This window comes from Cenococcum geophilum (genome assembly GCF_001692895.1).
Source record: "Cenococcum geophilum 1.58 unplaced genomic scaffold K441scaffold_12, whole genome shotgun sequence".
NCBI lineage: Eukaryota > Fungi > Ascomycota > Dothideomycetes > Gloniales > Gloniaceae > Cenococcum > Cenococcum geophilum.
In genome coordinates, this window is record NW_027137570.1 from 1,189,461 (window position 1) to 1,333,639 (window position 144,179).

Below are 144,179 nucleotides of genomic sequence, written 5' to 3' on the forward strand. Positions count from 1 at the left end.
CTATATAGAAGTTAACTAGGCCAATTAGGGTCTTAACTATAACTAATCCAATTAATGCAGTTAAGCCAATGCCGAATTAGATATTTACGGCCCCAGTTTACGTAATATTAATGTCCGTATTATTATTTGCGGTGGTCCTATATATAAGGTATTATCCATAGCCTATAGTAGACTTCTTAGAGGCGCCTGTGTTGATTATAACACCGTAGAATTCCTTAGGGGTATAGCGTTCTGTAGTAATATATGCAAATAGGTCCTACTTATAATCTATAATATCCGTAACGGGGGTGCTTACGGAATGGTTTTCGGGCGCAACTAAGTATATAAAGGAACGGTCGGCTAATACGGTTATAATATTAAAGGCTTAGCTATCCGTAAAAGGTCCGAAAGTAGTTAGGAACGTCTCTAGGGTCTTCTATTCCTAGTTATTTAGGTTAAAGTTAATTATAAGGGCTTCTATTAACTTATTAGGGGGCTTCTCTTCTTCCTCTCCTTTATATTCTAAGATAAATTGGCTAATCCGTTTATTAAATCTCTTTTTAGACCTGTTACATTCTTCCTGGGTATGCCTTATAGACTAATATCCTTCCTTACCGCATATAAAGCACTTCTAACTAGTTTATCTATGGGGGTATGCTTTCGTACGGGAGTTGCTGCGGAGGTTATAGGTAGAACCTAGTCAATGCGGATACTGCTAGCGGTATTGGCGGTCCGTAAAGTAGGCATCTAAATTAGGTTGTGGATTTTGCAGGTCCGTAATAAAAGCTTAAGTACTACCTAGTGGGTTTAAGGCTTTGTATATTATAATGGAGGACCGTAAATTATTAATAAGGCTAGCTATGGTATCTATGGGCTTGTAATAGGCGTATTTATAGGGTTCTATTTCCTGGCAGGCCGTAATTAGTTTATTATGTAAGAAGTCGTCCGTTTAAAGCTTAATATTAAGACTGTGCTATAGGTGGCGGAGGTCTTTAATAAGGATTTATAGGCACTCTATAGTTAATTTTTTAGTATTCTTATCTATTACGGTCCGTAACTTGGTCGCATTCTATTAGGTAAGGATATTACGCCTATATTCTAGTCCTTTAAAGTAGTTACATGTGGCTTCGCATAGCTTATTAAAGGGAATACTAAGGGGGTTGCTCTTAAGGTTGGTGTAGTAGTAGTTAAGTACTAGGCCGCGCAGCATAGTAGAGTAGGCTTAGCTAAACTTCTGTTTAGGAATATCGGCCTTCTAACAGAGGTCCATAAAGATGGTTAGTTTAAAGTTAAAGTTATTGTTTTCACCGCTGTACTTAGATTTATTGGTATAGAGCTTAGCTAGGTTAGCTAGCTCCTTGCCGTAGGTCTTTACTTAGGTAATTTGCGGGTCTATAGCTTGCGGATTTATAGGTTGCGGATCTATAGTTTAAACAACGGGAGGGGTTTGGTCCGTATTTTGGTTTATAGGGGTATTACGGTCCGTAATATAAGTACTAGGTATACTTTAGCTAGTAAGATTAATTCCGAAACTACTTAGGTTTATAGGATAAATTTGGTTAAGAGGGTTAGGTATAAGGCTAGCAATTATATTAAGTTTGGAAGAAGCAAAGAGTTCCTTAGTAGTGTTGTACTCGTCTAGGATTTCTTCTTTAGTCTATTCCATTCGGTCCTTCTTATATATTATATTATACAAGGACCATACAACAGTAACCCGTTTATTCCTTTTAACCTATACGCCTTAGTTACGTAAAAGGGTCCGTAGGTTACGGATAGTAGTGGGGTTGTATTCCTTAAAGATGGCTTCCGTAAAGTCCGTAAAGTCTTTCTGGTATTACTCCCATAGGTCGACGTTTATAAGCTTAAAGTATTCGTACTTAAGGATTTTAAATTTAATATAGTTGTTAACATTATTTATAGACGTAACGTCAACTCCTTGTCTCTACTTCTTTTAACCTTTATTAACCTGCTTGCTAATGTCTGCTATACTATATAGTGTAGTGTAGTGCGTAGCGGGTGGAAGAGGTCTTGTGAGGGTCCGTAAAATTGGTTGACGGGCCCATAACGGTTCGTAGAAGGGTAAGGGGGTCTCCGTAGGGTCTTAACAGGTCCATAGTAGTTCGCAGGAGGGTAAGAGGTCTCCGTAACGGTCCGTAAAAGTGATTAACGGGTCCGTAACGGTTTATAAAAGGTAAGGGGTCTCCATAAGGGGTTAGAGAGGAGGCCGGGGTATTTTAGTAGGGTGTGGTGGTCGCGTTCTTAGTGTAATTGTATTCTTAACATAGTCGCGTTAACTACTAGTACAGTAGTTAATATCTCTAATTAAGGTGGAGCGTAAACGTCTTCTAAAACCAGGGTAGATTTAAGGTAATTCTAGGTAAGGTGGAGCGTTAGACGTCTTCCAAATCTAGAGTACTTTAATTCTCTTTAACTGAAATAGGGGCTTATAAGGTGGAGCATTGGACGTCTTCTAAGCAAGTGCGTATTTCCTAATCTATGCGCGCTTACTAATTAGTGTTGGTACCAATTTAATGGTATAAGTAAGTTGTGTCTAGGGGCACGAAATACGTATAGTATCGTATGCTTATTTAGACGGTGGTGACTGTCTCTTGTATTGAAGCAGACTACGTAGTCTATATACTGATGCGTCCTTCCCCCCTGATTAGTTAGTGCTTTAGGGGTGCACTAGACGCGTAAGCGGGTGGTTGGTGCACCGAACGCGTAAACACGCACTTGGTGTACCGAACGTGTAAATACGCGTGGTACAACAGGTGCTGTAATCAGACACTAGGCTTTATACTAAGTTTGGCTAAAGGGGTTTAATAAGGTTAGCTACCTTTTTTTTTAGTTAACTTAGGACGTAGCAGAGTTAGTTAGCTTTAGCCAGGTAATAGTTAGTATTACTAGTTAGCTTATTTTTAAGCTAGCATAGAAATAATTAGAGCTTTTATTATTTACTAGTAAATACTAGGAGATCTAGTAGTTATTTAGATTATTATAGTATAGTAGTTAGCTTAAGGTAAGTAACTACTATAGGTTTAAAACTTACGTTCCGCGTATTTATCTCTAGAGATAACGTTTAGTCTTAAGGTCCTAGCGTAGGTATTTTAAGGGTACGGACTTCTTCTTAAAGGTCCTTAATTAATTACCAGTGTTATACTTCTTATTTAGCTTATTATTAATTTAAAATAGCTTAGTTCTATATAAGGGCGTTTATAAAAGACTTCTATATCCCTACTAATTATTCTTAAAGTGCGGATATAATGCTAGTGGCCATTATAGGAGCTTTGGGTTTGTTCTGTATATTAATAGTAGTATAGGTAGTTAATATAATAGAGTATTACAGAGTAAGTAAATATAAGGGCGCGAAGAGACTTTAGGGAAGATTTAAAGGAACGATATAAATTCTATCTAAATCTAAGGGTATATAGCTCTCGCTAAGAACAAGACGTTATGTAAAGAAGAGAAAGAAATAACAAGAGAATTATATAATTAAATAGTTAGGGGCTTGGTGGTTAATGCGTGCGTATATATATATGCGGTCTTTAACAGACTTTAGTAAAATTTAATAGATTTAGTAAAACTTAGCAGAAGTCAATTAAGCTAGTAGAATTCGGTAGAATTTAGACAAGTGTTGGAATTTATCCATTAAGTGTTTTACTAAGACGTTCCTACTATAACTAAGCTAGTCCTATTACAGTACCCCCCCTTTTAGCCAAAGGTTTAAAATAATTTAGTTTAGTTAAGACTTATTACTTATCGCGTTTGTATAATTACATTAGGTGGCAGTATAGAGTTTTGCTAATTCTATTGTTAAATAGGCTAATTAGGATTTTTTATCCCTAGGATAAAAAATCGCTATTAGCTTAGTTAAGGCGGTAAGCAGAACTAATATCTTTATAGTAGGTCTTAGTAAGGCAAATCTAACTAATTAGATAACTTTAACCGGCGGTTAAAGTTCCTTAATATTTTGCGTATTACGTAATTATATTATAAACATTATAACGTATTTTAAGTTCTTTTTAATTTTAAGCTTCCTATTATTATATTTTATATATTCGTGTTAAGTAGTAGTTATTTACCTTTATATTATATCCATTTAGCTAAAGTAGGCCGTAAAGGATAGTCTTTATAGAATTCTTTTACTAGGAAAGGCGCGTTAGTCTTAATCTAGTTATAGGTTTCCTAAGTTTATATTTTATATCCTTCCTACTTAATAAGGAGTTTAAATTATTTAGATTATATTTTCTATTATATATTGTTAATTAAGTTAATAAAGTAAGAACTATTACCGTTGTTAATAATTATAGAAGGTAGCGGCGGCACTTTATAAGTTATAGGTTTACCTTTTAAAGATTCCAGCAAGCTTATATAAAACGTTAGATATATTTTTATTTTAGTTAATAGTTTAAGCTTATAAGTATATAGGCTTAGTTTCTTTTTAATTTAATATAGGCCTATAAACTTTTAATTAAGTTTCTTTAAGGGTTATTAAGTCTTTAGGTTTTATATTGTTGGACTTATAAGGGGATATTACGTAGCTACGGTTCGTAGATAGTATGATGATTGTTATTGTTATATATTGTAAAAGGGGAAGGGCGAGGAACTTAAGGTTCCTCGCTACGGTAGTGTTGCGGCGACACGTGATGACACGTGACGACCGCTTGCCCCATTCCCGACACTGGCAACTCTTCTTTTATGGTTGCCATCTATATACAATTATAGATTGCCACTGTATAAGGATATAAAGCTAAGGAGAAGAAAAAAGGGGAGGGAGGATATTAGGGTTAACGCAAATATAAAGGGGCCACTAAGGCGCTAGTGGTAAGCGAGCTAATGGCGATTTTTTATGCCGGGCATGGAAAATCCTAATTAGCTAGATTAACAAATGGCGTCGGCAGAACTCTACACCGCCACCCGAATTAATTAGGCGTGGCGCTCTTAGCAAAAATCTAACTAATTAGATAACTTTAACCGGTGGTTAAAGTTTTATAAGATTTTAACTTCTCTAAATTTCCCTCTTAACCTAACCTTTAACTTATACACGTAGAGTATTTATATTAATAAATATCTCTAGTGCCTTATTTAGGTTTGCCTTTATTATTATATCTACCGGGTTATCTTAGCTATTAATCCATTAAATCTTAAAGAGTTTTTAACGCTTATAGGATTGCCGAAGTGCCATAATATTAATTATAAGGCGCTTCTCCTTTATGGTGCTAAGCTTAACTAAACACTTATAGAGGGAGTATAAGTTAGTGCACACGATTATAGAAATAGCGGGAATTTTAAGTTAATCCATAATTATCTTAAGGGTAGTTCTAATTGTAATTGCTATATTAACTCTGCTAACTATTCCGTATATCTCTAATGCTAGAACGCTTTAAGTAACGCGTTTACTCTTAGTTAAGCTCTAATAGATAAGGTTGCCGTAGATTATAAAGTTATTCTCTTTAGTAGATTTATTTGTAATAATAATCTTATATCCTAACTAGGAACTAAAATCTTTATTATTAGCAAATAATCTATTAATAAATATAAAGATCTTAGTGGTGGGGAGATTAATAGGTATATAGAGTAGCCCTTAGTTGAGATAATTTATCTGCTAGGAAAGGCGCTTATTTAGAGCAAGAACATTATCTTTAGTTGGTTCCTAGTATTAGGCGGCAATAGAGAAATTAAAGGAAGCCTTAGGTTAATAGATAGAAGCAATATAAGCCCCGCAAGCGCGTTATTCCACGTATCCTTATTTTAGAGAATTAACGTTAATAACGTTGATCTTCTTGCCTTAACCCTTCTAGCGTAAAGTAATGGAATTCTTATTTATAGAAAGGATACATCTATTAAAGAGCAATAGTGTTATTAAATTAAGTCTTTCCTTTGGCTTTACTATAAGATTTGCCTTTACTAGCTTATCTTCTTTAAGAGCTAAAAATTGGTTATCTCCTAAGATAATTATATTGTTAGTTTGCATGCCGATAATTCTAAATGGAGTTCCTGTAGTTATAATAAGGAAGCAGGGATTAAATATAGAAGTAGTTATTAAAAGCTTCTCTTTATAGTGCTTGCTGTAAGTAGCCCACCAATGGGTTCCTGCCTCTGCAATTCCGTATAATGGCTTAAGAATAACCATAATTGTATCTTCGGGATATTGGTGGCGAATTTGCTCTGAAAGATATGCAAGTATTAAGCGCTAAAGGCACGTCTCTAATTGGGTATAGGCCTAAGTAATATCTCGCAAATAAACTGCCATTCCGTTCTTTATTAAGGAGGGAGCTAGTATAACAATAACTCGCTAACTAGCTCGTTAAATTGTAGGAGATTACGTAAGGATTATCTCCTTACCATTATTGTTATAACCTTAGATAATAAGCCTTAATTTCTTAAATGGGGCGTTAATAGCCTTACCCTTAATCTTATTAACTATTCTTAACTTAAAGATACGAATTCCATCGAACTCGGTAGGGTCATACTTCTTAAATTTAAAAACTCCTCTCGTAATAAGACCGTTGATCTCCCGCTTGTCGGATGCTTAAAAGGGGGCTCCTAGAGTTATAATACGACCTTCCTTTTAGAGCTATTTTATGAGCTTAAAGTCAGCCTTCTCTTTAGCTGTTATAAAGGCCATTAATAGCTTAGCTCTACTCTTAATAGCAGCAATAAATTACTCTTCGAAATTGATAAGATATTAGCGATTTTATAATCCCTTTAGGCGGCCTTTACCGCGTCATAGTTGCGGTACATCTACTATAATTGTATTAGGATTATAGTCGCCTTTTAGGGCACGCTGATTATGGTTCTCCTCTAGGGCATCTTCTGGGGTATCTTCTGGGGTATCTTCTAGGACATCCTACAGAGGCTTAAAACTGTTATCTTTATAGTAGGGCTTAATAACAGTTAAACGGAATTGGGTGGGTCTGTGAGGCATCTAAATAGTATAAGTTTAACTATTAATTGCAATAAGTTTATATGGGCCTAACCATCCTCCCTTTTCGTGCTATACGCGTACCTTAGATTAGAGCGGCAGATTAAGCGTAGTTAAGGTGTTTGGGCCATTTCTTATTCCTAGTATATCGTTAACCTAGCGCGTAGCGTAGAGACGTCGTACCTCTTTCGTTGCTTTGTAAATAGCCTCGGCTCATTATATAATAGAGGGAGATAGTAGAGAATTATTAGTTATTTAAGGGTAGGTGCTAAAGACTAGCAACGTAGGTATGAGCCTATCTGGACTAGCGGAGTTGTTAACAGCCTTAACAGCCATCTATAAGATAAGCTCTTTGCTAGCATCCTCTAGTTTTAAAGAAATAATCTTATACGCTTGGCGTAGTGGCGTATAATATCGTTCTACTTTTTTAATGCTATTATATGCCTTAATAGGGACTTCCTTAACCTTAATTGCCATTACTTTTGCTTGTTACCGAAACTCTATAGATAAGAAGTTCCTTTCTATATTATAAATGACTTAATCTGGGGGTCCTAGGTAAATATTAATTTAGCATAATTAGAGAGTATCCTATATATTCCTAGCTGACATATCCTTTAGAAAGCGAGCGGCTTAAAAGAAGGTTAAGAAGTTAATAACTTAAAGTACTGGCTTACCGCTAAGGTATATAATATTAATAATAATATAGAAGTTGAAGTTGTAGTTATCTTTAAGGGTAAACTTAAATTGGCTAGGGGACTTCTAGTTTATTTAGTAGTAATAGTAGTACTTTATAAGATGCTTAATTGTCTTAACCTTAACTTTATAACCTACTCGCTAAAGAACCCTAAGCAGTTAGTAAACGGATAGGTGGCTAAAACGATAGTGTAGTTAACGTAGCTCTGGCTTAGTTAAGTGACTTTAAGCAACGCTCCTTTCTAGCTATTAAAGGAGTAACTAAGGGTAACCCTACTTGCGTATAATGGGCACCTAATTATCTCCCTAAATGAGCATATTTTTAAGGTTGTTAAGCTTAACGCCTAATCTATTTATATCTTGGATATAGAATAGAAACGGGGTATTCGCGGGGATAATGTGGAAAGTAATATATCCTAACGGGGTTTGGACCTTAATTATGCCAAGAGAGATTATAGTACCCTTACCAAAGCGAATTGTATGTTAGCCTGCCGTTAATTAGTCGATTTAAATAGAGCTATTAAGCTGCTAAAGAGCTTAAACTTAAGGTTCTCCTGCTATAGATACTCCCGCGGCTTTAGTATCTGGTATAATACTATAAAAGATGTTCGCCGAGTATCTATTATTAAAGGAGAACGCGGAACTTTCCTTTAGCTTATTAAAGATATCTAACTTTGTAATAGAATAGAACGTAGATTAGTCATTAAGGATAGCAACGGTTTATGTGCCATTTACCTCACTATACTCAGTAAAGTATTAGTTGGGAGAGTAGTCCTTAATATCTATATCCATAAGGAGCTGTTTAGCCTTATTAACCTTATCCTTAAGGTCTTTTATGCCTTTATATTAGACTAGAAAGCTTTAGAAGTAGGCCATAGTAACCTTATAATTTCCAACATTTCTTATACTCTGTCGGAACTTATTATATACCTCTTTTCGCTCGTTAAGAGAGTGTCTATTTAACCAGTAATTTGGCTTCTTATAAACATAGTACTTCTTCTAACGGTTGTTCTAAAATAAACCTCTACAAGGACCTCTACGATTGCTTTATAGTTAACGTTAATTATACCCTCTACCGTATCCCCTACTCCGGCCGCCATATATTTAATTAGTTTAGTTATAATCGTATTAGTCTAGAATCCCAGTTTAAATAGGGTTTTTGGTATAGAATTGTTGGGGTTCTTATATTTATATTACAGTGCCTATAGTGGAGCGTAGTTTGGTATATACTCCTTTAAATATATCTACAGGTTTATATAGCGCTAAGTTATACTTAGGAACGCCACGGCATGCTAAGATAACCTAGTCCCTTAAACTATTCTTATTTTAGTAGGTTTTAGTAAAACCACGTTAGATTTTTTAGAGTTTATTAAAGAGTAGTTAAAGGCACTCTAGGCGAGTTATTGTTAGGTTAAAAGCAATAACTCTCTAAAATATAGTCTCCCGCTATTTAGACATATAGAGTTAATGGTTTTTATTGGTTTTAAAGTAGGCTCTAGTAAGCTAAAGTATTATATTAAAGCTATAGTTTTTACCTGTAATATAGTTGTAATAGAACGTTACTACCCGTCCCTTTAATATAATAGAGAAAGTATAATAGAACTAGTGGCGTTAAATTCTAACTTTATTACAGTAGTTATAAAAGACCTATAGTTTTGCTCTAAGTATGTTATATAATTCTCCTCTAAACTTTTTCTCTTTGTCTAAATATACCTTTATTAGGTTCGTGACTTCTTAAGATAAAGGCTTATTGGTTAGCTAGGATAGAGGAGTTAAAGGTAATAAAGGTAGAGGAAGAGCACCTCTAGGTGGTAGAGCACCTTTAGGTAGGAAAGTAGTGTTCTAGGGGTTTCGTTCTAAATTAAAGTTGCCTTTTAAAGAATATAGGTTAGTTTTAGGTTTCCGTAGTTAACGTATAATCTTAGCTTCCGTCTATACTAGTTCTTCTATACTAGTAAGAACGGCGTAAATATTACTAGTAATTGGGTTACCGTTCTTAGTAATATACACCCTATTCCTTTAGAGGGAGTCTTAAAAATCCTAAATAATATTAATATTACTAAGTGCCTAGGTATTGGCGGTCTATCCTATAAAATCCTCCCTAAAGTATTCCCATAACTATAAATCGGCGTAATAGCTATCTCGGTAGAATAGAATATAGTATAAAAGAAAGCCGTTAACTTGTTTTACGGTATAGGTTATTATATTAAAGGTAAATACATCCTAATCTTTATTAATAAGTTTCGCGTATATAGCTACCCCTAGTAGTAAGGAGTCTCTCTAGTTATTTAGAGTAGCTATAGTTATATCTTTGGAGGAAGGGAATATTAGTAGTATAGGGATTATTATTTAGTACGCGTTTATAATATATATTTGCGATTATAGGGCTTAGGACCAGTTTTAGCCTTAAATCGCGAAAACTCGTAAAGCGTATTATTCTACGTAATAAACGCAAGAATCTATAATCTAGGGACGGCTTAGGACTAGTTCTGGCCTTTAGATCCTTAGATTTATAGAAGAGTTCTATTTAAGGTTTAGGACCAGTTCTAACCTTAAAAGACAGCTTCCCTTAGCACGAGTAGCACTGGTATAGTGGCTCGTCTCTTCTTAGTGAAAACCTAGCTATTCTGTGGCATAACTGTGAAGTTAACCACTGATTAGTGTTGGACTCATAAGGGGATATCACGTAGCTACGGTTCGTAGATAGTATAATAATTATTATTGTTATATATTGTAAAAGGGGAAGGGCGAGGAACTTAAGGTTCCTCGCTACAGTAGTGTCGCGGCGACACGTGATGACACGTGACGACTACTTGCCCCATTCCCGACATATATATTTAAGTAAACTATATTACCTTCCATAAAGTCCTATATAGGAGCTTGTCCTTTATTTATATGCTATTTCTATACCATTTAAATATATATTAATTTACTTTATAATAGTTCCGTTAACTACTTTATTTAATTAGCAAAGTTATACGCATTAATTAGTTAAATCCTCTTAATTGTAGGTCCTATTATATTAATTTTAGGTTATAGTTTAAATCTAAGTTAAGGGTTTTATTTATAGGTTGCGTAAAACGGCGTAACGCCTATTAATTTATTTCTTATATTATTTGCAGTAAACTTAGCTAAAGGTAGCTACTTTTCCTAGTTGTCTTATAGGTAGGAGTAGTATATTTATAGGTATTGTTCTATAATTACGTTCGCAATTTTAGTTTAATTATTTATCTCTAGATAAAATATAGTTAAGAGTTATATTTATATAGGGCTTACTAAAAGTCTAAAATAAACTGGCTTTTATTATTAGATATTATAAATTAAAAAGTTCGTATAGCTTAAAGACGTACTTAATAAAATATTCGGCTACTAATATTATATTAATTAAGTCTATAGGAATTATATATCGTATTTTTATAAAATATTTAATAACTACTATAATATTTATAAACCTATTACTATTAGGTAGGTTAACTATAAAGTTAATTAAGATATCTTGCTATCTTTATATTAGAAGTAGCAATGGTTAAAATACTCCTTACTTCTTTATATAAGAGGTCTTCCTATATATATATATTCTATATACTTAAACGTATTTTTATATATAGTTATATATTATAGGCCAGTAATATACTTATTAGATAATCTTATAGGTCTTTATATAGCTAGAATACCCTATTATAGGGGAATTATATATAAATTTAAGTATCTTAAATCGTAAGGGTTCAGAATTTAAAACTACTATCTTCTATTAATAATACAACCAATTATTACAGATTTCGCATTTGGCGAGTATAATATCCTTATATTACTATTTCTTTATTTAAAGTGCTTTTATTATATTTACTATCTAGGGGTTATTCTTATATTTGTGCTCTATTAATTTATTAATTTCTAATTTATTCCTATTAAGCTCCATATCTAAAAATATAGGGCGTAGTTTCTTAAAGTGTTTAGGGGGTAGTAGAATTTATAATTAATTTATAATCCGTTTGTTAGAGGCGTTAATAGGTAAATTCTATAATTATTATATTAATAAGTTAAGCTTTTAATTAAGTTTACTAGGTTAGTATATAATTTTAAAGTTAAATTATAAGAGGTATTCGGCCTAACAAATTTAGTGTTATATTAATTACTTTATAGTTATAAAGTACTGTAGGTTTTTATAGTCCGTTAATACGCGTATTAGAAATAATAATTCTTTAAGTTCCAGACGCCATTATTTAAAATATCTAATAATTATTAGTAGTTTCTTATTATAAATCTTATAGTTAAATTTAGTAAGGGTAAGTTTCTAGGAGAGAAAGGCTACTAGGCGTAGCTCGCCGTTCTTATTATATTGCGATAATACTCCTCCTAGTATATAATTAGACGAGTTTATTTTAATAATATATTTAAGGTCTAGATTAAAGTAGGTAAGAATTAAAGTAATTATAAAAATAATATTTTAGGTTATTAAAAGCTTATTTATATTTAGTAGTCTATTTAAATCTTATATTCTTCCTTATTAAGTTTACTAATAGCTGGATAATTTTTAAGAAGTAATTAATAAATTAATAATAGAAATTTGCAAATCTTAGAAATTTTTAGATGTTTTATACACTACTAGGACTTTCTTAGTTTATAATTATAGCGATTTTCTTAGGGTCTATTTTAATTCCGTTATAGGATATAATTAGGCCTAAGTATATAACTTTAAATATATAGAACTTATATTTCTTAATATCGCATTATAAGCCCGCGTCTTATAGGCGTTTAAGGACTATTTAGGTATATTTCTAATACTTAAAAAGCGAAGATAAATAGATTAAGATATTATTAATATACGCAGTAATAAATAGATTAAGGAATTTACAAAGCGTATTATTAATATATTACTAAAATACACTAGGACCATTTTTATACTAAATAGCATTACTAGGTATTTAAAAAGTCCCTATTATATACGGAAAGCTATATACTTCTGTTAGAATATATGGACAGATGGTTACGTAGTCACGTATCTCTAATTAGTCACCCTTATGGTGACTTATCAGCCCTCTACTTAGGCACTGCGATCCTTACAATCCTCTGCTTTTGATACCTATTAAACAAGAATCAATTTAATAGTTAATAGGCCATACAAGTGCACTTAGGTGATACCGACATTAATTAATGGTCAACCTTACCGGTTGGCTATAGAGCAATAAGGTTCACTGCCGCCCCAGCAGCTTTAATTGAAAGCAGCATTCCAGTACCTAGCAGCAAAAACCACACCAGCAGCTCCGGTAGCATCTAACCCTAGCCAGCTTAGAATATTTACATAAATACGTAACATATAAGACATTCTATAGCACGCAAATCAATACCTAGTATGACCTCTTTACTGAGTGCCAGTACCCCTAGCTTATTAACAGCACCCAACACCCAACCGCCCTTGGGCAGTACCCTATTAGCAGCTACCTTAGCAGCTACCTCAGCAGCTACCCTAGCAGTACTACGGCAGCGCTCTAGCCGTACACAGCACACCAGCTTTTACAGCACCCAACATCCAACTACCTAACTGCTTTACGCAGTACCCCAGCGTAGCTACGCAACTTAGCAGTAAACTAATATCTAGTACGCGTCTTAGCATACAAATTAATACCCAACAGCCTTGTGCAGTACTCCAGCGTTATAGCAACCTAGCAGCGTTAGCAGCACCAAATACCCAATAATCCAGTAGCGTCACAGCAGCATCCCATAACCTAGCAGCGTCAGCAGTACCCAATACCCAACAACCTAGCAGCGTTAGCAGCATCCCACAACCCAGCAGCATCAGCAGCACCCCCTATAACCCCGATACCGTCTGCCGCCTTCCTTACAGATCTGCTACGTCGAAAATCACGTTAACAGCACGCCCCTAAACGCCAGCGTGCCCCCTTCCCTCCTACGGCCTTTGCAAGCCACGAATACCACGTTAACAGAGTCTATATATTGGTGGTTTTACGCATAAAGAAAGAACTGCTAGTGTTGGAATGTATAGACAAAGGTTACGTAGTCACACAAGAATTCGTGCCGATACGCCTACGAATATGACCCCGTTGCTGGCATTATACTACCACCCGAACGACCCTGTCGCTAGTACCGTACTACTACCTACACAGACAATAATCGTGCCAATATGCATACGATACATTGACCAAATGATTATGCCGATACGCCTGCGATCTACCAACCGACCAATAGACGAGCCCTACGTTCAACCACTATTACCACCCGACGCTCGCACCGTACTGCTATTACAATAGACTCTTGCTGCCCTGCCTGCAGCCAACTGACTTCTACTGCTTCTACCTGCAGCTAAACTAACACCGTACTGCCTTCTTGTAGCGCTATAAGCATAAAGAAAGAACTGCTAGTGTTGGAATATATGGACAGATGGTTACGTAGTCACGTGTCTCTGATTAGTTACCCTTATGGTGACTCATTAGCCCCCTACTTAGGCACTGCGATCCTTATGATCCTCTGCTTTCGATACCTATTAGACAAGAATCAATTTAACAGTTAATAGGCCATACAAGTGCACTTAGGTGATACCGACAACTTCTTATCTTCTTTATAAATATAGATTTAATTAAAGGCAGCGACTACGTTAAGCTTTATAAAGTATTATACTTTTACTAAGTAGTTAAGCGTTTCTTAAAGTAGAGAAATTAGATATTAGTTTTAAATTATAATTATATTTAGGGCTTAATAATTAATANANAACCTTAAGCNTNCTNTANGTTTCTTAATAAANANTATANNTAAGGNAAATAGTAATTAACTAGNGNNAATAAATCCTTTCTCTAGGTGCTCTTTAAGGTATTATTATATTATAAGTAGCTCTTCTTATAATATACCATATAATAGGCCGAACTTTAGCATTATACTTGGTTTAAGTTCTATTTTAAAATTATACTCGTCTTAATATAGGGGTAGTTAGTTTATAAATTATTTCTTAAACGTATTAATTAGATTATAATATTCTTTAGATATAAGAGGTTAGGGGTTAATATATTGCTTTAGTTCTAATGCCTTCTTAATATCTTTTAGTATTATAGTAAAGATCTTATAGTTTCGTTTTCTTACTAATAAATAAAAGGGTGCGGCTTATATTATATAAATTTTAAGGGGTTTTAATATATTATCTTCGCATTCTTTACCATAATTAGTAGTTATAACTTTATTATATTGGTTTGGGGTTTATAGTAAGGGCAATTTCTATTATATTAAATTTAAATAGTTATATATTTATAGGGCAAGTAGTATTTTAAGTAATAACTTTAGCAGTAGGTTATATGGAATTTTAGTATTTCTTTAACCCAGCTAATTAAAGAGTTATATTGTTTTAGCTATCTATATTTAAGTATTACCTTATAATACTTTAAGGGTATTATAAATAGGGAAACGTATTTAAGGTATTTGCCTATTTACATCTTTATAAGAGTATAGTACGTTAATTTGCTATATATTAAGGGCTTACTATTAAAGCCTTATAGGCCTTAGGGCTTATTAAGTTTCTTTAAATTTAAGCGTTAAGTTTTTACGTAGTTTATATTAATAAAGCCTATACTAGTAACTTCGCTATCTATAAGGATTTATACTTCCTTTTATTTTTTAAGTATTTAAATTTTGCTAAGTATATTAAGGAAGTTATATTATATATTAGCGCTAAAAGAGCCTAGATACTTATACTCTTCCACTTCTTATCTTAAGGCGCAACTTAGCCCTAGAATAATTCATTTTCTAAATTAACTAAAGGTAAGATACTTTATAGCAACTAAGTATAATTTAAGGACTAAGAGGAACTACATTAAACCTTTTTAAAAGGGTAAGTTTAGTAATTTCTTTAAATACATCTCCTTTTACTATATCTAAAGTATTCTCTATTTACGGCTTATATTTTTTATTTATTGGTTCCTAAGGGTATATAGGATTAAGTAGTATTAAGGTCTATAGGGCTATATATAGGGCTTTTTATTTTTAAAAATAGGTCGCGCTTTAGGGTATATACTAGTTTTATAAAGTTTTAAATATAGGGTATAGTTAGCTTTAAGGAATAAGTCCATTTATTATATCTAAGGTCCTTATTAATTTATTAATATATTATAGCAAATTTAGGTAAATCCTTTAGCAGTTCTTTACTTACTAACTCTACTCTAATTTTATCTAAAATAGCTTAACGGAGAATAGTAACTCTAGCGGCTTTATTCTAATCTAGTTTACTAATAAGGCCTAAAAATTCTAAAAAGAAGTTAGTAAAGTCTTAGTTCTATTATTATAGGTTTTTAAGTTTAGTAATGGCTATATATTTGCGGCTAGTATTATTATACGTTTATTTTAGTAAAGGGATAAAGATTTTAAAATTAATAAAGGTGCTGTTATAGAAGAATGGGTCTATAGTTTATATAGCGTCTTTACTTAAATAAGACATTCTATAGCTAATCTTACTAGCTTTAGTAAGGTATTAGTTATAGTTTATTAAAAGTTTAAGATAGAGCTTAGTTATAAAGGGATGTAGGTTATTTTAATTTCTATTAAATATTGGAGGGTTACGGAGCTTTTTAGATTTTGTGGTAAGTATTAGGTTTATTATAGGTATAGGTTAAGCTACCGTTACTAGTTTAGGGTTTATATTTAATGGGCCGGGTTTATATATAATTATTTTAATTTTATTTATAGGTGTTACTATTAGGGTCTTTAATATAAGTGCTTTAAGGTTATAGAGTTCTTTATAAATTATTTCTATTAATTACTAGTACTAAGCTTTTAATATCGCTTATTATTAGGCCAAAGCATCTATAAAGGACTATTATATTATAGTTAACTATTCCCTAACTAGGGCTATAATACTTATAGTTAACACAGTAGGTTTAAGTTCGTTTACTATTTTAATAGTAGTTACTTTAACGGAATATAATATAAGGGCGTAAAGAGACTTTAGGGAAGATTTAAAGGAATAATATATATTCTATCTAAATTTAAGGGTATATAGCTCTTGCTAAGAACAAGACGTTACGTAAAAAAGAGAAGGAAATAACGAGAGAATTATATAATTAAATAGTTAGGGGCTTAGTGGTCGATGCGTGCGTATATACGCACGCGGTCTTTAACGGACTTTAGTAGAATTTAATAGATCTGGTAGAACTTAGCAGAAGTTAATTAAGCTGGCAGAATTCGGCAGAATTTGGACAAGTGTTGGAATTTATCTGTCGAGTGTTTTGCCGAGACGTTCCTACTGTAACTGGGCTAGTCCTATTATAGTAAGCGACAATAATATATAGTAAGATAGACATTATTTAGCTATATATATAAACTATATAAAGGTGTTAAGACGTTATATAAGGAAAGAGGGTAGGAAAGCGGGAAGAAAGATTATATATTATTAACTTAGTTACTTAGTTAATATATATATAAAGTAGGATAAGATTTAGGTCCTAGTAGAACTTAGCAGAATTTAGGTTTTAGTAGAACTTAGTAGGATTTAGTAAAACTTAGCAGAATATAGCAGAATATAGCAGATTGCTATTAAATTGCTATAAATTACGGCAAATTATGGTCTCGTAGTTAGTCTTTATTTACTATGTTGGTGGAAATAGGTAGACGTATATAAGGTATTACGGAGGTGTTTTTAACATAGACCTTAGTCCTAATATTCTTTTATAATAATTAAGGTAATCCTTTAGTATCTGTATAGAGTCCTTAGTAGGCTAAGCTAGCTATTTAACTTTATATTAAAGCTTATTCTTAATAGAATTACAGCACAATATAGCTTTAACCTTATACCACTCGCCCACTACTTTAAAGTATTTAATTACGCCTAAATAGAAGCTCTTTTCTAGTAGTAGTCTATACTATAGCTTTAATAGGTTTATATAAAATACTAGATACATATAGGCTATAGATAGGGGTAGTTAGAGATAGTAAGCCAGCTTACTAATTTATTTCTTAATTTAAAAGGGACCTAGATATCTTATATTAAGCTTCTTTAATAGTTAATAAGTCTTAATATTTATTAAATATAATAGACCTTTTTTTTTCTTTTTTTTATATCTATTATATTATACTACGTATAATACTGCGTATACAGCCTCTAGGCTATAGCGCTATAGTTCTATATACATAAATCCTTTCTAAGCAGCTTTAAGTAGATGACTGGATTATATAAAAGGTAAAAAAGAAGTTACGCCTACTATATTATAATAAAATTCGAATAATAGTTTAAAACACAATAGATAGAAGGTCCTTACATTACTGACTGCCTGGCTTCATATACGCTTGTGGGTGCAGGATGAAGCTTGCTGCCACCTCCCTCATCTCATTAGCTTCGGGCGAATACTTATCTGCCATTTCTCTGTGCTCCAAACTCTTTAATGCCCAATTCGCACCTTCCTCCCACAGCTCAATTCTTCCGTGAGACAATGATGCCATGCGATAAGCTTGTGCAGAGTAGTCCACCAGACGCTCGGCTTCAACCAAGCCCACAAGCCCTAAACTCCTATTCACCAATCTTTGGGTTTTCTTCTTGCAACCACACCCAATCCGACCTTAGCACTCAACTCGCTTTCCAAACTCTCGATGAGTTGTCGAATCTCCGTACGCCTCGAATCGCTAACGATGGCATCTCCCATGCCAGCTGCACATGCTTCGCACTCGCACTTGAATCCATATTGATGCAATCTCATTGCCCTTTCCGCCTTCGTCCTCAGCAGGGGAATATGTGACACCAGTATTTCCTCGCCCTTGTTGATCTGACTTGCCGCATAGACAATGCGTTTCCCCAGTTGTTGACTCCAGAAGTATACGGCATTAGGTCGGCATGAGTGGTTTATTCGTGCCACTTTCGGGGAAAGACCAAAGGAGTCCCCCGTATTGAAGGCATTACTCCGGGATATGGGCATTAGATAGTCTTCTTCCGTGTTTAGCGCTTCGGTCAGGAAGACATGGGCGTGAAGTGAGAGGTAGAGGGATTGATCTTCCCCGGACAGTGAGAAAAAGGCAGTGCGTGAGCTGGACATCATAGCTTCCAGACACCTTCGACCATCTGGGGAGGAAGTACGGTACCAGTGGGGCTTCATGCACGATAGGTGTGCCAGGCTGAAGGGTGCGAGCTGCGAAAACGCCAAGGCCTTTGTTGGGGCTAGGCTTGATAATATAGACTTCCGGAGGGGCAGAGCAGGTGAAATTCTGTGTCTGCCATGATGGGATGTGAAAAAGATGTTGCGGTGGTAGTATTGGAATGTCACATGCTATCGTTAAAGTCAAACTAGTTGCTAGAAAGAAGATCAGAGAGGGAAACAGAATCTTGGAAAACATAGCGATGGGTTGGAGTTACATTTGGGCTTGCAAATGAGGTAGGGAAATGTTGAGAATGAGAATCGGGAGGCTTATACTTAAAGGACAGCCATCGAGGGTGTCAAATGAACGAAGAAGGGTTTCAAGGTGAACTCCGTGATTATCATTCTGAAGTGTGCTATTGGAACGAGAATCGGCCGAATTGAATATAATTGCGACATTCGGAAGTAAACGTTAAGAGAAATAAGATTCGAATCTCGTTGCATTGCGTAATGGGGTCTCAATCGCAAGAGTGCGCAAGATGGAAATCCGTGCGTTAATTATTTGTGCCGAGAGCAGTATGGCCAAAAATTACAATAAGCGAATTGAAATAAATCGATATCGGATACCGGATTATCCAATATTATTTTATTTTAATTCGCTTATCATAATATATATTAGATCGCACACTTTAACTTAAAATCTCTACTATATACTAGATTCTTCTAGTAATCACAGCTTTAGAGATTAATCTTAAGTCTTCTCTTTCTAAGGTTATATCTAAAACTATATTATTTATTTAATTAACTTTAAAATCTTAAAAGAATTGGTCTAATATTTATAATTTCTATTATACGGTACTAAAAGGAGAAGAGCGTAACTCTTATAGAAGATTACTTTATTTCTATAATTAATACGATTTTAAAGTAAGCTTAATAATAAACTTCTAGGGTTACTACTTATCCTAATATAGAATTTAAATTAAACTATATAAAAAGAATTATTATATAGTAGAAGTAGCTAAAGTATTATAATTAGTCTTTAATAAGCTATGGCTTAAAAACCACGATCTTAATAACGTGTTCTACTACTTAACTAGCAACACTACCAAACCAGCCACCCTAAAAACCCACCAAAAAATGGAAAAACTGCACCTTAATATCTTAGTAATGGTGTATAATTACAGCACCTGGTGTACTAACCGCGTATTTACGCGTTTGGTGCATTAACCACGTGCTTATAAAGCACTAACTAATTAGGGGGGACGCGTTAGTATATAGACTACGTAACCTACTTTAATAAAACGATAGTTACTACTATCTAAAAGAGCATATAATACTATACGTATTTCGTGCCCCTAGATATAACTTATTTATATTATTAAATTAATATAAACACTAATTAGTAAGTGCGCACAGATTAGCAATTACTTAATATCTCTCCCTAAGCGATACACGATAGCGACTACCCGTTTATATCCTAGTACGACCTACTAGAAGGTCGGAAGTTGGGGATTATAGACTATATTACAATCTCTATATACTTATTTAAGTCTTAGTACGGTTTATTAGAAGTTTATAAACGCGAATATAGACCTTTATAGAACCCTTTACTCTCCTATAAACTATTACGGACCTATTAATTGCCTTTATAGACTATTATAAGACCTCTTAAACTATTACTGACCCGTTAATTAATTTTACAGACCGTTATAAGACCTCCTTTACCTACTATAAGCTACTACCACCTGCTATAAGCTCCTTTTAACCCGTTACAGCTTATATAAATATACTACGCTATATAATATAGCAGATATAAGCAAGTAAATCAACGAAGGTTAAAAGAAGTGGAGTTAAGGAGTTAACCTTACGTCTATAAATGGCGTTAACGACTATATTAATTTTAAAATCCTTAAATACGGACACTTTAAGCTTCTAAATAACGATCTATAGGAATAATATAAGGAAGACTTTACGGACTTTATAGAAGCTATTTTTAAGGCTTATAACCTTATAACTACCTATAACCTATAAACCCTCTTACGTAACTAAGGTGTATAGGTTAAAAGGGATAAGCGAGTTACTATTACACGGTCTCTATATAATACCCTATATAAGGAGGACCAAACAGAATAAACTAAAGAGTAGATTTTAGATTATATTAAAACCAGTAAACTCTTTACCTCCTTTAAACTTAATAGGATCTTTAGTCTTATAGACGACCTATTTAACTAAAGTGGTTTTAAAATTAATTTTACGGACTAAAGTATACCTAACCCTTAAGTTATGGACTGTAATACCCCTATAAACTAAAATATAGACTAAAACCCTTTTGTTACTTAAGTTATAGATCCGCAAACTACCTAAATAAAGACTTATAGTAAGGAGCTAGCTAACCTAGCCAAGCTCTATACTAACGAATCTAAGTATATTAGTAAAAATAATAACTTTAACTTTAAACTAACTATCTTTACGGACCTCTATTAGAAGGCTAATATTCCTAAATAGGAGTTTAGCTAAGCCTACTTTATTATACTACGCGGCCTAGCCCTTAACTACTATTATACCAACCTTAAAAGTAACCCCCTTAGTATTCCCTTTAATAAGCTATATAAATCTATACGTAATTACTTTAAAGGGCTAGAATATAAGCATAATATCCTTATATAATAGAATGCGATTAAGTTATAAACCGTAATTAATAAGAATACCGAAAAATAGACTATAAATTCTTATTAAAGACCTTCGGTACCTATTGCACGGCCTTAATACTAAGCTTTAAATAGATAACTTCTTATATAATAAACTTATTATAGCTTACTAGGAAATAGAACCCTATAAGTACGCCTATTATAAGCCTATAGACACCTTAGCTAGCCTTATTAATAATTTACGGTCCTCTATTATAACATATAAAGTTTTAAACCCACTAGGTAGTACTTAAGCCTTTATTATAAACCTATAAAACCCATAAACTAACTTAGATGCCTACTTTACGGACCGCCGCTACTGCTAGTAGTGCCTATACTAACTAAGTCCTAACCGTAACTCCTATAGTAACTTCCGTATAAAAATATACCCCCATAGGCAAACCGGCTAGAAGTGCTTTATATACAGTAAGGAGGAATATTAGTTTATAAGGCATACCTAGAAAGAGCGTAATAAGTCTAAGAAGAGATTTAATAGTTAGATTAACTAGTTTATCCTAGACTATAAAGGAGAGGAAATAGAGGAGTCTCTTAACAAGTTAATGAAAGCCCTTATAATTAACTTTAATTTAAATACTTAGGAATAGGAGACCTTAGAGATATTTCTAACTACTTTTAGACCTTTTACAGACGGCTAAGCCTTTAATATTACAACCGTATTAGCTAACCGCTCCTTTATACACTTAATTACACCCAAAAACTAACCCGTAAGTATACTTATTAGACCTATTATAGATATTACGGGCCGTAAACAGGACCCATTTATATATATTACTATAGAACGCTATACCCCTAAAGAATTTTATGGCGTTATAATCAATATAAATACCTTTAAGAAGTCTACTATAGGTTACGGACAATACCTTATATATAAAACCACTATAAATAATAATACGGATATTAATATTATGTAAACTAGGGCTATAAACGTCTAATTTAGCATCGGCCTAACCGCATTAATTAGATTAGTTATAGTTAAGACTTTAATTAATCTAGTTAACTTCCACGTAGTAAAAGCGGACACCCCTTTCCTACTCTACCTTATGGATATAGATAGGTTATAGGTTTACTATAATAATATTATAGACACCCTAATTAGCCCCGCAATTGCCCTAGAAAGTAAGCATATTACTCTACTAATTATATAATAATTCAGACACCCGTTCCTTATATAGGGAGAGACTTTACAGACCTATATTTAGGAATCTTTTAACTATAACCCATGCTACCTTACTAGTACGGAAATCCACCGCCTATACTGCTGTTTCGGCTACCTATTAGCCGAAAAGCTGTATAAAGTCCTTAAACGCTTTAAACATAACAATATTAACAGAAAGGTAATTAACTACCCAACTAAATACCGCTCCTTCTGCTAGAAATACAGACGTTCCCTAGGCTAATTTAAGTTTACTCTTTATAAAGACCTTAATTTTAACTACTTAGTATACGTAGACATTATGTATATTAACGGCAGCCTAGTATTACATATAATTAATAAGGCAACCCGCTATTAAGCCACCCGTTAGTTATAAAATATATCCTTAAAATATACTTAGGATATTTTACGGACCTGCTAAATTAACACATACGTTAAACCCCTTAAGTATTTCATCTATAACGCTAGTAGGAACTTTATTAGTAAGGAATTCTAATAGTGTGGGAGGGTACGACCACTCTCAGATAGGAAAGTCACAGTGCTGTCTGTCTGTCTGTCGGTCGGTCGGTCGGTCGGTCGGTCGGTCGGTCGTCAGTCGTAATCAATCAGTAGGAAAGCAGTCAGTAAGAAGAAAGGAAAGAATGTATTCCCGGTCGGTTGTGATGTCCAAGAAGGAGGGAAGCCGAAGGCTCTATAAATACAGGAATATGCCAAGGCACTAAGCAGTGGCCTATTTTACCCCACCATAATAGTACGCTATGGCCATAGCTATTTTAATAAAAGCCATTCCAGTTAAGACGTATTAGTCTATTAGGCTTATTAAGTAAGCTTACCTAACTTTATAAAGAGCCTACTAGATTATTACAGACAAGTATAAGGATATTTAAAAGGAACTAGCTTTATAGATAGCTATAAAAGCCGTTAATAATACCGCTGGCCCTAACGGATTAGTACCTACCCTTTTAGTTTACGGAGCCTACCTAAGAATAGGTAACCTAAACCCTCCTACCCCGTCCGTCATGGAGTATACAGCTATAATACGGAAGGTAATAGCCGAAATAGTTAAGTTATAGACTAAACAGGCTGTTAGTAGCGCTTTATACTACTGTAACGGACCTAATATAACCTTAGTTTACGACCTTCCGCTTAATTCTAAAGTCCTTATATAGTAGAAAAGCGGCAGTTAAACTGGACCTTACTATTTACTAACTATAGAAAATAAAACATACTATATACAACTTCCTAATAAACTAACTAGGTTTAGAAGCATATCTATAAACCCCTATTTTTGGCCTAAAAATACCTATAACGTTAAACCAGATAAACTAAAAGCCCCTATTAAACTAGATAAATTAAAAACACCCATTAAACTAGATAAACTAGAAGCACCCCTGCCTACTTTAGAAGACCCCTAGAAACTTACTAAACCTACTAAACCTGCTATAAAGCGTAGTTAAGGACGCCCCTAAATGCACCCTATAACTAAAAACCCCATAATAAAGAATTACTTAACCTCTATAGGCACATTTGTAAGGCAACCTCTACCCGCGGATATATTAGTTCTAGTATAGGAATCCCCTTTTACGGACTTATAACGCAAAGAGATTAATAAACTACTTAAAAAGGGCGTCTTTATAGTTGTAATAGAGAGAGACGTTCCATAAGGCGTCCGTATATTTAACTTACGCTTTATTAATAAAATTAAGCACCTTAGTACTAATAAAGCCTTTAAAAAGTTAAGGCTCATTATATAAGCTTATAATAACTAAGGAAAGGACTTAGTCCTTATATAATCGCCTACAACCTAATAAGTTAGTTAATGGATTATACTTATACTTATACCTAGACTATAACAAATTAAACCTATAGCCCTTTATTTACGGGATATCTTATAAGCCTATATACAGTCCAATACCTACCTAAGTAGAGATATCTTTATATAATCACCCTATAAGCTTAACTTATAACTAGGAATAATTTTATAGGTTATAAAACCCCTTTACGGAGTACCGGAAGCCAGAAACCATTGGTTTAAGATATATTACTAGCATTATATTAGTAAACTTAAAATGGAATAGTTAACCTACAACTCCTACCTCCTATACACCCAATTAAACGGCCTTAGTATTATTAGACTCTAAATAGACGATACCCTCTTTTTAGCGGACTAGACTTTTATGGACGCTAAAGAGACTAAATTGTAAAAGGCTAAGTTCCTAGTAAAGCTATAAAAGTAGTTAACTAAGCAGACTCTAATTAAGTTTAATAGAGGTTTAATTATATAAAAGGGTAACCTAATTAAGCTAACTTAGGAACGCTAAGCTTAAAACCTAAAGCCTATTATAGTAAAGCTTATGGACCTTACTAGTTCCCGCAAAGAGACCTATAAGACCGTAAATATAAAGGACTAATACGTTGCATAGCGTGTAAGAGGCGTCTATATTACTATAGTCTGTTAACCTAAATCTGCCTATAATTTATCCTTTACGGCCCAGGCAATAGATTTATAAAAGGAAAATATTAAGCAGCTCAATAAGCGCATTTAGTGGCAAATTAACAATGCAGTAAGGGGACTTACTTTTATACTACTAGACCTAAATTCCCTTAACTTACTAGTATTTACGGACGCCTCCTTTGCTAATAATAGGGACCTATTATTATAAATTAGCTTTATAATTGTACTTACGGACTATAATTAGGACGTAAATATATTATACTAATCTTTAATTAAATGTAAATAAGTAACCCGCAGTATACTAGCTTCTAAACTATATATACTAGCTTATGGCTTTAATATAATAATAATTCATTGCTTAACGTCCGATTCGGATCCCTATTGGGCCCACGCGGACTACTCCTTATTTATATGTAGGGAGAAAACTCTATTTAAGAAAAATGAGAAAACCCCGTAATCCATCTCCCCGCCTTTTGGGACTCGCCTGCTTAGCGCCTGCGAGTCACCTATGGTGCTCTTCTACCTTACTTTTTAACCTCCTTGGGAACCACTGCTGCCGTGACAAGCCTACGGACGCGCTAGTATCGCAAACTTAACTCTACTACTGTAGAGTCATCAGGGGGCGCCTGCTTCTCGCCCCTTTGCCTTTTATTACCATTTCCTTTTATTACCATTTCCTTTGCAACCCGGAACTGGTCTAGTATATTTTGGCTAATAAGCCACTGGGTGACCGCCTTAAGACCTTTTTGTGTTAAGAGCAGTGTATTATAGTTCTCTATGCTAGCTACTAAGAGCATTACTTCTTAGTTGGTGCGTAGGGGGCATAACAGTATTATATGTTTTGGTGTCTGTCTTAGCCAACCATATTCGCATCTTGGGCTACCTACTAGGACACCTACTTAGTAGAGCCAATCTTTTAGACCTATTATTCCTGTTCTTAGAAGTATTACTATTATATTTTCTGCCTTTGTTAGGCCTTCTCAGAGCCCTTAGGTGTTTACCCCCTATAGCGTTAACTATGCTACGGCTTAGGTTCCTCTTATCTAATACAGCCTCTATACCTTTAACTTTTATGCGCCTCTCTAATATTGGTCCAACCAGTATTATATTATGGTGGATGGTTTCCTAGTACTCTTTTATGCTCTACTTTGGCTCCTTTTTCTCTCTTACTGTTGTCTTTACTGGTCTCTTACGCGTCTTCTTTCCTCCTCTATATGGGCCTGGGCCCTAATACGGCACTATTCTTCTTCTGCTTTCTCTACCTGTTTCTCTAATATCTCTTCCCTACTTTAGGGTTGTTGGTTTGCTCTCCTGCGGGGTACCCTAAGGTCGCTCTATAGTTTGTTTAGGCGTATCTTAATATACTTTATGACATTAGAGTTACGCTCCCTTTGCACCCTTTACATTGCAGCGGCTTCAATATATAATTGTAGGGGGGGGATATTAGCTTCCTTCTCAAGCAGTGCTGTAGCTGTTCGCTTATACCCGCCTATTATGCTCCAGAGGCAAGCTATTTGGACCTTTTGGAGTGGTTTAAGGAGTGATTTAGGGGGGCCTTTCTCGGTTTCTCCTATGGCCCAAATACTGGATCTATACGTCATGGTTGGCCGGACAACTGCTGTGTATAGTAGGCGTAACCTCTAGAAGCATGGACCCTATGTGGAATTAACGATCCTAGACATTGCGATGTACTGTGCTTGGCCCTTGCGGGCTGCTTGTGCCGCATGTGCGCTCTACTAGAGCTTGCTGTCTACCTATACTCCTAATACCCTTAGGCCTTGAACTGGTTAACCCCTAAAGCCTTAAATATAAATTGCATGCTAGAGATCTGTAGATTGGTTGCGTTTTCTTATAAAATGGATTAGCTGGTATTTCTCTAGTGAGAATTGGACTCTATGTCGTCTTGCCCATTCTATGCAGGTGTCGTAGGCTTTCTCTAGTGTTCTGCAATTCTCTGCGGCTGTTGGGCCGTATATAATTAGGTTTGTGTCGTCAACGAAGCGTATCCCCTAGGTCGCCCCTTCCTTAAAGGAGTCGGGTAGGTTGCTTACAAAGAAAAGGAAGAGTATGGGCGAGAGGGGTGATCCTTGTGGTATTCCTGTTGCAACCGCGATGGGGGGGCTCTGGTATCCGCTGAAGACTAGAGATGTTTCTTTCCGGCCTATAAACCCTTGAATAAATTGTATGATCCATTCTGGGAAGCCCTTTGCCCTAAGGATGTATAGGAGGCGCTCGTGGGGTACGTTGTCATAGGCACCACCGACGTCTAAGCTAAGCATTGATACTACGAAGTCCCTTCGCATCGCCCATGCAGATTTGATGGTGGTATGGCTTTAATATAGCAGCTGCAATTAAATTAACAATCTAGAAGATTCTATAATTGGAGCAGTTACCCCTAGTTTTATATACTAATTTAAAGTCCCTTTATAACTACCTAGTTAAACTAGGTACAATATAAGAGAAGAGGCTTATATTAGGCCTATAAACAGTATAAGATTATAGAGGTTAAATAAATTAGCGGCGGAAATAACCTAGTAGACGCTATAACTAAGGCAAAGCCGTGTTAAGCTCTTAAAACCCTAATTAACATAAATAAGCTTAATTTAAAGGTTATAGAATAGGTAGAACAAGACTAATAGAGCACTTATAGTTTATTTACGGTCTGTTAAAAGGCTATACAGTTTATTTTACGGGCCGTAAGTAGGACTTACGGCTAGCTTAAAGCACCGTTTAGAAGGTAGCTCAGAAGGCACCTTAGGAGGGATTTTCCTATATATTTCCTTTATATTTTACAGTTCTATTAAAGCAATTACGGAGGCTATATACAAGCGGCTCTATTTTTAAGTGCCGCTAGTATATAATTACAGCACCTAGTGTACCAACCGCGTGTTTACGCGTTTGGTGTACTAACTATATACTTATAAAGCACTAACTAATTAGGGGGGACGCGTTAGTATATAGACTACATAACCTACTTTAATAGAACGATTGTCACCACCATCTAAAAGAGCATACGATACTATACGTATTTCGTGCCCCTAGATACAACTTACTTATATTATTAAATTGATATAAACAAACGGCTTAATAATAAATTCCAAAATTTTATAATTAGCCTTTTATACCTATTTAAACCCTTTTATTAGGTTTAAAAAATAATCTATTAAGTAGCTCTAGAGATATCGTAATTTAGCTTAAAATTAAGGGCTAAAGCCCAATATCTTAATAATAGCCAGGCTTATTACGCTAGAATTTTATTAAGAGTCTTAACGTAGGCATAAAAGGCTAATTTTGGAATTTTGGAATTTATTATTAAGCCATTATTAAGATATTAAGGTGCAGTGTTTTTAATTTTTGGTAGGTTTTTAGGGTAGCTAGTTTAGTGGTATTACTAGTTAAGTAGTGGAATATGTTAATAAAATCCTTAGAGAAGTAATTAATAAAAAGGTTATTAAAACAACTCTCCTTAATCTTATTATTATATAAAATTTCTCCTTTTAAATTATTTAAAGTTAAGAGTTTTAGATATTTTATTACGCTTTTAATTAATAAGCTATTAGAATACTTCCTGCTTTTTATATAACTCTTGTTTAGAAAATAAAAGATAAGTTTATCCTTAATAAGGATATTATATAATGGGTTATTTAATCCATAATTATATAAATCTATTTTAGTATAGATATCTAAACGTCTTTAAGTAATAACCCCTATCTTATAGTCTGTGGCTACTTTATTAATATAAAAGAATATATTTGTAATATCCTACTTACTTTACCTTAGGTAGTAGGCTATAGCAGAGAGCATTAATAGCTTACTCTTCTTCTAGTTTTATAAAATTTTGGTATTATATAATAGATTAAAGCGATTATTAGAGATAATTCTTATATAAATAATACACTCTATTAAATAATTAGTACCTACCTCTTAGAGTATAAGAAGATTTCTTAAAGTGCAACTTATTAGCGTATCCGCTGCTAGGGATACGTTATTAATCTTATTATTTAGGCATTTATTTTTATAGATAGTAAAGAGATTAGCTTTATCCTATTATATAATAAAGAAAAAGAGGAAAGCTTTAAAGAGCTAACTAAAAAGAAGATAAAGGATAGAGATGCGAAGTTTTAAGCTTTTAAGGTCCTTAGAAAGCTCTATAATATTATTATTTATATTTAAAGTAGTTTAGGTTATATAAAGCAGTTTTAAAATTAAGCTAAAAGAAGAATTTCTCTTAATTATTATATAAGATAGAATAGCTAGTAGACTATACTAGATATTACTCTTACTCTTTAAGAGTAGGTTAACTAGTATATCTCTAATAATCTTAATATAATTAATAAAGGGGACTAGGTATAGCTTTATATAATATATAAGTTTTTAGCTACTTTTAAATTAGTAACTCTAAAGCTTAAAGGAGAAGATATAATACTTAAAAAGGTTCTTATTATTATTATCGGGAATGAGGCAAGCGGTCGTCACGTAACGCCACGGCACTAGCGTAGCGAGGAGTCTTAAGCTCCTCGCCCTTCCTTATTCCAATCAATAAGCTTTATTAACTAACATCACTATAACCTACTTAAGTAGTTATTATTGGTAAGTTACCCTATATAACTAATACTAATTAGTGGTTAAATATATAGTTAACTATAGAGCAGCTAGGTTTTCGAATAGAAGAGATAGTCTTATATAGGGGTGCTATATACGCTTATATGGAATAGATCCCGGCGATACTATACTACCTTAAACTTGCGGAAAACTAGTAATAGAAGTATTACTAAGTACTAGGAGATACTAAGTTGCGTCTATTATATAGAATAACCACATTTACAAAGATTTGGTTAAGTACTTTAGGTTAAAAGTATTACTAAACCTAAGGTCCTAAGTTAATATCTAAAACGCGTTAAACAACCACCGTAATACCCTCTATGTACCTTCGCAGACTATAGGATTATAATTACTACCTAATTATACGTTAAACAACCTTTAAAAACAGCTATTATGGCATTAACCTACCTAAAGAAGTACGAGGACGATATTAACCCAGAGATATAGAACACCGATATAACTAACCTTAAAGATATTAAGCAGCAAGACTTAAACGGATTCTTATTACACCGTATAGCACACTATAAAGACAGCAAATATAATAATACTATACTATAGTACTGTATAAGGGAGGGCTTTATTAAATAGATAAAGGGAATATAGGCTCCTATAAAGAAGGATATTATATAAAACTTCCGTAACTTCTTATAGGAGTACGGAGTCTTTATACCTATAGATAAGGGTACTATTAGAGATAATATTTAGGAGCAGGTTATTAACGCAAAAGAAGAGCATAAATAGACTCTATAAGAGATTAAGTACCAACTACGCACTATAAGGAAGCTTAACTCACAATAAAATCTAAGCAATACACCTTTAGAGATAAATCTACCTCTACCTTTAACTCCTCTGTATCTAATTTAACCCGTAACTTTAACTTTAAATACTATACCCCAATAAGAGCAGGCACAGGATCTTATTACTTTATAATTTACTAACCTTTAGACTCCACTAATTAGACCTACGTCCCTACTACAGCTTATAATATAACCCCTACCTCCTCTATTTTAATCTTAAATTAGAGGTAGTTTAAAATTACTTATAGAGCTCGCGAAACTCTATTTAGATTAGGAGAAGAAGTTTAGTAGGGAATTATATAATGTTCTTAATTCGAAACTACGTATTTTCTATAACTATTACTAAAAGGTAAAAATAGAGTCTAATTAATACTATAACGTCTATTCCATTATACTTAAGGGCCAAGCTAGTACCTTCTATTATAATTATTTAGTAGAAAAAGGATATAATTTTAACCGTATAATATATAAGTTAAGATACCACTTTAAAATAGAAGAGAAAAAGTAGCAGTATATATTAGAATGGAGAGAGACTACCTTCTTAAGGATTATTACTACAAACCTAGGTATCCCTTAGCTTAATTATCTTTAAAAGCTCTTTAATTAACTTTAGATAATTTAGCGTGGTTTATCTAAATTATATTAAGAGGATTTCAGCCTACGTAATTAAGTTATTAGCGTATATTAAGGCGTTAAAGAATATAACCTTACTCTTTTTAATCCTGCAAATACTTATAAAAGAGTATATACTTAATTAAAATCTTCTATTAGCACCGCTTTACGCTCTTAAAAAGTACAGCAATTTAACGCCTAACTCTAATATACTTTAATCGACCCGCCTAACTAATATAATTATAACTAGACTAATTAAATATATAGTAGCCGTAGTAGGTAATACGGTAAAGGGTATAACTAATAACTATAAGATAAAGGTGGAGGTCCTTATGGAGGTTTATTTTAAAGTAATTACTAAAAAAAGTACTACGTTTATAAGAAACCAAATTACTAGTTAACTAGGTATTCTCTTAATAAATAAAAGGAGGCATATAATAAGTTTCGCTAAAGTATAAGAAATATTAAAAATTATAAGATTACTATAGCCTACTTCTAAAGCTTCCTAGTTTAATATAAAGGCGTAAAAGATCTTAAGGGTAAGGCTAATAAGGCTAAATAGCTCCTTATAGATATAGAAATTAAGGACTACTTACCTAACTAATACTTTACTAAGTATGGTAAGGTAGATAGCATATAAACTATTGCTATTCTTAATAACTAATCTATACTCCATTCTATTATAAAGTTAGATATCTTTAATAAGCTAAAGGAGAGCTTCGCGTTCTCCTTTAACAATAAATACTTAGTAAATATCTTTTATAGTATTATACCAGATACTAGAGCCGCAGGAGTATCTATAGTAAGAGAACCTTAAGTTTAAGCCCTTTAGCAGCTTAATAACTCTATTTAGATTAACTATTTAACGGCAGGCTAATATACGATTTATTTTAGTAAGGGTACTATAATCTCTCTTAGCACAATTAGGGTCTAAACCCCCTTAGGGTATATTACTTTCTATATTATTCCTACAAATACTCTATTTCTATTTTATATTAGAGATATAGATAAATTAAGTGTTAAGCTTAATAACCTTAAGAATATACTTATATAGGGAGATAGTTGGGTACCTATTATATGTAAGTAGGGTTACCCTTAGCTACTCCTTTAATAACTAGAAAAGAGTATTACTTAGAGCCATTTAACTAAGTTAGAGTTACGTTAACTATACCATTTTTTAGCCACCTATCTATTTACTAATTACTTAGGGTTTTTTTAGCAAGTAGGCTATAAAGTTAAGGTTAAGGCAATTAAGCATCTTATAAAGTACTACTATTACTACTAAATAAACTAGAAGTCCCCTAGCCGATTTAAGTTCACCCTTAAAAATAACTATAACTTTAACTTCTGTATTATTATTAATGTTATATATCTTAGCGGCAAGCCAGTACTTTAAGTTATTAACTTTTTAACCTCCTTCTAAGCCGTATAATTCTTAAGGGATATATTAGCTAGGAACGTATAGGATACCCTTTAATTATACTAGATCGATATTTACCTAAAACCCCTTAATTAAATCGTCTATAATATAAAAAAGAATTTCTTATCTATAGAGTTTTAATAATAGATAAAGGCAATTGCAATTAAGGTTAAGGAAGTCCCTATTAAGGTATATAATAGTATTAGAAAAGTAGAGTAATATTACGCGCTATTACGCCGCGTATATAAGATTATCTCTTTAAAACTAGAGGATATTAGCAAAGAACTTACCTTATAAATAACTATTAAAGCTATTAATAATTCCGCTAGCCCAGATAGACTTATACCCATATTATTAGTCTTTAGCGCCTACCCTTAAATAACTAATAATTCTTTACTATCTCCCTCTATTATATAATAAGCTAAAGCTATTCGTAAGGTAATAAAGGAGGTGCAATATCTCTACGCTATATGCTAGGTTAATAACGCATTAGGAATAAGAAATGGCCTAAATACCTTAACTACGCTTAATCTGCTACTCTAGTCTAAGGTACGCATATAGTATAAAAAGGGAGGGTAGTTAGGCCCACATTAACTTATTATAATTAATTGTTAAACTTATACTATTTAAATACCTTATAGACCTACTTAATTCCATTTAACTATTATTAAGCCTTACTATAAAGATAATAGTTCTAAGCCTTTATAGGATACCCTAAAAGAGGCCCTAGAGAAGAACTATAATTAATATACTTTAAAAAGCGACTATAATTCTAATATAATTATAGTAGATGCGCCGCAACTATAACGCGGTAAAGGTCGCCTAAAGGAATTATAAAATCGCTAACATCTTATTAATTTTAAAGAGTAATTTATTGCCGTCATTAAGAATAGAGTTAAGCTATTAATAGCCTTTATAACAGCTAAGGAAAAGACTAACCCTAAACTCGTAAAACAGCTCTAAAAGAAAGGTTATATTATAACTTTAGGAGCTCCTTTCTAAGCATCTAATAAGTAGGAGATTAATAGTCTTATTATAAAAGGAGTCTTTAAATTTAAGAAGTATAACCCTACTAAGTTTAATAAAGTCCGTATCTTTAAGTTAAGAATAGTTAATAAGATTAAGGGCAAAGCTACTAACGCCCTATTTAAGAAATTAAGGCTTATTATCTAAGGCTACAACAACAATAGTAAGGAGGTAATTCTTATATAATCTCCTATAATTTAACGAGCTAGTTAGCGAGTTATTATTATACTAGCTCCCTCCCTAATAAAGAATAAAATAGCGGTCTATTTATAAGATATCACTTAGGCCTACACCTAATTAAAGATGCACCTTTAGCACTTAATATTAGCATACCTTCTAGAGTAAATTCGCTACTAATATCCTAAAGACACGATTATAGTTATACTTAAGCTATTATATAGAATTACAGAGGTAGGAACTTATTAGTAGGCTACCTATAGTAAGCACTATAAAGAGAAACTTTTAATAACTACTTCTATATTCGATTTATGCTTCCTTATTATAACTATAGAAACCCTATTTAGAATCGTTAGTATATAAACTAATAATATAATTATCTTAGGAGACGACCAATTCTTAGCCCTTAAAGAAGACGAGCTAGTAAAGGTAAATCTTATAGCAAAGCTAAAGGAAAAGCTTAATTTAATAACACTATTACTCTTTAATAAATGTATCCTCTCCCTAAATAAGGATTCTATTACTTTACGCCAGAAGGGTTAAGGTAAGAAGATTAATATTATTAACGTTAATTCTTTAAAGCAAGAATATATAGAGTAACGTACTTGCGGAGCTTATATTACTTCTATCTATTAACCTAAGGCTTTATTTAATCTCTCTATTGCCGCTTAACACTAGAAACTAACTAAGAATAATATTCTTGCCCTAAATAAGCGTCTTTCCTAGCAAATAAACCATCTTAATTAAGGACTACTCTATATGTCTACTAATCTCCCTACCGCTAAGCTCTTTATATTTATTAATAGATTGTTTATAAATAATAAAGATTTTAGCTCCTAATTAGGATATAAGATTATTATTGCAAACAAATCTACTAGAGAGAATAACTTTATAATCTATAGTAATCTTATCTATTAGAGCTTAACTAAGAGTAAGCGCGTTACTTAAAGCGTTCTAGCGTTAGAGATATATATAATGGTTAGCGGAGTTAATATAGCAATTACAATTAGAACTACTCTAAAAATAATTATAGATTAACTCGAATTTCTTATTATCCCTATAATTATATATACCGACTTATACTCCCTCTATAAGTATTTAGTTAAGCTTAGTACTATAAAGGAGAAGCGCCTTATAATTAATATTATAGCACTTTATTAATCCTACGAACGGTAAAAACTCTTTAAAATTTAATAGATTAACGGTTAAGATAACTTAGTAGATATAATAATAAAGGCAAACCTAAATAAGGCCCTAGAAATACTTATTAATATAAATACTCTATATATATAAGTCAAAGGTTAGGTTAAAAGGAAGTAAGAGTATAATATTTTATAGACCCTAATTTTAACTAGCTAATTAGGATTTTCTATACCCGGTATAAAAAATTGCTATTAGCTTACTTATAACTAGCGCCTTAGCGGCCCTAATATAATATCTACCTATAACTCTAAGTAAGAAAGCATTATGTGCTAAAAGGCAAATTTTAGGATAGCGAGACTTATATTATAATAGCAATAGTAAGTAAAAAGAATCGATATTTATTACGCTAGTTAAGCTGTATTTATATATAGATGGCAACCACAAAAGAAGAGTTGCTAGTATTGGGAATAAGACAAGCGGTTATCACGTAACGTCGCGGCACTAGCGTAGCGAGGAGTCTTAAGCTCCTTGCCCTTCCTTATTCCAATTAATAAGTATATTAACCAACATCACTGTAACCTACTCGAGTAGTCGTTATTAGTGAGTCATCTTATGTAACCAACAACTATAGACGTTCTTAATCTCTACTTTAAAGAAACATTAGTATATTATATAATACTAAATTTATTATATACACTAAGATATTTTTAGAGGATATTTCTAAATATAAAAGTAGTCTAAAACTTTTAAACCTAAGTTTTACGAAGTAAGGTAAAGTTTAAAGATTACTATACTAAGCTCTTTACTACTCCTCTCTATACTATTATAGTTATTCTTTACCTAAGCCGTTATATAGTATATAGTAAAAAGATCTAGCTAAGTAATATCTACGATAGAGTACTCTAGCACGTTAGGCAGCTTTAAAAGAAATACTAATATAAAGTATATCTACTTCTATTATATAATAAGAGTCTTTTAAACTAAATAACTTATAAAAAAAAGCCTTTAAAAGAACTTAATACTTTTAATCTTTTAAAAGCTTAAATAGAAGAATAATACCTTTAGCTATAGAGCTAAGATGAATTTAATAACTACCTTTAGAGGTCTTGTATAGTTTAAAATTTTAGGATCCCATTAAGTAGTAGTTATATAAGGATTAAGTAAGATACTAGCTACAGCTTTTATATTTTACAGTTAATATCCTTTATATTCCTGCGATAAGTAATAAAGTAGAGGTAGTTTTCTTAGGTGGCCGTTATACGGTAGACTAAGAGAGAGTTTAGCTTAGGGTAGATATACTTAAAATTATAAAGAGTATAAAGAATTAGATTAGAAGTAGTATTCTTAAAAGATCTTTCTAAAAGGGGCTAGGAATAGTTAAATATAATAGATTATACCCTAGAGATACTACTTAGTAGCTAGTCTACCTATTTTAACTAGCGTATAATATATAACTAAGGGGCCTTAGTAGGAGAAGAAAACTTATTAGGGAACTTTAAAACTCTTCTTTTATTAATAAATCCTTCTTATATAATAGTAATATTACTATTAAAATAGATACTAAGTTGTATAAGGTCTAGAATATTATAATAGTAAAATTATATTAAAGAAGAAAAAGAAATTTTATTTTAAAAGCTATATAGCTTAGGTATTATATAGTATAGAACCGTAAGCTTAAATAAAACTTAAAAGGAGTATTTGCCATTAAATTATTAGGTATATTACTTAACTTATTATCTAACTTATCTTCTTCCTCCTTAGCTAATAAATTACCCTCTAACTTATCTAGATAAGTATTACTATATATAAAATTATAACTATTTCCTTATTCCCGCTATTTGCAGTTTAAATAATATTTATTCTAATATTTATTAAGCGTATAATAGGTAAAGAAGGACTAAGATTCTAACTAACTTTAATTATTTTTTACCGTATAGGTATTATAAGGCTAAATTTATAAGTTAGCTACCGTATAACTAGGTACTTATATTAGCTATATTATCTCTATAACTATAAATAATTATTATATTAACGTATAAAGGCCGCTTTATATTAATTTATTATTTAGTAATAAAAGCTAGCGTAGTAATATCCTTAACTGCGTAGTAGTGAAGAGCTATATATTAGATGTCCTAAAAGAAGTTAGTTAGGGATTATATAAATAAGAGGAGACTTACTATATAATATAGGCTCTTAAGCTAAGTATTTACCTCTACTTTAAAAAATTTTTATAACTTCTCGCCAGTACTAAGAGCCGTAGTAATTATAGTGGTAGTAATAGTAGGAGTTAAACTTAAAGCTATAGTTAACAAGATAAATTTAAGTAATTAACTAAGTAAGATATAAGCGTTATGGTTAATTTAAGAATTAAAAAAAAAGTTTAAATATTTAAATTTAAAGCTTAAATTAGAAGTATAGAAAAATATTTTTCTATTACCTACCGTATAAGGCACCTGTTACTCCGGCATCTAATTTTTACGTATCTCCTATTATATAACACATAAAGAAAAGAGAGAGAAGGGGAGTTATATAATGGGTTATACCCAGATATACTACTTAGCAGCTAGCCTGCCTACTTATATTAAATACCTATATACCAAAAAAATCGATATCAGATTTTATTTAGATATCTCACCATATTTTACAATATCGCAATCGTTTTAAAACGCGTAATTTTCGGCCACACCGGCCGAGAGCCCGACGCCGAAGGCAACAGGAAGGATTCCATTTCTCGGATTCACAAGAAAGCAAGTCTCTAGCAAAAGGTCTTTTCTATCTATGCTACCTGCCCTCGATACTCTGCTCTGTTTTATCCGGATGCGCTTTTACAGCGCTTTTTCAACCCATGTCAAACCACGCCTCGGAGCTTGGACATTTAACTGTATACAAAATCCCCGATTTCCAACTGCTCATGTTTCGGAGTACCTATATCAAGCACATAAGACGACAGCCTCTATTCGACTTTCCTCACGCTAGTCGATCCCTATAGTGATTGTTTTTTTGTGGTAAACCTGTCTTTTTCTGTGTTGCGCGTGCGAACATGAGTTCCACAAACTCAACTCTGATACCGGCCTTGAAGCGCAGAGTACGTATTTAATTCAAACACGACATATATATACAGAAAACAGTACCATGTAAATTACTGTGCTCTTATTCCATCACTATTGGATGGCGTTGCTCAGGCAAAACCAGATCGGTGGTTTTACCGCTCCAACCGGGGAGGGAATTAATACTATTTAATTTTAGCAGGATTTCCGAATACGATGGTGATATTTGGAACATCCTAAAAGGCGAGTCAGAGCTTATAACCTTTTGGTAGAAGCTAGGCATATAACACTTACACGTGTTACAACAGAACCTGCACCAACCGTAGAGCCCTTCCCAATCCGGACGCCAGGTAGGATTGTCGAATTCCCACCAATGTAGACGTCCTCCTCTATATGAACTTCACGCCCAACAGCGGTGGCTTGGTTGCCCTTTTGACTATGCGAATCCGTTAAGACGGTGTTACCGAATATGCTTACATTCGGTCCGATGATAGTTCGCCTGCCAATCATAATCCGGCAAGGATCCAGAATTGTGCAATTCGGTCCTATGACAACTTCATCCCCAATAGTAATATTATAACCATACTCGCAGGTGAAGGGCGCTTCGATGTAGACGGCCCTACCAACTGGATTCCTTGGAGCAAGCCCGGTGTGTGCCTGTTGCGTTTCTAGTACAGACCGAAAGAGCCGTGCGCGCTCCTCGCGGGAGATTCCTGCATTTGGATTTGTCGCATTGTTAAAGCGGCAGAGAGATGCTCTGCATTGCTCACGCTCATTTACCAATTGGGAATTGAATAGTTTGTAATATTCGCCACTTAACATTTTCTCTTTCTCCGATTTTAGAATGTTTATATTTGAGCAAGGAGCTTGCGCCAGTGGAGGAACTTGTAAAGGATAAGATGTCTGCGGTTGAGGCGGGGTTATTGACATAAAATGGGAACCGCCCATACTACCGTAATGTTTGTCAGTGGAGGAAAATGAAGCCGTCGGCGCTTGAGCCTGCAGACTAGATAAAGAGATGAAAAGAGGGAATTAAGATGTCCATACTGTTGTAAGTTTGGGTTATAAACATGAGCTTGTAGGTGGTGCGCCGTTGCAGCAACGCCCGGCTGTCTATATTCATTCGGTTGTGGTCTCATATTAGGCGCCGTGAGATGAGCGTGGGAGTACTCAGATACGGCCGAGCTCTCTTGAGAATATAAAGAGTGGGCATTTTTTGGCGAAAAAATGCCCCCAAGATTCCTTGCAGGCTGGCCGTCGTTTTCTTCGATCACAGTTAGCACAGTCGGCTCTCCGTCGACTCGGGATGGTGCACTTGAGTCATCATAACTCTTTGGGTTACGGCTAGAGCGAGAGGGACAATATGTTATCAGGGGTATTACTCAATAACGATTACGACTTACATACCTAGAGCAAAGTGATGATTGCTCAGAAGAGCTGGGTTTTGGCCTTAACGGAACGGGGCCTTCCGCAAGCCTAGGTTTCTTCCATGTAACTCTCATAGCATAGCCTTCGCATATATAACTACCGCGAACACAATTTTGACCTAAATATGAGTTAAAATATTGCAAGTACGGTTCGGCATTACACAGTTTAGCTAAAATATAACGCACATTGAGGCTTTGCTTCATCACATTTCTTCTTCCTGCTTCGACAAGTGTGACAACCTGTCTTCGAATAATTACCAGGTTCCTAGTTTATATCAGTTGCATATTTGTGAGAATTCTAATACGGTGAGATCAGACCCGCTCTCTCTTCTTAGTATTGGCCTTTTCGCTAGTCACATCAGTTTCGAAGCTGGAACCCTCTGCCTGGCTTTGTGTTTCACCACCAGTCATCGAATATCCATTTTCAGGGCTTCCATTGACTTTGTGTGCTACAAGCTCAACGTTTCGATGCTCCTGCTGCTGAGTCTCCGCAATTTGAGCTTGGTTCATGCTTTGCTTTATCAATGCGTGCACTATCCACAGCTAGATAATTGCGCCGTAGGGGATGCTGTGTGAATCCTACGGTTGGCGATATGGGCATCAATCCGTATCCCAGATTGTAGGCTCCTAGTTGAGACCCTCTTATTATTGCGTATATGAGCAACTACTCAACGGTCGTTCTCGTATACTAAAGGAAATCGTTAGAGACTATCCCAAGGCACTTTGATCTATCGGTCGTATGTTTCCCCTACGCGACGCCGTGATAGTTATCGCAGTTAGGATCATGTGCACCATTTGTCTGATAAGCTTTCTCTAGGAGACTTTAGTGGGATTTTACGCGCTGGTGGGGTGATGTCATTGATGTATGGTCCCGTTTAGTCGTGGATGTTGGATTAGGAGAGGGTAGTAGCTGCGAAAGGCGGCGAATCGGTTCTTGCACAGGAAAGTTCGAAATTGAATAGATTGCTACGACAGGGAAGAGGCATGGGAACGGGCGGGGAAGACGGCGATTGTTCTTGTACTTAGCACCGAAGCAATGATGCGGCACAGTTTCTATCCTAGTCCGCCAGCGCTTATTGGCCAAGAGTGTGGCTTGTAGCGTGCCGTAGCGTCCCCGAAATACGAGCGATACTAAAATCTCCGAAAGTAGAATAACTACTGTATTTCTTCTCTACATTTAACAGTTTTACAAATATCTTAGTCGCAACATTCGAGCTTGATTTTTAATGCGTAAATTAGACATTCAGCTAGAACTCTATGTTCACTCAAACAATAGCAAGGAAGAAAGATAATTCAGAGAGAAATTAACTGAATTAATTATAACTCGGTATTTCTGGGAGTTCTGGCCTGCCGGTTTAGCCTGCCCAGTGTCGGCCCGGATTATTTCATGTCGAAGAAAACCTTGGCCTGCGTCAAGCTCCGTTGATTGCGGGTTCTGCGCGTCGAGCTCTACGGCAAGCGGCCTGGGGGTCTAATTTGACTTTGTTTGTCTATGTAGAGCTACAGTAGAAGAAACCACACGGCAGCAACTATGACGGCAACACCACCCTCGCCTCCAACCACTACTCCAATTATTGCACCAGTATGATTAAATATCGAGTGCCCACCAGGAGGAGTTGGTAAGACGCTGGTTGATGAAGGAAGGGGTGAGCTTGCGCCGAGGGCGGAATAAGTAGTTGAAGTTGAAGATACGGGTAATATCGAGGGAGAGGAGGCCGTTGAAGTGCCGCTAGGGTTTACATTTGTGACCTGGCCGTTAACAATTAAAACTCCCTGTCTACTAGCGCAGCATGCTGTAGCTGCGTTCGAGTTGCCGCAACATAAGCTGCCGTCATTACAAGCGGTGATGATCACATTAGTTGCGCTCATCGGGTTTCCGCGGACAGGATCCGGACAGTAACCCTTGGCAGTAACTTTACTGTCCGAATCTTTTGCCAAGTTTCATTCTGCCGGTGCAAAATTAGTGGCTTAGAGCTTATTTATTAGAGTCGTAGCTTAATTTAGCACGGCTTACCCCCAGAGGCGCCTCCCCCTGCGCCTCTACGCCTCTGCGCCTCTACGCCTCTGTGCCTNTGCACCTTTATATCTCTACATGTGTCTCTATACCTCTCTACCTGACACCCCATAAGACGTGCAAAGAGACGCATAAAGAGACGCAAGGAGACACGGGCAGAGACACGGACAGGGATACGAGTAGACGCACGAGCAGAGCCACAAGCAGAGCTACAAGCAGAGCCACAAGCAGAGACATAAGTGGAGCCATAAGCAGAGCCACAAGTAGAGACGTAGAGAGGTGTAGAGGTATAGAGGTATAAGGCGCGGAGGTAGAAAGGGGTATCTGGAAAGGGAATATTAAAGCTTAGCCTTAATTTACCCCTGTAGATTAACTAAGCACTGTTCATCTAGACCCACTTCCCATCCCCACCGACCCACCTTCCTATCTAGGCTGCTCCCTTTACTTCTCCCTTTGCCCCCTCTGCTCCCTCTGCTTGTGGCCCTGCTCGTGGCCCTGCTTGTAGCTGTACTCGTGGCTCTACTCGTGGCTCTACTTGTGGCTCTGCTTGTGGCTCTGCTCGTACCTCTCTCTGCTTGCGTCTCTGCCTGTGCCTTACCCGTGCCTCTCTTACAAAGGAAGACGCGTAGCGAGAGACGCATAGAAAGAGACGCGTAGAGAGAAACGCGTAGAGAGAAACGCGTAGAAAGAGACGCGTAAGGAGAGAGGCGTAAGGGGAGAGACGCGTAAGGGGAGAGAGGCGCCTCCTCCTGCGCCTCTACACCTCTACACCTCTACGCCTCTACGCCTCTACGCCTCTACGCCTCTACGCCTCTACGCCTCTGCACCTTAATATCTCTACGTCTGTCTCTACACCTCTCTGCCTAACCCCCATAAGACGTACAAAGAGACGCATAAGGAGACGCAAGGAGACACGGGTAGAGACACGGGCAGAGACATAAGTAGACGCACGAGCAGAGCCACAAGCAGAGCCATGGGCAGAGCCACAGGCAGAGCCACAGGCAGAGCNACAAGCAGAGCCACAAGCAGAGCCACGAGCAGAGACACGAGTGGAAGCACGAGCGGAGACACGAGTGGAGCCACGAGCAGAGCCACAAGCAGAGACGTAGAGAAGTGTAGAGGTATAGAGGTGCGAGGTGTAGAGGTAGAAAGGGGTGTCTAGAAAGGGAATATCAAAGCTCAGCCTTAATTTACCCCTGTAGATCAACTAATTAAGCACTGTTCATCTAGACCTACCTCCCATCCCTACCGACCCACCTTCCTATCTAGGCTGCCCCTTTACTTCTCCCTTTGCCCCCCTCTGCTCCTCTCTCTGCTCGTGGCCCTGCTCATGGCCCTGCTCGTGGCTCTGCTCGTGGCTCTGCTCGTGGCTCTGCTTGTAGCTCTGCTCGTGGCTCTGCTTGTAGCCCTGCCTGTGGCTCTGCTTGTGGCTCCGCCCGTGGCTCTGCTTGTGGCTCTGCTTGTGGCTCTGCTTGTGGCTCTGCTTGTGGCTTTGCTCGTACCTCTGCTCGCGTCTCTGCCCATGCCTTGCCCGTGCCTCTCTTACAAAGGGAGACGCGTAGAGAGACACGTAGAAGGAGACGCGTAGAGAGACGCGTAGAGAGACGCGTAGAAGGAGACGCGTGAGGGGAGATATGTACAGCACAAGAAAGAGTAAAAATAGATGACGGGAAGGCTAAAATAGGCCCTGAGTAGTGTCTTGGCTTCCTTTACCGCCTGCTGAGCCGCCGTTGATCAAAAGATTCGGACAGTAAAGTTACTGCCAAGAGTTACTGTCCGGATCCTGTCCGGGGTTTCCGTCTTAACCTCCAAGAGTCCACATTAGCAGTATACCCTCAGAAAACCAAGAAATCGGGACGATAAACTCAGATACTTATGCCACCGCCAACGCATAATTTAAGGCAGTTCGGCGATTCCCATGTCTAGTCCGTACACGATTCCCGCCAAATAATTCCCGCGCCAGAGTTGTAGCAGAGGCCGCTACTACGTCTACAGTCTGATCGCCTAACGGCCAGAGGCGACAACACATGTTAAAGTCACCGTTAGAACAAGGCTGGTAATTGTCCAGAGTGGCGTTCGCGATTACGTTGCGGTCTGTGCCATTTGGAAGGTAACAATTTGCCGATGCATCTTGGAACTATAAGATGGTAAGGAGGAGAGAGTGGATGTATCCAGGTGACCGCATCTTCAGTGGTTTCCAGCGATCAGCCTCATACTGAGATTTTGGTGGAATCCAGGTATATATGTTAAACCGGAACCAAGGGAAGGCTTGCCGTGCGAGAGCTCAAACGTGATGCCGTCTTTGGCCAAGACACTCTTTGTATGCGCACTGCACAGCTCATTTTGTTGCCTTCAGACTGATTTGGCTGTACAGTGAGACACACAGGTTCCCGCCAAATCTCCGTGGAGGATCATGTTCGCCCAGGCATTATGAGTAAAAAGGCTGTTCCATTCCGCTTTACAGATCCGGCTGCGGATGCACTCACGCGATGCCCAGTTGCATACCCTAATAGACCGCCAAAATTTCTCGGGCTAAGTGGCGGGATAAGAGTTGCTCTTTCCGAACGGGAAGGCGGCAGAGAACCGGTGTCTCCCATATGTTCACAGTGTTTTAGCACGTGTGCGATCGAGTATACCATATCTAGAGATCATCGGTGTACGGGTGCAGGCGAGACGAGCTGCAAGCTAGCCAATTGGGTTTTCTAGGCAACAATTAGTGCTGGGGATATCGTAGGTTTCATGGTCATCAGATGGATAGCGCTTGGATAAGATTATAATAAGATTGTGAAGGAATTCTTGTTTTTTTCTAAAAAAAGAAAAGGAAAAATAGGCACATTTGATGGGGTTGCACGGAAGATCGTATTCAAGGCACAAATATTTCCCGCTCTTACGTGGATGCGGCTGAGACATTGTCTTGGAGGCTGAGCAATAAGCCCCGCAACGCCCTCAGGATCAAGGAAAACCTCCCAAACCAGAGAAGACTTGGAGTTGTAAAGGCGTGAATATTGGAAGTCGTCCTTCAGACCGCCCTCTTACAACCCAAAACTCTTCATACTCAACCTTCCCATGATGGCTCTCACAGACGCTATGACTAGTCCATCAAGGCTATCGGCTCTGCCTGTGGAGCTCCAGAAGGACATTGTTGAATTGCTTGACATCCCCTCCAAGCTTGCCTTGAGAATCACCAATTGGCAGTTTTCTTCCCTCATCAAGCCTCCCACCCATCAAGACCTGCTGGCTGCAGAAAGAAGTGCATGGGCCATGACACGGAGGCTATTCGCTTGTCAAGATTGTATCCGACTTCGACCGAGTCGCGAATTCGCGGATGCTATGAAGAAGGGACCTAAGGGCCTGAATGGCAAAGAGCCCCATAAGCGCTTCTGCATCGATTGCGGGCTGCACCCAAAACCAAGAACAACACGGTATTCGCCTGGGTCGGAGATGGAGGTAATGGGCAGGCGATATGTGATATGCAAGTTCTGCAAGATGTACACATCAGAGGTTGGCTGTGTCGGCTCTGGGCTCTGCGGAGATTGTCATGCCAGTTGCGGATGTCAATGTGGGCCTACGTCGGTTTCCATGGCTCCTAGAAGTGGGAGCTCGGCAAAGAAGAGGAAGCGGGCAAGGCAGCGCGAATACGAGGATGAATGGGATCTGCCTGAATGTTATGATGAACACTTCTGGGAGTGTTACGATCCAGCGGATTGAGGTGGCTTCAATGCCGCTCAGGATCATCTGGTTGGAGCGACTGCTACTGCGGCTGGGGGCGATGCAGCATTTCAAACGACATTGCCAAGGTTGTGTTGGCTTATGGGAGGTGGATGAAGTGGATGCATACAAGACAGATGTATGTGGTGGACAGTATTGGTTTCTTGGTGTTGAGTATCCCGTGCCGCCTCGCCCTCTTGGTCATAGTTCTTCACCAGGTAGCATTCAATTTATTGTCTTCTCAACCACCTTCATCATGATGCCAACTCCAAATCTAGACCTGACTCTCAGTGTGAGGGAATGCGAATATTCAACCTCAACCTTTCACCGCGGTGTTAGGGGCTTTTGGTCCGCAAAGCTAAGCGCTGAATTAACAAGATCTTCCCGTAGCTGAGTTCTCTAGAGGTTGGCTGTGTACTATTTGGTAGGCGTCCGGCTTAATCAACATTCATAAAGGAGTCAAAGCTATTTTGATAATATGAAGCAACGTAGAAGCCAAGGGGTCTTAGTAGGCGGCAAAATATTTCCTTTCAGATACGGACCGCATGCAAGAGGCCGCTGTCGCTGCTCTTAAATACTTCGCTTGAGCTGACGATTAGCCTGTCAAAGCGCTAGGGAAAAGGTCGGCGGGCATTGGCTAATTCTCACCACAGGACAAAGCGGTGATGTCATAAAAGTCTCGGTATTCACCCGATTGATCGTCATCCCGCAGCATCAGCCCTCGCGCTCCACCTCCCCCCCTTCGCTCTTAAGGTCTATCCCTTGCAACGGTGGAATTCGTCCTACGGTTATCGATAAGAGCTAGCCAATAGAATTAATAGGGTCGAAGCTCTGTGACCATACGCGTACTTATGATTCTGGATTTCACCATTGCAAGGGATAACACGAGCCCAAGTTAGCCAAGCATATATGGCCGCTACCTAGTTATTGCCTCCCTTACATGAGCTCTCGTCGTCGCCGGTGCCACCAGCTCCCCCTTCTCCGTCTACACCTCTGCTAGTAACCCAATCGTCGCCTCTATACTTTAAAGCTTGCCATAAGGCCCAGCCTATTCCCTTATAAGAGGCGCACTTGTAGAACGGTAATTTAACTCCGTTGTAGCTACTAATTATAATTCTATTATTGCTGAGCGACCAGCGGGCACTCCGACTTTCAGGGTTGCAAATCAATCAACGAGACTTCAATATTGAGTTGAGTTGGGTGCCAAGACTCAATCAATTCAACCAACTGAGAGTTCGCTGGCTTGGCAATTCAATCAATTTGGAGGCTCCGATTGAGTTGAGTTGATTGAAGAATATTGAAGCTTTAATATTATATATTCCCCTCAGCCTCGCCCGCCAAAAATAGTTTACTGTACCCGAGCATCGCCCATTGTTTACACCGTCATATCGCCGCCCAGTTCTACTACTACTATGGCTTCTAACGCGTTAGATGATGACCAAACGAATACCTCAGTCCTTTCTACCGCTCGTTCTGATCCTACCATATCTACTAACCTCCAGCGCGCCTCAGATCACAGCGTAATTAGCAATACCGACGCGTTAACTACCGAATTTAGCCTTACTGGCTTGCTCCTCTCTGCTAATCGCGCACGACTATAATCTGATATAAATGGAGCTTTAATGGCGCTAGGGTCATGGGATAGGGAAGGCATTATTAATATGGTAGATAGGCAGTTGAAGCGATCGGCAAAGGAAGAGACAATATTAATGGCGAGAAGGTAAGTCAGCACCATGCCAAGACTCACGATAGACCTACATTGAGAGCCGGGCGACAGGAAGGACAGTAGGAAATGATTTAGGCATCGCTAGGTAGGTCGTCCTGCATCAGCTCTGTGCCAAGAACTCATAATAGTTGCTGACTACTACACCAGTTGAACTCAGTTGAACCAGTTGCCAAGACTTCAATATTGATTCAATCAATTCAATCAACTGAGGTCTCTGCTTACAAAGCTTTCAATTCAATCAATTTGAAACCTCAGTTGAGTTGAGTTGATTGATTTTCAACCCTGCCGACTTTATTGGCTAAGCGGTCAGTAAAGGCCCCTAGGGAGAGCTTAATATTAACCCTACAGAGCTTATAAGTAAGAAAATAACATTTAAGACTTTTGAAAAGATAGGTAAACGGATATTAAAGAAGGTCTTTATTAAGTAGGGTAAAGGCCTTGAACCTAACTAGCACTTAAGTACTCCCTTAGATAACGCCCCTTATAAGAATATTAAAAAGGACTTTAATGTAAGAGTACATATATTAGATCCCGCCACAGTCGCGGTAGATTCGCGAGTACTGCTGTCCAGTGATTTTGTTGGAGCGGGGTCTATTTGGAGCTCCTGGTTAGATTGAGGCTTAATGTGGATTTGGATTGGAGCTTCTGATTGGTGGATTGGAGTGGATCTAAGGTTAATTTGGCTCTTAGAACTCCAGATCTTTACCTAATTTAAAGTGCGGCTGAGGAAGAATAGAGCGCTAAGAAGTCAGTGCACGACACAAATCTAATTAACAACTCTGACGAATCTATCGCTGACTCGTCTGGTAGTTAGTGTAACGTATCTTACCACTCATCCGCCCACACCAGTCATCCGCCCACCCTAAAAACCCACCAAAAATTGGAAAAACTGCACCTTGATATCTCAACAACGGCTTAATAATAAATTCCGAAATTTTATAATTAGCCTTTTATACCTATATTAAGACTCTTAATAAAGTTTTAGTATGGTAAGTCTGGCCGTTATTAAGATATTAGGTTTTAGCCCTTAATCTTAAGCTAAAATATAATATCTCTAGAGCTACTTAATAGATTACTTTTTAAATCTAATAAGATGTCTAAAATATATAGAAAAGGCTAATTATAAAATTTTAGAATTTATTATAAAGCCGTTGTCAAGATATTAAGGTGCAGTTTTTCTGATTTTTGGTGGGTTTTTAGGGTGGGCGGATGACTGGTGTGGGCGGATGAGTGGTAAGATACGTTATTAGCCATACAATCTAGGACGCCCGCTTACTCTCCCGCTGCTGCCGTCGCTTCTACTGTTGCTCATCCACATCTACAGGGTCCGGGAGGTTCGGTGTCCCCCCCCTCGTGCGCGCAGCAGCGGTGGCATCTAATTTCGCTTGAGCTTCGCCTAAACTAGTATGTAGAGCTAGCAGGAAGGGGTGTAGTACGTGGTTAGGGCTTGAATCACGGCTCTGAGCTCAATCTGAAGCTATTCTGAACTCCTCTCCCTTACCAAAAGTCGTGGTACAGTAAAATCTCTTTAGTACGATACCGTTTGTTCGGCCGAGCGTATCGTAATACCAATGGTATTGTTATATCAGGGAGTCACGTGTTGGGTGAATAAGCAGGAAAAAGAAGAGCTTAATGCCTAAAAAGGCTTAGGATGTCTACCTCGCGGGCTAAATAGGGCTCCTTCCCATACAAATTCTCTACTGGTTATACCGATATTGGTGGTAGGTGCCTAACGATATTGTCAAAAGTCAGATTATCGTAATATTACACCAAAAAAGCTTGATTAAGGGGTGCAGATCGTTATACAGAGGATATCGTTATATACCCAATATCGTACTAAGGAGGTTTTACTGTATTATAAAGCCTCTTTCTCCTATTAATATAAGCTCCAAACGCGGGCACATACACGCATACTGGCGCCGGCTATAAGAAGGATTTTAAATAAGGCGTACTGCCAGTCACCCATATTTGGAGCTATATTAAGGAAGGCAACGGGTAAAACACCAAGATCTAGAGGTGATATTACAATTTGGTAGGGGAGAGGAGTTCAAAATAGCTTCAAAATCGAGCTCATAGCTCCGAATTTGAGGTGGGCCGTGGTTCAAGCCTTAACCACGTACTACACCCCTTCCTGCTAGCTCTACATCCCTTCGTGTGGCAAGATTTCTTGCACTTTTCGTATATGCACGCCTCTTAAGCCAATCTAGAGGCTCTATACCGTATATAGCTTGGTGTTGAAGCCTTGGTCAGTGCAATTGCTCGGCGGTAGGGTATAGGCGCCTCGTCTGCGCCTCTGACGCTCAAACGAATATTGCGGTGAGTAGCAGCGACGTGGCTAGGAAGCCTGTATATAGAATATATGGTAGTGTAGTTAATTAAAAAGCTTTAATACTATCGCTACCTATTTAATTATTAAATCCTTAGCAAGATATCGTCCTTATGCCGCCTAGAAAACGTTATGTGTCTTTAGCTCCGAAGCCTCTAAAGGCCCCAAAAGCCTCAAAAGCTCTAAAGTCTACACAGCCTCTAAAAGCACCTTAAGCATAGGAGTCTTATTCACAATCCTTCCAAGCAACGCGGTATATATATAATAGCTTAGCGGCAGTAGTTATACAGCCTCTAGAGGCTTTGGTGGCTCCAGTACTTATATAGTAGGTAATAGCGCTAAGTAAGGATATTTAAGAGGAGGCTTAGCTAAGCGGCTAGGTGGAGGATATTAAGGATAAAGTAAAAGCTATTTTTAAGGCCCGCGGTAAGACTGCTGAGGAGAAGGTAGATAAGGTGGATAAGACTAAATTACCAGAGCTATCAGCTAAAGAAGTTGTAAGAATAGGCCTTCCTACTATTCCTACTACATGGGAGCCTATAGCTGCCGTTTCTAAACTAGATCTTAAAGTTATTAACCTTCCTAAAGAGTTAATATTCGCCGCTCGGCGTGCTAGTAAGCCTATTAGCGGCTTTAACGTAGGCGTTAAATCCGTTAATCTCTCTGCTTAAGATAAGGGTACTAAGCGCTCTACTTACTGTATACTAGCAGATTAGATTAGTATAGCGTCTAGCGGGTATAAATCTAAATGGGACCTACCGATTTAAGTGTTTTTACTATTCTTTAGCTTTAGTATATTTAAGAAGCTTATAATTAACATAAACCTTTATACAGCCTCCTAAAACGCTAGCGGATATTACTAATTAGGTGTAAGGCAGTATTGCTAGGGTGTATGGTAGGGAGCAGGCAAGCCGAGCATGAGTTACATAGGGAGTCGATGGAAGAGGACGATATGGTAATGAGGGTAGGCAATAGCCTCGTACTNAGACGAACCGATGGGGGAGGAAGGAGGCTGCAAGCCCGAGGAGCTTATAAGGGGTGGCTAAGGCCTAGCTAAAGGCTAGCCTTGGCAGCCCCTGAGAGCTCCCGGGATGTAGCCAAGTAAGGGACCAAAAGTACCCTTACATTAGGACAATACGCTGGTAAACAATCACGGATATAGAAGGAGACCTCTGCTAGCGAGTTGATAATTTAGGTAGAACTTATTATCTATATAGGCGTCTTTAAAGCTCCTTAGGTGCGAGATTTTTAGGTAATGGATCTTAAATATCCTTAGCACCTAATTAGCTTATTTATAGGCCAAAAAAAAATAGGAGCAACTTAAGCGCTTTTTTTATATATTACCACCTCCACCGGAAGGCGTTAAACGCCAGATCTTTAAGAAAATTAAGCCGTTAACGACTCCTCTAGGTAAGGCGTTTAGGAAGTACGTTATACCCAGATCTATAGTTAGTTTTAATAAGATAATAGTAAGGTTTACTAGACAATTTATAGCTATAATTAAATTGCCTAGTAAGCTAGTACTTAAGGCTTTAAAATAATAAGCCTTTATTAATATAGATATTGCTATAGCTTTATATTTACCTTACCTGGCTACTTTTTTAGGCTTTCTACTTAAACAGATTACTAAAATATCGTCCTCTTAAAGACCTCTAAGTGCGTCCTCTACCTCACTTAGTAGCTCCCTCTTTAGGCCCGTTAATTCTGCCTATTTTTAGATAACTACTTTATAAATATTCCGTTGCTCTAGGTGCTTTAACGACTTAAAATTACTACAGCTAGCACGGCTTAATTAAACTTAAAGGACTATCTAGAGGTGTATAAAAGGGCCAATAAAAGGAAGGTAAGGTTACCGTTTAACTTTATTACGGGAGTAGTTATTAGCGCAGCTAATCCAGTGCTCTCTATTATATAGTAGGATAAGAATTTAGTACGGTTCTTAATAATAGCTTACTTATACGGCGATAAGGATGTTAATAAAGTTAATTAGCGCCGGCCGCAAGGATATAATTCCTTTCTTAAGAAGCTAGTAGCTGATATTTAGGGCGATAATCTAATTAAGAAGTTAACGCTTCCTAGGCTCTCTATTAACTATAATAATTAAATAGGCGGTATTAATATCTATAATTAACTTTAAAGCTACTACACTACCCAGATTACTACTATCTGTACTTAGATACCCTTATTCTTCTAGGCGCTTAATATAGCTATAATTAACGCCTATATTATTAGCAAGAAGATCTTCTAAACGTTAAGTAAGCCCTTCCTTTAAACCTATTAATACTTTCGCGTATAATTAGTATAGAACCTTATTATTATAGGCAGCCGGCAGACGGGCCTAAATAAGGAAGATACTAAGTGTCTTCTTTATTTAATATTACTAAATTATAGGCAATATAAACCTAGTATTAGGCCTGGTTATAGAAATAGAATAAATTAAAAAAACACCTACGTTACTGCCAAAACCCTACTACCTATAATTTGACGGTGTAAAACGCGAACTTACCGCTATATTAACAGCTACACGAAGAAGTAAGGCTATAAGAGCTTACTAACGTGCTAGATATATAGATGGAAATACGCAAGGAAGCTTATAGTAAAGATAAGGCGAATAGTATACGAATACGAGGCTTATAGGCTTCCTCTCTGCCTACGGTACTTTAACGACTTTTATTTAGTAGGCGACAATTAGGTAACTATTTTTAATCCTCTACTTCCTTACGCCTCTAATATTGAGACTCTAAAGCTAACTGAGCTTTTACCACAGCGTTTATTCTTAAGCCCTTCTCTACTGCCTTTAAACGCGCCTCTATACTAAACAATTACTAATTAAACCGTTTAATCACCTATAGTATTTAATCCACTTTATTTAATGTATATAACACGTCCTCCCTTATAACCTTAAGCTAATCCTCTACTAGCTTATCCTTATTAATGTTAAGAATATATATAAAGCGTATAGGTAGTAAAGATTCGGGGGAGGACTCTAAAGGCTTTTCTTATATAATTAGCAGCTGGTTAATGGAGGAAGGATAGGGACGTACATTTATAATATTATATCACAACTTCTCACCCAACTTCCTTAAAAAATATATTCAGTGTATTTGTAGTGGTGGCCTTAGGTAGTATTTCGTCGGCATCGCAATATCGAGGTGTTTTGGTGGGGCTTGCTAAGAAAACCACGCTAGCTAGGGTGCCTGCAGCATGCTAACCCAAGCAGAAGCGCCCAAAGCGCCCAATACGAAAAGTGCCAAATACCACACGAAGGGATACTAGTTTAGGCGAAGCTCAAGCGAAATTAGATGCCACCGCTGCTGCGCGCACGAGGGGGGGGACACCGAACCTCCCGGACCCTGTACACACTTACCATTGTGGTACTGTATTTGGCTCCCTCCGGAATAGAACGATATCTATCGGTTTAACCAGCTCTATACTCTGAGGTTATCCTTGCCCTAAAATTAATTAATCTAAAGGCCAATAATACAAAGGAGGCGATTGAGCTTAAGCTGCAGGGTCGAAATTACGTTTGTTATAACGCCTTAACGATGAAACCGAAGCACACGAAGAGACGTACGTACCAATATGGCTTTAGGGTGAGGATCTATAGCTAAAGGAAAGCAGCGGCAGCAGCAGCAGAGGAGGATAATCCAGTGGAGCCAAATGAGCCAATTCAGCTAGATTCGGATGATGAGAATGATAGCGACGAGGATGCGTATACTGCCTTTGAGGATATTAAGGATATTGAGGTGATTGAGGCGATTGAGGTAGAAGATGAGGGAGATTCTGTATTAGACTGAGCGATCTGGGCTCTATTTGGTAAGCTTGATCGAATCTTCCTCTTACCTAAACACCCACCCGTTGCCAAGACTTACTATTTATAGTATATATTTGATCTGGAGCTGCATTGGAGTCCTGGAGCTCCACCAGCTTTTTGGCGTATGGAGTGGATTTGGGGGTCAAATCCACTCTACTCCAATCCAACAAGATTACTGCTGCTGTCTTTTCGGCTGACGCGGCGACGAAGGCGGGACATTTAAATAGAAGCTAAATTTTAAGCTAAGTAACTTGTATCAAAAAATCTTTAGTAGTAAAAGTAGTCTTACAGGGTCCGCAAGGTTCGGTGTCGCCCCCCCCGTGCGCGCAGCAGCGGTGGCATCTAATTTCGCTTAAGCTTCGCCTAAGTTAGTATGTAGAGCTAGCAGAATTAGATGTAGTGGCCGCTAGGGGGGGGGAGACGTCGCCTTCTTGCATTTGAAGCTATTCGCAACTTCTCTTCCTTACCAATATTGTGATATCTGCTCTAGATCTTGGTGTAATAGTGTCGAACGTTGAGGTCACTGTCAGGTACCGTCTTGTGACTCACACCCTGTTTCTATTACCTATTACCGACTAAGTGGCAATATCAACCTGGTGGCGATTAAGTAATGGCTCCAGAATCGTCGTCAGCGTTGTCGTCAGTCCTTTACCCCAACCTCATGTATATAGAGAGCTTCTAGAGCCAGCTTCAATCGACAGAGTTCTTATAAGTAACTTGTCCGTCCGACAGTTATAAGCCCGGGCCATCTACTGCATCATCTTTAATTTGAAACCCTAATTACCCTATCGTCAACTAAACAGTAGAAGCCTTAAAATGTCCTCTTAACAATCTAAAACCCTTATTACGACGCATACTGTAATCCTAGCAGGCCTAAACAATTGGGACTAATAGATTGGTGTTATTAAGTATAGAGCCGACGGCGAGAGTGTATAGGAGTACATTAATCTAAATGTTAAGAAAAATGATCTACTTAGATATAGAGCACCGTTAGAGCTATTACTATTAGTTATTAATCCTTAGAAGACTATATTCTCAGCCCTTAATAAAGGCGAAAAGGAAGAGCTTTAAGCTTTATAAAAACAGTATAATTGTATTTATAAGTGGTATAAGAAGGAGGAAGCAGCCCTTAGATCTCTACGCACCTACATTATTAGTATAATCTCTTATAACTATATTAACTACACCTTTAAAGGAAATACCGTTTATAATATCCTTATATTACTTAAGCAGGCTATCGCCCTAACTAATAATGCTTAGAAGGTTGACCTAGCCACCTAATATTTAAAAATAAAGAAAGCCCTAAAGAGTTAGAATATCAAGAAGTGGCTCTATAAGTGGGAGAAGGTGTATAATAATTATAAGAAGGTTAAACTACCTAAGGTAGATAGCGATTAACTAATTAAGGACTTCGTGTATACCGTTAAATCTACCTTATTAGAATAGTTAGAATACTAAAAAAACAAATTACAGAACCTTAAGAGGAAGAAGGAAAGTCTACCTACCCTTTAAGTTATTATTAAGGTCTATTAAAATTATTGTCGTTTAGAATTTGCTTAAAATGTAAGGAGTTAGAACGGATCTTATATAGCCAGCTTTAAGGAAGAGCTAATTAATAAGCCTAAATTAGACGCTAAGTTAGAGAAGGAGAAAAAGGATTAGAAGTAGTACCTGTGCGGAAAGCAGCACCCGTTTAAGTACTGCTAGTATTTAGTTAAGTTAATACAACTAACAGGATAGAGACCGAATGAGGCTATTAAGTAGTTAGTAGAGTAGAGGCTTGCTAACTCTTTACCTAAGATTAAGGCCTTAATTAATCAATTAAGAAGCCAAGCCTTAGCTAATAAGAAGCCAGATAATATAGAGCAGAGGAGCTTACCTAGCAACCTATTAGGAAGCTTCGCAGTTTATTAAACTGGAGCTTATATTACATCTAATTACGCTCTCTATAATAGTGTAATTCTTAACCCTATAACGACCTTATATGTTATTAACAACCGAGTAAGATTTATAGGTAATATCTGACCGGCTAGTGATCGGTTATATATAGGATCTGGAATGGAAACTATTAAAGGCTTCGGAACAGCTGAAGTTACAGTTATTACCCTATTAGAAAAGAAGAAGATTTATCTAAATAAGGCTGCGTATATACTAGGATTTTATATAAATCTAGTTTGTAATTAAAGACTTAATAAAAAGGGTGTCTTTTGGCATAATAAGGGCAACTACCTCTACCGTCGCGGTGGTGAGAAGTTCGTATATTGCGGATATTACCATAGTTAGGTAACTCTTAAATATAATAAATTGAAGCCGAGTATAATGGAGGACGTGTCCTTCGCGGCTTAACTAACGGAGCCTCTACCAAATCAAAAGGTAGATAGATAGTTTTTGTATAGTTAACTCGAACACGCAGGAATTAATATAGTTGGGTGACTACCTAGAGAAGTAACTAGAGCGGTTGTAGAAGGCTCTATAACCGTTAAATATAAGACTTATATAGTTAATAAAGCTTATAAGACAGTATTAAAAGGGACACCTACGGACAACGAGACATTGTTTGGAGGTAAATTTAATGACTAGATCGCCGACCAAGGCATTACAATAGATTTAATAAAAAGGACGCCCCAGGAAGAACTTAATAAGACGTCAAAAGAAGAGCTTGACGAGACGTTAAAAGAAGAGCTTGACGAGACGTCAAAGGAAGAGCTTAACGAGACGTCAGAGAAGGAGGACGAGACTCAAGTAGATATCAGTAGAAGTCGACAGGTGGATTCTAATGGGAATCAAGATCGAGCGACCAATTGAGAAGAGCTTAACCCTTAAGATAATAACGCAATAGGCCCGCGAGCCTTAAGGGATAATCCTCCACCTGGCCTTCCTACCCTGACTTAGTCACCAGAGCCTTAATTAACTGCATTAACTAATTAAGAATCACAATTCGAATATATTCTAGAAAAGAAAGCCCGCCTAAGGTAGGAAATTCAAGACAATATAGGCGACAGTAAAATTGCAGAAGGAGGACGACGGAAGAAGCAGCTAATGTGACACTAAGCCTACCTAACTAATATCGATTAGCGAATACACAGCGATAGGTTTTAATCTCTACCCAAGAACTAGAAGGAGCTTTTAAGTTACCTATATAAGATATTAAGGATCTAATTTAATTTGATTTGGATAACATTGGATAAGGTAACTCTATAGAGGATTTCTTTATTTTAACACCAAATTGCTATCGTGACTTTTTCTATTTTCTATCCAGCTGCTCAGTCTTAACTGAGCAGCTAGGGGGGTGTGTCGAACGTTAAGGTCACTGTCAGGTACCGTCTTGTGACTTACACCCTGTTTCTATTACCTATTACCGACTAAGTGGCAATATTAACCTAGTGGCGATTAAGTAATGGCTCCAGAATCGTCGTCAGCGTCGTCATCAGTCCTTTGCCCCGACCTCATGTATATAGAGAGCTTCTAGAGCCAGCTTCAATCGACAGAGTTCTTATAAGTGACTTGTCCGTCTGACAAATAGAGCCTTCCTCTCGTCAATATAAGCTCTAAATGTACTGCCGCTGCCACCGTTAGAAGTCCTTCTCGTCTACCTCATTAAAGGCCTCAACTGTCGCTAATACTATCCTTATCTATTCCTTAACCACCTATCTTAACGCAGAGCTTAAGTATAAGTACGGTCGTGACTCTGCCGCCTATATTTAGTAGCTAGATTGGCACGTAGCTTAACTTCTCTCTACTAATAGCGTTTAATAGGTTGCCTTTATTACGGCAGGCAGCTGCTTTTGCTAACGGCGAGCTTAAGAAAATATTAAATGATCTTAAGGCAGCGAAGGAGGCAGATTGTAAGGAGGTTTAACGCTTCTATTAATTGCAGGATTATAATATAATAAGGGCTCCTCCGTAGCTGCCGCGTTTTATACAGCTTTTAAATATAGGTTCCTATTATCCTTTAAGTTAGTAATATTATTATTAGTTACCGTACCTCCACCTAGAGCTTAATCTAGATAATATTGGCCACTATATATAAACCCCGCGTCGATTGCGGAGACCCCCTATACTTCCTTTGCAAGTATTTAAGCTAATACCTAAGGATTTAATAACGGAAAGTAAGGAGGAGGAGCTACCACTAAGGCTTTAATTTAAGCATGAATTAGAGTAGGCAAAGCCAAGTAGTAGAGGTATCTTTTTTAACTATCGTCTCTTATTGTTAGCGAAGCTTAAGAAGGGCGTATAGACTTAGAATATAGTTATATATACTTTTACTAACTCTCGCCTAAGCCTCTCGCTTGTATATAGTTATAATATACTGCCTATAATTAATAAGGCTATGAAGTAGCAGCTTTCTAGCCGTCGCGTTATATAAGAGTTATGTAATACATCGGTTTTATATACTAAGAAGAATAAGACTTAAGTAACGTTTAAGATTAATCCTAGTTAGGAAGCTAGCTGGAGCTTAATTAATAGTAAACTTATAAGCTTAGTAAAGAAGCACCGGAATATAGACGGCTCTACTAAGCAGCTCTTAGTTAAAGTTAGCTTTATATATATTAAGGTAAATAATTAAGCTAAATCTACCGCTTACTTTACTAATTGTTTTATAATAGCCGCATAATTATTAATATAGCTATTATTAATATAGCTAGCTGCTACTGTCTCCTTATAGGATACGCCTCTAAATATACCGTAATCTAAATAGTATAAGGCTAGTAATACTACTTATCCTCTAGCCCCCCGCCTAAAGACTACTAAGCTTTAGCTAAAGCTATATAGGGAGTAGAAGTATAAGAAGAGGTACCTAGGCTCTTTTTAGTGCTAAATCTATTGCTAAGTTAACTATAAGCTAATATAGGAGGACCTTAAGGAGTGGGCGCGGGCTATTAAGGATAGTTTAGCTACTATTTGCATACTTTATAGTGTGGGAGGGTACGACCTCTTTAAGATAGAAAAGTCACGGTGCTGTCAGTCGGTTGGTCGGTCGGTCGGTTAGTTAGTTAGTTGGTTATAATTAGTCAGTAGAACAGTTAGTAAGAAAGAAAGAAAAGAGTATATTTCCGGTAACTGGTAGGTCGTGATATATATATAATTAAGGGAAGAAGGAAGAAAGCCAAAGGCTCTATAAATATAGGAAAATGCTAAGGCGGTAGGCGACGTCCAATCTACACCACTATATACCTCCCCCTTCAAGAACGTTGTCCCCTAACGTTCTATAATATAGAAGAATAGCAAAATAAGTATAGTAAAAGCAGAATAGACAAAGGAAAGTATATCCCTAAATGAACGCGGGTAACTATATCCTTAGCCTTCCTGTAGAACTGTTCTACGGTGTTCTTCCGTTACCTATAGCTAAGGTCTGATCTTCCTATTAGTAGTAACTAGGACAGTAGTAACGGCAGTAATAGTAATAGTGATATAAACAGTAATAAAAGCAGACAGTTAGCGTAGTAAAATAAGATAGAACAGTTAGCGGTAGAATACTCGGTGGAAGAATACGGTAATAGTTAGTAAGTAGCAGAACTTTTAGTAGCAGAAATCTCGGTAGCGGCAGATAGTTAATAATAGTTAATTAGTAGCAGTTCGGTCAGCGGCAGTCAGTTAAAACGGTAGCGGTAGAACAATTGGAATAGTAGAATAGTAGCAGTAGCAGTAGCAGCAGTAATAGAACGGTTAATGGCAGTCGGTTGGAGGCGGCTAGTTAGAACAGCGGCGATTAAAACGGTAGGGTATGGCGGTCGGTAGAGTAATAGTAGAAAGATCTAGCAGATTTAGTAGTAAAATAGATCTAGTAGCAGTATAGATCTAGAACAGTAGAGATAGAGCAGTTGGTTAAGACAGTAAGGACGAAATAGCTAAACGGAATAGTGACAGCAGTAGCGGTGGCGGTAGGGCAGTTAATTAAGGTAGCAGAGGCTCTGGCTTAATTTGGTCGTTCGATTAAGGTAAAAAGTCGGCCTAGTTAAAGGCTCTAACTGTCCTAATCTAAATACGGAGACGGCGTTTAACTCATTAAGATTTAATAAGGCCCTAGCTTAACTTAAGGTGTCTTCTATTATATATATAACCAAGGCTTTACATCCGGAGATAGTTAATCAAAACTTCCGTATAGATGTCCGATTGGTTAAGGCTCCGCATCTGCCATTTAATTAAGGCTTCGCATCTATAGGCGTCCAGTTAAGCTGCCGTACTATTATCCAATTAAGGCTCTGCACCTGTATGCTCTATATCTATAGGCTCCGTATAAGACTCTATATAAAGCTCCATATCTATATCTATAGGAAAGGTCGTTCTGGGTAACTAATCCGTGGGCGTTAAGACGGGCGGCAGTTAATTAATAAGGGGGGTCTCGCAGAGGCTCTAAAACGTCAATTGGCAGTACTTCCGACGATCTTTTGGCCGTATACTAGCTTCCTAATTAGGCCTAGTGCCTGTGTATCTACTATTATAGGATCTTTAACTACTAATTAAAGACGTCTAACGGTAACGGGTAATTAATTTAACTAGAATATAACAATGTATAATTAACTGACGTTTAAATAGGGTATTAGGTCGGCCCGGCTTAACGGCTTAGGTTAATTTAATTTAACTATAGAGGCGGCGTCTAATTAATTAAGGCTTAACTTAAAGCGTTTTCTGCTATACATGCGACCTAGGTTCTACATTTATAGGCTCTATATCCGTAGTTAATTAAAGCTCTTAGTGTCTACTAGATATCCAATCTAGAGACCTATTTTAAGACTTCCTTATAAGCATAAGCGGCAGCTTCTAGTAGACCATTTTTATAGGCCTAGTGCTTTCCTAGGATGTCCTTTATAGCTGCTTCTTTGCCCTTATTACTGGCTGTACGCTTACGTATCCTTAATCTTCTTCTAGCTTAAAAACCTTCTTAGGGTTATCTTCTACTTTTAGTCTCTTTATTATTATCCTGCTGGCTTTACGCTTTATCTAAGTTATCCTTAGTGTTTTCAAAGCTATCCGGTAATAGCTTCTTAGCTATTATAACTACCTTTGTTGTATATCCCTTGCCCTTATATCTATAATACAGTCCTTTTATTAAGACGATCCCTAAGAAGTGCTAGCTCCTATATATCTAATTCCTGCTCCCCTTATAATCCTTAATAAAGTCCTTTACTAGCTTAGCTAGATGCGGCTTAATTCTGTCTTTAGTTGCATAAGGATGGCTTAGGTTTATCGTGGTTAGTTATACCCCGTGTATAACCTCTTACAAAGTATCCTTATCTTCTCTTGCTATAGTGCCTTTTTATATACTGCTTTACCGTTTCCGCGGTACTTATTTTCCGTTATTATGCTACTGCCCTTATAGAGGTCCCTTTCTTACCGCGGTGTCCGTTCTTGTTATGCAGCTAGCGCAGTACTAAATTTGGATAGCAGTAACAGTCGTGCTGCGATTAGTCGTCGTTTAAATAAGAAATAAGGTTGGCCCGGCTAAAGGCTCTAATTTAACAACATTTAACTGCTTTAACTTAGTAACGTAATATGCTGGTATTGAAGCTCTGGCTTAATTCGATTCCCTTAACTAGTCGCGGCTTCTATACAGTTATTTAATTAATTAAGGTTTCTATATAGTCGTTTAATTAAGGCTCTATATACAGCTTTATATACAGCTCTATGTTATATAATCGGCTCTATATCTATGCAATTAATTAAGGCTCCTAGTATCCGTTCTTATTATATAGCTACATTATTAAAATCTAGGGGCGGTGTAAAGTTTTACCAGCTCTATTGCTAAATAGACCAATTAGGATTTTTTATACCCGGTATAGAAAATCGCTATTAGCTTGGTAATAGGCGGTGAGCTAAACTAATATCTTTATAGTAGGTTGTCGCGACTAACGCGTCTTAACGCGTCGCGATTAAGAAAATAAATAAGAAAAGGGGCTTTAGGAAATACTGTAATTAAGCAGACAAATAGAAATCTTTTTATATGGCCGTTACCTGTATTTCCTCCCCTACCTTAAAACTTAACTATCCCCTAGTTAAACATTCTACACCTACTGCGGAGCCTACTGCGGAGCCTACTAGTTAAGCGTTTGTCTTTAAGACCGTCTCTAAGGGTTAGATGACTTATCCATCTTCCTAGCTTTAGCTGTCTTATCTATAGGCCGTAACCTAATCTAGATATAATCTCCCGGCCGTATATTCTTTTCCTATAGCAGAGCCTGCGGTACCTACTATGGAGCCTACTATAAAGCCTGCCGCGGCTTAATAGCTGTCCTAGTTATATGGCTGTCTCTAAGGGTCTGCGGATATTGCTGGCTAGGCGTTACTATTAAGTCTACGGGTCGTACTTAATAGTAGTCCTCCTAGTTTGTACGTAGTTTGTTACTATTTTTTAGCACTACTCCGTTACGGAAAGTAGTAAAATCTATTTATCCAATAGGGCCCTATTTCTGCGTCTATTCTTATCTTTCTATTTTTTAATATACCTATCCATCTAGGTCTATTCCTTAGTACGTACGAAGCCAGTTCTTAATACCTTTTAGTTGTCCTTTATTGCCGAGCCACGGAAGTACTAGTCTAGGTTAATTGTGTGTCCCCGCTACTAGCCTTCCTTATTTTATATGCACGAATCCTTACTAGATAAGATCCTTTAGCCCTTAGCATTCGTATCTAGTAAAACGGTGACTTTCTCCGCATCTAGAATAGGTCTGCTAGCCTCGTCCTTACGTGTCTTGCTAACCCTATACGTCCCGCTGCGGCCGTTTAAAGGCAGTAGAATCTTGCGGATATTGAGAATCCTACGGATATTAATAGTCTTATGGATATTAATAGTCTTGCGGATATTAAGGGTTTTGCGAAGGTTAAGATTCTTATAAAGGTTAGGTGCTATTCTACTAGTCTTTATATTCTGGTGCTAGGCTATATCCTTATACTAGGCTTTAAACTATAGCCTAATCTATAGTAGGTAACTGCTGCTGTATTAGGGCTTCTTTGTGTATACCTAAGTCTAGAAGCTATCCTTCTCTCCTGCGGTTGAGCCTATCCCTTTACTGCTATAGCTCCTATATAAGCTGGATATTTAGGGCGTCTTCTTTTAGAAGGATATCCATTCGCTTAGCGTTCTCTATAGCTATTATCCTTAACTCTATAGCCTCCTTTAGTTCTTTAAATATAAGGGTGCTAGGCTTATCTACTACAGCTTCTGTCTTTTCTATTATATATCTGCGGTATTTAATAGGGAGTCCTCGTATAAACTACCACCCCTTCTCTTACTTAGTAAGGTTTCCTACGGCTACTACTTTAGCTAAGATGGTAGTAAAGTCCTGTATATAGTAACATAAGTCGCCTAGCTGTTCTATAGATTTTTAAATAAAAGCTTCCACGAAGTCTCTTATCTCTATATATTGGTAGTAGTCGTCTGCTTAGTATTCTGCCCTAAGCTTTCTTATAAGCTTTGTTTAATTACCAATTATAAACTTAGGCAGGCTTTGGATCTATATCCCTATCTAGTAATTGTAGTACTTTGGAAGGCTCTAGTGCTTCTCCTTACCTATCGCGTAATGTCGGGTGCATAGCCGTTTATACTGTTTAATAAACTATAATACGTCTTGTCCTATAAAGTAAGGAGTTTTAACAGTTCCTAGGGCTGGCATAGGCTGGACCATAACGTAGATCTTGTCTTAAGCCGTTAACTACTAAGTACGTGCATCTAGAGCTTCCTTAGGAGTATATAGGTGGTCCGTATAGCTCTCGTCCTTCGTCTACTAAGGGGTATTAGTCCTAGGTGTTACGGGTGAACGCCGTGGTAGGTCTGCTTGCATAGCTGCCTGAGATAAGGGTGTCCTAGATAACTGTTCTGGTGGTACTTTAGTAGGTGCCTGCTGCGGTTGGTCTACTTATATAGCCATATTCCTTATAGAGGGCACTTACTTCTTAATACCTAAGGGGGGGTCTCCCTAGGATAGCACAGTATCTTTATTATCTACCACTACTGCCAGGTCTTAATATATTCGTCCGCTTTAGTCTATTGTTATTTTGTGTGGTAGTTCTTTATAGAGTGCCTCTAAAGCTGCTACTAATATAATCTAGATAACTTAAAAGAGGATAAAGCTAAGCTAGAATAGGAAGCTTTTAAGGACAGATCTAATCTCGTGTGCTTGCGACCGTGCTTAGTATTATCTCCTTTATTTATAAATGGTAGTACTAACTTCCTTCGCCGCCAGATGTCTTAGAGCTCGTTTCCATTTAATTAATTGGCCCTTAGCTTGTTGTCTTTATATCTTTAATAAAGGTCTAGCCATGCTTAGTAGTAGATCTTGGTAACTCTAACTACCGGTTAAAGTTGTCTGATTGGCTCGCCAGTTCGCTTAACGTCCTTATATATAACTTTTTAAGACTATCTAACCTATGCTCTTTTGCCTCTTATTACCACTCTTTAGCCTATACGTTAAGTTTAGCTGTCCTATCTTTTCCGGGACTGCCTAGTTCCCCTCGCTGTCTAATACTATCTAGTTCTCTAGTTCTGTTGGTTCTGCTGTCTCATCTGTTTAGCTGGTAGTTCTTTTGTAGCTGGTCGTTTATTTGCAGCTGGCGGTTCTTCTATAGTCGTAGTATATTTCTGTATGTCTCCTATGTATATAGCACTAGACTTCTAATCTAAAGAGCTTGCCGTTGTCCCTACGTGGAATGCCATAAAATATATGGGAGGGTACGACCTCTCTAAGATAGAAAAGTCACGGTGCTGTTAGTCGGTCGGTCGGTCGGTTAGTTAGTTAGTCAGTTGGTTATAATTAGTTAGTAAAACAGTTAGTAAGAAAGAAAGAAAAGAGCATATTTCCGGTAACTGGTAGGTCGTGATATATATATAATTAAGGGAAGAAGGAAGAAAGCCGAAGGCTCTATAAATATAGGAAAATGCTAAGGTGGTAGGCGACGTCCAATCTACACCACCACAATAGTAAGCTATTTAAAAAGCTTTAAGATTAGAAAAATGGAGGTAGTAAGAAGTCTTAACTTACCTTTACTAAGTCGCCTACACCTAATACTCCTAGCGTTATTAATTAATTCTATATTAATTTAACTAGTAGGCAGTATAGGCGTCTAGTTATACTACCGTTAGGGTAAGACCTAACTATAAGATTATTACCTATAGTTCCTCTACCTTATTTATAAGGCCTAAATTGCATAGCTAATCTATAGGAGTATTTTAACTAATAGAAGCTCTTAGTATAAGAAGACCTAGAGTAGGAGAGTAATCTTAAAGCCGCCTATTAAGTTGCTTATAAAAAGCGGTGGGACTTAAGAATTATTAGGGAGCAGAAGCTAAATAAAGAGGGTAAGACGCTAGTTAATATAATAATTGATAAGGGAGTACTAGAGGCAATTACTAAATAGGTATATTAGGATATTAAGAACTAGAGGACTTTACGAGTTACTTAGCTTTCTAGTAGTATTAAGGATTTAGAGAAAAATAAGTAGTAAATTTTTTACACTAGTATAGCTTTACTTAAAAGTTTAGGGTAGAATATAGATTTTACTAGTAATTTATATAAGAGTTTTATAATATAGTAAGCCAACTAAGGTAATGTTTAACTCCTACTAAAAAACACTACGCTAAGGATTATAAGGTTTAACCTAAATTTAATAACTTACTAACTCTTTTATTAATCCTTCCTTATATATACCTACTATGGCTAAAGTAGGCTCTAGCGTTATTACTCCTTCTACCTATAGTATCTATATACTACTGTAGGAAGTTTTTAAACTTATTACCCTAAAGCTCTGGCTCACTCCTCTATAATCTAAAATGTTATTAAATATACTCCTTTAGCTTACTAAAGAACTTCTTAATTAGATTTAGATTAGGCGAATATATAGGTAGATAAATAAGCACTATACTACACTTAGTAAAAAGAGACTTAATTTATTCTAAATAGTAGAAGCTTGTATTATCTATAATAACTACTAACCTTAGAGCTAGATAAGGATTATAGTAAGGTAGGAGGTAGTGTTTAATCTAGTAATTATAGCCTTTTACGTTTATTAAGCCGCTATATACTAATAATACTATTATACCGTTAATAGTATATGTAGGTAGAATATTAAGCCGCTGCTTGCCGCGATTATATAGAGTATATAGGATTAGCGTTGTGCCTACCAGCGCCTAAGCCAACTTTCGTATACCTGTCTTTAAATTAGCGCTAAATTCGTCTATAAAGATAAGTTACTTAACAGTAAACTGTAAGATATTAGCCTAGTATTAATTACAGTCCTCCTAACTCTGCTCTAAAGTAACGCGATAAGCCTTATATATAAGTAAGTTATTTCCTTATCTATATATTTAGAATATAGCTTACTAGCTTCCTACTCTAGCCAGCGACTCTTAACTCTGCAGCAATTGTTTGCGGGCCTACTATAACTCTAAAACTATTGTATATATACTAAGCTATCTCATCTAGATATAGATTTGGTGCCTTATTAAGTTAGTAAAGCAATATAATAATTATCTAAGAGCTTAGCGCACTTTTTAGGCCGAAGTGTACATAACTAAGTCTCGTCCTTCCGTACCTCTCTAGTTTCCGTTAAATTCGTTAAATAGCTCTATAAGAGCACTTGGCTTAAACACAATACTATTAATTGGTGGCGCCCGCGTTAATAAGGATTTTAAGGAAGACGTATTGCCATTCGTGTATATTAGGCGCTATATTCAATGGAGGTGATGATAAGAGTTACACCATGATCTAGAATAAAGATCACGATATTAGTAAGGAAGAGATATTATGAAAAGCTTCAAACGTAAGGCGACGTCTCCCCCCCCCTAGCGGCCACTACATCTAATTCTGCCAGCTCTACATACTAACTTAGGCGAAGCTTAAGCGAAATTAGATGCCACCGCTGCTGCGCGCACGGGGGGGGCGACACCGAACCTTGCGGACCCTGTAGTTTAAATGGTAAGTAAAAGAGTTTTTTAATTAAATTAGTATGTCAAATATAAGGCGACAAGCTCTACGCCACTCGCCCAGCCGAACAAACCCACAAAAGGTAAGCTAGTAACTGGCTCAATTGCCAGTCATTCGCTTACCTTTTGTAGGTTTGTGCGATGGCTGAGTGGTGCGGAGCTTGTCACGTCACAATAAGTGCTGGGCGCACAAACACCTTGTTACGACTCCTCTATTATTATGGTCCGGCGTTATTCTGCTATCTAAAGGACAAGGAAGCCGTTGTCCTTCTTGTCGTAGAAGCGGCTCATTAATTCAGGCGTTATACGTGATGGAGGCTCCAATATCTCACTATTAAACGCGTTAGATTTAAGCGACGCGACGACCTGATATTGGATGAATCAAGTATAGTACTGTAGTAAGGAACCCTTGTATAACCTTAATCAACGGCGTCCTTTTACTAACTAGTATACTAACATTACTCGGCAGATCGACGATCCTCATTTTCCTGCTCTATTATTACTAGAAATCTACCAGCATTCCTCCTACCGCACATGGATGAACATGCCGATCGTTGCAAGCATCTTGGCCCGGAGAATATAAACCCGTCTTTTTTCCCGCTGCCGCAAAAAGGCCTCAACCCTGGAGCCCTCCAAAAACCATCATGACTATTTTCAGGAAACACTCACTGAAAGTCAGTGATAAGAGTAGGACGAGGGCTGCCGAATTGACCTTGAAGGAGTCTATCTATCCGCTTTGTCTAGTCACAATTCTATTCTTTCTCTGGGTACGTTTATGCCGCAAAGGTTAAATCCACCAGCGATCGCTGATTCTTACGTAGGGCTTCTCCTATGGACTTCTCGACACGTTAAACAAACATTTCCAGAACACTCTGGGCATCACAAGAGCTAGGTCATCCGGCCTCCAAGCAGCCTACTTCGGGTAAGAGCAGAACATGTCGAACAAATATCCCCGGCTTTCTACTAACATGTTTGGTCCAGAGCTTATCCTCTTGCCTCACTTGGTCATGCGAACTGGATACTTCGTCATTATGGATACAAGCCCGTCTTCATCTGGGGTCTGTGTCTGTATGGAATCGGCGCGCTGATTGCCTGGCCGTGTATTCTTTATAGATCCTTTGGGGGCTTTTGCGCCGCAATCTTTGTCATCGGGAATGGGTTAGGTTCGCTGGAAACAGCAGCTAATCCTTACATCACTGGTAGGCAAAATACTTCTGATCAATCTGCCAACTTCTTACACGTGGTTCTAGTGTGTGGGCCTCCTCGCTACGCAGAACTCCGCATCAACATCTCCCAAGCTTTCAACGGCATCGGTACCGTCGTCGCTCCCGTTCTTGGCTCCTATGTTTTCTTCTTGAAAACCGCCGATGACACCCGCGCACTCAAGAATGTCCAATGGGTGTATCTGGCAATTGCATGCTTCGTATTCCTCCTCGCCGTCGTCTTTTACTTCTCTCCTATCCCAGAAATCACCGACGCAGACATGGCCTTCCAAGCTGAGGAAACTCATTCCAACACCGATATTAAGCCATTCAGAAAACAGTACCGGCTTTTCCATGCGGCGTTCGCGCAATTCTGCTACACAGGCGCCCAAGTCGCTATAGGTACGTGCTCCCTCTCCAATTGAATATACTCAATTGAAACCGCGAGCTAATTACAAGGACTGTAGCGGGGTACTTCATAAACTACGTGACAGAGACAAGACCCAACACATCTTCATCACTTGGCGCAAAATTCCTCGCCGGGGCCCAGGGCGCCTTCGCTCTAGGGCGGTTCTCTGGCGTGGCAATAATGAAGTTCGTGCGACCACGCTGGGTGTTTCTGTTTTACTTAGCCATGTGCATCGTGTTCATTGCTCCGGCAATCACGCAACGGGATAATACCGGTATGGCAATGCTATACATTACTCTCTTCTTCGAATCCGTCTGTTTCCCAACCATTGTCGCGCTCGGGATGCGTGGACTAGGCAAATACACCAAGCGCGGGTCGGGCTTAATCGTGGGCGGTGTTGCGGGTGGAGCGTGTGTACCCCCGCTCTTGGGCGCGGCGGCAGATGCTCAAAACTCTACCGCCATTGCCATGACGGTGCCCATGTCGTTTTTTGTTGCTGCTTGGTCTTACGCATTGTGTGTAAACTTCGTCCCGGCATATCGAGATCCTGCAGATAAATTCCACGTGACCAAAATTGGGATTGAGGGAGCGAGAGATGAGGAAATTTTGTAGTAAGAGGTGAGCAGAATTTACGAGAAAGGTAGCGAGGCAGAAGCAGAGGCAGAGAGGAAGGAGATAGGCGGGGAGAAGTTCTAGATGAGAAAACACTTTTCCCGAACTTCGAAATTTAAACCGTTGAGCCTTCTGGATAGCCACGCTTACGTCTTTGAAGTCACTGGCGCCCCAAACAAATCTAGGGGTGCCAAACGCATAAGCGGGCTTTCATTTCCCAAGTTACGGGTATATCCCAGTTCTCAAAACGCTAGTGAAAATTCCCGGTTAAACCTTAAACCCAATCTATTCTCTTCTATCATTGGTTAACATTCCCCAGTCCAACAACAGCCGGAAGAAATAACACACTCCACACAAATTGTGCAAGCGGATATCGATTGGGACAGAATGCAACCAAGGCTGCAGCCTTCATACCAGTCTCTGAAGAGCGCCGTCTTGAACACGAAACTGTTGGAGAGGAAAGAGATAAGCAGCCGGAAAAGCCCGCGCCATCCGCATCGACGAGGTACCTGTAGTGCTAGTGCTGCTGAAAATCCATCGGGTTGTCGAAGCCGAATTCTTGGGCCTAAGCAGGATAATCACTCCCGCCGAACGGGTGATGGGGTTTACGAAGCGGACGTCGACGCTTGTGCCGAGGAGGATTTGAAGTGTGCAGGTTCGACTAGTTTGTACTGGAGCCGTCTCTTGATGGCAGCAGGACTGGCGCCTGGTCTGTCGCATTGTTCATGAGGTGCACAAGACGCTGCCTGAGCATACACTTCCATGCCCCGCCTCCTACGCTAACGCCTTCGGAAGCAGCACTACGCCAGAAGAGTGTGTTATCTTTCTCAGCAAAACGAGAGTACGATAACTCAGTAGTCGGCGCATAAGCTGTATTATGTACATAGTTCCAGGGCGATGGATATCCGATATCCACGTACCCGGGCGCTTTGCTCTGGCTGAAGATAGGCACGAGATTGTGGGTACCTGTAAAAATTAGCTGGGGAGAGGTGCAAGCCATGGAGGTTGGCGAGGTCAGGTTGATGGCATGGAGAGACGAAGAGACCAATTGGAAACGGAAAGACCAAGTGAATGGGGGCGAATGCACGCCATGCAAAAGGTGTGCGTATTCCAGCGACGCTGGGTGCGAGCGCGAGAATTGGGCCGGCAATTGATTGAGCCGAAGTCCTGGAAGGTCGGTTGAAAACTCGCACTAATAAAACCAACGTCTGTGGTGCTTTCTTGAGAGGTTGGCTTCCAGGTTAGGGCATGGACATAGCTGAAATCACTAATTATAGAATGCTTGGTTACACTTTTTTCGGATGCTTGACTTTTGGCGGTGTTGGTGCCTTGTCGTTTGGGCTTAACCATCGTTGAGATTTATGGCGATATCCATATCGGGAAGCCATTCTCCAAAAATTTCAATTGTTCGGAGAATGCCATCTAGCATCCAACGATGCGTTTCAGGCACAGTGGAGGATATCTCTCCTCTTCCATTGCGAATGCTGATGCCACCAAGACCGTTTTGCAGATTCTTGAGAATCTCCCAAGTGCGATCTCGAATTTCTGATGGAGAGAGCGACCCGAACGGTGCTAGATCTTTATTGATGTTGTCAAAATTATCAATGATACCTGAAGAGCGATTAGCCGCATACTCGTACTATGTGTCGAAACGAGGTGGAGGATGTCGATAGTATCGCTTCTGATACATTTTGATTGCGTCACCTAATGATTCGCTCGAATGTGCCTGCTTGGCCCATCTCCCATGCTCCAGATCGGCATCGTATATTAGCAGGTCAATCGGATGGAAACCAGCGTCACTTTGATGCCAAAACAAGAGCGCCACTCGGCCAAGCAAGAGAATCATAAATAGCGAAAGGGCCCGCGAAGGAAGCTTGAGTGAGCCTGGCTGTGTGGACGACCGTAGTTTGCTACCCGCAGTTGTTTCAGCGATGAGATAAGAAAGTAGAGCTGTGCACAAAAACACTATACATCATACAACTTTGCCATCGGGGACGGGAGGGAAGAGGGTGACCGATTGTGGTTAAGGACGTCTGAAAACTTGCGACGTAGGTAGATGTATATATGTGTGGTAATGGCAGCCGTAGTCATTATTCCAAACGCATATATCTACAAAGTCAACGATTTATCAAGCCTTCTGTCAAACAAGACTCACGTTGTATATACGGATCAATAAGAGACACGCCAATACAACATCCAATGCAAGAACATCATTTAAATATGAGGAGCAGCCAGAATCCAGGCGCTCTGCTCTAGTAAAACAAAGTATAGTATTACCTCTATTATAAAGAGTATGAAAGACAAGAGCTATTGTAATTTCAGTTATATAGACGCGCAAACGCTCTAGATTGGAACTCACTATCAAAGCTGCGCTAATGAGAAAAATTTTTGCGTTTGTTGTGCGGCGGTTCATCTTGACCATTCGAGAAGATGGTAGAGTATGAGCGCAATTAGGGCATCCAAGAGGAAGCTTGCGTTTTGTAATGTTGGAATTAGGGAGACCTCCGAGAGATATTGGGAGCAAATATATGTAGACCGGGGCAAAGAACCGATAGGCAGCGGAGACACTACTCCACCCTAGTATCACCGTGGGTAGGAGGTACCGAAGGCACTATGGAATATATGACGTGTTAGGAATTCATAAATTGTTCCTCATATCCGTCATCGTGTGCATCCTATCATCGCTGGGGAAACCAAATATCGCTGAGAGCGAGAACAAGTGGTAGGAATGCCTGTGGCAGTTAGCGGTAACACCCAACTCTGCAATTGAGGCTCTACTACCTGGTAGTTTTGCCTTACACAATGCACATCTTTCAATATTCGCTGAAGTGGCACGACGCGTACGAATATCGCTACTACGAGTAAACCCAGATATGCCTGCGGCGCTGAGAGGACCCATATTCTATATTCTACTTCGATTCTGCGGGACTGGTGAAGAATGCTGAGAAGAATAGTGAGGCCTGTCATCCAATCCAATGGGATCGGCTGATAGCGCTCTCTACGGGAGACACGATTGCTTCCTCGCCGTCTTATAATCCTTTCAGCGCAAATTATTCCAGCTCCACAGAAGAATAGAACCACGAACGTGGTATGTATAGGCCTGTCGAAAGCGAAAGAGGTATCGTAAGAGGCCTTGAGGTATGGCGCGCCTAATTAGGCCGCTCCAGCAAGCGTTAGTATTACACAACTTCTGTGGTGGCTGACAACGCTTGAGGCGAACTACAAAGCAAGCAGTTTATTTCCTGCATAGCTCCCGCGGTAGCACGCTCAGGGCTCGGGGTTTAAGAAGTGGATGATCAACTTGAGACAGCTGCACGATTGCATTGTGCAAAGTCTCACGCTCTGGTAGAATGGATCAAGCATAATGAAGCTCAATGACAGGAGAAAAGGAGTTCAAGGCAGAAAAGGCACCTTCGGCAATCAGTGACTGGGGTGGGATAATCTCCCGTCACCCAACTGCGGGGAACAACTCGGGCCTCTTTACGGGACAGGCGCTAGAGCAAATCCGAGCAGTGTCGGCTTGACGCGGATTTCAGCCTCTCGCGAAACGCCACAACGAGGGACAACCTCCTTCAAAGAGTATTGATACTCACAGTAAGAATCGGGTCCAGTAATATGTTCGAGTATGGAGCCACTTGGCCGACCAACACCAGTAATAAACGGTCAGCGAGCTCTAGTAAAGGACTGGATTGATGAACACGCATCCGCACTACATCCAGCGTTCCGCCCCTCATCGAATAACTACATTTGCAGCGCAAAGGGTCCTGGCCCCAAAGTTGCAAGCGACAGAGCAAGCCAGCTTATCAACCTCAGCATTCAGCACAGCTGATAACTCATCAAAACGGTGACATTACCGACGACTTCTGCCAAATATTATAGCTATATGAAGAATCGCAATCCTAAAAGTACCCAAAAAAGTAGATTCAACATCCGTAGTGTTCACACCCAGGATGAAATATTGCAGGCGGCGAAAAAGGCAGAGGACAACTATCTGACAGAGGCAAAGAAGGTCCCTCAGGGCGCGGCGCGACGTTTCTTTCGTCTAATGGCAGAATTAGATGACTCACAAGATGCTAGCGCAGGTATTAAGGGCGACGACCAGGTGCTGCCTAACGAAGGTGATTGCAATCAGGCCCTCGGCAGTATGATGATATTCTAAATCGTCATAACCTAATCAGCTATGTTATTACTAATTTCAGCTCAACCAAGGGTTGCCCTAAGCACTAGGCCCTAAGAACCGGGCCTATAGGTTCCCTTCTTAGGGTACGTTTGATAACTTTTTTGGCCAGGTCGACTCCACCAGGTGGGCGCAGCCAGGTCGACGATTCAAGGCCCATGAATGGTTTAAAATATCTTAAAGGAGGGTAGAATCGATCGACCTAGTCGTGTCGGTGTTCCACTAGTACCCTCCCTTCAAAATGGTAGGTGCTGTGGAATTCGCCCAGGTGAACTATCCAGGTGGCTTAAATTACTAACGAAACTCGCTGCTATACTAGCGAAATTGCGGTTGGCGCGAACGCCTCCACCTAGCCAAGTGAAACCTCCTTTTCAGCTATTAAGACTACCGATCTGCCCAAAATCCACCTAGGGCGTCGAACGGACAGTATTCACCAAGTGGACATCGGTGGCCCGTTCGTGACCAGGTGGACCCAGGTGGGCCCAAGTGGCTTTTTTAGAGCGCCCACCTGGTGGAGCCAACCTGGCCAAAAAAAGGTATCGAACGTGCCCTTAACCTAAAGAGGCAACATACTTAGACAGCTAGTATTACCAATTTTGGTTCAACCAAGGGTTGCCCTAAGGGCCAGGCCCTAAGAACCAGGCCCAAAGGCTCCCTTCTTGAACAGCTAACGTAGGTGATAGAGTCATAATACTACCGAAGGCCCAATTGCAGGCAAAATACAGGCTGTGGGCCCCCACCGCCATAACTATGCCGACCGCACGTTAACCAAACACGTGCAGACTCGGTATATAAATCCCCAGAAGGTCTTCCGCTTTTTCTTTCACCATACTTCTTATCCACTTCCAATAAACCTTATGGATACCTCTACCGCTCGATTTGGAGCCCAGACTCTTGGGGGTACAGCGAGTGCTGCTCTTCTAGAACAATTGAGCCAGTCAATTGACGAGCACGCAGCTGCAGCAACATTTGCCGTCGGAGGTGCGATCCCTATCTTGGACTCTGCTGATCGCAACGGCCCGAAAATACCAATACAACAACAGCAGCAGCAGCAGAATCCGGCTGATCAAGTGGCTCCTGCAAGTGCTACTGAGCAATCCAAACCCAATACTCACACATCTTCCCCAGTGATCCTTCGATGGGACTCTTCTAACGACAGCAATTTGACATCAAAGTTGGTCTTCCCCCTTGAGCCCAATACGTCTGGGAATCTGGAACAACTTGTCAAAGACTGCCAACCTGCGACATTTGGATACAAGGGAAAAGACATCTACGACGAAACCTACCGCAAGGCAAGCAAGCTTGACGCTTCAGCATTTTCGTCCACCCTGAATCCCTATGAGCTAGGTATCATCGATGCGATTGCACAAGTCCTTCTCCCAAGTGTAAAAGATGCGAGCAACATGCGGGGTGTACGTGCAGAGCTATACAAACTAAATGTGAGTGATACTACCTATCCACACCATACTCCAATATACTCAAATAAGTAGATTTACTCCGGTCCCTCTGGCAAATTCCAGGCCCACGTTGACACCCCTCGTTCAGACTCACAATTCGGTTCCTTGGTTGTGTGTCTTCCGTGCGATCACGAGGGTGGCGAGCTTATCGTACGGCACAAAAGTCAGAATTTGAACTTCGATTGGAGCACTTCAGCATCCGAACAGTCAGAGGTGCCTTCCATCAAGTGGGCAGCATTTTACAGTGACTGTGAACACGAGGTCTTGGAGGTCCATTCCGGCCACCGCATCACCCTTACATACAATCTATACGTATCGCGCGGATCTGGAAATCTCGCTGGACATTGCCCATGGATGGATCCTAAGCAACTGCCCCTCTATGATACTATTAAGAGCATGCTCCAGGTGCCTAGTTTCATGATGAAGGGTAAGTTTGCGTGTTTCTGACAAGCATTCCACAATAGAGACTCGTTCAGGGCCTTGTTGACAGACTCTAGGTGGACTTTTAGGCATTTGGTGCTCCCATGCCTATGCTCACTCACACTCCTCATCTATCCACAATCTCCCGGGTTCTCTAAAGGGGGTTGATATGGCTATGTATGAAATTTTCCGTGCCTTGGGGCTGCAAGTAACTATCCGCCCAATACTTGACGGATGTACGGAAGACTACTCTGGTGACTCAGACTACTCTGATGACTCAGAAGACGACAGAATGCCAGGTAGGCCAACTTAATCCCCATACTGGGCTCCGGTTATAGTTGAGGCTAATCATAGTCTAATACAAAGAAGCTATTATCGGCGAGGGCTTGCACGAATTGGAGATTGCTGATACCCTCATCGAAGATACTGACCTGAATGGAATATGTAGGGAGTTGGGTGGTTACTACCACGGCAATGTAGTGTGGCTGTCAGAGATGCGGCACCGTGAACTAGCTATCGCATATATTGCTGTAATTCTTAGTCCTTACCCAACCCGATAAAAGGCCAACCCAAGCTAATTACTTACACAGTATGGAAATGATGCCTCAATGGGCACTGTCTACTCCGGAGCTGCTCTCATTATCGAGATCCCGCCTTTCTTGGATAGAAACATCTAGATCAAGCAGAGGAAGCCAAGGATATTGCTAAAGCGGTTGCGGTTTAACTTCTTACTTTGTCTTTACTGACCTCAAATTAAGTTCATGAGTCATTAGACCTCCTTTAACAATTATTGATTGATAACCATTATGACTTAGTTGTGCTAATTGTGAACCTGATGATTGCGCGATGCTCGAGAGTTTCACATAACATGTTTACACAGGCGACTGTAGCTCCTGGAAGTCCTGCGTCACCATTCCGGCATCAATCCTTTTACATACTACCATAAAATCTTAAAATACGACTACGGAGTAATAGCTGCGGATAACTCGCCGACGTGACGCAGCTGGTGAGACCAACCGGGGCGTGGCGGAGCACCTCTAGATTGCCAAGAAGCTTACCATTGAAGCTGCACTAGAATAATTCTGAGGAAAACGTGTGCCATCCATAATACACTGTAACGTACATCTCAGACGAATTCATCATCAGCACGCCGTCAAATTGCACTTGTACCATCTGCCAGGCTATTATTAGTCGTGATGTATTTATTAGCAAATGGGCAGTCCACTTCTTGGGCTTTAAGTTCAACCACTCTGAACTATATTTCTCAAGCCTAGCAGGATTTTCCCAAGAGTATTTCCCCCTACAAATTACGCTATAAGTTGACGGTTGGAGAAATTCAAAACCTCACATGATCGCAAATATGCATTCTTCTATCCCCTACATCATAACTGGTTGGTTTCTGGGTAGTAAGCCCACGGACTGCCTTCTATGTCAGCTTAAACCGCGGGTCATAATACTCTAGAGGTTAGGCAGGCGTTTAAAGTAGGATTTTCTCGTGCACTTGAGCTTTCACAAGGCCAACTTCCCGCTCGGGTCTACACCTGCTGCGAGGTGGGCTTGGGCGGCGAGTGTCAATCCTTCACGAATAACCTCCGGAACTGTACGAACTTGGGTGACTGGTATGAAGACTCATGNGAGGCCTTTGAGCGGATGATAATGCTAAAGTTCGTTAGGGGAAATCAAATATCGTCTTTCGGGCCTGATGCTGGTGCTGCATGTGTGATTTTTACTGATGATGGGTGCACGACGATAGCGGGAGCTCATGCGACGGTGAGGTATCCGGGGATAGCAGACTTGAGCTCTGTGAAGATGGATAAGGCAGGTGGCAGCTATATTTGCCATCCGGCGTCGAAGGAGAGTGCTGGTTGATGGGGAGAGTCTGGATATATGGAATATGGGCGATGGCTTCATAAAATGTGGATTGAAGCGATCTAGCTATCCTTGTGCTTATTCGGCTGATATGTGAAACAATGATTGACGATTCGGGATAGCCTCGATGTAGTATTAATATGAATGAGGCTAGGCGAGCGACGGGAGAGTATTGCAAGCCCACTTTAAAAAGATTAAACAAGATTTAGGTTTCTGTGAGAGATAAAAGATGAGAAGACGCTTGTTCTGCGATGGAAAAAAAATCGAGGGAGCTGTGGATTATTTTATTTCTAGTTGCTGCAATTCAGCGTGTGTTTAAGCATGTCGGTAAGAGGGTCTTCGTTTTCCGTTTGATGCAGGGGGAGAAAGCATTTACTGTTGGTGGGTGGGCCACCCCCTGGCCTACGCATCCACCCACCCTACTGAACTAAACAAGCCAAAAAGTGGGAGCGGGAAGGCCAGGAGCTTGGCAAGTTTGGGGTGGTGGCTCTGAGTGTTCAGCACATGTCCCCACCCTCAATTGATGTGGGTGAGCGTCTATAAATATGGCATGAGAATATATCGAGGATTCTGCAGTTATTTCGGTTGCTCATCTGCTGTTATTGTGCCCCTTTCCCATATATACGGCGTAGGTAGCCCTGTGCAGCCCTAGTTGCCAATCTTTCCAATCCCTGGAAGTCGCTCGGCTGCAGCCAAAAGAGGTTGAGCTACTGTGCCTGTCGCTCACCTTCTCTTTCCGTTCCTTCACCCTCACCTCCTCACCTCCCAACCTCACCTCTACACCTCACACTCGCTCACCATCACCACTTCCATCTCCAGCTTCATGTCCTTCGTTATTCCCGTAGTCCGATCCACACTCTTGCCCGTTGCCTACCCGGGAGATGAGGAGAATACGGCAGCCACTCGCTACAATCACAATTGACAACTCGACGTCCTCAACACGACTATTACGACTTTTCCCCAGTACATCCCTATCCGACATGCTCCTCCCATTCGTTCTTCTCCTATCCGCCACCACTGTCTCCGCCCAGCCCGTTATCGACTACTCCCAGACGGTGGTGGCTCCGGGAATTAAACGCGCGAACAATGCGAATACGCCGAATAATAATTGGTGAGTTCACGAGGTCCTGATTCTGTTCATGGGAAAAAAATACGCAGAGAATCTAGCCATATCAACTCGCCCCCCTCATCCCTAAGCCAACCATACAACCCAACACTGCCTCAACCCCACCCGCAGCTCGGCTCCTCCCCTCCCCCTCCCCCGCCCGACCAGACCCAGCTAACCACCCCACCCCCCAGGTTCTCCAACCACTGGAAATGGGTCGTAATGCTGATCGTGATCTTCCTCGGCATCGTCTCCTTCTGGGCCCTCGGCATCTACCTCAAGCGCCGCCACAATCGCAAACGCGACGCGCGCGGCGGCAACCTCGCCGCCCCAGACGCCTTCATCGTCAACCACGCCCACCCCAACGGCGTCCTGGCCAAGGAAGCCAGCATGATGCCGCCCCCGCCGATGGGAATGCCCGGCGCGCGCAACAGCGTGGGGCTGGACGGCGTGGGCGGGATCGCGCCGCCGCGGTCTGCGCGCAGCGGGAGCGGGACGCTGAACAGCGTCAACTATGGCAATGCGGGTGCGGGATATCCGGTCGTGTGGGGCCCGCACCAGAACCAGGCGCACGGGTCGCCGCTCAACAGTGTGCCGCCGTCGCCGACGGTCGCGTCGCCATCGCCGGTGTATTTGAATGGGGCGCCTGCGTCCGCGTCCGGATCTGGGGCTGGGTATGGGTATGGAGCGCCTTCTGCGGCGGCGCAGGGCAAGCGCGGCATCAGTGTCGAGACGACGCGGGTCCCCTCGCCTATGAACCCGAGTCCTGTGTCGCCGATTGAGGAGGCCGGCGGCATGCTTAGCGTGCCCGGACAGGGCCAGGGCTACGGGCAGGGACTGCGGGCCATCGGGGCGCCGGCGGGCGCACAGCGCATTCGCGAGATGCGAAGTAAAGAGAGTATGAGGCGGAGTAGTTTGGGGAGGGGAGGGGCACCCGTGGAGGGGGGCGGGGATGGGGTTGGGAGGAAGCTGAGCAAGAAGTTGGGGAGGGGGAATTCGAGGCATTCGTGAGGTTGAGAGGTGAGGGGGGTTGAAAGGGGAGGATTCTGGGGGGTTTGGCTGCTGGATGGGCTGGCTGCTGGACGAGCGCTGCCTATCACCTGATGTGTAACGGGTCAGAGAAATATTCTTCTATCTTTTTCCTTTCTTCCTGTCATTTGTGAATACGAACTTTTGGGCTGGAAAATCGGGGCTCGGATGAGCAAATGAGGCGATTGGGTGCTCTTGGGGGTTTTTTTTCCTTCTTATTTTTTCGGTTTGGCTTGGATGGTGATGGATATGCCGGCACCGTTTTCTGGCGGGCGTGACTCGCGAGCTTTTATGTCCGTATCCGTCTGTCTGGGTTTGACGCTCTTTTTTTCCCTTCTTCTGGGGCTGTGCGGTTGGCGGTTGGTGGTGGAAGGGGGGGTTGGGGAAAATGTGGTATCTGACGCATGTCAGAATGGGCTTTCTCTGGGAATCTTTTGCTGTTTGTTGGGGGGGGGGGAGTGCCGGGTCTTTGTCGTGGCTTTGGGATCGGATGGTGCAGAGGTATAGGATGCCTCGGCGGTGCGGTGATGTGCTTTGGATCTCTATAGAATATCTCCGGGTTCTTTTAATGGGATGAAAAGTATAGAGGAGGAGAATGATCGTGGTTCCCTATGTACTGGAGTCGAGTTTGATTGTGATCAACTTAAAAACAGGAAAATTATGGTACGACCTAGATAGCTGTCTGATGGGAAGAGGTATTAAACTTTTCTTCATTTATATATTCACTCTGCTCTTTCGCGATTCGCCAGCTCCGCCGCTTCCCTTTCCTCCCTCTTCCTCCTTTCCATCGCCTTCCTCTCCCGCTTCCCCTTCCCCAAATCCTCCAAGCTCCAACTATTCCCGTCGATATCACACGGGTTCGGGACCCAGATCTTCGTGACGAAGGCTCCAAGAGCCATGACGAAGCCCTGTCTGTCAGGGGATTATTAGCGAACGTCGATATACTAGCCTTAGCGTATATGGTAGCGGGACAGTGTCCTGGGAAGGGAAAGGAAAGGAACTCACATGATCAGCGCCCATCCCAGCCAGGTGGAACGAGGGTCGTTGACGCCTTTGCCGTGGATTTTGAGCTTCGAGAGGAAGATCTGCGTGATAATGCTGCCGAATTTGCCAGCGCCGGCGGAGAGACCCACGCACGTTGCGCGGTATTTCGTTGGGAAGACTTCGGCGGTTATCTGCGCGAAGTTAGTGCGATGTCAATTTGCATGTATATTTTCTGTTGGTTAGGGGGGGGGTTAGGGCATCCACAGGAGCTTCCTGAGATCACGTGATCATCGCTTGTATATATTCTCATCCTTCGTGACTACTCCACCTTATGGAGTCCTCACACACCATACACCTGCGTCCCCGCGTGACATTTTCTTTTGAAGAGAATTGCGCTTACCACAAAGGTTGAAGTGTTCGGGCCAAAGTCGAAGAACAGGTTGGCTGCGCAGTAGAGAACGATGATGGCGGCGAAGTAGCGCGTGTTTAGCAGCTTAATGAAAACAATCCCAATAATCACAAAGAGTCCGGCTAAGGTAATGAATCCGTAGAACTGCAGGTTCCACCGGTGCCTGGCCATCTTGATAAAAATGGCTCCTCCAATAACGGCGCCAACGCTGGTGGAAATTATAGCCCGCCAAGAATACTGCATCAGCATTGGGTAGACCTCCGAGTAGCTCGAAGTTTCCCAAACTTTAGAAATGAGTTTAGGGCTGTTTACAGTCAGAAAATAGAAACCAAAATCAAGGAGAAACCATGTTGAAGCAGTTCCAGCAAGGTCTGTCCAGTTGCCATCGAAGAAATGTTCGTCTTTGAAGCGTAAACATAGCCACAGCCGTTGCCAAGTCCACGGTTCTTCCCTAAAGAGATACTTGCTAAAACCACGTCGGAACTCCTTCCAACTCTCCTTGCCAGTTATACCATTCCGGAGAGGGCGAGCATTGTTCGTACGGGTATTCTGACCACGAGAGGTAACCGGCTCCAAATTGGTCCGTGCAACTGGCGCATTTTCGGCGCTGGCATCGTCTGGTGTGGCTTGCTGAACTGTCACTCCAACATCTCTGTGTGTCTTGGGGAGAAGACCACTTGGTGCTACGGGGGTTTTTCTAGGAGAGTTCTCAATACTTATGCGTTCATCAAGTGGATCCACTGCGGTAGATCGCGTATACGCTGAAGTCGAAGACCCTGCCGTAGCATTGGGAGACGCAGCATTGTGCGTACCTTCAGGTGTGTGCAGGAGCGATTGAGCGAGCCTCAACTCTCGTAGTTCCATATCAGTGCTATTCTGCGAGGGCGGAATATCTGTGGATGGCGGATCGTGACCCAAGGGATCCTCGTCAAGAGGGTCTGAATTCGTAATATTCTCATCCAAAGGGTCTTGATTCGTGGTATTCTCGTTGAGAGGATCTGTATTCGTAATATGCTGGTGAGGGTCCCAACCGTTCGAAACGTTAACAACTATTTCTTCATCCCAGAGAGGGGCAGCGTAGTATTTGTCCCGAGGATAATCTGCTGCTTCAAAACCCATGGGATCACCTTCCACTTCTAAGAGGTATCGTGGAGATTCTGGAATCCAAAACCGGAGTAAGACAGCGAATGCAGGAGGTATGGCCCCGAAACCAACGATCCACCGCCAGATCTTGTCTGTCGCATGAAGGCATGCTCCAACACAGTTTGTGGGACTCGCATTACCAGAGGTGCCAGAGATACTGGCCTGAAAGGAAGCCGTGGTAATTACCGCTACAATGCAAGCAAGTAATTGACCAATCGGTTGAGCGTAAAATACAGTCGCAAGCATTCGAGCACGGTGTCGTCTTGGGGCAAATCTGTCGTTAGCGTTAGCTTTTAAGTTTTGGTCGCCTTGGCATGCGAGGCTACAAACTCTGCGGTGATGACCGCACTACACCAACAATTAGTTAAATAGCCATTTTAAACAGCTCATCTCTATTTTACCTTAATGGATAGTCTCCTCCGATTCCAACTCCCATTAGAATGCGCCATGAAACTACCCATCCAAGGATATTGATGCTGTTTGCGGCGCCCTTAGAGACGAGGGAAAGACCGACAGTTCCGATAATTATCAGTATGAGCAGAAGCCCATACATCTTCTTTCTCCCAAGGCGATCCCCAAGCACGCCAACAACTACTTGTCCTATGAACGTGCCAACCAGGGTAGCCATATTAATGGACAGCTCGGCGCTGGGGGATATCTCCCCATTCCAATAGACTATGCTAATCATGGGCACTATCATATTTACAGCGAAGATCTGCAGTGCCTCAACGTCAGTCATGTCTATACAACCTATGGTTAGTATACTTACGTCGTAAGCTCCCGTCATGAAGCCTGCGCCGGCGGTGAAAACGGTCCAGTATCCAAATCCATCTTTATCAATGCGATTATACGCAGCTTGCTTCTGTTCCTCAAAGTCCTTGGAATATGTTAGCCAGACAAGAAGGGTTCAAGAAAGCGTGCCTGCTTACATCCAAATGATCGAAGATGCGTATTCGATCTTTCCAGGGCCGAGGGATCCATCGCTTCTGACGCTGGCTAACCATGGAGGCAGACAAGGTATCGACTCCAGTCGTTAATGAGCGACAGAGAGGAGACAGGAATGGAATGCTATTGCCAGCAAGTAGGACAGGTTCGCAGAATTTTCCGAGGGGAAGGGGGCCAGCAATTGAATATCTTGACAAGGGGCGCCCACAGATTCAGCCTTGTCGTCTTAGCCTCGGCCTGAAGGGTGTTCAAGCGCGAGGCTCATGTTGCACAATCTCAGTGTGTCATAGTTTTAAGCATGTCATAAGACGCGATTGCTATGACTCTCACCGTGGGTGCTAGTATGAAGGCCGAACGACAGAAGTGTGCCTTGGAATAAGGGGATCATGTATTGCCAAGTGAGCTGCGCCGCAAGGCTGTGACCTGTGGCGTCGAAGGTGTGTCCAATGGGACACGATGCGTTTAATGCACAATTAGAAACAGGCTTGCATGTGTTATATTGATTTATCTCAATTGGGGGGCTTCGTGTGCTCGGCTATATGCGGATTCTATAATCGAGGAAAGGTCTAACCATCGAGAGGAAAGTGAGGCGGACCAAGAATTCACCTTCGGAGTTGAAGTCTCGAACTAAAAGGGCGCAATACGGACGTATTGGTAATGGGAATGAGAAGTCGTCAAGGTTGTCAGTTGTCACGGTCGTCAGGGTGGTGAAAGGTCGCCAGGGTTCGTCGGGGGTTGTCAGGGCTCTCGCGGCTGTGCATCCCCACGTGGAGATAGACTCGATAGACTCGTGATGGCCCCCCTCTTCGCCCTCAGCGCCTTGCCAGCCTGTCTTTCCAGCCAGCACATGCCTGCCTGGAGGAGGCCCATCCGTGAGGCTCTGTCACCCAGTGATCTCCCATCCCAGTTCTTCATGAATGAACGTGCCTTCGTCCATGATTCCAAGCTTTGTTCCAAGCTTTATTCCTAGCATGCCTCCACTTCTCTCGTGAAAACACCCTGCACCCTCAACCGGCGAGCTCTGCCATCTGCCATGGGTACTCCTGGCTTCTCGCTTACCGATATCATCCAGGCCGTCGATACAACGGCCCTCATCATCGTGCAGTTGAAGGAGGCTCCAAACGCCCTCCAGAGCGTCATCAAAGGCATTGAGTTCGGTCGCGCTGTCCTCAAGTCATGGAAGCGTCAATTAGAACACCACCCGGAAAATATCCACGAAGATGACCTGGGTTTGCTCGTCAGGGTCAAAGCCGACTACGATGCGATAATAAATCAACTCGAGGCCTTCGTCAAGAAACATAGAAAGCTCGAAAACGGTGGTTTAGGTGCAAGATTCATATGGGTTATTACCGACCACTTCCTCAAGGAGCGCGCTGGACTTGAGAACGACCTTCAAAATGCAGAAACTAGAATACGTACCGTGCTACAAATGTTGAGTTGGTAAGTACGTCGTGTGCCTCGCTAGATAGATGCGCAGATCTTAACCAGAAACCAGGAGCACTGGGCAAGAGATTTTGAAGCTCGGGCGAGCCAACAGCTTCGCTCAGTGCTGTCACTCGCCTGAGATGCTTCCCCAATCCCCTCCTCTACCGTCTTCAGCCTCACCAACTACTCCAAGCCCATCGAGCCAGGCCGGCTTCCATTGGAACTCGAGGTTCTCTATTTCGGGCTCTACGACTCAAGATGGCTCAAACGAAACTGTTGATACGTTTCCAAGGTATGGCGGAGCAAGAGACGTTATCCCTGTCCGCGGTGCCACATCTCCGAGCCTTTCTTCAGCATCAAGCCACTCTTCAAGATCAACGCGCTCATCAATGGTGACCTTGGTAGAGCCTATCTCTTCTGTCAAACCATCGTCACCATCCCGACCAAGCCCCTCTGCTACGACTATTCCGTCGCCAATCCTACCACCCCCTGCGATTGAGAGGATGCAAATAAACGGCGAGATCAGGATGTTGGTGCCTCCGAACCGTTGCTTGGCATCACTAGCTAACTATTTTTTCTCCTCCAGATGGTACCGTGCTAAACAAGACTACTACGAAAAAGTCTTGCATGATCTTGACATCGCTAGAATCGGTGGCAGAGGCGCCTCAAGGGTTCAAATGACCACCAGAAACAGCACTGAGATTGTGCATAGAGGTAACACCCATGAACCCTTCGCTACGATACTAAGATTCATATCGCTCACATTTCTAACAGGATGTGGAAATTTGACCGACATGGCCACGACCATTCTCCCCCAACAAGGAGATCTTCCCAAACGTGTTCGACAAGTAGACCCCCGCATAAATTATCTAATCAAGTTCAGGGAGCAGCATGAGCTTTACAAATGCCCCAATGGGAATATATTTTTCACTGGATCTCCAGAGTACAGTTTCACAAATGAAAAAGGTATGTGTTTCCGCCCTAGGTATCCTACAACTGTTAACAGCATCTTAGATTACGAGAACTTCCAGACCATGATCGCAGGCAAAACAAACATGTCCAACGCGGAAACTCTAACCATTTCCAATTCTAGCGGCGAAATCAGCGATTCTCAAGTCCTGCAGATTTGGGACAGCAAAGGCACCCGCACCATCCGCTTCTTTAGAAACGTAACAGACAAGAAGTTCTCCGAGTGCAAGATCGCTGGTCTTAAGCCATACTATTCCAAGAAGAAAGAGCTCAGGCTAGAGTTTCGCAACGGTTACGACTTCGACAACTTCAAGAAGTTGAAGATCGTGTTTGTGTCCGAATCGGCCAGGGACAAATTCGAACGGCTCGCACAATTCAGCAATGGCTGAGCAGCTTCACGTCCGTTTCGAATACTTCTTTTTATTGTCTCTGAAGGTAGAGCCTCATACCAAGCTAGGAGCGGCTACGACAGCCACTCTCGAACGCTAGAGTCAATGCGTCCACCTGTATAGGAGAATGGACGCATATGGACGGCACGGCCCAACGGCAGGCCGGTGCATCTGCACCGAACCTTATCCTCCGGTACCCCCCTGCCGGCGAATCCGCCAGCGAGATGAAGCACCTCTGCTCGCCATCTAACCCCGACCAAGCCACAAATACCTCTGCCCGACTCATTCTTTTTACATTTTCCTACCCAAACCCGGTCCCAAATGCCCGGGAGTAGCGGAAAGCCACCTTAAAACCCAAAACCGGCGTCGAATCCGTTCGAACTGCCCTATCCGCCTCATCCTATTCCCCTCATCCTACCCCTCTCCATACCCCCTAAACAATCCGCATCTCACACCCCACTACCTCCCTCCATCACCACCTCAGGCCCCACCCTCAACCGCGCCATCCGCGCCTGCGCCAACACAGCCGTCGCCACAGACCCCAAACTAGGCGCACCGCCATCCGTGCCACCCGGTGCACGGTACGCGGACGCAGACGCAGACGTGGATGCGGACACAGACGACAGCAGGCCGCAGCGCACCATTTCGCGCTCGACGTGGTGCAGGCTGTTGGCGACGCCCGGGTTGGCGGCCCAGAAGCAGAGGTACTCGTGGCCTTTGCGGATGGCGGCTATGATGCGGGGTTTCGGGATGTTGGAAAAGACCGGGGCGCGGTGGATGCAGAGGAGGATCATGGTGGTGTAGTGTGCCCTGGGTCGTGGGAGGAGGGTTAGTTTGGTGGTTTTGGGGGGATGACGGTGAGGGTTCGGGAGGTGGGGGGTTGAGAGGTGGTGGTGTGGAGGTTGAATTGTGAAGTGAGGGTTTGGAGGATTTGAAGGATTTGAAAGAGTTGTCGTGTTGTGAGGATAGCAGAGGAGGTCCGTTCAAGAGTCGGGTAAGGAAGTTGGGTGTATGAGTATGAGGTTATGGAGATGGAATAAGTGCATCGTAATGTGATGTGGAAAATGTAGTATGTATAGAAGGGGAACGCGGAAGCAAAAAAGAGCACGTACCCAACCAGATTCATGAACAACATCTGGTGCCGCTGTTTCACCAGCGCCTCAGCCGAAAAGACATGCTGGGTGAGATAACGAATGGCCTCGGTCGAGTATTTCACCAGGTCCGCATGCTGCTTCTCGTCGTCGGGCGTCTTGGTTATAAGGCAGACGACAGCTGGCCAGCAGACGAGCCAGCGCAGCGCAAAGTAGCGCAAGCGCAAAAAGGCTTTCTGCGGCTCGAGCAAAGGCAGGTTATCTTCCGGAAACTTGACGTGTGGGTGCAGGCTCTCGTACCACTTGCTCAGCAACTGCTGCTGCTCTTCGATCAGCATGGGATCGTACATGATACCGGGCTTGTACACGATGCTGGGCTCGTAATGGGTGCCGGACTTGTACATGATGCCGGGCTCGTGCACGATGTCAGACTGCTTCCACAGACTCCTGAAGATGGAGGTGTGCAGGCGCCGCAGGGAGATCTCGGCCAGGAACCAGTGCATGCTGGGCTCGTTGTGGTGGCCGATTGGCAGCGGGACGACCTCGCTGACCTTGGGAGACATGAGCTGGTTGGCGTAGATAACGTGCGAGTACAGCCCGTCCTCGACGGTGAAGCAGATCCAGTAGGCGCGGTGGCAGGACTCGCGCAGTTGGTCGTTGTTGGCGAGGCGGCTGCGGCAGTTGAGGAGGGTCACGACGGAACGGGAGGCTTGAGCGATGGCGTGAGAGGCTTGGAGCGGGCGTAGGCACAGCAGGAGATATAGGCTGGAAGAGGCTTAGCATTCGTTTAAGCAGATGGAGCAAACAGGGATTAGAGGTGGATAATGAGCGGAGGTGTTTAGCATACCCCATCAAAATCTGGCATTGTATTTCAACAATAGAATAGCTTGGTACAGGGTTCTCATTTAAGATCCCACAAGCGGCGAGAAAATAAGCCAAGCCCGAGAACTGGCGGGGGTCATCGGTGGTGAGACAGTCATCTTGCGCCAGTGCCCCGAGAGCAAGTATAAAGAGAGCTCGAGAAGTCTCATGGGTATGCTGATTTTGCGAACGAAAATTATCATTATAAGTTTCTGCGACCCATTTGGAAAAGGTATCCGGGTCAAATATAGGGAACCATGCAAGGATAGTACTCGCGAACGATCGCTGGAACCGGAAGCGTGCCTGGGGCGAGAGGTCTAGAGAAGTCCAGCTTGGGTCGGCGGCCCGAAAGAGATGGCTACCCTGGGCATTTTCCCGCTCAAGGTAAGCTTCGGCCTCATTGAAGCTAAGCGGGCTAAGAATTGAGGAAACATCATGTCCAGCAAGGCGGACGAGGAATTCCTCGGACAGCCCTATCTTGGTATATCCGAGAAGGCGTGGGGGTGCATCCGGCGCCTGGGGCAACTTTGAAGTAGAGGAAGATGCGGGGCCCGCTCGGGTATCTGATGTAGATCCAGTGGTACGAGAATTGGGTGTAGATGCGGTGGTATAGGTAGACGGCGCTTTCAGGGATGTGGCCGGGTTTTGTGAGTAGAGCCTCAGAGAGTTCTTGTTATCCAGCATAGATTCAATCTGGTCCAAGCGGCTATCTATCCGATCCAGCCTTGTGTCAATTTTACTAAGGAAGAGCCCGGCGGCGTCTTGCTCTGGCCTTGAGGTGGTTAGTAGGTGGGTGAGCAGCAGCTGTTGAGTGGTGGAGACGGGCTTTGAGATGGGCTTGAGATGGGCTTGAGATGGGGCTGATGCGGGAAAAGAAGAGTGGTGCAGTAATACAAACCTGTTACCAGAGGTGGGCTTCGCATAGGAGCATGCTACACCAAGTTTGACGCATGAAACGCAGCTCGGCTTCGCACCATCACATCGTGTTTTCCGCACGCGGCAGATCTCGCAGGCTATCGAGGCGCGTTTGCGAGGGTAGTTATGGGGGTCAGAAATGAAGTTGACTGGGCTCTGGGGCCGCTCAGGCGAGCTGCGGTCGCGTTTGAGTGACTGGCCTAGCGGTAGCGACGGGGTGTACTTGAAATCTAGCGGCAAGGGCTCATCGCTTTGCATTACGGGCGACTAATCAGGCCGAAGCAGCATGATGGTTGATAGGAAAGGCCTGGAGAGTCGGCTGGGACGGCGATATATGTAGCATCAGACTTCACCGCCCAAAGAAGGTTGCGTGGCGCCCTTCCCCTCGTGCCTCTTTTCAAAGGGCCAGCCTTGGGGGAGGGGAGAACACTTGGGGGCACATTTATCTAATTATAATCCAACTACCACTACCTATTTCATCCGTGTGTATTCACGCGTAAGCTAATATGGGCTCATGGGCTCTGGACTTCTACCGCTTCGAGTTGAACACTTCGAATGCGCCTTGTCGAACAGCTCTGTTCCCTTTGCAAACTGTCAACTGCTAACCGCAAACTGCCTGCCACGCCGGCCACGCCTGCTAGCTGCTGGGCTTCGTCGCCTCATCCGCCTGTGCTCAAACTCTTTCTGCCCTCTCCCCGCAGAAGGATTAGTCACGAAATTGCCGCACTCGCAACAAGTCCGTGATCTCATGAGTAGAGAGCACCGAAGAAGGCAAAGAGAATATAAGCATGCCAAAGTAACAGGAAGACGGGCCCGAAATGGCTATCGTAGATTTGCCTGCACGAAACCTTCGACCACAGATTCTACCGACCGGACCGGGGCTCTAGGCCTTTGTGGGCTCTACCTCTCCCCTTAGAATAGGTAAATAGAATGCATACAGATTATAACGCAGATTATAACGCAGATGGTCGTGCAGCAAATGACACAAATCATAGTCGTCTCTGTGGATGGCTACCGTGCAGTCAGTCCTGCGAGTTCTCGTTAGCGAGAAACATGGGGGGATCGAGGAAGATCAACTGCCCGCTCTCACCGGAATCATCTTACTCCGAATACACCTCACTTCTCCTGGCTACTCATTTTGTTCTCCCGTGTTCGCTGCAAGCCACCGACAGACATGATGTCGGCCCATCGAGCTAGCATGACAGCGGCCCGCATGATGGCAGGATGACTAGTGGCACGCACCGGTAATCGAAAAGCCTTGTATCCTGGTAATCGACATGCAAGGCCTACGCTGCTGCAGTTGCAATTAACCGACTTTCCTGTGATTCGAATCCTTGGGAGGGGCATGCCTTTTCTTACCCTCATTACGCCTTCACTACCGTCTGCATTCTTGTTCAGTCGCGTCTCGAATCTTCTCCTTGTCACACGCTGTAATCGCTACAGGTACATGTGACCAAGATGGCCACCACCAACGGTATCAAAAGTGGTGTCCTAGGAGAGCCCTATGAGGTCCACGTCGAAGCTGAAGACCCTATGTATTTGGAAAAGAAAGGCACTCAGTCCGACCAGTGCGATATGTACCGGATGGGGAAGATGCAGCAACTACGGCGCAACTTCCGCTTTTTTACCATCTTTGGGTTCTTGATGGTTCTAATGGCAACTTGGGAGGGTCAATTGACGTGTGTTCTTATCAGTTAACCAACCCTTTGCGGATTTGGAGCGCTGATTGACTTCGTTGATAGCGCAAATATCTTCGGTCTCACCAATGGCGGGACTGGAGGGTTGATTTGGGTTTATATTGGAACCTTTGCTGGCTTCTTTGCTTCCGTCCTATCAATGGCAGAGATGGCCTCAATGTTAGTTGCTATTAAGCCTTTCTTACTTCACACAATATGCTCATTTGATAATTCTTCCGCTTCTCAGGGCACCTACCACAGGTGGTCAATATCACTGGGTATCAGAGTTTGCTCCACCCAGCGCGCAAAAGTTTCTCAGCTACATCGTTGGTTGGCTGTGTGTGCTAGGATGGCAAGTCGGAACCGCGGCCGTGGCCTTCCTTGCAGGTCAGCAAATTGAGGGACTCATTATATTGAACAACGACTCCTACACCCCCCATCGGTGGCACACGACCCTGTTGGTAATTGCTATCGTAACATTTTCCCAGCTATTCAACACCTTCTTCGCTCATCAGCTCCCCATTGTCGAAGCCGTCATTCTAATACTCCACATCTTCGGTTTTTTTGCCATCTTAATCCCTCTCTGGGTTATGGGCCAACGCGGCAACGCTCATGACGTGTTCTTTACCTTCACTGACGGGGGCGGCTGGGGCAGTACGGGCTTGTCCTGTCTGGTAGGCCTTTTGAGTCCCATCTTTTCCTTTATTGGGCCAGATTCCGCAACACACATGTCCGAGGAGCTGCGAGACGCATCTTACACGCTCCCCCGAGCTATGATCACCACAACTCTTGTCAACGGAGTCATGGGTTTTGCCATGCTTGTGACATTTTGCATGACTCTTGGTGATGTGGATACAATTCTTTCTACACCAACCGGTCAACCTTTCATTCAAGTCTTCTACAATACCACAGGGAGTAAATCAGGAACAAGCACCCTGACAGCTATCCTTATAACTCTGACGACCTTTGGGTGTGTTACAAACATAGCTACTTCCTCGAGACAGGTGTGGGCATTCGCAAGAGATCAGGGACTGCCTTTTTCCAGTTGGCTGGCACATGTAAGTTCCGTCTCTGTTCGTTAGCACATAAGAAAAACGAATCTCCCGACTCTATACTCCTATAATACTGCCATCACAATTAAATGTGAATTCTGGACTTCGTTACTACAACATCACTATCTGACATACGCTTCACAGGTTCGTCCTGGATGGGATATTCCCCTTAACTCCGTTCTGGTATCTTACCTGATTGCGGTCCTCCTGTCTCTCATCAATATCGGCTCAAGCGTCGCTTTTAACATTATTACGTCCCTCGGCACAGGCGCACTGCTCTCTTCCTACATCGTTTCCACTTCATGCATGGCCATCAAACGCATTCGAAATGAGCCACTTCTTCCCACACGCTTTAGCCTTGGCCGCGCCGGCCTAGCTGTGAACATCTTCAGCATACTGTTTTCGTGCTTAGCGTTAATTATAACATTCTTCCCAACATCTCCCAAGCCAGAAGCGGCGACTATGAACTGGAATATCCTAGTTTATGGGGCTGTCATTCTGTTCAGCGTAGTCTACTTCATATTCAAGGGGAGACATAGATACGTTGGGCCTGTAGAGTATACCAAAAAGGACTTCTAGGCCGCAAAAGTGGTGCTACGAGAGCATCCAAAGCACGATATATAAATATATAAAGCATAGAAACTCACAAACTTTTTTTGCACAGCACGATATTCCATAGCATATCCACGATTTGGTATTAGGCCTATGAACAGGCGGCCAACGCGATGTGTTGGCTCCAGTTGACACGACGCGTTGTTTCACGTGGAGATTGGGCCGGGAGAGAAACCTTGCGAAGTATTAATGCGCGGTTCGAGCTTTGTGCACTTTCTCGCCATGGCACATCCCGGCTTGTGGTTACAGGTTGCTCACTCTCAAACGCGCCAAGCCAATTTCGTCCTCGTACCGCGATTCGCTACGCTTCACTTTCATGTGTCGTCCGCTCTTCCTCCACTGCAACAACAACGTCCCGAACCCACCCCCCTTTAGCAGCCTTGATAGCCTCCTGCACTATTACCCACGTATATGGGCGTCCATAATACCGCCCTTGATCTCCCGTGAAGCCGTCCAAGCAACCAGAATGGATGCCGATCCCACAGCCAATCAACCGAATCCCACCGTAACCCCCCGCCCAGCTCCCACCTCACCACCAGCATCCCGATTCTTCGACCTGCCTACCGAACTGCGCATGAAAGTCTACCGACACCTCCTCCCCCACGGCCAAACCATCGAGATCGGCCCTCAGACAATTCGAGCCTACTACAGTCCCATGGGCAGCCCGCACTGCCGTCTGCGCCTGCGCCTGACGAAGCGACCACCGGAGCTGCAGAACGCGCGCAACATCCTCGGCACCTGCCGGCGGTTCAGGGACGAGGCGTCGGACGTGCTGTACGGGGAAAACGTGTTCCGGTTCGTGCTGTCGCGGGACGGGCTGGGGACGGCGGGGCTGGGCAACAACCTGAGGTGGGTGCCGGCGGCGGTGCTGCGGCGCATCTGGAAGTGCCACATCGAGGTGCGCGAGGAGCTGCACCGGCCGCACACGTTCCGGCGCGTGCGCGGCTGGCTCAAGAGCGCCGTCGACCGCCTCGGCGACGCCCACGCCCTGCGCCAGCTGCACATCCATGTCGAGACCGGCGACTTCGTCCTCACGACCCCGACCTTCCTCTCCATTCAGAATCTGAAGCTGCAGACGTTCGAGCCGTGGACCAAGGCCGAGGCCGCCAAGGGGTACCAATTTGTGCTGGAGCCGCTGGCGCGGCTGAGGGGTATCAGCGATGTGCAGATTACGGGACATGTGGATGAGGGGCTGGCGAAAACGGTGGGGGAGGTGATGGGGAAGGAGATTGGCTGGGATCGGCTGGTGAGGAGGTCTTATAAGCAGCATAAGGTTCTCAAGAAGAAGAAACACGCGGCGAGGAGGACGACTATGCTGGTTAGCACGAAGAAGTTCTGGCAGCCTGAATTAGACTGGGGAGTTGTGGGCGAGAACTAGGTCAAGTCTGTACTTCGAGGCGTAGATTTTTTTTCCCCTGTTTTGATACCCAAGGTTCACTATTGTGTTGGCTTTGAAAGCACGCATTCATTTTGTACGAGTCAGGCTTGACAATGGGTGTTTATCCTGTTCATTTGTTTATCGAAGATGTTCTTATAGATTTGGGCAGTGCCCTGGTTTGTGGCGATGTTTGATAGAGGTAGGTAGTATTGCGACTGGTATAAAAATCGACGGCCATAATCTCTTAACCTCTCTTTTCCATAATAGATCTATGTCTAGAGAGATTAACCTCCATTTTTGGACGATCTGACCACCGTTTCAAGCTATACTCGCACTACATCCTAACACCTAAGTGAAGTGCTAAGTTACGTATTTGAATATAAGCCAAAATAAGAACCTTATAAGAAAGGCATGGCCACTCTTCATATCGAAATACTAAGAAAACACTACACTCATTTGACTAGCATATCAATTTGCTTTGCAAAGTCCAGAATCTTCTCAAACGCAAAGACGGCTTTACCTTTAAAATTGTATAATATTAAAAGAACGCTGCATACCACTAACAAAGAGATTAACATACGGATCTTCTCCCCTCATGCTTATCAGAATTGTCGACCTAGTGTCGATCACTATATCAACGTTAGATCAAGGGTGCCTGTGACTCACCACCTCATGTATATGTAGTCTCTTTTTCTTCGTAGATCAATCTACACACGAGCTCGTTCAACAAGAATTAATACTCCGACCCTCTCAAACTCGTCTGTAGATTTTTGTCACGCTGAGATCTTTTCAAAATGAGTCCGTATAGTCTAAGCTGCTTTTTTCTGCTCTTTGTAGTGGTGTCGACCTGAATCGGAGTTCCTTACCACCATCGTACTACTGTCTGAAGACCTAGATCGTCTATACGAACTATGTCTTAGTTGTCTCTCAACTTATGACTAATGTCTCATCGAATGTCTCATTACCTATTTCTATTACCTATTTTGACTCAGTTGTCTAGACCTACCTGATGTATATAAAGAGCTTCTAGAGCCCTCTTTAATAGACAGAGTTCTCATTCCTGATCGTCCGTTCAACAAAGTGGCCTCAAAGCGCAAAATAGGCGTGAGGAGAAGCCTATGATTATTCTCCGGTCTCCCAATGTCTTCTTCTTTAGACCTAACAAGGTTCTTTTCGTCCCAAACAGCCTCCCACTTAGTGGAATGAGGAATAATTGTTACCTAGACCTTCAGATACGTCGGTTGTTTCGGTGGCTTTTCTCCGGGAAGGCAATATCGTTTTCTCATCTCTGTATATCTCATTGCCCAGTAGTGGCTTCTCAATTTCAACACCGCCTCCTGGACTTATCCAAAGCCCAATTTGTCAGTAGATTTCGTTGAGCAATCCAATATTTTAATCGCACTCGTCCGGTTCCCGCCGTCCGCATAGGTAACTGTTCTATCTACAGAAGCCCACGACCAAAAAGGTGCACGACATAGTTATGTTCTCACTCTAAATCTGTTGAACGGACGATCAGGAATGAGAACTCTTATGCCGCGACTCTGGCTGCAAGATCGTTTAGAGCCTTAATGGCTATCATCGCAATATTCGACCTAGACTGCTGGCAGGGCAACGCCGTCAACGCGTTCGCAAACAGCGTTATCGATGAGGTCATCAACATTAAGTATCCAGATGGATTTGTAATCAGAGGCAAGTGCCTATTGCTTCAACGAGCGCTCTACGGATTGCGACGATCACCTCTACTGTGGCATGGTGACTTGACTACAACACTAAAAAAGGAAGGCTTGAGGCCAGCGGCGGAGGAGCCTTGCCTATATCACAACGATTGGCTGATAGTCTTCTTTTTCAGTGTTGTAGTCAAGTCACCATGCCACAGTAGAGGTGATCGTCGCAATCCGTAGAGCGCTCGTTGAAGAAGTAGGCACTTGCCTCTGATCACAAATCCATCTGGACACTTAATGTAGACAACCTGGTCGATAACGCTGTTTGCGAACGCGTTGACGGCGTCGCCTGCCAGCAGTCCAGGTTGAATATTGCGACGATAGCCAAGGCTCTGAACGATCTTGCAGCCAGAGTTGCGGCATACAGGGTATCCGACCTCCGTGCGCGCGACACACCTAATTTCGCTACGTCTGCAGCTAAATTAGTATCCCTTCGTGTGGCAAGTTTTCATGGACTTTTCGTATATGCACGCCTCATAAGCCAATCTAGAGGCTCTATACTATATAGAGCTTGGTGTTGAAGCCTCTGGTCAATGCGGTTGCTCGGCAGCAAGGGCCCTGGCGCCTCTTTGACGCTTGGATATTGCGGTGAACAGCAGCGACGTGGCCAGGAATCCTATAATATTTGGTGTAGTTAATTAGAGAGCTTCAATATTGTTGCCGTCTATTTAATCATTAGATTATCAGTAAAATATCGTCCTTATACCGCCTAAAAAACGTTATACGCCTTCAGCTCCAAAGCCTCCAAAAGCACCTCAAGCCTGGGAGTCCTATTCACAATCCTTTTAAGCGACATAGTATATACACAATAGCTTATCGGCGGTGGCTACGCAGCAGGCAGTGGTGCCAATTAAGGATATTAAGGAGGCTTGGCCAAGCAGCCAAATAGAGGATATTAAGGACGAAGTAGGAGCCGTTTTTAAGGCCCGCGGAGAGACTGCTAAGGATAAGGCAGATAAGGTAGATAAGACTAAACTACCAAAGCTGTTAGCTGAAGAAGTTATAAGAATAGGCCTTCCTGCTGTGCCTACCTTATGGGAGCCTATAGCTGCTGTTCCTAAACTAGATCTTAAAGTTATTAACCTTCCAAATAAGTTAATATTCGCCGCTCGGCGTGCTAGTGAACCTATTAGTGGCATTAACGTAGATAATAAATCTAATAACCTTCCTAATTAAAATAAGGATAGTGAGTGCTCTGCTTACTGTACGCTGGCTAATTAGATTGGTATAGCATCTAGTAGGTATAGATCTAGATAGGACCTGCTAATTCGAGTATTTCTACTATTCTTTAGTATTAGTGTATTTAAGAAGCTCGCGATTAATACAAACCTATATGCGGCCTCTTAAAATGCTGGTGGATATTACCGATCAGGACGATATATAGGTAAACGATCACGGATATAAAAGGAGACCTCTGCTGGCGAATTAATAATTTAGGTAGGGCTTATTATTTATATAGGCGTCTTTAAAGGCACTTAGATGCGAGATCTTTAGGCCATAGATCCTAAATATCCTAGACACTTAATTAGCTTATTTATAGGTTAAAAAAGATGGGAGCAACTTAAGCGCTTTTTTTATGTCTTACCACCTCCACTAGAGGGCGTTAAACGTTAGGTCTTTAAGAAAATTAAGCCGTTAACGACTCCTTTAGGCGAGGCGTTTAGAAAGTACGTTATACCTAGATCCATAGTTAGCTTTAATAAAATAATAGTAAGGTTTACTAGATAATCTACGGCTACAATTAAATTGCCTGGTAAGCCAGTATTTAAGGGCTTTAAGATAATAAGCCTTTATTAATATGGATATTACTATAGCTTTATATTTACCTTACCTAGCTACTTTTTTAGGCTTCCTTTTTAAATAGATTACCAAGATATTGTTTTCTTAAATACCTCTAAGTGCGTCCTTTACCTTACCCAATAGCTTCCTCTTTAGGCCCGTTAATTTTGCCTATTTTTAGATAACTACTTGACAAATATTCCGCTGCTCTAGGTGCTTTAACAACTTAGAATTGCTACAGCTGGCACGGCTTAATTAAACTTAAAGGACTATCTAGAGGTACATAAAAGGGCTAATAAAAGGAAGAAAAGGCTACCGTTTAACTTTATTATAGGAGTAGTTATTGGCGTAGTTAATTTGGTGCTTTTAATTATATAGCAGGATAAGAACTTAGTACGGTTTTTAACGATAGTTCACTTATATAGTAATAAGAACGTTAATAAGGTTAATCGGCGTCGGCTATAAGCATATAATTCCTTCCTTAAGAAGCTGGTAGCTAACGTTTGGGGTAATAATCTAATTAAGAAGTTAACACTTTCTAGGCTCTCTATTAACTACAATAACTAGATAGGCGGCGTTAATATTTATAATTAGCTTTAAAGCTACTATACTACCCAGATTACTACTATATATACTTAGCTGCCCTTATTCTTCTAGGCGCTTAATACGGCTATAATTAACGCCTATATTATTAGTAAGAAGATCTTCCGGACGTTAAGGAAGCACCTCTAAACCCACCGCCGTTTCCGCATATAATTAGCATGGAACCTTGTTATTATAGGCAATTAAAAGATGGGCCTAAATAAGCACGATACTGAGCGTCTTCTTCGTTAAAGCTTACTAAAATATAGGCAATATTAATCTGGTATTGGGCCTGGTTATAAAAATAAAACGAATTAAAAAACCACCTACGTTACTACTAAAACCCCACTACCCGTAATTTAACGGTGTAAGACGTAAACTCACCGTTCTGTTAAAAGCTTTACAAGGAAGTAAGGCTATAAAAGCCCACTGAAGTGCTAGATGTATAGATGGAAGGAGGCAAAGAAGCTTACAGTAAAGGTTAGGTAGACAGTATATAAATGCGAGGCCTGTAGGCTTCCTTTATGTCTTTAGTACTTTAACAACTTTTATTTAGTAGGCGATGACTAGGTAACTATTTTAGGTCCTTTACTTCCTTATACCTCTAATATTGAGACTCTAAAGCTAATTAAGCCTTTACTGCAGCGTCCTTCTTAGCCTCCTTTAAGCCCTCCTCTACTACCTTTAATTAACCCTCTATATTAAATAACCGCTGATTAAACCGTTTAACCATTTATAGCACTTAATATATTTTATTTAATGTATATAGCACATCCTCCCTTATAACCTTAAGCTGGTCCTTTACTAGCTTATCCTTATCGACGTCAAGAACGCGTATAAAGTGGATAGGTGGCAGTAATTTAGGGGAGGACTCTAATGGAGGATTTTCCTATATAATCAGCAGCTGGTTAATGAAGGAAGGGCGGAAACCTACAGTCATGACGTTATATATCGCGACTTTTTGCCTAACTTCCTTAAAAATATAGAGGTGTTTTTGGTGGTGGCCTTCTGCAGTATTTCATCGGCATCGCAATATTGACGTGTTTTGGTGAGGCTTGCTAATAAAATCACGCTAGCTAGGGTGCCTGTAGCATGCTAACCCAGGCAGGAGCGCCCAAAGCGCCCAATACGAAAAGTCCGTTTTGCTAGACGAAGGGATATAGAGCTAGCAGGAAGGGGTATAGTACATAGCTAGGGCTTGAGCCACGGCCCACTTTAACCTGGAATCTTGAATTTAAAGCTTAACTAAACTTATCTACCTTACTAAAAGTCGCGATATCTGTAGTGTTTTACCCTACTGCCTTCCTTAATATAGCTCTAAATATAGGCGACTGGCAGTACTCCTTTATTAAAATCCTTTTTATAGCTGGCACTAGTAAGCGTATATATACCTATTAAGCCAATTACTTCCTTAAGGCTGTTATGGGACACCCCTATAATACCTTACACACGTCCACCTGTTTCTACTAACTTAGCAATTAGAGACTAACCGCGAAACGGCAATCTAACGGCAATCTAATGGCAATTTAACGGCAATCTACGACATTCTACTATATTCTACTAAGTTCCACTAAATTCTGCCAAGTTTTACTAGGACTATAACCTAAACCCTATTCTGCCCTATATATATATTAACTAAGCAACTAAGTTAATAATATATGCCCTTTCTTCCTATTTTCCTACCTTCTTTTCTTACGTAATGTTTTGACCTCCTTATATAGTTTATATATATAGCTTAATAATATCTATCTTGCTATATATTACCGCCGCTTATACTTACTCTGTAACACTACGTTACGTTAACTACCTATACTATTATTAACATGCAGAACAAACCTAAAACTCCTATAACGGCCGCCGGCATTATATCCGCACTCTTAAAACAACTAGTAGAGATATAGAAGTCTTTTATAGACGCTCTTATATAAAACTAAGCCACTTTAAATTAATAATAAGCTGAATAAGAAGTATAATACTAGTAACTAATTAAGGACCTCTAAGAAGAAATCCATACTCTTAAGATGCCTATATTAGGGCCTTAAGACTAAACACTATCTTTAGAAATAAATATACGGGATATAAGCCCTAAACCTATAATAACTATTCTCCCTAAACTAATTACTGTACTATAATAATCCGAATAATTACCTAACCCTTTAGTATTTACTAGTAAATAATAAAAGCTCTAATTATTTCTAAGCTAGCTTAAAAATAAGCTAACTAGTAATACTAACTGCTACTTAACTAAAGCTAACCAACTCTATTACGCCCTAAGTTAACTAGAAGAAGAGGCAGCTAACCTTATTAAACCTCTCTAGCCGAACTTAGTATAAAGCCTAGTTATACTTCTTAAAGCTATATACGGTAACCTAAACCGCTAAGCTACTACCTAGAGGAAAATAAACTGTGTGGCCTAAGGAACGAAAAGTTTCCTAGTATACTTCTCCGAATTTAACTATTACGTAAAGGAAACTAGCTAGAACAACTCTGCACTAGTTAACAGCCTTATTAAATCCTTAAGCCCTAAACTAAAAACCTCCTTAATAGGCGTGGACCTACTGGGAGCCCTTAATGCCTATATAAACGTTATTAATAAACGGTATAATAATATACTACATCTGACACTAAAATACGCTCTTTAATATAATATAATAGCCCTATAAACGTCTACTAAGTTATCTTAGCTTAAGCACCCTAACGCTATAGATATTAACACTAAAACCCTAGAATACGCCTTATTAGGGTCCTTTAAATAAGAATAATATATTAAGCTAGGCCTCTGCTTTAAATATAGAAGTAACTCTTACCTCTCTAACTACTGCTCCGTCCCTATGCCTAAATACGATTTATAAATGGCTAATACTAGTAACCGTTTACCGCATTAATCTTCTAGTTACTGTCCCTAATCTTTACCTAGTTCCAGCCCTATATCTAGTAAGCACTACTTATAAGGGCGAAGCTATAACCGACGTTTTATAGGAACCCCTTCCTACTCGCCACTAAAAGGTATATCTTAGAGTTAAGTTGCTCTCTAGGACAGCTCTGCCTTAGGATCTCGTTGAATACTTTAGATATTATAAACTCTAACTTTTAGGATTATAGCATAACCGTTAACTATTGTTTTTAGTAGAATGATTAATAGGCTAATACTTAAGTCTTAATTAATATAGGAGCTAGTAGCATAGGATTTATTAACAAGATCTTTATATAAGATAATAGTTTTACCCTAACCCCCCTTAACCGGCATATTAATATATTTAGATTTAATAGTAAACGCACAGTCTTAGGCTAAATTACCTATGTAGTATACCTAAGACTCTAATACCTAAACCACGAAGAACTAATTAGGCTTTTTATTACCACCTTAGGTCACTTAGTAATTCTTAAACAACCCTAGATAAAGCTATATAAGGTAACTATTAATTAGAATAACCTTAAGCTTCTATTTACCGCCTCCCGTTATAAGCAGAAGTGCCTTATAACTTGCTACTTAGACCTAAAACTAAAATCTAAAAAATCTACTAGGATCTACCAGTCTAAGATTTCTACTAATATCCACTCTACGCCTAAGGAGTCCACCAGATTCCACTAGTATAAGAATTCCACCAAATTTTACCAATATGAGAATTCTACTAACATCCACTAAGGATCTAAAAACTCCACTAAATTCTATAAGTTATTACTAAGCACTATACTACCCCAAGCTAAGCAGAAGCTTAAGCTTAATATATAAAAATACTAGAAGGGCTAGTATCTTACTATAAAAAGAATTCTTAAAGAACCTGAACCTAAATCTAATACTAACTCTATACCTAATACCGAACCTAAACCTAAATAAGAAACTATAGACAATCTAAGTAAGCTTAACACCCTAAATATCTACATAATTAGAGCTACCCTACTAGCATAACTCGCTAAGAAACCTAAATATACGATCTTTTCTGTTACTATGGCTAATATTAAGAAGGCCTTAGCACTGAAGAAGTATACTAACCCTGCTATAAAGGTACCAGTGGAGTACTATAACCGCCTAGAGGTATTCTTACGGAAGGAAGCTAATAAGCTACTAGAACACTGATTATATAACCATAAAATTATACTTAAAGAAGGAAAGCAGCCTAGATTTAAACCCCTATATAGGATGTCCTAAAACGAACTCTAAGTACTATAAAAGTATTTAGACAAGAACCTAAGTAAAGGATTTATTAGAGCAAGCTCGTCGCCTATAGCCGTACTAGTAATCTTTATTAAGAAACCTGGCGGCGGTTTATACTTCTATATAGACTACCGAGCTCTTAACGCCGTTACTATTAAGAACTAATATCCGATCCTATTAATATAGGAGATACTAAACTAATTAAGTAAGGCGCGCTACTATACAAAGCTTAATATTATCTCTGCATTTAACCGCCTCCGTATAATAAAAGGAGATAAATAGCTTACTATATTTCATACTTAGTATAGATTATTTAAATACTTAGTAACGCTATTTAGCCTTATAAATGCTCTAAGCTCGTTTTAATATTACGTAAATAATACCCTACGTCCTTACCTGGATATCTTCTATACTGCTTATATTAATAACATCCTAATATATAGTAATAACCTAACCAAATATTGGAAACACGTTAACCTTATCCTATAAGCTCTATAAGGAGCTAGTTTATAATTAGATATAGATAAATACAAATTCTATAAAATAGAAGTCCTATACCTTAGGCTTTTTATTTTTATAAACGGCATATAAATAGACCTAAAGAAAGTTAAAGTAATTATAAACTAGTAAGAACCTAAGAATGTTAAGGATATAAGGGCCTTTATAGGATTTGCCAATTTCTATTAATAGTTTATTAATAACTTCTTCGCCCTGGTTTTACCCCTTATAGCTTTAACCTAAAAGGATAAAGCCTTTATCTTTAATAAGGAATATAAGAAGGCCTTTACTTATCTAAAGGTTATATTTACTACCGCGCCTATACTTTAGCACTTTAACCTAAACCAAATAAGTATTATAGAAGCTAACTCATCCAACTATGTTACTAAAGGCATTCTGTCTTAATATAACGAAGATAGAGTATTATACCTATAGTATACTACTTAAAATAACTAAGCCTAGCTAAATATAACTATAAGATCTATAATAAGGAGTTACTAACTATTATGAGATGTTTTAAATAATAGCGACCCAAATTAGAAGGCGCCGGATTTTTAATTAAGGTCCTTAGCAACTATAAGAATTTATAGTACTTTATAACTATAAAACAGCTAAGCTATTATTAGGCCCACTAGTTAGAATATTTATCCCGTTTCTAATTCTTAATTATATACCACCTAGGCGTTTAAGGTTAGAAGCCTAATACTCTAATCTAATATTCGCAAAACGCGCTAGCACTAAAAAAAGCGCGCTCTTATTAAAACCAGACCCTACTTTATCCTAAACTATTTAACCCTCCTACTAAAGACTTTATAGTATACGTCCTTAAAATAACCAATTAATTAATTAAATAGATTATAGTTAATAAATACCTAAATAACGAGTTTATCTAAGAGACGCTTAAGCTAATCTATAATAGCATTAGATGCTTTAAGAAGATCTCTCTAAGTAAATATAAAGCTTATAGAAACCGCTTATATTACTAAAACCGTCTAGTTATCCCTAATTATAATAAACTTAAGCTTAAGCTCCTTAAATACGTATATAACCTACTGGTAGCTAGCTACCTAGGCTAAAGGAAAACTCTAGAGCTACTCTAATAGAAGTACTACTAGCCGAATACGTATAACGTAACACGAAGGTATATCTCTAGCTGCTATATCTGCTAATAAGCTAAAGCTTTATATAAGACATATAATGGCCTTTTAAAGCCACTACCTGTTCTAAACCGAAGATAGAAGAACATCTTAATTAACTTTGTTGTTAATCTCCCTATAAGTAAAGGCTGTATAAATATTATAGTAGTTATAGACCGACTGTCTAAAATAAGATACTTAATCGCCTACCCTAATATATTAATACCTACCGTTGCTTAACTATTTCTAGACTACGTATAAAAACTCTACGGATTCCCTAAAACAATTATCTCCAATAAAGGCAGCCAGTTTATCTCTATATTTTAGAAAAAACTAACTACCTAACTCTGTATTAAAGCACTACTGTTTATAATATACTACCCGGAAACGGATAGTTAAATAAAACGTATAAATGCTATAATAAAACAGTATATTTAGATATATACGTTATACTTATAAGATAACTAGATTAACTAGCTTATATTCGCCGAGTTTACTATAAATAATTCCGTCTTAGAAATTATAAAGGTCTCCCTATTCCTGGCTAACTACAGCTAGCATCTATAAATAGGTTTTAAACCCTTTAGTAATATTCCTCACCCCACTTATTACGCCTTATAAATTACAGAAGTAAATAAATTTATAGAGAAGATAGAAGAACTATAACAGTTCCTTACTAATAAAATAATATAGGCTTAATCTGTCTATAAAGCCGTAGCGAATAAGAAATAAACCCTAGCACTAGCCTACTAAATTAGTAACTTTATCTAGCTAAATATAAGGAATTTAAACATAAAATAACCTGATAAGAAGCTTAATTAGAAGAACGCTGGCCCTTATAAGGTTGAGAAGGTTATTTCCTCTTACGCCTATTAACTAAAGCTCCCTAATACAGTTAAAATCCACCCCGTATTCTATACGTTAGTCCTTTACCCTACTACTTCCGCATTAGACGCCCTACCTAAATAGATATAGGACCCTCCCCTACCAGTTAAAGTAGATAGTAAGAATAAGAACTTTATTAAAAGAATTAATAATATTAAGTATAATAAACGGAAATGCTAATATATATATTTTATAAAATGGAGAGGCTTTACTAAGTCCTTATAGGAACCCGTTAACTCTATAGGACTTATATAAGCCGTAGAAGACTTTTATAAACTCTACCTAGAACTACTACAGCCCCATCTTGCAGAAGCTTAAGTTTAAAGGGGGGGTACTATTACGGGACACTCCCGTAACACCTTGTACACATCTACCTATTTCTACTAACCTAGCAATTAGAGACCAACCGTAAAATAGTAATTTAATGGCAATCTAATAGCAATCTAATAGAAATCTACGGCATTCTGCTATATTTTACCAAGTTCTACTAAATTCTGCTAAGTTCTGCTAGGACTATAACCTAAACCCTATTCTACCCTATATATGTATTAACTAAGCAACCAAGTTAATAATATATACCCTTTCTTCCCGTTTTCCTACTTTCTTTCCTTACGCAACGTCTTAACCTCCTTATATAGTTTATATATATAGCTTAATAATATCTACCTTGCTATATATTACCGCCGCTTATACTTACTCCGTAATAAAGGCAATTTAACGTATTTAGAGGAAGATAAGGCTATATAGAAAAATTAAGCTCGGTTATAAATATAAGTTAAGGCGTATACTAGGTATTAAAATAACTATTATATTACTCTACCGATTAGATAAGGCTCTAAACTTATACTTTAATAAAATAATATAGTTTATCTATAACTAGTTTAAGGTCATTATAAGTAAGTAAACGCTTAGTATAGAATTAAGGGTTACTAGCTAGAGTAGGAGGCTAGCAAAAAGGCCTTAATAGCTGCGCGTAAAGAAGCTACTAATTATATATAAGGCTTACTAAGTCGCCTACAAGCAGAGCTAGGAGGATTATACCTTATTTTAGGCCATAATTTTATAGTTTACTATTAATTAGTTAGTATTTATAGACAAATCTAGAGCTAATTTAAAAATAGGTATATAAAAGGCGTCTTAGTTACTAGTAGGAGTTATACTAGTTTTATATACACCGTATAACCGTAATAAGCCACTAGTTAATATACTACCTGCTTATATTATTAACGGCGTACTTATATTATTAGTATTTAGTAACTAAATAAATGCGGAGAGCTATAACTACTAGATTAAATACGTCCTCTTACCTTATTATAATCCTTATCTAGCACTAAGATTAGTAGATAGTAGAATTCTAAAGCCTTAAATTGAGGATATAAAATAGGCTTTTGTTATATCTCTCCAAATAGGGCTCTTTAGGAGGAGTGTATTTGCACTGCTTTAAGAACAGCAGCTTTCGTCCCGTAAAGCAGCCAATACTACTATAATTAGCATGCGCGGCCGTAATAGTATACTAGGGGTCTTCGTATATATCACTTATGCAGACTAACTTAGAGAGTGTTAACCTGAATTAGGTTATCTTATTACCGACTTAGCAACCTCCTATTAACTTAGTTATTGACTTAGTTACCTACCCCTTATTTCCATTACTACCCCCCTACCCCCTTCTTGTTTTTATTTTCTATACCTTCCCTATATATATATAGAGGCTCTAAAGCCACTATTTAATAGATAAAGTCATTATTCTTTTCTTATAATTGGTGTATAAACTACTAATTAACAGTTATAAGCCTGGGTTGCTTGCCGTATTACCCCTATTTAACTATTTAATTTAATTAATTATACCCCTTATTAAATTACTACTTATTACTAAATCCTTTAACCTTTCTATAAGTACCTTTTTAAATAACTTCTTAATGTTACGGACCTTATATTGGCAGTAGTACGACTACTAAGGGAAGATATAAATGGGTTAGTTAAGATAGTACGGGAGGCGCTAGAACCAATCGAGCTATAGGATAAAAGGTAGCCGAGTTACATAGCCAGTTACGTTATAAGTTTGGAACGTAGGAACGTGGGAATATGGGAACGTAACGTACCGACATACTAATATACTAACGTACTAAACCCTTTACTATAGGGAGGAGTTATATATTTAAAGACACACGGTCTCTATAGGTAGTTTCTCTTCTTTATAGTAAATCTTAGAATATAATTAGAGTTAATCTATTAGGCAACTACTCTACTAGTTATGTTTACGTTGTTAACTATTCTATACCTATATACCTAGCCTATTAATAAGTCTACCGTAGTATTTCCTATAAGGCTTTATTACACATTTACTACTAAGGTTATAGTAAAAGAAGTTAAATAACATGCTACTAAAAGCAGCCGCTACGACGCTGTTAACGGCAGCAACTATATTAGGATTAGGTAACGACACTAGTATAGCAAATACTAACTCTTAGCTAATTACTATTAGATAGCTATAAGAAATAGTTAATTAATTAATAGATAATAATAGAATACTTAAAGAAAGGATTAATGGGATCGGAGTAGCTAAGGTTAAGTTACCCTTAATTAAGCAATTCTTAGGGGAGAAGTTAAAACTTAAGGGATTCCTTATGTAAATGCACTTTAAGGTTATATAAGAAGGGGTAAAGCTAGAAACGCCTATAGATTAAGTTACTTACGCAGGATTATTCTTAATAGGAAGGGCACTTAAGTAGTTTAAACCTTACCTTATGGAGGTATAGAAGTATAGCATAATGACTACTAACTAGGAGGTACGGTATATATTCTTAAGTTAAAGTGGGTTTATAGAACACTTAACGCAAATATTTAAAGACTTAAAGGCAACTATAATAGCGGAAAGAAAACTTTAAAACCTAGTATAAAGAACTTTAGCAATTAAATATATAACGTAGTTTTAAATATTAGTAATATAGGTTAAATAGAATAATAAAGCGCTTATAGTATAGTATAAGCAAGGACTTAAAGTAAAAGTCTAGGATATAATTATCCTAATAGAAGATACGAATACTCTTAGGGATTTAATTAATTAAGTAATTAAGATTAACAACAGAATTTACTAAAGAGAGTAGACTAAGAAGGGTTAGAATAGAGTTCTATAGTTATATAAGGTATAGGGTACGTGATAATAAAATTAAAATTAAAAACGATGGTATAGCGCAGAGCTAATAAACCTAAGTAGTACTAGAGAAAATAAGAAATGAAATAAATAACTATAGAAACCCAGAGAATAAGGATTAAGTAATTAAAGGTCTAAGGAGTAAAGGCTAAACTAGGGATCTTAATAGCAGAAGATATTTAGATGGACTCTATAGCAAGAAAAATAGTTTAAAGAAGGAGCTTATATAAATTATAAAAAATAAGGTTATTTTATTAGAGATTATAAAAGTAGTTAAAGTTACTATATAGTAAAAGGAATAAGACTAGTAGATAATATATATATATAAAGGGATAATAATATACTACAAGAAACAAAAGAATGTTTAATTAGAAGTTTTATGTTTTATTATAATAATATATACTAAATTTATAAGGACGCTAAGTATAGCGTAAGCTATTAGCTATAAGAGCTAAAATTACCAAAGTTTAGAGGAACTAATAAACTATTTTGTAGATTAGATATTAAGGATAATAAATTTAACGTAGGCGAAACATTTAATAACGATAAGGTAATAAAAGCAGCTTACTAGAAGTATATAGACCTTAAAAATATTATAAAAGAGGTAAAGAATAATTCCACTATAGAATAGGGAATATTAGTAGGGATTAAGACCCCGCTAGATATAATATCTATCGCCTTATAAGATATAAGAGAAGTAAAATAGTAAATTACTTCGGCACTTAATAAAGGCAAAAGGCTACAGGCTTAAGACTCTTAGGACGAGATAAGGGATAATTAAGATTCTTAAGATAGGATAAAATAAGCTTAAAGACCTATAATAGACGATAACTAATAGAGCAGAGCAATAGCTTAGTTTAGCGATATATAAATAAGCTTAGGACGAAGTTTTCTAAAGGTATAAGATTTTCAGGATAAGGTAAGTAAGATTTAAGATTCTTAAGATAAGATAAGAATACTATAGAAGCCTAGTTAGACTAAGGCTAAAGCTAAGCTTAAGAAAGAAAGAAGCTTAGGATTAAAAATCCTATAGGACTAAGATTTCTAGATATAAATAAGGACTATTAAATAAACTAAGATTAAGAAGTAAGAAGACTTTAAAGATCTACTTATAAGGTAAAAACTAAAAGAAACTATAACGAAATTTAGGTAAAGAATTATCGCATAGTAAGAATAAAAACTAGATTAGAGAACTAGTATACTAAGTTATATAAGGGATAGAGCACCTATATAAAGAATTATAAATAGGTTTAAAACGGGTATATTAAGAGCTAAGTTGCTTATTAAACTAGAAAATAAAGAGGATCTAGGGATCCCTACTAGATTTAAAGAACAATATATAAAGGGCTGTTATAATATAGTAATAAGAAGATACTTCCTTACGAATAAGCCGTATATACTCTAACAGCTATATAAAAAGTAGTATAGGCAGCGATATAATAATAAGTAGGAAGATTTCTATATATAGTTAGATAAGCGAGTTATTTAGGACTACCCTATTACGGAAAAGGTAATAAGTTTGTCTATACGAGTAGAGGTTATAAATATTGTTATTAGATGAATGGCGTAGAGCGTATGCGGTAGGGGCTGTATGCGTAGCGTAGGTTACCTAACTGCCTACGGCCCGATAGATAGCCCGACCTTTACTACCCCTTTCTTTCTCTTTTAGTAGACGAGACAGAATACGAATAAACCAAGAAATAGTTACCTTATATTGCAATTGCAGTACCCCCCCGGGTGATACCGACACTGATTAGTGATATTACAGATTAGAATCCGGTGTTATTACGAAGAGAGATAATACGCGATCGCTCCTACTAAGGCCCGTCGATTATGTCGCGTTTGCTAAGGAGAACCCTTCCTACTAAGGCCCTGGGAACTCAAAGAACTGGCTCCTACTAAGGCTTCGTCCGGTTCGCGTCTATTACGCAAATTAATACCCAGTACGACCTCTTTACTGAGCCAGTACACCCAGCAGCTTCGGCAGCATCCTATAACCCAGCAGCGTCAGCGGCACCCACCTACCTATAATCCCGACACCGTCTGCTACCTTGCAGATCTGCTACGTCGAAAATTACGTCAACAGCACGCCCTAAACGCCAGCGTATCCCCTCCCTTTTTACGGCCTTTGCAAGCCACGAATACCACAATCTACGTCAGTTAATTATGTCCGATATAGGAATTTAACGTCCGGACTGGGGTAATAGGATTACCCTAACCAATAAGACTACCGTAGAAGATCTTACTAACTATATTAACTTTAAAATTAAAGAGTATATTAAGTATAACTTTAAGGATAAAAGCTTATAGGAATTATACCAAGAGGACTTTAATAATTTTATAGTGTAGATATTTAAAGACGCCGACAGGTCTGAACTTAGGGGACTTAAGTAACTACTCTAACGTAATAGAGTATAGGTCTTTAATAAGAAGAGCAAATTAGTACCATAAGTACTGTATAACGTCGCCTACGAGAACGACTATATGGAATGGTTAGATGCAGAAATTAGACTATTTATTAGTACTAAAGGACCTTTTAATTCATATGTTATTAACCACCGTCTTAAATTACGTCCATTAACTCTGGTGTCGTCTGCCACCCCAGCTTCAGCCGTCTTAAATGACCTTCCTACGGCCGAGCTTCCCTTGCCTATAAACGTTACGGCTCCATCTACTAACGTCACGGCTTCGCCTATAAACGTTACGGCTCCGCCTAAAAACGTCACGGCTCCCTCTGCGAACGTCACAGCTCCCTCTGCAAACGTCACGGTTCCCTTAATAAACGTTATAGCTCCCTCTACGAATACCCTTATAACACCTTAACTACCTATTACATCTATACCCTAGCAAGCCGCACTACCCTTAAACACCCGTTGCACTTATACCCTAGCAACCTACTTAGTAATAGTATAACTTTTAGCAGCCTGCCTAGCAGTAGGAGTACGACCTTAGGCAACCTAGCCGATAACAGTATATCTTATTGTAATTTACCTAACAATAGCAACTAGACTTAGGAGGAGGAACAATCTTATACAATGCTTGGTTATTAGCCCTTCCACCTATTTTCCCCTATGGTTTATAATAACTTTTATACCTTCTAAAGCCGCCATACCTTTAGTTCTAACTTTAACTATGCTCTATTATGGGACACCTTAGTAATACCTTATACGCGCCTACCTGTTTCCACCGCAATATCCGCAATATCCGTAACGATATCCGCAACGTCTGTAATATCCGTAATATTCGCAATACCCGAAACATCCGCGATTACTGCCCTAAGCACCCGTTGACCTATATACTTCTCCTTTGTACTTTCTTACCTTCTTTCCTTTTTATAAATGTCGCCAGTGTCTGTACGAGTAGAGGTTATAAATATTGTTATTAGATGAATGGCGTAGAGCGTATGCGGTAGGGGCTGTATGCGTAGCGTAGGTCACCTAACTACCTACGGCCCGATAGATAGCCCGACCTTTACTACCCCTTTCTTTCTCTTTTAGTAGACGAGACAGAACACGAATAAACCAAGAAACAGTTACCTTATATTGCAATTACAGTACCCCCCGGGTGATACCAATAAAGTTATATTAAGGGAGCCTTAATTATAATATTAAAGGATCTAAAGGAATAATTAGAGGACTAGAGAAGTAAGAGATATATCTTAGTACCTATAAATAAAGTTATAACGTTTAGATTAGCATAATAGAGGTTTAAACTTAAAGATAAAAATAAGTTAAGAGTTAACCTAAAGCACCTAGCACACTATATGCTATTATAGATTGCATACGTAGATAATATATATAAGATGCATAAGAATCTAAAAGAGAAAAATTAGAAGTATCTAGTAAGGATATATTAGGCACTAGATAAGTAATAGTATAGGAATACTAAGTATATACACAGATAGCATTTAATAGAAGTTTAGGAGTTAGGAAACTTAATACTTTAACTAAAAATATTTCTTATAGAAAAATGCTTAGACGGATAATAGTAGTAGAAATGCCTAAAGAATATATATCTATAGCATATTAAGGATAAAAAGTAAACTAGATATTAGCTAAAAAAGCGAGCTAAGTATATAAGGATTAAGTAGCTAATAGTTAGGAAAAGTAGAGGCCTATAGGATTAGAGGAAGCTAGTAGTAAAGCCTTAGACCCTTAAAGGAATTTAAAAATAACACTTAAATTTATAAGTTAATTAGCAAGATTAGTAGTTTAAAGTACTAATAAATAGTAAAGCGATACGGAACTATATCTTACTAGTAGTAATTAAAAGAATAGGATTATTTTATAGACAGAAGGAATAACCTTACCTATTAGTAATAATTTTAGGAGATCTAATAACCTATAAAGGAGGGATTATTAACCTTAAAACAGGACCTATTTAAATAACTATTAAAGAAAGACGGATTAAGATGTCTTTTAATATCCTACTATTAGGACGGGATAAGGCAGTATTAAAAATACCTTAATTATAGGAATATAATCTAAAGATTAATTAGATTATAGGCTAGGTTAATATTAAAATACTTAATAACGTAGAGTATAATAATAGACTAAGTTAGTATAGTACTAAGTTGGAGCGACATATAAGGAAACCAAGAAAGGGTTATCCTATATACTAAAGAGATACTATAAATATAGTAAAAAACTATAGAGCCTAGAAAGTAAAAAGCTAGTAAATTATATAGTATAGAACTATAAGATAGAGTTAGAACTAGAAATAAGTCTAAGGTTCTTTCTAACCTATAAGCTTACCTAAGAGGAGTTAAGAGCACTTAAAGAGTTTGTCTAAGAGAATTTATAAAAGAGATATATTAAACTATCGCAGTTATTAGTAGGTTATCCAGTATTATTTATACTAAAGAAGAATAGAAAACTTAGGCTATACATTAACTATAGGCAGTTAAATAGCATTACTTAGAAGGATAGGTATCCTTTACCCTTAATTAGCAAAATCTAGGATTAGATAAGAAATATGCAAATCTTTATAAAGATAAATCTAAGATAGGCGTACTATTAGATTAGAATTAAGAAAGGCAATAAATAAAAAGCAGCCTTTAGGTTAAAGGAAGGACTATATAAACTATTAGTTATATAATTTAGATTAATAAATACACTAGTAATATTTTAGAAGCGAATTAATAATATATTAGGAGAACGCCTTAATAAGTTTATTATAGTATACCTTAATAATATTATTATCTACTTAATAACTAAGGAAGAATACGGGGAATACATTAAATAGGTCTTAAGGAGACTATAAGAAGAATAGATACTAGTAGCAATTAAAAAATACGAGTTCTTTACTAGAAACCCCGATTTTATTAGATTTATTATTAAACTAGGTTATATTAGTATAGACCTAAGGAAGATTAAAGCTATAGTAAGTTAGTAAGAACTAAAGAATGTGACGCAGTTAAGGTTATTTTTAGGGGTTTACAACTACTATAGAAGGTTTATAGCATAATAGTTAAAGAATATTAAACTATTTACTAGGCTTATAAAGAAAGAGGAACTATAGGTATAAGGAGACAAATAAAAAAGTTATTTAAGGAACTTAAGGAATTATTTACCTAGGAGCTAATCCTTAAAATCTATTAACTAGGACTAGACATAGTTATAAAAATAAACGCATTAGACTTTATACTAAGAGTATACTTACTATAAAAGCATCGGGACGTATAGTATTTAGTAGTATACTATAGTTAGAAAATAACACTATTAGAGTTAAACTATAATATCTATAATAAGGAGTTATTAGGTATAATTATAGCACTTAAGAAATAGAGAGCATTTTTATAAGGCGTAGAGAAACTATTTATAGTTAAGACGGATTATAAGAACCTAATAGGGTTCCTAATAATAAAAGAACTTAATTATAGATAAGTTAGATAGGTAGAGATGCTTATAAAATACCATTTAAAGATTTAGTATACTAAAGGAACTAAGAATATAAAAGTAGACGCACTTAGCAGAAAAGCTAAATTATAGAATAATAAGAAACTATCTAGAGCAATACTACGTAAAGATAACAATAGATTAATTAGATATAATTACCCTAAGTTAGTTGTAATTTAAGAGGATAATAAACTAGAAAGAGTTTACGAGATACTAGAGAGCTTTTAGGTATAGAGAATTCTAGAAGTATAGCTAGAAGATCTATAAGTAGATATATACGAAAATTAAGAAGTAAAGTATATCCTAAAAAGTATAGCAGAGCATTTTATAAAAGACTTCTATAAAGGAATAACTTAAGGATACAACGGAGTAATAGGCTTAGTATTAAGACTTTAAAAGGAATATATTATTAATAGAATTTAAAGCATAGCTAGAAAAGTAATAAAGGAGTATCTAGATTACTAAAGGAATAAACTAATAAGGTATAAGCTATACAGAGGGCTATAACCTATTAAAATACTAGAGAGACTATAGGAGGTTATATTATAGGACTTTATTATTAAGTTACTAAAGTTAAGAGACCCTATTACTAGATAAGAGTATAATATAATCTTAGTAATAGTAAATAATTTAACTAAATAGGGCTACTTTATAGTATATATAGAAGAAATCTTAGCGGAGGATATTACTAGAATCTATATTAGAGAAGTGTTTATAAGATATAAAGTATTAAGTAAAATTATATTAAATAGAGATCTAAGATTTATAGTAGTATTTTAGGAAGTATTTTTAGCGGAATAAGGAGTTAGAGTAGTAACTTTTACTATATATTATCTGCAAATGGATAGATAGATAGAAAAATTAAATTAAATACTAGAATAGTATTTAAGACATTATATTAATTATATACAAAATAATTGAGTATTATTATTACTAGTTATATAGTTTATATATAATATAATATTATAAGAAGGAATAGGCATATTACTATTTAAGGCAAATTATAGATATAAGCTAAGAATATTATTATCACTATAATAAGTAAAGAAAATGAGTAGTATAGCTAAAGAAAGAATAAAGACGTTAATAAATCTTTATATAGACCTTATAGAATTAGTAAAAAAGATATAAAAAAGAATAAAAAAGTATTATAACGCTAAGAGATCTAAGGGACTAGATCTTAAGAAGGGGGATAAAGTGTGGCTACTATATAAAAATTTTAAGAGTTAATAACTAAGCAAGAAATTAGACTATATTAGATTAGGACCTTTCAAAATTATATAAAGAATTTCCTTAGTTATATTTAAATTAAACCTATTAGCTAAAATAAAGATCTACCCTATATAGTATATTATAATGCTAGAGCTAGTATATAGAAATATTAAGCCACTAATTTATAAAATAGATAACGTATTCTACCAGCGAGCCGGCCACCCCACCGAGCCGGCCACTTCAAAATACACCAAAAAGCCGATATTTGAATCTTAAATATCTTAACCACTACTTAATAATATTTTCTGAAAATTTAAATATAAGCTCTTATATACCTATTTTAGTGTATATTATAATACTAAAGCGTGCAGCTTGGTGGTTATTATAATATAGAGTTTAGGGGTTAAAAATAGAGATATTTTTAAATATCTTAACAACTACCGAAGCGCATACTCTTATATTGTAATAAGTACTAAAATAGGTATATAAAAGCTTATATTTAAATTTTTAGAAAATATTATTAAGTAGTGGTTGAGATATTTAAGATTCAAATATCGACTTTTTGGTGTATTTTGAAGTGGCCGGCTCGGTGGGGTGGCCGGCTCGCTGGTAGAATACGTTATGTATAAAGAATAAAAGGAAGATAAATAGTAAGTTTTAAAGATTATTAGTTATAAGGATATTAATAATAAATTATAGTATAAGGTTAAGTAGATAGGCTATAATAAGACTACCTAGGAACTATTATAAAACTTAAAAAATGCTATAGAAAAGGTATAGGAGTATTAGAAGAGAATAGGTTAGGTAATATTAAAAAGGAGCCTAAAATAAAAGAATTAGTTAAAGGTAATAAATAAGCCGGATTACTTAGGGAATCTACCGCTAGCGTATTAGTTATTTCTACCTCTTTTTAACCGGAATTCTTTTTAGCCTCCTTAGCCTTAAGTTTAGACAGACCTTACTCTACTAAACGCAACTCTTTTAAGCGCACCTTCTTACGCACCTTTACTAGACGGCTTAGGCGAGTATAAGTATCTATTATAGCGACTCAGTCAATCGAGGCACGAGCGCCGTAAAGAACGTATGCAAGCCTGTACAATTGGATTGTCTATTAACGAGGATATCAAAATGAGGAGCAGAAGAAGGTCGTGGAAAGGACACGTCTATATACATGGAGCCAAGACGTAAGCGAACCCCCCTGACTAGATCCGTTACGGAGCCGTAACAGTATCTAGTTAAGCTTTTAGAGCCTAAAACGCCTTATTAAAACGACGTTAAACTTTAGTAAGGGCCTTAGCTAGCTTACTCTCTAGTTTTTCGGCCGCTATTAATACGCGCGACCCTAGAATAGATTAAATAAGAAACTAAACAGTTATAAAGAATAACAAGATATATATACTTAGTGTTAGAAACGGATTAAATATTATAGGATAATCGCATATTTACTTACATATATTTAGCATAGGAAGAAGGTTAGTAACTAGATAGAGCAGCGATTATAATATATATTAACTTCTTCTTTGTATAACAAGAATAAGACGGCATAACTTTACTAAGGGAAAGAATAAATGTCACTAGCTAGTTATAATAATTAGACGCAAAAGATTTAATAAAAAGTATTAGAAATAATAAAAGTTATTAAATTAAAGATAGGAATGCTATACCTCTAATAGATAACTTAGAGATAAGAGATATCTTTAAGGATAAAGATAAAGAGGAGGGGGATAGTGTTACGGACCTTATATTAGCAGTAGTACGACTACTAAGGGAAGATATAAATAGGTTAGTTAAAATAGTATAGGAGGCGCTAGAACCGATTAAGCTATAGAATAAGGAGTAGCTAAGTTATATAGCTAGTTACATTATAAGTTTAAAATGTGGGAATATAGGAATATGGGAACGTAATATACTAATATACTAACGTATTAATATACTAAACCCTTTACTATAGAGAGGAGTTATATATTTAAAGACACACGGTCTCTATAGGTAGTTTCTCTTCTTTATAGTAAATCTTAGAATATAATTAGAGTTAATTTATTAGGCAACCACTCTACTAGTTATGTTTACGTTGTTAACTATTCTATACCTATCACATATTAGGGGGGGTCATTTGGCTCGGTTACGGCCCAGGTTAATACAAGGTTAGGGCCACCCCTGCTAATAATTGGCGCGAACCCCGCACAAGGTCACGCAGCGACCGCCCCCGAGTACCTTTGCACGCGATTTTGGGCGAAAAGGTACATAATTTAAGTTAAATCGGTACTTCTAGACGGTCGCGTAATATTGCTCTAAATTTTAAACACCTAAACGCGTGCCATTCCTATATTAAGGCGTCTTAGTTACTGTAATATAGTCCTATATTAAGACGTCTTGGTTGCTAAAGTATAGTCCTACATTAAGGCGTCTTAGTCACTATAGTATAGTCTTATATTAAGGCGTCTCGGTTACTATAGTATAGTCTTATATTAAGGCGTCTCGGTTACTGCAGTAGTCCTATATTAAAACGTCTTGGTTGCTGCAGTACAGTCCTATATTAAGGCGTCTCGGTTACTATAGTAGTCCTATAGTGAGATAGTATTATATATATATATATACTATTTAATACAGAGCCTTTCCCTCCCTCCCCCGCCCTAAAAGCTAGCAGTTAGATATTCTTATAAAGCTAATCTAAAGAACGTCGGCCCCGTAGCTGCTCCAGCTAGTTAATAGCCTATCTCTTATCTCTTACCATACTATCTTCTACGCGCCGTTTTATATCCTTAATTATCTTATAGTAACAGCTATAGAATATAGCCTCGCCATTAACCCGCTAGCGCGCCCCTTAGTAGTAATTAAGAGCTTTAATTAACGGCTTACCCGCTAGCCCTAAAGTCTACTTAGCCTAAAGCTAAAATACTAAATTGCCGCCCTAAAGCATCTTATATTTTTTTTAGCAACGCCTATAGGTTAAGGATAAATAGGAGAGGTAGTTAAGTATCTACTTACGCCTACGCTAGCGGGGGCGGCGCAAATATAGTAGATGGCTAAGCGGGTAGTGCGGATATAGTAGATAGCTAAGTAGAGGGTGCGGATATAGTAGATAGCTAAGTAGGGGGTATAGATATAGCAGATAGCGGAGTAGGGGGTGCGGATATAGTAGATAGCTAAGCGGGTGGTATAGATATAGTAAATAGCTAAGCAGGTAGCGCGGATATAGTAGACGTTATAGTAGACATTATAGTAGATGGTAGATATACGGACTCTATAGGCCCTATTTAAATGCCTATCTTTCCTTACTAGATTTATATAAATATAGGTATAAATAATACTAATAACCTTTCTATCTCGCTAAGGCGTTCTAAGATCGTATATACGTATAACTAAACCCCCTTAATCTCTAAGATTGCGGTCTTATATCTTAGCTTAGCTACGGCCTTATAGGCGGGCTAGTATTTCTACATTATTGGTTTATTCGGCGTAATTACGTTAGCTAGTAAGCTTTTTACCTATATAGTAAACCTCTAGTACTCCTTATAGCTAAAGAGGGAGTCCTTTTATAGGGGGTAGAGCGGGAACTGCTTACGTAGGATTACTAAGTCCTATAATAGGATTACCCTAAGCGTATAAAGGAGGCGTAGAAATCCTAAGCCTATAAGGTTAAGCCGTACGACCTTATTATCGGCCCTATCTAGGTAGTAGGTCTCTATATATTTTAGCTAAACATTAGTCTTAGGCCATATCTTTAAGTAAAGGGCCTTCTCTAGCACCTCCCGCGCGTAGGGAAAAAAGTAGCCCTTTCCCTTCTTTAGGAAGCTAGTAATTGACCGTATAAACGTATAGGGTAGGTAGCTAAGGTAGGCTCCTATTATCGCGTCTGTATTCTAGCGTCCGGCCCATCTAATTTAGGTCTCCTTAACGCCGCTAAGCTTAATATACCGGACGCTCTACTTACAGGCGCTATAGGTTTTCTCTTTTAAGTAAATCTCTACCCCCTAGAACATCTTCTTATTTCATTTAAACTGCGTATAATAGCTTAGCGGCTATTACGGTACTTTAATACTACTAGGGAAAACGTATAGGTTATAGTAGTCCTCTAGCTACTAAAAGGATAAAAAGCTCTTAGCGCTATTCTTACCCTAGCGGTTAAAGAAGTAAAAAGCTATTATAGAGAGAGGGTAGAGGATAGGGTTAATATTACGCATATAGCCTATATACTTAACCTTGCCATACTAATTTTACTTCCTCTATATTATTAACATAATTATATATAGCGCTAGCTCGTCTAGTTTAGGCCCTTTATTCTCTAGTTTAATAAGGACGAGGTTAGTAAGCTAAATATCGCATTTACTTTTACCCTAGGTAACGGTAGTATGGCCTAAGGAAAGGAATAGGTTAGAAAATAGTAGCTATATAAACTAGTAATATACAAACCTAATAAATGCTCGGCCGCAGTTTAAAGGTAAGACTTAACTAAACCCGGCATTTTAGAGCCCATCTCCTAGCACTAAGTAATCGCCCTTTTAAGCCCTTTAACGTTATAGCCGCCAGTAATTATAAATAGGCCTTAGTTAATAAAGTTAACGCGTTAAATCCGGTCCTTATTATGGCGGACGCTATCTAGTATCGCTAAAAGCTTTACCCCCTATAGCGGCTGTAAGGCTTTACCTTTTGATTACTATATATAGAGCTTAGTAATAGCGAAGACGTAGCTATTTATAACTAAGTATCAGACTATCTTATTAAAAAGGGCGTTTAGGGCCTCCTTATCCTATATCTCTCCTTCCTTATCCTTTATAGCTTCTTCCCCTATAGCTGCGGCTACCCCTATAACTGCCTTCCCCCCTAGCTACCCTTCCGCCTTAGCCGTCTTCTGCCTCTTTTTCGCCCGCTTACTATCTTTCTATATCTCTTTCCGTTTTAACTTGCGTTTTTAATAGCTAGCGGCCCATAATTCTTAGTTAATAACTTACTGCTCTAGAAATAGGTAAAGCTTATCTTCCGTTACCTAGGCGCCGTCTATATTACCTTCTAATCTTATATACTAGTCTTCCCACTCTTTCTGCTTTAGCTTATACGCCCTTATAGTATTCTTTAAGCGCTAGGCCTTATAAATATCCTATAGCCGCACTATCTGGGCCTTAAATTCGCTCTAGAGGCTATAAGGGGGGAGGCTAAAGGGGCTTCCTTTAGCCGTAAAGTGGACCGTAGGGTAAAAAGATTCTTAAAAGACTCCATATCCGTAAGAGGTAAGGGGGAAACGCGTAAGCGCGGCGCGGGTAAATAAAGCTACTAAACGCGTAAATATTATAGAAGAAGAAGAAGAGAGCTCTATATTATAGAATTAGAATTGCGGTAGGCCTTTTTATATAAAATTAGAAGCCCTACGCGAGCTATCATGGGCATAAGAATAGTAAAGGGTTGGAAAATAGATTATTAAGACAACAATGAGGTTAAAGGCGCGTTAAGGCCCTCTATACTAACCCAGTACTAACCTAGGCCTTAAAAACGCGTCTAAAAAGTAGGGGCCACTACCTAGGGGGGGGTGCGATATTTAGACGATATATTAAGGACCTTAGGGGCTTATACGTAACATAAGGTTATACCAAGCCTAACCCGGACCTCTAATACCTATCACATATTAGGGGGGGTTATTTGGCTTAGTTACGACCTAGGTTAATACAAGGTTCGGGCCACCCCTACTAATAATTGGCGCGAACCCCGTATGAGGTCGCGCAGCGACCGCCCCCAAGTACCTTTGCACGCGATTTTGGGCGAAAAGGTATATAATTTAAGTTAGATCGGTACTTCTGGACAGTTACGTAATATTACTCTAAATTTTAAACACCTAAACGCGTGCTATTCCTATATTAAGGCGTCTTAGTTACTATAATATAGTCCTATATTAAGACGTCTCGGTCGCTACATTAAGGCGTCTCGGTCACTACAGTAGTCCTATATTAAGGCGTCTTAGTTACTATAATATAGTCCTATATTAAGACGTCTCGGTCGCTAAAGTATAGTCCTATATTAAGGCGTCTTGGTCACTATAGTATAGTCTTATATTAAGGCGTCTCGGTCACTATAGTATAGTCTTACATTAAGGCGTCTCGGTCACTACAGTAGTCCTATATTAAGGCGTCTTAGTTACTATAGTATAGTCCTATATTAAGGCGTCTTAGTCACTATAGTAGTCTTATAGTGAGATAGTATTATATATATATATATAGTATTTAATATAAAGCCTTTTTCTTCCTCCCCTGCCCTAAGAGCTAGTAGTTAGATATTCTTATAAAGCCAATCTAAAGAATATTGGCCCCATAGCTACTCTAGCTAGTTAATAGCCTATCTCTTATCTCTTACTATACTGTCTTCTACGCGCCGTTTTATATCCTTAATTATTTTACGGCAACGGCTATAGAATATAGCCTCGCCGTTAACCCGCTAGCGCGCCCCCTAGTAGTAATTAAGAGCTTTAATTAACGGCCTACCCGCTAGCCCTAAAGTCTACTTAGCCTAGAGCTAGAATACCAAATTGCCGCCTTAAAGCATCTTATATTTTCTTAGTAACGCCTATAGGTTAAAGATAAATAGGAAAGGTAGTTAAGTATCTACTTACGCCTACGCTAGCGGGGGCGGCGCGGATATAGTAGATAGCTAAGCGGGTGGTGCGGATATAGTAGACAGCTAAGTAGGGGGTGCGGATATAGTAGACAGCTAAGTGGGGGGTATAGATATAGTAGATAGTGGAGCGGGGGGTGCGGATATAGTAGATAGCTAAGCGGGCGGTACAGATATAGTAGATAGCTAAGTAGGTGGCGCGAATATAGTAGACGTTATAGTAGATATTATAGTAGATAGTAGATATACGGACTCCGTAGGCCCTATCTAGATGCCTATCTTTCCTTACTAGATCTATATAAGTGTAGGTGCGAATAATACTAATAACCTTTCTATTTTACTAAGGCGTTCTAAGATCGTATATACGTGCAACTAAACCCCCTTAATTTCTAAGATTGCGGCCTTATATCTTAGCTTAGCTACGGCCTTATAAGCGGGCCAGTATTTCCACATTATTAGTTTATTCGGCGTAACTATATTAGCTAATAAGCTTTTTACCCGCGTAGTAAACCTCTAGTACTCCTTATAGCTAAAGAGGAAGTCCTTCTATAGGGGGTAGAGCGGGAACTACTTATGTAGGATTACTAAGTTCTATAATAGGATTACCCTAAGCGCATAGAGGAGGCGTAGAAATCCTAAACCCGTAAGGTCAAGCCGTATAACCTTATTATCGGCCCTATTTAAGTAGTAGGTCTCTATACGTTTTAGCCAGACGTTAGTCTTAGACTATATCTTTAAGTAAAGGGCCTCCTCTAGCACCTCCTGCGCGTAGGGAAGAAAGTAGCCCTTTCCCTTCTTTAGGAAGCCGGCGATTGACCGCATAAACGCATAGGGTAGGTAGCTAAGGTAGGCTCTTTTAGCGCTAATATATAATATAACTCCCTTAATATATTTAGCAAAATTTAAATACTTAAAAAATAAAAGGAGGTATAAATCCTAATAGATAGTGGAGTTACTAGTATAGGCTTTATTAATATACACTACGTAAAAACTTAATAAGCCCTAAGGCCTATAAGACTTTAATAGTAAGCCTTTAATATACGGCAAATTAACGCACTATACTCTTATAAAGATATAGATAGGTAAATACCTTAAATATATATTCCCTATTTATAATACCCTTAAAGTATTATAAGGTAATACTTAGATATAGATAGCTAAAACAACATAACCCTTTAATTAGCTGGGTTAAAGAAATACTAAAATTCCGTATAACCTATTGCCAAAGTTATTACTTAAAATACTACTCGCCCTATAAATATATATATAACTATTTAAATTTAATATAATATAAATTGCCCTTACTATATGTCGGGAATGAGGCAAGCGGTCGTCACATATTAACGTGGCCCTAGCGCGGTAAGGAACCTTTAGTTCCTTACCCCTTTCCTTATTCCTATAACATTAATCAATTAAGAATAAATAACAACCATTATATTATCTACAAACCGTAGCTATATAATATCCCCTTATAAGTCCAATACTAATTAGTGGTTAACTTCACTGTTATACTATAAAGCAGCTAGGTATTCCACCAAGAAGAGACAAGCCACTATACCAGTGCTACTCGTGCTAAAGGAAGCTATCTTTTAAGGTCAGAACTGGTCCTAAACCTTAAATAGAACTCTTCTATAAATCTAAGGATTTAAAGGCCAGAACTGGTCCTAAGCCTTTCTAAGATTACGGATTCTTACGTCCATTACGCAGAATAACACGCTTTACAAGTCTTCGCGATTTAAGGCCAGAAGTGGTCCTAAGCCCTATAATCACAAATATACGTCATAAACGCGTACTAAATAATAATCCCTATATTACCAATATTCCCTTCCTCTAAAGACATAACTATGGCCACTCTAAATAACTAGAAAGACTCCTTACTACTAGGGGTAGCTATATACGCGAAACTTATTGATAAGGATTAGGATGTATTTACCTTTAATATAATAACCTATATCGTAAAACAAGTTAACGGCTTTCTTTTATACCATATTCTATTCTATTAAGATAGCCACTACGCTAATTTACAGTTATAGGAATACTTTAGGGAGGATTTTATAGGATAGACCGCCAACACCTAGGTACTTAGCAATGTTAATATTATTTAGGATTTTTAAGACTCCCTCTAAAGGAATAGGGTATATATTACTAAGGACGATAACCTAATTGCCAGTAATATTTATGCCGTTCTTACTAGTATAGAAGAACCAGTATAGATAGAAGCTAAGATTATACGTTAACTACGGAAACCTAAAACTAACCTATATTCTTTAGAAGGTAACTTTAATTTAGAATAAAACCCCTAGAACACTACTCTCCCACCTAAAGGTNCTCTCCTACCTAAANGTNCTCTTCNTNTACCTCCACNACCTCTAACTCCTCTATCCCAGCCAACCAATAAGCCTCTATCTTAAGAAGTTACAAATCTAATAAAGGTATATTTAGACAAAAAGAAGAAGTTTAGAGGAGAATTGTATAATATACTTAGAGCAAAACTATAGGTATTTTATAACTACTATAATAAGGTTAGAATTTAATGCTACTAGTTCTATTATACTTTCTCTATTATATTAAAGGGACGGGCGGTAATATTTTATTACAACTATATTATAGGTAAAAACTATAGCTTTAATATAATGCTTTGGCTTACTAGAGCCTACTTTAAAACTAATAAAAACCACCAACTCTATATATCTAAATAGCGGGAGACTATATTCTAGAGAGTTATTGCTTCTAACCCAATAATAACTTACCTAGAGTATCTTTAACTACTCTTTAATAAACTCTAGAAAATCTAATATAGTTTTACTAAAACCTACCAAAATAAGAACAGTCTAAGGGACTAGGTTATCTTAGTATACCATAGCGTTTCTAAGTGTAACTTAGCGCTATATAAACCTATAAATATATTTAAAGGAGTATATACTAAACTACGCTCCGCTATAGGCACTATAATATAAACATAAGAACCCTAACAATTCTATACTAAAAACCTTATTTAAATTAGGATTCTAGACTAATATAATCATAACTAGACTGATTAAATATATAGTGGCCGGAGTAGGGGATACGGTAAAGGGTATAATCAACGTTAACTATAAAGCAATTGTAGAGGTCCTTATAGAGGTTTATTTCGGAACAACTATTAGAAGAAGTGCTATATTTATAAGAAGCTAAATTACTAGTTAAATAGACACTCTTTTAATAAGTAAAAGGAGGTATATAACAAGTTCCAATAAAATATAAGAAATATTAGAAATTATAAGGTTACTACAGCCTACTTTTAAAGCTTTCTAGTCTAATATAAAGGCATAAAAGACCTTAAGGATAAGGTTAATAAGGCCGAATAGCTCCTTATGGATATAGACATTAAGGACTACTCTCCCAACTAATACTTTATTAAGTATAGTAAGGTAAATAGTATATAAACCGTCGCTATCCTTAATAACTAATCTACGTTCCATTCTATTATAAAGTTAGATATCTTTAATAAGCTAAAGGAAAGTTCCGCGTTCTCCTTTAATAATAGATACTCAGTAAACGTCTTCTATAGTATTATGCCAGATACTAAAGCCGTAGGAGTATTTATAGTAGGAGAACCTTAAGTTCAAGCTCTTTAGCAGCTTAATAGCTCTATTTAAATTAACTAATTAACGGTAGGCTAATATATAATTCGCTTTAGTAAGGGTACTATAATCTCTCTCGGCATAATTAAGGTCCAAACCCTATTAGAATATATTACCTTCTATATTATTCCTATAAACACCCTATTCCTATTCTATATCCAAAATATAAATTAATTAGGTATTAAGCTTAATAACCTTAAGAATATGCTTATTTAGGGAGATAATTAGGTGCCCATTATACGCAAGTAGGGTTACCCTTAATTACTCCTCCAATAACTAGAAAGGAGCGTTGCTTAAAGTCACTTAACCAAGTTAGAGCTATGTTAACTACACCATTGTTTTAGCCACCTATCCATTCACTAACTACTTAGGGTTCTTTAACGAGTAGGTTATAAAGTTAAGGTTAAAGCAATTAAGCATCTTATAAAGTACTACTATTACTACTAAATAAACCAAAAGTCCCCTGGCCAATTTAAGTTTACCCTTAAAGATAACTATAACTTTAACTTCTGTATTATTATTAATGTTATATATCTTAATGGCAAGCCAGTCCTCTAAGCTATTAACTTATCAACCTCCTTCTAAACCATACATTTCTTAAGGGATATATTAGCTAGAAATGCATAGGATACCCTTTAGTTATACTAGATTAATATCTACCTAGGACCCCCTAATTAAATTATTTATAACATAGGAAAAAACTTCTTATCTATAGAGTTTTAATAATAGGCAAAAGCAATGGCAATTAAGGTTAAGGAAGTCCCTATTAAGGCATATAACAGTATTAGAAAAGTAAAGCGATACTATACACCATTACGCCAAGTATATAAGATTATTTCTTCAGAACTAGAGGACGCTAGCAAAGAAATTATCTTATAGATAGCTATTAAGGCCGTTAACGATTCCGCTGGCCTAGATAGGCTTATACCCATATTACTAGTCTTTAGCGCCTACCCTTAAATAACTAATAATTCTCCACTATCTCCCTCTATTATGTAATAAGCTAAGGCTATTTATAAAGTAATAAAGGAGGTATAACGTCTATACGCTACGCGCTAGGTTAATAACGTACTAGAAATAAGAAATAGCCTAAACACCTTAACTACGCTTAATCTACTACTCCAATCTAAAGTACGGGTATGGCGTAAAAAGGGAGGATGGTTAGGCCTATATAAAATTATTATAATTAATAGTTAAACTTATACTCTTTAGATGCCCTATAGACCTACTTAATTCTATTTAACCGTTATTAGGCCCTANTATAAAGATAANAGTTCCGAGCNTTTATAGGATGCCCTAAAAGATGCCCTAAAAGATGCCCTAGAGGAGAACCATAATTAACGTGCCCTAGAAGGCGACTATAATCCTAATATAATTATAGTAGATATGCCGTAACTATGACGTAGTAGAGGTCGCCTAAAGGGATTATAAAATCGCTAATATCTTATTAATTTTAAAGAGCAATTTATTACTACTATAGAGAGTAGAGTCGAGTTATTAATGGCCTTTATAATAGCTAAAGAGAAGGCTAACTTTAAGCTCGCAAAATAGCTCTAAAAGGAAGGTTATATTATAACTCCAGGAGCTCCTTTCTAAGCATCTAACAAGTAGGAAATCAACAGTCTTATTACAAAAGGAGTCTTTAAATTTGAGAAGTATGACCCTACTAAGTTCGATAAAATTCGCATCTTTAAGTCAAGAATGGTTAATAAGATTAAGGGTAAGGCTACTAACGCCCTATTTAAGAAATTAAGGCTTATTATTTAAGGCTACAACAATAATAGCAAGGAGATAATCCTTATGTAATCCCCTATAATTCAACAAGCTAGTTAGCAAGTCATTATTATACTAGCTCCCTTCTTAATAAAGAACGGAATAGCAGTTTATTTATAAGATATTACTTAAGCCTATACCTAATTAGAGATACGCCTTTAGCGCTTAATACTAGCATATCTTCCGAAGTAAATTCACCACTAATATCCTAAAGATACGATTATGGTTGTGCTTAAGCTACTATATAGAATTACAGAAGTAGAAACTTATTAGTGGGCTACCTATAATAAGCACTATAAAGAGAAGCTTCTAATAACTATCTCTATATTTAATCCCTGCTTCCTCATTATAACCATAGGAACTCTATTTAGAATTATTAGTATATAAACTAATAATATAATTATCTTAGGAGATAATTAATTCTTAGCTCTTAAGGAAGATAAGCTAGTAAAGGCAAATCTTATAGCAAAGCTAAAGGAAAGACTTAATACAATAACGCCATTACTCTTTAATGGATATATCCTTTCCCTAAATAAGGACTTTATTGCTTTACACTAGAAGGGTTAAGGTAAGAAAATTAACATTATTAACGTTAATTCCTTAAAGCAAGGATATGTAGAGTAACGCGCTTGCGGAGCTTATATTACTTCTATCTATTAGCCTAAGGCTTCCTTTAATCTCTCTATTACTACTTAATACCAAAAACTAACTAAGGAGGACGTTCTTACCCTAAATAAGTACCTTTTCTAGTAAATAACCTATTTTAATTAGGGACTACTTTATATATCTATTAATCTTTCTACTACTAAGCTCTTTATATTTATTAATAGGTCGTTTATAAATAATAAAGATTTTAGCTTCTAGCTAGGATATAAGATTATTATNNTAAANNAATCTACTANAGAGANTAACTTTATAATCTANGGTAATCTTATCTATTANAGCTTAACTAAGAGTAANCGNGTTACTTAAAGCGTTCTAGCGTTAGAGATATATAGAATAGTTAGCGGAGTTAACATAGNAATTANAATTAGAACTACCCTNAANATAATTATAAATTNNCTTAAACTTCCNNNTATNNCTANAATTNTATANACTAACTTATATTCCCTCTATAAGTATTTAGTTAAGCTTAGTACTATAAAGGAGAAGCGTCTTATAATTAATATTATAGCCCTTTAGCAATCCTATAAGCGTTAAGAACTCTTTAAGATTTAATAAATTAATGGCTAAGATAACCTAGTAAATATAATAATAAAGGCAAACCTAAATAAGGCACTAGAGACGTTTATTAATATAAATACTCTACGTATATAAGTTAAAGGTTAGGTTAAAAGGGAGTAGAAGGATTCTATAAACCCTAATTCTAAATAGCCAATTAGGATTTTCTATCCCTGGGATAGAAAATCGCTATTAGCTCGCTTACGACTAGCGCCTTAGCGGCCCACTCGTCTTTACGTTAACCCCTAATACCCTTCTTCTTCTTCTTTTTTCCCTTAGCTTTATATCTTTATATAGTGGTAATCTATAAGTATATATAGATAGCAACTATAAAAGAAGAGTTACTAGTATTGGGAATAAGGTAAGCGGTCGTTACGTGTTAACGTGGCCCTAGCGCGGTAAGGAACCTTTAGTTCCTTACCCCTTTCCTTATTTCTATAACATTAATTAATTAAGAATAAACAATAACCATTATACTATCTACGAACAGTAGCTACGTGATATCCCCTTGTAAGTCCAACACTATAAATCTTAAACTAATATAATAAAGTTATAACTACTAATTATAGTAAAGAATGCGAAGTTAATATATTAAAACCCCTTAAAATTTATATAGTATAAGCCGTACCCTTTTATTTGTTAGTAAGAAAACAAGATTATAAAATTTTTACTATAATACTAGAAGATATTAAAAAGGCGTTAGAACTAAAGTAATATATTAACCCCTAACCTCTTATACCTAAAGAATATTATAATCTAATTAATATATTTAAAAAACAATTCGTAAACTAACTACCCCTATATTAAGATAAGTATAATTTTAAAATAGAACTTAAACCTAGTATAACACTAAAGTTTAGCCCGTTATACGGTATATTGTAAAAAGAGCTACTAGTAATATAATAATACTTTAAAGAGTACCTAGAGAAAGGATTTATTTGCCCTAGTTAATTACTATTTACCTTACTTATACTATTTATTAAGAAACTTAAAGGAGGCTTAAGGTTTTATATTAATTATTAAGCCCTAAATATAATTATAATTTAAAACTAATATCTAATCCCTCTACTTTAAGAAACGCTTAACTACTTAGTAAAAGTATAATGCTTTATAAAGCTTAATATAGTCGCTACCTTTAATTAAATCCGTATTTATAAAGGAGATAAGAAGTATATAGCTTTCTATATATAATAGGGACTTTTTAAATACCTAGTAATACTATTTAACATAAAGAACGGTTTTAGTACGTTTTGGTAATATATTAATAATACACTTTATAAATTCCTTAATATATTTATTACCACGTATATTAATAATATCTTAATCTATTTGTCTTTACTTTCTAAGTATTAAAAGTACGTCTAAATGGTCCTTAAACGCTTATAAGACTCAGGCTTATAATACGATATTAAGAAATATAAGTTTTATGCGTCCAAAGTTATATACTTAGGCCTAATTATATCCCGTAATAGAATTAAAATAAACCCTAAGAAAATTGCTGCGATTATAAACTAGGAAAGTCCTAATAGTATATAAGATATTTAAGGATTTTTAGGATTTACAAATTTCTACTATTAATTTATTAATTACTTCTTAAAAATTGTTTAGCTATTAGTAAACTTAATAAAGAAAAATATAAGATTTAAATAGACTACTAAATATAAATAAGCTTTTAATGACCTAAAATATTATTTTATAACTACTTTAATTTTTGCCTATTTTAATCCGGACCTTAAATATATTATTAAAATAAACTCGTCTAATTATGCATTAGGAGGAGTATTATTATAGTATAATAAGAACGGTAAGCTACGCCTAGTAGCCTTTCTCTTTTAAAAACTTACCCTTATTAAATTAAACTATAAGATATATAATAAGGAACTGCTTATAATTATTANATACTTTAAATAATNNNGTCTANAACTTAAAGGATTNTTATTNNTAATACGCGTATTAACGGACTATAAAAACCAATAGTACTTTATAACTATAAAGCAATTAATATAGCGCCAAATTTATTAGGCCAAATACCTTTTATAATTTAACTTTAAGATTATATATTAACCTAGTAAACTTAATTAAAAGCCTAACTTATTAATATAATAATTATAGGACTTACTTATAAACGCCTTTAATAAACGGATTATAAATTAATTATAAATTCTACTACCCCCTAAACGCTTTAAGAAACTACGCCCTATATTTTTAAACGCGGAGCTTAATAGGAATAAATTAGAAATTAATAAGTGGGATATAAAAATTAATAAATTAGTAGAGTATAAATATAAGAATAATATTTAGATAGTAGATATAATAAAAGCAATTTAAATAGGGAAATAGTAATATAAGGATGTTATACTCGCTAAATACAAAATCCATAATAATTAGTTATACTATTAATAGAAAATAGTAGTCCTAAATTCCAAACCATTATAATTTAAGATACTTAAATTTATATATAATTCCCCTATAGTAGGGTACCTTAGCTATATAAAGATCTATAAGATTATCTAATAAGTATATTACTAGCCTATAATGTATAACTATATATAAAAATACGTTTAAGTATATAAAATATATATATGTAAGAAGACCTCTTATATAAAGAAGTAAGGAGTACTTTAACTATTACCAATTCTAATATAAAGACGGCGAGATATCTTAATTAACTTTATAGTTAACCTACCTAACAGTAATACGTTTATAAATATTATAATAATTATTAACTGTCTTATAAAAATATAATATATAATTTCTATAGACTTAATTAATATAATATTAGTAGCTAAATATTTTGTTAAATACGTCTTTAAGCTATATAGACTTCCTAATTTAATAATATTTAACTATAAAAGCTAGTTTATTTTAGACTTCTAATAAGCCCTATATAAATAATTAAGTATATAAATACAACTTTTAACTATATTTTATCCTAAGATAAATAGTTAAACTAAAATTGTAAACGAAATTATAGAATAATACCTATAAATATACTACTCTTACCTGCAAAACGACTAGGAAAAGTAGCTACCTTTAATTAAGTTTACTATAAATAATATAAGAAACAAATTAATAGGCGTAACGCCGTTTTACGCAACCTATGGATAAGACCCTTAACTTAGATTTAAAATATAACCTATAATTAATATAATAGGACCTATAATTAAGAGGATTTAACTAATTAATACGTATAACTTTACTAATTAAATAAAGCAGTTAACGGAATTATTATAAAGTAAATTAGCGTATACTTAAATAGTATAGAAATAGCATGTAAATAAAGGACGAGCTCCTACGTAGGACTTTAAGGAAAATAATATAGTTTACCTAAAGACTTAATAACCCTTAAAGAAACTTAATTAGAAGTTTGCAGGCCTATACTAAATTAAGAAGAGACTAAGCCTATACGCTTATAAGCTTAAACTATTAACTAAGATAAAAATATATTTTATATTTTATATAAGCTTATTATAACCTTTAAAGGATGAACCTATAACTTGCAAAGTGCCGCCACTACCTCCTATAATTGTTAACAATAGTAATAGTTCTTACTTTATTAACTTAATTAATAATATATAATAGAAAATATAATCTAAATAATTTAAACTCCTTATTAAGTGGGAAGGATATAAAATATAAACTTAGAAAACCCATAACTAGATTAAGACTAACGCGCCTTCCCTAGTAAAAGAATTCTATAAAGACTATCCTTCGCGGCCTACTTTAGCTAGATAGATATAATATAAAGGTAAACAACTGCTACTTAATATAAATACACGAAATATAATAGTAGGAAGCTTAAAATTAAAAAGAACTTAAAATATATTATAACGTTTATAATACAATTATATAATACATAAGATATTAAGGAACTTTAACTACTAGTTAAAGTTATTTAATTAGTTAGATCTGCCTTATTAAGACCTACTATAAAGATATTAGTTCTGCTTACCGCCTTAACTAAGCTAATAGTAATTTTCTATCTTAGGGATAGAAAATCCTAATTGGCCTATTTAATAATAGAATTAGTAAAACTCTATACCGCTATTTAACACGAAAATATAATATATAATAAGTTATAAGTCTTAACTAAAATTAAATTATTTGGACCTTTAGCTAAAAGAGGGGGTACTATAACAAGACTAGCCTAGTTATAGTAGGAATATCTTAGTGAAATACTTAATAGATAAATTCTAACGCTTTAACTAAATTTTACTAGATTAATTGAATTTTACTAAAGTCTATTAAAGACCGCGTGTATATATACGCACGCATCGATCACTAAGCCCCTAACTATTTAATTATAATTCTCTTATTTTCCTTTCTGTCACGGAGTAAGTACAAGCGACAATAATATATAGCAAAGTAGATATTATTAAGCTATGTATATAAACTATATAATAAGATCAAGACATTATATAAGGAAAGAAGGTAGGAAAACGGGAAGAAAGGGCATATATCGTTAACTTAGTTACTTAGTTAACACGTGCATAGGGCAGAATAGGGTTTAGGTCGTGGTCCTAGCAGAACTTAGTAGAATTTAGTAGAACTTAGTAGAATATAGCAGAATGCCATAAATTGCCGTTAGATTGCCATTAAATTGCTATTTTACGGTTAGTCTCTAATTGCTAAGTTGGTAAAAACAGGTGGATGTGTGCAAGGTGTCATAGGGGTGTCCCATAATAGTACCCCCCCTTTAAACTCAAGCTTCTGCAAAATGGGGCTGTAGTAGTTCTAAATAGAGTTTATAAAAGTCTTCTGCGGCTTATATAAGTTCTATAGAGTTAACAGGTTCCCATAAGGGCTTAGTAAAGCCTCTCCATTTTATAAGATACATATATTAGCGTTTCCGTTTATTATACTTAATGTCGTTAATTCTTTTAATAAAGTACTTATTCTCACCATCTACTTTAACTAGTGGGGGAGGGTCTTATATCTATCTGGGCAGGGCGTCTAATACGGGGGCAGTAGGGCGGAGGACTGACGTATAAAATACGGGGTGGATTTTAACCGTATTAGGGAGCTTTAGTTAGTAGGCGTAAGAGAAAATAACCTTCTTAATCTTATAAGGGCCAGCGTTCTTCTAATCAAGTTTCTTAGCAGGTTATTTTATATTTAGGTTTCTTATATCTAACTAGACAAAGTTACTAATTTAGTAAGCTGGCGCTAGGGTTTGTTTCTTATTCGCTGCGGCTTTATAGACAGATTAGGCCTATGTTATTTTGTTAGTAAAGAACCGTTATAGTTTCTCCATCTTCTCTATAAATTCGTTTACTTCTGCAATTTATAAGGCGTAACGAGCGGGGCAAGGAACATTACTAAAAGGTTTAAAACCCATTTGTAGGTGCTAGCCGTAATTGGCCAGAAACGGGGAGACCTTTATAGTTTCCAAGACGGAATTATTTGCAGTAAACTCGGCAAATACAAGCCAGTTAATCCAGTCATCTTATAAATATAACGTGTATATCCGGATATACTATTCCATTATAGCGTTTACGCGTTCCGTTTAACCGTCTATTTCTAGGTAATATGCAGTAAACAGTAGTGCTTTAATGCGGAGTCGGGTAGTTAGTTCTTTCTAAAATACAAAAATAAACTGGCTGCCTCTATCGGAGATAATCGTTTTAGGAAGTCTATAGAGTTTCTATACATAATCTAGGAACAGTTAGGCGATAGTAGGCGTTGATATATTAGGGCAGGCGATTAAGTACCTTATTTTAGATAGTCGGTCTACAACTACCATAATATTTATACAGCCTTTACTTACGGGAAGGTTAATAATAAAGTCAATTAAGATGTCCTTCTATCTTCGGTCTAGAACAGGCAGTGGCTTTAGGAGGCCGTTATACGTCTTATGCGAAGCTTTAGCTCGTCGGCAGATATAGCAGCTAGAGACGTACCTTTATGTCGTATTATGTATATTCGGCCAATAGTATTCTCATTAGAGCAGTTCTAGGGTTTTTTCTTAGCCTAGGTAGCCGGCTACTAATAGATCGTGTACATATTCAAGGAGCTTAAGCTTAAGTTTATTATAGTTAGGTATAACTAGGCGGTTCTGGTAATATAAGCGGTTTCCATAGGCTTTATATTTACTTAAAGAAATCTTTTTAAAGCGTCTAGTGCTATCTTGTATTAGCTTAAGCGTCTCTTAGATAAACTCGTTATTTAGGTATTTATTAACTATAATCTGTTCAATTAATCAATTAGTTATTTTAAGGACATATACTGTAAGGTCTTTAGTAGGAGGATTAAATAGTTTAGGGCGAAGTAGAGTCTGATTTCGGTAAGAGCGCACTTTTTCTAGGGCTAGCGCGTCTTGCGAGCGTTAGGTTAGGGCGTTAGGCTTTTAACCTTAAACGCCTAGGCAGTATATAATTGAGAATCGGAAATAAGATAGGTATTCTAACTAGCGGGCCTGACAATAACTTAGCTGTTTTATAGTCGTAAAGTACTATAGGTTCTTATAGTCGCTAAGGACCTTAATTAAAAATCCAGCGCCTTCTAGTTTGGGTCTCCATTATTTAAAATATCTAATAATAGCTAATAATTCCTTATCGTAGATCTCGTAGTTATATTCGGCTAGGCTTAGTCGTTTTAAGAAGTATACTATAGGGTATAATACTCCATCTTTATTATATTAAGACAGGATGCCTCTAGTGACATAGTGTCACGAGACGAGGTCAAGAGGCTCTGAGAAGGTCGTGGTATTGACTAAGTACACGACAGGATGTTGCACGAAGGTGCAAAGAGGTGCGGAGGCACTGTGGCTCTATTATACTGTGGGGTGCCAAGGCTCGCCTAGGGCGAGCCCTTGGCGGTGCTACGGTCGAATCCGTGACACTTTCCCCCCCCTAAATACAAAGCCCGAAGTCCCTTAAGGCAGATCCTCCCTTATGCGTAGTACTGTGGCTACTCGTTGGCGACTAGCAGAGTGTTTTCTTTTAAAGTGTTCGCTAGCAGACGTTGCACGAACAATTGGCTGGGGTGTTCGCTGGTAGGTGTTGCACGAACGGTTAACTGAGGTGATGATTCGATAGGTAGATTGACAACTTAATGTCTAAGGTGTCTTATAACTATTCTTCTAAGTTCGTTAAGTGTAAGTAGATAACTATTTATTAGTCGTAGTTTGAAGTAGTATCCTTACAGCAAGACAGTAGGCGCTGGTCCTGTGCTCGCCGCGGGAGCTTATAGCGGGGAATAGAGGTGCTGGTCTTGGATCCGGCGTCGTCGTCGTAGTCGTATGCGCAGGCAAGTAGAATCATAGAGACCAGTAGATAGAGAGAGAGACATCGACGCGCTAGGAACCGTCGAGAGCTAGGGAGTCAGATTAAGGGGGGTATCGAACTTCGTCGTCGGCCAACGGACGGTCCGGTACGAGTCAAGCAGGTCGTCCATGCCGGCTCCATAGGCGGTAAGGTGAAGCCTATGCGAGCCGTTGGGTGCAACATAATGTCACGAGACGAGGTCAAGAGGCTCTGAGAAGGTCGTGGTATTGACTAAGTACACGACAGGATGTTGCACGAAGGTGCAAAGAGGTGCGGAGGCACCGTGGCTCTATATACTGTGGGTGCCAAGGCTCGCCTAGGGCGAGCCCTTGGCGGTGCTACGGTCGGAATCCGTGACACATAGTCAGATAAGTCGGCTTCTATAACACTTATTTGGTTTAGGTTAAAGTATTAGAGTACGGGCGCAGTAGTAAATATAACCTTTAGATAGGCAAAGGCCTTTTTACATTCCTTATTAAAGATAAAAACTTTATCCTTTTAGGTTAGAGCTATAAGGGGTAAAACCAGGGCGGAGAAGTTATTAATAAACCGTTGGTAGAAATTAGCAAATCCTATAAAGGCTCTTACGTCCTTAACGTTCTTAGGTTCTTACTAGTTTACAATTACTTCAACTTTCTTTAGGTCCATTTATATACCGTTTATAGAAATAAGGAGTTTAAGGTATAAAACTTCCATTTTATAGAACTCGCATTTATCTACATCTAATTATAAACCAGCTCTGTGCAGGGCTTATAGGATAAGGTTAACATGTTTCCAATATTTAGTTAGGTTATTACTATATATTAGGATGTCGTTAATATAAGCAGTACAGAAGATATCTAGGTAGGGGCGCAGGGTGTTATTTATATAATGTTAAAACAAGCTTAAAGCGTTTGCGAGGCCGAAGGGTATTACTAAGTACTTAAATAGTCCATATCGGGTACGAAATGCAGTAAGCTATTCGTCTCCTTTTGTAATGCGGAGATAGTTAAATATAGAGATAATATTAAGCTTTGTATAGTAACGAGCCTTACTTAGTTAGTTTAGCGTCTCTTATATTAACGGGATCGGATATTAGTTCTTAACGGTAACGGCGTTAAGAGCTTGGTAGTCTATATAGAAGCGTANNCCGCNNCTAGGTTTCTTNACAAAGATCACTAGTNNNGCNATANGCGACNANCTTNNTCTAATAAATCCTTTNCTTAGGTTCTCGTCTAAATACTTTTATAGCACTTAGAGTTTATTTTGGGACATTCTATATAAGGGTCTAAATCTAGGCTACTTTCCTTCTTTAAGTATAATCTTATGGTCGTATAGTCGGTGTTCCAGTAGCTTATTAGCTTCCTTTTATAAAAATACATCTAGGCAATAATAATACTCTACTAGTACCTTTATGGCAGGGTTAGTATACTTCTTTAGTGCTAAGGCCTTCTTAATATCGGCTATCGTAATAGCAAAGATTATATACTTAGGTTTCTTAGCAAGTTGCGCTAGTGGGGTAGCTCTAATTATGCAAATATCCAAGGTGCCGGGCTCGCTTAAATCGTCTATAGTTTCTTACATAGCTTCTTATTTAGCTTTAGGTTTAGTATTAGGTGCGGAGTTAGTATTAGATTTAGGTTCGGGTTCTTTAAGTATACTCTTTATAGTAGAGTACTAGTCCTTCTGGTACTTTCATATAGTAAGCTTAAGCTTTTACTTAGCGCGGGGTAGTGCAGTACTTAGGGTCTATTCGTGGGGTTCAGTGGAATTTTCGGGTCCTTAGTGGATATCGGTAGAAGTCTTATATTAGTAGATCTTAGTGGATTTTTTAGATTTTAGTTCTAGGTCTAAGCAGTAAGTTATAAGGCACTTCTGCTTGCAATAGGAGGCGGTAAATAAAAGCTTAAGGTTATTCTAGTTAATAGTTACCTTATATAGCTTCATCTAGGGTTATCTAAGGATTACTAAGTGACCTAGGGTGGTAATAAAAAGCCTAATCAGTTCTTCGTAGTTTAGGTATTAAAGTCTTAGGAATACTACATAGGTAATACAGCCTAAGACGGTTCGTTTGCCATTAAATCCAAATACGTTAATATGCCGGTCAAGGGGGGTTAGGGTAAAACCATTATCTTATATAAAGATCTTATTAATAAATCCTATGCCGCTAGCTCCTATATTAATTAAGACTCGAGCACTAACCCGTTAATTGTTCTGCCATAGGCGGCAGTTAACGGTTATACTATAATCCTAAGAGTTAGAGTTCATAACATCCAAAGTATTTAATGAGATCTTAAGGCAGAGCCGTTCTAGAGAGCGACTTAGCTCTAAAACCTTCCTTTTAAAGGCAATTGGGGCGGAGTTTTTATAGCGTATTAGTTATAGCTTCGTCCTTATAAGTGGTGCTTATTATATAACGTGTTAGAGCCGGATAATAATTAGGGTTAGTAAATAGAGCTTAGTTAAGGCGATTAGTTACTTATACTAGTTGTCCTTTTATATAATTAGGACAGTGGTATACCGCCTAGACTAGTTATTTAAATATCTATTTTGGGCAGGGGGATAGAGCAGTAACTTAAAATATAAGCGTTGCTTCCGCACTTAAAACAAAGGCCATATTTAATGCGTTATTTACGTTTAGCAGATTCTTTTAGGGCGTAAGAGAGAGTTTTAGCGTTAATATCTATAGTGTCTAGGTCCTTGCGGGTCTTAGACGGTTAGGGGGCAGAGTATTAAGGTATATATTTTGGGGTAAGGCGTAGTATATCGTTATATAGGCCGTTAATAACATTGGCGTAGGCAGTAAGGGTATCTAGCAGTTTAACTCTTATAAGGGAAGCCTTTAGTTCGGAGTTTAAGGATTCCACTAGGCGATTAATTAAGGCGGGTTTATTCTATCTAGTCTCTTTAGTATAGCGGTGGAACTTAGCAAAGTATAATGGGAAGCTCTTAGAGCTATATATTATCTTATTTAGTTTCCTTTATACTATTACAATTTAGTTAGGGTCGCTATAAGATGCTTTTAGTATGGTAACTAGTTTTTTTACAGTGTTTGGCTAGAACGGGTATATAGTTTCCGCGGCGTCTCCCGTTAGACGGCTTATGGTATAATATAGTTAACTATTAGGGGTAGGGTAGCGATCAATATTACCGTTTAGCTTGTTCTTAAGTTAGTTAAGGAAGGAGCGTAGTTTGGTTCTTTTACTTAAATAGGCGGGAGGATTAGGGAGGCGTTTAGATAGCTTCTTTATAGGGGCACTAATTGGCGAATTTAGGGTTAAGGAGCTAGTCTTAGACACGTCTTCTCTATCTAGTACTTATAGGTTAACACTAGTAGGAATAGGTAGGGGCAATAGTATAGCAGACGGTAGGTTACGGCGGATCTCTTTAATTTCTTTTCTTAGGGATCTAATTATTTCTTAGTGTTAAGCCTTTTATTAGGCAAGGGTATTTATAAAGGCCTATTATAGGCCCTTTATTTATTCAGTAAATATATTACGTAAGTTAGTTATAGATATAGGGGCTTCCGGGTTGTTCTGTATATTAGGTGGGGCAAGGTAGTATAGGTTTAACGTAATATAGTATTACGGAGTAAGTATAAGCGACAATAATATATAGCAAAGTAGATATTATTAAGCTATGTATATAAACTGTATAATAAGATTAAGACGTTACGTAAGGAAAGAAGGTAGGAAAACGGGAAGAAAGGGTATATATTGTTAACTTGGTTGCTTAGTTAATACGTATATAGGGCAGAATAGGGTTTAGGTTATGGTCCTGGCAGAACTTAGCAGAATTTAGTAAAACTTGGCAGAATATGGCAGAATGCCGTAGATTGCCGTTAGATTGCCATTAGATTGCTATTTCGCGGTTAGTCTCTAATTGCTAAGTCGGTGGAAACAGGTAAACGTGTGTAAGGTATTACGGGGGTGTCCCGTAACACACTCTCTTCTTTACTTAACGTCTTATTCTCTATAAGAGCTATACCTATAGATTTAGATAGAATTTATATTATTCCTTCAAATCTGCCCCAAAGCCTCTTTGTGCCCTTACATTAAAATAGCTTTTTTTTTAACTTATTTCCCTATACCTATAGTTTCTCTCTCTTTATAAGCCTTATAAAAGGTTTAATATTCTTTAACTATTGCGTGATAAACCTTTTATAGTAGTTAATAAACTCTAAAAATAATCTTAACTATATTATATTCTCTAGTTCTTACCAACTTACTATAGCTTTAATTTTTCTTAAGTTTATACTAATATAACCTAGTTAATAAATCTAATAAAATTAGTCTTTTTTATAAAGAACTTATATTTTTTTAATTGCTACTAGTATCTGTTCCTCCTATAGTCTCTTTAAAACTTATTTAATATATTCTTTGTGCTCTTCCTTACTTATTAAGTAGATAATATTATTATTAAGGTGTTCTTCTAATACGCTGTTAATTTGCGTCTAAAACGTTACTAGTATATTTATAAACCTAAATTATATAACTAATAGTTTATTTAGCCCTTCCTTTAACCTAAAGGCCGCCTTTTATTTATTGTCCTTTTTAATCCTAATCTAATATTACGCCTATCTTAGATCTATCTTTATAAAGATTTATATATTATTTATCCTATTTTAGATTTTGCTAATTAAGGGTAAAAGATACCTATTCTTCTAAGTAATATTATTTAACTATCTATAGTTAATATATAGCCTAAGTTTTTCGTTCTTCTTTAGTATAAATAGTACTAGATATTCTACTAATAACTAGAATAGTCTAATATACTCTTTTTATAGGGTTTCCTAGATAACTCCTTAAGTGCTCCTAACTCTTCTTCTGTTAGCTTATAAATTAGAAAGAACTTTAAACTAGTTCCTAGTTCTAACTCTATTTTATAATCCTATACTATATACTTTAATAGCTTTTTACTTTCTAGGCTCTATAGCTTCTTACTATACTTATTATAGCACTAGTAGAAAAGGTAGAACTTAGTTAGCAGAACTTAGCAGAACTTTACGATTATATAATTGTTATAATACTAGTAAATTGCCATAGATTACTATAGATTGCGGTTATATAACGCGAAGTTCTTATAATAGGACTAGCCTAGTTATAGTAGGAACGTCTTAGTAAAATACTTAATAGATAAATTTAAACGCTTTAAGCAAGTTCTGCTAGAAGCAATTAAATTCTACTAAAATCCGCTAAAGACCGCGTGCGTATATGTGTATATATCGACTACTAAGACCCCTAACTATTTAAATATAAGATTCTCTTGTTATTCCTTTCTCTTCTTTACATAATGTCTTATTCTCTATAAGAGCTATACCCCTAGATTTAGATAGAATATATTTTATTCCTTTAAATCTACTCTAAAGCCTCTTTATACTCTTATATTACATTATATTAATATAACTACTATTAAAATAGCAAACGAACTTAAACCCTCTATATTAATTACGAATATTATAGCCCTAATTAGAGAGTAGTTATCTATAATATAATAGTCTTTTATAGATGCCTTAGCCTAGAAACGGGCTATATTAAAGGCTTAGTACTAGCAATTAATAGAAGTAATCCGCGAAGAACTCTATAATGTAAAAATACTTATATTAAAGACTTTAACACCTCTTATAAATAAGATTAAAATAACTATATTTAAACCTAACCTATTAAACATAAATTATAAACTAATAATAGTAGCTTAACCTATATAATAAATCTAATACCAATTATAAAATCTAAAAAGCTCCTTAACTGTTACGGCACTGACCTAACGCATACTGTTTTATACTATCTCGTACTATTTCCTACTTTTGGCTAGCCTACCACTAGTGACTTAGCGGCCGGCCCTACTATTTATATACAATACCCCCTTTCTACCTTCTTCCCCTCTTTATATTATAACGTAGTTATTTAGTCTACTTTATTATAGCACTATAACAGTTTATAGTATCTTTAATTTGCGCCCTGTCGCGATTACTAATTCTTTATACCCTAGCCAATTAACCTCCGCCCTAGAGTAATCGTGACCTGCATATACCTCTGCTAAAACTAATATATCCCTAGTATAGTCCTAGAATAATCCTTAGTTTTTACCTAGCGCCTAGATAGGCGACACCAACGACACCAAAATAGCCGAAACTTAGAACCCCCGCGACGTTTTCGTAGACCTCTTTATAGAGATATACCTTAATATCGCGTAGATAATCTACCGCTCCCTACTATACCCTAAGACCTTTAAGCCTAGTAAAGCTTACTTTACCCTTATTAACTATACTAATAAGTTTCTTAATAATATTAAAGTAGGACTATAGTATATATATAACACAAACACCGCCAATAAGAAAGCTAATGAAAACCTTAGTGCCCTTATTGCTTCCTAGATAGGAACTATTAACTCCTAAGTGGAGACTATTACCGTTCTAAAATAATTAACCCCTATAATAACGGTAGTAACCTAGCAGAAAAAACGGAGATCTAAAGACCCGCTAATATTTAGCGGAAAAGGCACTCCACTAAAATAATAAGCTAATTTTAAGACCTAATATATTAAGATTAAGGGAGTCTTTAACCGGGACTAGAACTACTTTAATATAGTTTAGTCCCAGATTCTTTACATTTTAGATATACTAGAGGATAAAGCCTATAAGTTTATTAAGTAGGGCCTAGAGCTTATATATAAGAACCCAAACAATATATCTATATAGAAATGGCCTACTAAGGAAGATATACTTAAAGACCTTACTACCTATAATGGAACCTTGTAGCAGGTATTACAATAGGCTTATTAATAGGCTAGGTATATAGGTAAAGCAAATAAAAGAGTTAATAACGTAATAATAACTAGTGGAGTGGTTGCCTAATAGATTAACTTTAATTATATTCTAAGAATTACTATAAGGAAGGAACTATCTAGGTAGGGATTAAGGGTCCTTAAATATATAACCGTACTCCTATAAAATCCTCCTTATACGTAATATACGTGTTATATATGTTATACATATATTTCCCTTATACACTGCGTATACTACGTACAACGTTATATAACTTTAGTTACTATTCCTTATTATATAGCTCTACCAGATCTATCCTAGACCGTGCCTAAATTAACTAACTAGCTTCTTTTAACTCCTCTCTAAGTAGTTATAACATTATACTTAAAGCGTCCGTAACACTATCTCCCTCCTCTTTATCTTCGTCCTTAAAGATCTTAAACATCTCTAAGTTGTTTACTAGAGGTGTAATATCCGTCTAATTAATTTGGTTAATATCGTTACTTATTATACCTAAGGCTCCTTCTTCTTTGTAGGCGCAACGTCGTGCTTATACTATTGCTGCGATACTATCTCTTAGTGAAATTATACTGTCTCCGTGTTCTTACTATTTAAAAGAGGGGTTAGTCTATATTGCGTTAGCGAGTCCATCTTTGCAATAACCGTTCTCTTACTTAAAGTGCACTAAAGCAAATATTTATTCGTCCTATGACGTTCACTTTATCTCTAATACTAAATATACGCAACCTATTACTCTTAATAGTCGTCTAGTTCCCTAATTAATTTATCTTAGGGTCTTATATTTAATCTACTGCTACGCGGCTAGATAATAAACTGTTTATAGCTCTGGTAGAGTTACGCTATTCTTATAATACAGAACGGGAGGCTGCTAATGCTTAGTAACGGGCCCTTAAGTCTTATCTCGTGGTATCCGCTTAGTTAATCCGTCTTAAAAAGGTTTATAAAAAGGTTCGTTTTAAGAAGTAAAAACTTATAAAATAGGGTCTGTAGAAACTTGGTAATAAGAAAGCTAACTCTTCTCTAGTTAAGAAGGAAATAGTTCTAAGTAATTTAGTAACTGCTCTTCCTAGGTCCCCCTTAGGTGACTTATTCTTTAGCGATTTTTCCTTATTAATACTACCTAACCTATTTTCTCCTAATACTCCTATACCTTTCCTATAGCGTTCCTTAAATTCTCTAGTAGCTCCTAGGTAGTCTTAGTGTAGCCTATCTACTTAACTTCGTACTATATTTTATTGTTAATGTCCTTATAACTAACGATCTTTAAAACTTACTATTTATCTTCTTCCTATCCTCTATACGTGTCTTCTTTATAGATTAGTAGCTTAATATTTCCGTATACTAGCTTTAGCATTATAATATACTATATAGGATAAATCTTTATTTTAGCTGGTAAGTTTAACTTAAATATAACTAGTAAAATCCTCTATATGATTTTAAAAGGTCCTAGTTTAATATAGTCTAACTTCTTACTTAGTTGTCTGCTTTTGAAATTTTTATATAGTAGCTACACTTTATCTCCCTCCTTAAGATCTAGTCCCTTAGATCTCTTAGCGTTATAGTACTTTTTTATTCTATAAGGTCTGTATAAAGATTTATTAACATCTTTATTCTTTCTTTAGCTGTGCTACTCGTTTTCTTTACTTATTATAGTAACAACGATGTTTTTAGCTTATATCCGTAGTTTGCCTTAAATAGTAATATGCCTATTCCTTCTTATAGTGTTGTATTATATATAAACTATATAACTAGTAATAATAATACCCAATTATTTTATACGTAATTAATATAATGTCTTAAATACTGTTTTAGTGTCTAATTTAGTCTTTCTATTTAACCGTCTATCTATAGATAATATGCAGTAGAAGTTGCTGCTCTAACTCCTTATTCCGCTAAGAATACCTCCTAAAATACTGCTATAAATCTTAGATCTCTGTCTAATATAATCTTACTTAGTACTCTATATCTTATAAATACTTCTTTAATATAGATTTTAGTGACATCTTCTACTAATATTTTCTCTATATATACTATAAAGTATCCCCACTTCGTAAGCTTATCTACTATTACTAAAATTATATTATAATCTCGTCCAGTAATAGGATCTCTTAACTTTAGTAACTTAACAATAAAGTCCTATAATATAACCTCCTATAGTCTCTCTGGTATTTTAATAGGTTATAGCCCTCTATATAGCTTATACCTTATTAGTTTATTCCTTTAGCAATCTAGATATTCTCTTATAACCTTTCTTGCTAAGCCCCAGATTCTATTAATAATATACTCCTTTTAGAGTCTTAACACTAAGCCTATTACTCTATTATATCCTTAAGTTATTCCCTTATAGAAATCTTTTATAAAATACCCTGCTATGCTTCTTAGGATATACTTCGCTTCTTAGTTCGTATATATATCTATCTATAGATCTTCTAGCTATACTTCTAGAATTCTTTATACCTAAAAGCTCTTTAGTGTTTTATAAACTCTATCTAATTCTTCCTAAGTCGCTATAATTTTTAGGTAATTATATCTAATTAATCCGTCTATATCTTTTCGCAACAAAGCCCCTAATAGCTTTTTATTATTTTGCAGTTTAGCTTTCTAGCTTAGAGTGTCTGCTTATATATTATCTATACCTTTAGTATACTAAATCTTAAAATAGTATTCTATAAGTATCTCTGCCTATCTAACCTGTCTTTAGTTAAGTTCCTTTATTATTAGGAATCCTATTAGGTTCTTATAATCNNTNTTAACTATAAATAGTTTCTCTATACCTTATAAGAATGCTCTCTATTTCTTTAGTACTATAACTATACCTAATAACTCCTTATTATAAATGTTATAGTTTAACGCTAGTAGCGTTATCTTCCGACTATAATATACTATTAGGTGCCATCTATCCTAATATTTCTATATAAAGTATGCCCCTAGTATAAAGTCTAATACGTTTATCTCTATAACCGTCTCTAGTCCTAGTTAATAGATCTTAAGAACTAGCTCCTAGGTAAATAACCTTTTAACTTCCTAGAATAATTTTCACTATTCCTTTCCCTATACCTATAGTTCTTCTTTCTTTATTAACCGCGTAAATGGTTTAATATCTTTTAACTATTACGCTATAAACCTCCTATAGTAATTGCAAAACCCTAAAAACAATCTTAACTATATAACGTTCTCTAGTTCTTACTAATTTACTATAGCCTTANTCTTCTTTANATCTATACTAAGTTAGCCTAGTTTAATAATAAATCTAATAAAATCGGTCTTCTTAATAAAGAACTCGCATTTCTTAATTACTACTAGTATTTATTCTTCTTATAGTCTCTCTAAGACCTATTTAACATACTTTCTATATTCTTCCTTAGTTATTAAATAGATAATAATATCGTTAAGATATACTATAATAAATTCATCTAAGTGTTCTCCTAATATATTATTAATACGCTTCTAAAACGTTACTAGTACGTTTATAAGCCTAAATTGCATAACTAATAGCTTATATAGTCCTTCCTTTAACCTAAAGGCTACCTTCTATTTATCGCCTTCCTTAATTCTAATCTAATAGTATACCTATCTTAGATTTATCTTTATAAAGATTTACACATTGCCTATCCTATTTTAAATTTCGCTAATTAAGGGTAAAGGATACCTATCCTTTCTAGTAATACTGTTTAACTATCTATAGTTAATATATAACCTAAGTTTACCATTCTTCTTTAGTATAAATAGTACTGGATAACCCGCTAATAACTATAATAGTCTAATATATCCCTTTCGTAAGTTTTCTTAGATAAACTCTTTTAACGCTCTACCTTCTTCTTCGGTAAGTTTATAGGTTGGAAAAAACCTTAAACTTATTCCTAGTTCTAACTCTATCTTATAGTCCCATACTATATACTCTAACAGCTTCTCACTTTCTAGTAACTATAGCTTTTTGCCGTACTTATAGTATCTCTTTAGTATATAACTTAATCCTTTTTCCGTTTCTTTATAGGTTGCTCCTACTTAGTACTATACTAACTTGGTTTATTATTATATCTTACAGTGTTAAATATCT

At 38.1% G+C, this 144,179-nt stretch overlaps 15 protein-coding genes across 15 annotated transcripts; 8 read left to right on the plus strand and 7 right to left on the minus strand.

The window, feature by feature from the left end:
* Positions 1-17,851: 17,851 nt before the first annotated feature.
* On the minus strand, positions 17,852-18,916 carry K441DRAFT_685788 (uncharacterized protein; the record flags this gene model as incomplete). Its single annotated transcript, XM_067651923.1, has 3 exons — positions 17,852-18,090; positions 18,138-18,672; positions 18,722-18,916. The coding sequence occupies 3 exons, from the start codon at positions 18,914-18,916 to the stop codon at positions 17,852-17,854; spliced, it is 969 nt and encodes a 322-aa protein (XP_067506186.1).
* An 18,909-nt stretch (positions 18,917-37,825) lies between these two features.
* K441DRAFT_38032 (trimeric LpxA-like protein) lies at positions 37,826-38,909 on the minus strand. The gene is made up of 2 exons (XM_067641487.1): positions 38,094-38,909; positions 37,826-37,982 (listed from the first exon to the last, which is right to left on the minus strand). Exons 1-2 carry the CDS (start codon positions 38,743-38,745, stop codon positions 37,912-37,914), a joined length of 723 nt encoding a protein of 240 aa, XP_067506187.1. The 5' UTR covers positions 38,746-38,909; the 3' UTR covers positions 37,826-37,911.
* K441DRAFT_38056 (uncharacterized protein) lies at positions 38,857-39,893 on the minus strand. The gene is made up of 4 exons (XM_067641488.1): positions 39,543-39,893; positions 39,411-39,489; positions 39,205-39,343; positions 38,857-39,061 (listed from the first exon to the last, which is right to left on the minus strand). The coding sequence occupies exons 1-4, from the start codon at positions 39,732-39,734 to the stop codon at positions 38,968-38,970; spliced, it is 504 nt and encodes a 167-aa protein (XP_067506188.1). The 5' UTR covers positions 39,735-39,893; the 3' UTR covers positions 38,857-38,967.
* A 1,426-nt stretch (positions 39,894-41,319) lies between these two features.
* Positions 41,320-42,545, minus strand: K441DRAFT_656672 (uncharacterized protein; the record flags this gene model as incomplete). The annotated part of the gene is made up of 2 exons (XM_067648038.1): positions 42,475-42,545; positions 41,320-41,562 (listed from the first exon to the last, which is right to left on the minus strand). Coding segments are annotated over exons 1-2 (228 nt in total), but the record flags the coding sequence as incomplete, so codon positions are not given.
* A 1,645-nt stretch (positions 42,546-44,190) lies between these two features.
* On the plus strand, positions 44,191-45,200 carry K441DRAFT_656674 (uncharacterized protein). Its single transcript, XM_067648039.1, has one exon. It carries the CDS (start codon positions 44,308-44,310, stop codon positions 44,944-44,946), a length of 639 nt encoding a protein of 212 aa, XP_067506190.1. The 5' UTR covers positions 44,191-44,307; the 3' UTR covers positions 44,947-45,200.
* A 21,158-nt stretch (positions 45,201-66,358) lies between these two features.
* K441DRAFT_656677 (MFS general substrate transporter) lies at positions 66,359-68,026 on the plus strand. Its single transcript, XM_067648040.1, has 5 exons — positions 66,359-66,495; positions 66,550-66,650; positions 66,710-66,927; positions 66,979-67,332; positions 67,398-68,026. The coding sequence occupies exons 1-5, from the start codon at positions 66,373-66,375 to the stop codon at positions 67,949-67,951; spliced, it is 1,350 nt and encodes a 449-aa protein (XP_067506191.1). The 5' UTR covers positions 66,359-66,372; the 3' UTR covers positions 67,952-68,026.
* On the plus strand, positions 68,023-69,105 carry K441DRAFT_694757 (uncharacterized protein; the record flags this gene model as incomplete). The annotated part of the gene is made up of 3 exons (XM_067652746.1): positions 68,023-68,598; positions 68,649-68,808; positions 68,839-69,105. The coding sequence occupies exons 1-3, from the start codon at positions 68,339-68,341 to the stop codon at positions 69,103-69,105; spliced, it is 687 nt and encodes a 228-aa protein (XP_067506192.1). The 5' UTR covers positions 68,023-68,338.
* Positions 69,106-72,984: 3,879 nt separating this feature from the next.
* Positions 72,985-74,863, plus strand: K441DRAFT_656683 (uncharacterized protein; the record flags this gene model as incomplete). The annotated part of the gene is made up of 5 exons (XM_067648041.1): positions 72,985-73,567; positions 73,619-74,012; positions 74,083-74,304; positions 74,372-74,535; positions 74,596-74,863. Coding segments are annotated over 5 exons (1,450 nt in total), but the record flags the coding sequence as incomplete, so codon positions are not given.
* Positions 74,864-76,472: 1,609 nt separating this feature from the next.
* On the plus strand, positions 76,473-78,475 carry K441DRAFT_656684 (uncharacterized protein). Its single transcript, XM_067648042.1, has 2 exons — positions 76,473-76,985; positions 77,174-78,475. The coding sequence occupies exons 1-2, from the start codon at positions 76,855-76,857 to the stop codon at positions 77,988-77,990; spliced, it is 948 nt and encodes a 315-aa protein (XP_067506194.1). The 5' UTR covers positions 76,473-76,854; the 3' UTR covers positions 77,991-78,475.
* K441DRAFT_656685 (MFS general substrate transporter) lies at positions 78,464-81,823 on the minus strand. Its single transcript, XM_067648043.1, has 7 exons — positions 81,474-81,823; positions 81,314-81,421; positions 80,946-81,259; positions 80,875-80,892; positions 79,393-80,818; positions 79,014-79,183; positions 78,464-78,920 (listed from the first exon to the last, which is right to left on the minus strand). Exons 1-7 carry the CDS (start codon positions 81,546-81,548, stop codon positions 78,731-78,733), a joined length of 2,301 nt encoding a protein of 766 aa, XP_067506195.1. The 5' UTR covers positions 81,549-81,823; the 3' UTR covers positions 78,464-78,730.
* Positions 81,824-83,053: 1,230 nt separating this feature from the next.
* On the plus strand, positions 83,054-84,497 carry K441DRAFT_38289 (uncharacterized protein). The gene is made up of 5 exons (XM_067641489.1): positions 83,054-83,206; positions 83,320-83,443; positions 83,501-83,628; positions 83,689-83,880; positions 83,929-84,497. The coding sequence occupies exons 1-5, from the start codon at positions 83,173-83,175 to the stop codon at positions 84,270-84,272; spliced, it is 822 nt and encodes a 273-aa protein (XP_067506196.1). The 5' UTR covers positions 83,054-83,172; the 3' UTR covers positions 84,273-84,497.
* Positions 84,305-86,908, minus strand: K441DRAFT_713370 (uncharacterized protein; the record flags this gene model as incomplete). Its single annotated transcript, XM_067653938.1, has 4 exons — positions 84,305-85,082; positions 85,385-85,735; positions 85,805-86,128; positions 86,211-86,908. The coding sequence occupies 4 exons, from the start codon at positions 86,906-86,908 to the stop codon at positions 84,722-84,724; spliced, it is 1,734 nt and encodes a 577-aa protein (XP_067506197.1). The 3' UTR covers positions 84,305-84,721.
* Positions 86,909-87,139: 231 nt separating this feature from the next.
* K441DRAFT_550216 (uncharacterized protein) lies at positions 87,140-87,397 on the minus strand (the record flags this gene model as incomplete). The annotated part of the gene is made up of 1 exon (XM_067643046.1): positions 87,140-87,397. A coding segment is annotated over one exon (258 nt), but the record flags the coding sequence as incomplete, so codon positions are not given.
* A 1,266-nt stretch (positions 87,398-88,663) lies between these two features.
* On the plus strand, positions 88,664-90,532 carry K441DRAFT_632266 (amino acid transporter). The gene is made up of 4 exons (XM_067646338.1): positions 88,664-88,818; positions 88,882-88,995; positions 89,063-89,873; positions 90,012-90,532. The coding sequence occupies exons 1-4, from the start codon at positions 88,673-88,675 to the stop codon at positions 90,444-90,446; spliced, it is 1,506 nt and encodes a 501-aa protein (XP_067506199.1). The 5' UTR covers positions 88,664-88,672; the 3' UTR covers positions 90,447-90,532.
* A 292-nt stretch (positions 90,533-90,824) lies between these two features.
* On the plus strand, positions 90,825-92,094 carry K441DRAFT_656690 (uncharacterized protein). Its single transcript, XM_067648044.1, has one exon. The coding sequence runs from the start codon at positions 90,946-90,948 to the stop codon at positions 91,855-91,857; it is 912 nt and encodes a 303-aa protein (XP_067506200.1). The 5' UTR covers positions 90,825-90,945; the 3' UTR covers positions 91,858-92,094.
* The last annotated feature ends 52,085 nt before the right edge of the window (positions 92,095-144,179 follow it).

Coding starts and splice junctions, on each gene's coding strand:
- K441DRAFT_38032 (XM_067641487.1), bottom strand. CDS start 38,745: ATGGGCGGTTCCCATTTTATGTCAATAACCCCGCCTCAACCGCAGACA. Junction 37,983..38,093: donor TGCAGGTTCTGTTGTAACAC/GTGTAAGTGTTA, acceptor AAAATTAAATAG/TATTAATTCCCTCCCCGGTT.
- K441DRAFT_38056 (XM_067641488.1), bottom strand. CDS start 39,734: ATGAACCAAGCTCAAATTGCGGAGACTCAGCAGCAGGAGCATCGAAAC. Junction 39,344..39,410: donor TGATGAAGCAAAGCCTCAAT/GTGCGTTATATT, acceptor ACTCATATTTAG/GTCAAAATTGTGTTCGCGGT. Junction 39,062..39,204: donor CAATCATCACTTTGCTCTAG/GTATGTAAGTCG, acceptor CTGTGATCGAAG/AAAACGACGGCCAGCCTGCA.
- K441DRAFT_656674 (XM_067648039.1), top strand. CDS start 44,308: ATGGCTCTCACAGACGCTATGACTAGTCCATCAAGGCTATCGGCTCTG.
- K441DRAFT_656677 (XM_067648040.1), top strand. CDS start 66,373: ATGACTATTTTCAGGAAACACTCACTGAAAGTCAGTGATAAGAGTAGG. Junction 66,651..66,709: donor CTCCAAGCAGCCTACTTCGG/GTAAGAGCAGAA, acceptor TGTTTGGTCCAG/AGCTTATCCTCTTGCCTCAC. Junction 66,928..66,978: donor AGCTAATCCTTACATCACTG/GTAGGCAAAATA, acceptor ACGTGGTTCTAG/TGTGTGGGCCTCCTCGCTAC.
- K441DRAFT_656684 (XM_067648042.1), top strand. CDS start 76,855: ATGCTCCTCCCATTCGTTCTTCTCCTATCCGCCACCACTGTCTCCGCC. Junction 76,986..77,173: donor AATACGCCGAATAATAATTG/GTGAGTTCACGA, acceptor CCCACCCCCCAG/GTTCTCCAACCACTGGAAAT.
- K441DRAFT_656685 (XM_067648043.1), bottom strand. CDS start 81,548: ATGGTTAGCCAGCGTCAGAAGCGATGGATCCCTCGGCCCTGGAAAGAT. Junction 81,422..81,473: donor GCATCTTCGATCATTTGGAT/GTAAGCAGGCAC, acceptor ACATATTCCAAG/GACTTTGAGGAACAGAAGCA. Junction 79,184..79,392: donor CGAACACTTCAACCTTTGTG/GTAAGCGCAATT, acceptor AACTTCGCGCAG/ATAACCGCCGAAGTCTTCCC.
- K441DRAFT_38289 (XM_067641489.1), top strand. CDS start 83,173: ATGGCTCAAACGAAACTGTTGATACGTTTCCAAG. Junction 83,207..83,319: donor ACTGTTGATACGTTTCCAAG/GTATGGCGGAGC, acceptor TGACCTTGGTAG/AGCCTATCTCTTCTGTCAAA. Junction 83,881..83,928: donor CAGTTTCACAAATGAAAAAG/GTATGTGTTTCC, acceptor ACAGCATCTTAG/ATTACGAGAACTTCCAGACC.
- K441DRAFT_632266 (XM_067646338.1), top strand. CDS start 88,673: ATGTATTTGGAAAAGAAAGGCACTCAGTCCGACCAGTGCGATATGTAC. Junction 88,996..89,062: donor ATGGCAGAGATGGCCTCAAT/GTTAGTTGCTAT, acceptor TCCGCTTCTCAG/GGCACCTACCACAGGTGGTC. Junction 89,874..90,011: donor TTTCCAGTTGGCTGGCACAT/GTAAGTTCCGTC, acceptor TACGCTTCACAG/GTTCGTCCTGGATGGGATAT.
- K441DRAFT_656690 (XM_067648044.1), top strand. CDS start 90,946: ATGGATGCCGATCCCACAGCCAATCAACCGAATCCCACCGTAACCCCC.